At 43.5% G+C, this 144,179-nt stretch overlaps 1 protein-coding gene across 2 annotated transcripts; it reads right to left on the bottom strand.

Moving 5' to 3' along the window:
* Positions 1–23,365: 23,365 nt before the first annotated feature.
* Positions 23,366–117,407, bottom strand: rab2a (RAB2A, member RAS oncogene family). Of its 2 annotated transcripts, XM_038809442.1 has the most exons (8): positions 117,254–117,407; positions 93,265–93,336; positions 88,317–88,384; positions 86,720–86,802; positions 77,460–77,552; positions 64,760–64,871; positions 39,454–39,522; positions 23,366–24,535 (listed from the first exon to the last, which is right to left on the bottom strand). In XM_038809442.1, exons 1-8 carry the CDS (start codon positions 117,297–117,299, stop codon positions 24,440–24,442), a joined length of 639 nt encoding a protein of 212 aa, XP_038665370.1. In that variant the 5' UTR covers positions 117,300–117,407; the 3' UTR covers positions 23,366–24,439. The 2 variants fall into 2 exon arrangements, with proteins under 2 accessions (XP_038665370.1, XP_038665371.1); XM_038809443.1 differs by lacking the exon at positions 77,460–77,552.
* Between the last annotated feature and the right edge of the window lie 26,772 nt (positions 117,408–144,179).

Genomic DNA, 144,179 nt, shown 5'->3' with positions numbered 1-144,179 from the left:
CCAAACTAACCTTTGGAATGAAGGGGCATTTTTAGCATAACCAATCCACCATCTTAATAATAATAATAATAATCTTTATTAGTGTCGCAAGTAGGTTTACATTACACTGCAATGCGGTTACTGTGAAAATCCCCTAGTTGCCACATTCTGGGACCTGTTTGGGTACACCAAGGAAGAATTCAGAATGTCCAATTCACCGAACAAGCATGTCTTTCGGGACTTGTGGGAGGAAACCGGAGCACCGAGAGGAAACCCATGCAGATAAGGGAGAACGTGAAGACTCCGCACAGTGACCAAAGCCGAGAATTGAACCTGGGTCCCTAGTGCTGCGAAGCAACAGTGCTAACCATTGTGCTACCATGCACTGAGAGGAAACTGGATCACCCGGAGGAAACCCACGCAGACATGGGGAGAATGTGAAAACTCCAGTCATCTCAAGGCTGGAATTGAACCTGGTCTCTGGTGCTGTGAGGCAGCATTGCTAACCACTGTGCCAGCTTGCCATCGTGAAAGATTCTTATGTATCTTTTCAGTACGTTCTCCCGTGTTTTCACATCCTTTCTAAAGTGTGGCCCACAGAACTGGACCTAATACTCTCAAACTGAGATCAAACTAGTGTCCTATGCAAGTTGATAACCTCCTTGCCTTTGTTCTCTATGCCCCTATTAATAAAGGTTAGGATACTGTATGCCCTATGAGCCACTCAACCTGTCTTGCCACCTTCAATAACTTGTGCACATATACACCCAGGTGCTTCTGCACCCCTTGTATTGTCTGCCCATTCCACCAACTTCATGTCCTTTTGAAGTTCTGCATTATCCTCCTCACAGTTCACAATGTTTTCAAGCTTTGTATAATCTTTTGAAACTGCCCTGTACACAAAGGTCAATGTTATTAATATATTTCAGGAAAAGCAAGAATCCAACAGTGACCCCTGAGTAACCCACTACCAACCTTCCGCCAGCCTGAAAAATATTCATTAGCCACCACTCACTGTTTCTGATCATTCAACCTATTGTGTATCAATGTTGCTATTGTTCATTTTATTCCATGAGCTTAAACAGTCTGTTATGTGGAATTGTATCAAATGCCTTTTGGAAGTCCACATACACCAACATTGCCATCTTCGACCTTCTATTACCTCTTTAAAAAACTACAGCAAGTAGATTAAACAATTTTCCCACAAGAAATCTTTGCTGGTTTTCCTTAAATAACTCATTTGTCCATGTAACTTAATTTTGTCCCTAATTATTTTTTTCTAGAAGTTTCCTCACCACCAAAGTTAAACTTACCGGCCTGAGCTTGAGGGTTATCTTTGCACCCTTTTTTTTGCAATTTTTCAGTTCTCTGGCACCACCTGAGTCTATAGAAGACTGAAAAATTATGCCTGGTACTCATCAATTTCAGCACCTATTTCCCATAGTATCATAGGGTACATCTCATTCGGTCCTGGTTGTTTATCAACTTTAAATACAAACAATCTATCCAATACCTCCTCCTGATCCATTTTAAACCTTTCTAGTGTCAGAATTATCTTCTCCTTCCAAGGCCTGGACAGCATCTTCCTTGGTAAAGATAGACGCCAAGTACTCAGAGCTCCGTTTTGCACTCTGCCTTTATGCACAAATCTCCTTTTGGTTCCTAATCAGCCCTACCCCTCCTTTTGTCACCATTTTACTATTTGTGCCAATAAAAATACTTTGATTCCCATTGCTGCCACTCTTTTCATACTCCTGTTTTGTTTTCACTCTTCTTTTAATCTCCCCCAACCCCGCCCCCCCCCCCCACCCCCCCCAATTTTTTATATTCAAGGATTCTGAATTGTAGTTTAGTAACATAGAAAATCGGAGCAGGAATAGGCCATTTGGTCCTTTGAGCCTGCTCTGCCATTCAGCATGATCGTGCCTAATCTTCTCCCTCAATGCTATGCTCCCATGCTGTCCCAGCCTCCCCGGACAGGCGCCGGAATGTGGCGACTAGGGGCTTTTCACAGTAACTTCATTGATGCCGACTCATGACAATAAGTGATTTTCATTTCATTTTTTCATTTCATTTCATACTCCTTGATGGAAATCCATTTCTTTCTTAACAGTTTTCTGTGGGAGAGAATTCCATGGGTTCCTTACCCTCCAAGTGAAGAAGTTTCTCACCTCAGTCCTAAATGGCGTACCCCACATCCCAAGACTGTGATCCCTTGTTCTAGACCCTCCAACTGGAGGAAACAGTCCTGCATCCATTCTGTACAGACTTTTCAGAATTTTAGAGGTTTCAATTAGATCCCCTCATTCTTCTAAATTCCAGTGAATACAAAAACTCTGCTCAATCTGCTGCAACTGATGACACTTCCTGCAAAAATAATTATCCAGGTTATGGGAAACATCTTGGAGTTCCCACATTGCACAGGATGGGCACTAGTTGGAGCAGCCCTGCCATTCTTTTACCTATTAGTTAACCTGGCTACAGCTAATCAACTTTAATACCACAAATGAGCCTTTACTAATTCTAATAAAGCTGACTATCTAGAAATAGGGTTGCCTGGACACTCCAAGAATTGAAGATTAATCTCCAGAACACTGCTGTGTGGAGGAATATCATAGGGACATTAAAAATTGTAGTTCTCTTTCTCTCCCCCTCTCCCCCCCCCCCCCCCCCCATTTCTCTTAGCAGATGTAAAAATATTGAAAATGGGAGAAAAATACTATTTTGCTGGTGGTCAAGCATCATCAGTAATGGATCTTTTTGGTTTCCAATTAGCTAGGAAGGCAGCAGGTCACAAAGATGTGTTGGCAGACAAATGACAATCATGGAATGCATTTATTGCAGTTGGCAATCCTACTAAAGTTTTACAGGCAGCATGGTGGCGCAGTGGGTTAGCCCTGCTGCCTCATGGTGCCAAGGTCCCAGGTTCGATCCTGGCTCTGGGTCACTGTCTGTGTGGAGTTTGCACATTCTCCGTGTTTGCATGGGTTTCGTCCCCACAACCCAAAAGATGTGCAGGCTAGGTGGATTGGCCACACTAAATGGCCCCTTAATTGGAAAAAATGAATTGGGTACTCTAAATTTTAAAAAAAAGTTTTACAAATTAAATCGATCGTTCTAGTACTAATGAACTCTACTTATACTTAATACACTTAGGAGTACAATAAGAATAAACCTTTAGAAGATGACTTGCTATTCCCCAGTTTAGGCAAGATAAATCGGAAATACTCATCAGCCAGTCACCTGCTTACCTGTGATATCACACCTCAATTTCTTTCTTACTTGAACCCACAAACTGGATAGGCCAGTCGTACCATTTCTCAGAATTCTCACTCCTTTCGGTCCCACTGTGATTCACTGCTTTTGGCCCCTCCATTTCTCAAAATTCCCTCTCTCCTTTCCTTTCGGTTCCATAGTGCCAAGAGGCCTACAACGCTCACTCTTTTCAGTTCCACCATATCACCTAGTATGTACGTAAAAAGCTTAGTGGAAATAAACGTGGGTCCAAGTTCCAGTTTTCTTAAAGCAGTGGGTTGTGGGTTCCAGTTTTCTTAAAGCAGAGATAGTGGATGCAATGGTTGTAATCTTTATAAAATCCCAGGATTCAGGAACAGTCCCAATGGATTGGAAAGTAGCAAAGTCACACTTCCAATTACACAGCTCTATCAGTACTAATGTTTCAGTCTAGATTACAAGCTCATGCCTCTGAAGTGGAGCTGGACTCATTGAACAAAGGCTGATAGGTTAAAATATTAGCTACACTTGCGCTTCATTCAGCCATAATTTTCAATCCCAAAGCTCATTAATTATAATTGTTCTTTTGGGGTATTTTCCAGGAACACCTTGATATTGATTGAGATTTTATTTTTATATAAACTTAGAGTACCCAATTATTTATTTTCTTTATAATTAAGGGGCAATTTAGTGTGGCCAACCCACCGAACCAGCACTTCTTTTGGGTTGTGGGGTGAAACCCACGCAGACACGGGGAGAATGTGCAAACTCCACACGATCAGTGACCTAGGGCCAGGATTCGAACCCGGGTCCTCAGTGCTAACCACTATGCCACTGTGCTGCCCTGGATTGAGATTTTAAAACTGTGGTTCAATTGGCCAAGGGAGCAAGCTAGTGTTTTATAGCATACACTTCTAGAACAAACTTGATCAAAAACAGTTTAGTTCAGCATATATTGGTTAAAACTCAACTTGTCTCCTGAAGACAATGGGTTGAAATAAGGTGAAAATCCACTCATTTGCAGACTTAAAATTGGTCCCAGCGACTCAGATTGGGTCACAATTCTTTGCTGCCTTCTGGCACCTCATCCATGCAGCCATTCATCTGTAAACCTTGAAAGTGAGCACTCAGAACTGGGAACCTGGATTGATTTTAACCTTCACTAACTCCATGACATCAAGTCTACTTGTTGCATCCAGACTACTGACCCGACTAAATTCTGTTAACTCAGTGCACATCAAGAATGAAAGCAGGTACCTTTGGTGATCTTGGCACATTTTTACATTGAACACAAAATGAGCCATCTTAACACATTATTCAGAATCAAAAATACTCAATTATCCCAACTTAATGAAATATTCTCCAGTTCACGTGTCTCAGTTTTCCTTTGTTACCATGTTTTACAGAACCTCTAATTAGATGAACAATAATGTTGGGCTTGGTACAGTAGATGATCACAAATTCAGGTAGACTACAGCTAAAATGTCTGAAATAAAAACTGAAAATTACTGGAACTATTCAGCAGGTCTGGCAGCATCTGGAGATAGTGTTTGTGAAATTAAATGTTAATTCTAGTTCTCTCGCGGATAGAATCATAGAATGTACAGTGTAGGAGGAGGCCATTCGGCCCATCAAGTTTTCACCAGCCCTTGGAACATAAGAACATAAGAACTAGGAGCAGGAGTAGGCCATCTGGCCCCTCGAGCCTGCTCCGCCATTCAATTAGATCATGGCTGATCTTTTGTGGACTCAGCTCCACTTTCCGGCCCGAACACCATAACCCTTAATCCCTTTATTCTTCAAAAAACTATCTATCTTTACCTTAAAAACATGTAATGAAGGAGCCTCAACTGCTTCACTGGGCAAGGAATTCCATAGATTCACAACCCTTTGGGTGAAGAAGTTCCTCCTAAACCCAGTCCTAAATCTACTTCCCCTTATTTTGAGGCTATGCCCCCCTGGAAAGAGCACCCTATCCCTGTAACCCAGTAACCCCACCTAACCCAACCTTTGTTGGACACTAAGGGCAATTTAGCATGGCCAATCCACCTAACCTGCACATCTTTGGACTGTGGGAGGAAACCCACACAGACACGGGAAGAACGTGCAGACTCCGCACAGACAGTGACCCAAGCCAGGAATCGAACCTGCGACTCGGAGCTGTGAAACAACTGTGCTAACCATTGTGCTACAATGCTGCCCCTCTGCTGCCTTTGTTTTCTGTTTTCATTTCAGATTTTCAGAACTCCGTATTTTGCTTTTGTATAAAATGTGTCAAAACAACTCTTTACGTACAAAAATTTAATGCACTTTTAATGAAGTGAATAGGCAACCTCAGTTATTTTACCCATACATTTCATGCAAAGTAGGAGTTGGAAGAGCTGCTCCTTCTCAAATGCATCAACTTACGAGTCAGGTAGGATTGTACCTTCTTTTCAATTATTAGAAATAGAATGTGGATAGACCTATATGTATTTTTCAATCCCAAAAAATGACTGCATTGGCTGAAATGATGCACTGCATTAGTCTCTTCTAGATTATCTTGTCATCAAGGACAAGTTTGACATTTCTGCAAAATTGTGTATTACACTCCAGTAATATTTCATTAGATTTCTGATGCTAATTTTGGGTCTTAGCTTAGCCTTTGCAGAAATACTGCAATTTTCATAATAATAATCTTTATGGTCACAAAGTAGGCTTACATTAACACTGCAATGAAGTTATTGTGAAAAGCCCCTAGTCGCCACATTCCGGCACCTGTTCAGGTAAACAGAGGGAGAATTCAGAATGTCCAAATTACCCAACAGCACGTCTTTCGGGACTTGTGGGAGGAAACCGGAGCACCCTGAGGAAACGCACGCAGACACTGAGAATGTGCAGACTCCGCACCGACCGTGACCCAAGCCAGGAATCAAACTTGGGACCCTGGTGCTGTGAAGCCATAGTGCTAACCACTATGCTACCGTACTGCCAGTAACTTGAAACAATCTAATATTTTTCATTACCTTTAAAATAGTGAAGACATTTGCAAGGCTGCTTAATATTCTAACATTGCCTATAGGCCTCTTCACAACTTTGTTTGTAACTGCAAATGTTGATTTGCCTGTAAATGAAATTATTTATAGACCCAATATCCAGACGTTTCACAGTGAAACATCAAGTGTGGTTTGCAGGCGAAATGGCATTAGAGGCTGGGGGAAATATTTGAAACATGGTTATGGAAAAGTGAGAGAAAATATTCAACTGAAGGAGGGTATTTTCAGGAAGTTGAAAAGGGATCTGGCAAAAGTTCTCAGGTAGCCACTAGACACATTCCCATAAGGTGGAAAGGAAATTCATCTACAGTGGTTAAAACCTACTTTGACCAAGTCTTTCGACATCTGTTCTCTCTCATGTGGCTCGGCTATATTTGTAAAGCACTTGATGTTTTGCTTCATGTTTAAAGACAGTATAAATGCAAGTTGTTGCACTGTAGATTCCCGAATTATGATTAAAATTAAATTGAACAACTTGATATCAGGTTCACAATTTAGTAGTGAAGAATCAAGCTGAATTCAAAAGATACAGAGAAGAAAGAGGAAATGAGAGGAGAATAAAGTGCAGGTAGAATAAAACTGAACCCAAAATAATTTAAAATATATATATAGTAAAAGGGCGAGGTAAATTGAGATGACAAATCTCATGGCCAAGTTAAAATACATTGGATCTGCCTTTACATGAGGATGTTATCAATGGCACAATAAAGGAGTATGTACAGAAATTAGATAGGATTCAATGGTTGAGAACTGCCAATCTTAACTGACACCTTGAAGTGGAAAAATCATCCAATCTGGATATGATGCATTCTAGATTATCTGATTGAAGCAAAGGTGGAAATTGCAGTGTCTCTGACTTGTCTACCTTAAATATGGGAAAGATGCCAGAGAACTAGAGGATCTCGATGTTCTATTTCTAAAGGGGAGGGATACATCTAGTATTTAATATAGGTACAGTGAAAGCAGACCATGACCCAATTGGATGATGCTAGAGTCAGCCAAACAGACTATTCATCCATTTTCAAATCTGGTAAAGAGACTTATTCAAAAGAAATTACATAAGAAAAAAAATCAATCTTCATACCCAAATGATTTTTCTCCAGGATTGCACCTGATTGTCCATCTGTGTTTGTTGCTAGAAACAGGTTCCCCCAATGTTGGTTCTATACTTCACTTTTGTTATATCTGCTTCCACTCACTTTCTTAGCGTTCTTGCAGCTGATCTGGTGATCTCAGCTAATTCTTCAAGATAATATCTAGTTAGCACACTTTATTTTAAACAGCATTGAATGGCAATTTTGAAAACAAAAGGACATTTGCAAATTCTTAGGTACCCCTAATAAACAGGTTTCACAATAGAAAATACTTAATTTGGTTGCGATTAGACCCCTACATTCTGTCCTTTGGCAAACATTTATATGGTGAAATAGTAATTTGGGAAGCAAAGATGGTTAGAGCAGTGTTTTTCAAAGTGTGGGCCGCAACCCCCGGGTGGGTCGCGGGGTTTGTGTCCGGTTTCAGCACTGGATTTCCGGGGCCTTCTTGTTTCCTGCGTCGAGAGAATTTAAGGTAAAATTTTAGTTGAAGGATTTTTTTTGGTAAACACCTCCCTAGCTTTCCTCGTGGTCAAGCAGGAATTTAACTGCTGTGTTTTCATGCAGCAGCTTTATTTGAAAATTGTGACAGGATTTTGGGTTTGAATCCAGTCACAAGTCCACCCTCTCATTCTGTCATAAGCAATCTCGTTGCGTTGTGCTGAAGACATATAAGCAGTGGGGTTATCACCTCGAGCACTGGCTGACATTTATCCAGGAATTGCAACTTGGAGAGGGTATTTTAATTATTCTTAGCATTTACGAGGAGCGGGTTGTGTAGAGAATTCAGGTTCCAGACCAGAGATTGTCATTAGTGAGAGAATAATGGTCTCAACGAAAGGATAACACCTCATCGCTTTTCCCTCCAAATTTAGTTTTTCTTTACGGAGAGAGGGGGTGGGGTAACAGGCAGTGAGAATTTGAAAACCTGTTCAGTCCAAAATTAGAAAGATTGGAATGTAGGAACAGAAATAAACTATTCTTCCTCATCTCTGCACTTATCATTTCATGATATCATGACTAGTCTGCATTTTAATTCAATTTTCTCACCTTAGTTTTATCATCCTTAAACCACTTAAACAAAAACCATTTATGAAACAAAAGCCATCAGTTTCAGTTTGGAAATTTCCTGTTAACCCCTATCTTTAACAGTTATTTGTGGGAGAGAGTTCAATATTTAGAATGGCAGAGGTTGGGAACCTCAGCAGACTGACAAGGCTAAGAGAAACAATGACTTATAAAAGAACAGTATAAAAATGCAAAAACGGTGGACAGAGTATTCAAGAGACGCAAATAGAGCCACAGTACAGAGAAAAGTTATGATTAAAAGTAGTATAAGGGCAAGCCAAAAGGCTTTGTATCTTAACGTAAAAAGCATTTGGAATAAGATGAGTCCCGAAGGTCAGCCAGCTTGGGTCCTAGAGGTCTGCCAGTTGGCAAAAATGGGTCCTAGGAAAAAAAGTTTGAGAAACACTGGGTTAGAGCACAGTAATATCAACTGAAGAGGCAAGAGATGCCAAATGGAGGTGTTATAACACCACTACTGACGGAAAGGTGTAAATGTATTGTAACAAGTTAACAAAAATCATTTCTATTATTGCGGATCTCGGAAACTAAATGGGAAAGTGAACACAAAAAGTGACAAAAACATTGCAAAAAAGTCAGAATATGCATACCAGAAGTTATGCACGGATGTCATTTCTGAAGATGTAGATTGAAAAGAACTGCACTTCTGTGAGATTCCACTGTTTATCTCCCTCCACGCAAAGATCCATTAACTACTCCTGGTTTTTGTCCTTTTCCAAGCTGTTACAATTAAGACATGTGATATTGAGGGAATGTAACAGGTCTCCTATGTGACACCGTATCAAATGTCTTTTGAAAGTTTATATGCAAGATCCATTTGTTTTCTTTATCAATACACTTTCTTCAAAGCATTATATTAAATTTGTCAGATGAAACTTGCACTTTACAAATCCATGTAAGTAATTCTTAACTGCCAAGTCTTTCTAACGGGGATCAAATTAATTCCATATTATGGCCTATAAACTTAACTACTCACGACAGTAAGCTGCGTTCTGCAGTTAGCAGATCTAGCCTTTCTTCATTTCTGAAGAAATGCATTACATTATCAAACCCCCAGCAGTCAGTCTTCATAACTATCACATCCAAATAATTCAGGTCAGTTTTCCTCAGACTTCCCTCCACATTCTAGGATGCATACTAATAGGAACCTTTGGAATTTGGAGTTCTTTTCTGATTATTATAGTTTAATATGCTGTACATAGAAAAAGCACCCCGTTAAACAGCTGCATTAGTTGATAAATATTTTGCATCAATTTCCCATTTTCTTCATCTTTGATCTTTGAATATAATTTAGGCTGCCCCTGCAGCACTGAGGGTGTTTTGCACTGTTGGAAATACCATCCTTTAGTTGACATTTAAGACAGGCTCCCATCTGCATTCTTCGACAGATGGAAAAATTCAATGCCACTAAAAAATGTTGTTCCTCGTGGTTGAACCAAAATTCCTCCATGAATCAAAATAACCAATGCAGATTATCCAGAAATCTTCAGATTGTTTGTGGGACCTTACCGTGCACCTCGATTGCTATATTTTCCTATATAACGAGTCGCACCCTAAGCAAAGGATGATGGTTGTGATTGCTGGAGGCTAATTATCTGTGCAGGAGCTCTTGGAGGAAGCATTTATTGCGTAGTCATTTTTGCTGTTTTATCAATGAACTTGTCATTAATGCAAGAGTGAGGCAGTTCAGTAATAATTTCGCTTTTCAACTTCATTCCCAACTCCTCTGAAAAGAAACAAGCATGGGCTAGCAAGTTGCAGACAATATTTGCATTATGTTATGTTAGGTGATACTCATCTCCATGAAAGCCCAGCATCTTTGACTGTCAATAGCACCACCATCAGCATCTGGAGATCATTGGCCAGAAGTGGAACACCAGATCTATTAACAGTGATTACAAGAGCAAGCAGAGGCTCAGTATCCCATGATTAGCAGCTCCACTCCAGACCCCTCAAATTTTATCCACTACCTACAAAAGTCACGAGTGTAATGGAATACTCACCTTAATGGGTCCAGTTGGACATTATCTCCGAGGGAGCAGTTCACGCAATCTAAAGTATTCATCAAGTTGCTTTGGTACCAATTCCTTCCCCTGCAATATGCACCATGAACAACAAGCCAAGAGCAGCTAAGCAATCGGAATGTGACCATCTCCATCTTCCTCCTGCCAGCCACTGTGCCCTGACTTGAGACATGAGTTTCTGTGCGGTCAATATCCTGGAAATCTTAATGTAACAAGACCACCTCGAGCACTTAGTGGCCCAAGGAGAAAGCTTATTACTAGCGAAGGACAGCTTTCAGTGGCTCAGTTCATAGCACACTTGCCAGAGTCAAGAAGCTTCTGCGTTCAAGTCTCACTCCAGGACTTCAGCATAAAAGTTAAGGCTGTTAATCTAGTGCACTATGAAACAGTACTGCACTGACATAAGTGCCATCCTGAATATTAAACATCGGCCCAGACTGCCCTCTCCAGTGAATGTAATAGATCCCATGGCACTATTTTGAAGAGGAGAGTTGAATCTGGTGTCCTGACCAATATTTATCCTTCCATCAACATGACAAAAAAACCTCTTTGGTCATTCTCACATTGTTGCTGTTTGTGGGAACTTGGTAGTACATCGAATCTTACTTTGTTCATTGTACAAAAGGTAATTTCCCCCAACTCAGGTTCTTCTTTTTTTCTATTTCCTATCAGTATATGAACATTCATAAGTAATTTAGGATCAACTTTATTTCATATGATTACATTAGGCCCATTTACACGAATCATTTGCATGTGCACCAGCTGCAAAAGTTTCTAAACTGTGAGGAAATATGCAATGGGGGTGATGAAGGAGGTGATATAGTGGGATTGTCACTATAATTCGCAGGGACAAGTTTGAATTCAAATCAATAAAATGATATCTGGGAGGATGACCATGAAACCATTGCCGATTATTGCGAAACCCATTTGATTCAGTAATGACTTTTAGGGAAGGAAATCTGCTGTATCTGTCTGGTCTAATCTACATGTGACTCCAGACCCATAGCAATGTGGTTAATTCTTAACTGCCCTCCTGAAATGGCCCCGCAAAGTGACTCAGTTGTATCAAACTGCTGCAAAGTCAAAAAAGAATGAAACTGGACAGACCATCTGCCATCGACTTTGGCAACAGAAAACTCAGACCCATTAACCCTACAAAGTTCTCAGAGTAACAAATGGGAGCTTGTGACAAATTGAGATGTGTAGAATTGGACTCAACCACAATCTGTGATCTCATAGCCAAGCATGTCCCCAATTCTTCCTATACCACCAAGCCAAATCAACACTGGTTCAAAAGAAAAATGGAGGACATGTCAGGAGCAGAACCAGGCATACTTAAAAATTAGGTGTCAACCTGGTGAGGCTAGAACTGAGGACTATACGCGTGCCAACAGCGTAAGCAGCATAAAACAGAGCTAAACGATCCCGTGACCAACAACTCAGAACTCAGCTCTGCAGTCCTACCACATCTGGTCATTCCTACCACATCTAGTCATTAATGGTGCTAGACATTTAAGTGAATTAGAAGGGGCTCCACATATTTCCACATCCTCAATAATCAGGGAATCCAGCAAAATAAATAATCAGCCAGAAGTACCGAATGGATGATCCACCTCAGCTTCAAAGTCACATGCCAGTTTTCAGCCAACTCTATTCACTCCACACGATTAAGAAATAGTTCAAAGCACTAGCTACTGCAAAGACTATGGCTCCTGAAAACATTCCGACAATAATACTGAAGACTTGCATTCCAGAACTTGCCACATCCCCTAGCCAAGCTGTTCCAACACAGCGACAACACTGACATCTGCAATGTGGAAAATTGCCCAGGCATGTCCTGTTCACAAGAAACAGTGCAAATCCAACCTGGCCAATTACCGTCCCATCAATCTACTCTGGATCATCAGTAAAGTAATGGAAGGAGTAATCAGCAATGCATTGTTTAATGATGGTCAGTTTAGATTCAGCCAGAATCACGCTGACCGATCGCATTACAGCCTTGGTTCAAACATGGACAAAAGAGCCGAATGCCAGAAAATGAAAGTGTGGCTATCCTTGACATCAAGGCAGCATTTGACCGAGTATGGCATTAAGGAGCCCGAGCAAAACTTGAGTCAATGGGAAACTTGGGGGAAAGCCCTCCGCTGGTTGAAGTTATAGCTAGTACAAAGGAAATTTGTTATGGTTATTCCTAGTACAAAGGAAAATGGTTATGGTTATTGAAGGTCAATCACATCAATTCCAGGACATCACTGCACGAGTTCCTTGAGGTAGTGTCTTCAGCCCAACCATCTTCATCAATGACCTTCCTTCCATGAAGGTCAGAAATGGGGGTATCTGCTGTTGACTGCACCGTGCTCAGCACCATTTATGATTAGTCAGATACACAAGTCTGTACACAAATGCAGCAAGAACAGTACAATATCCAGCTAAGTAACATTTGCACCACACCAAGTGCCAAGAAATGACCATCAAGAGAAAATCAAACAATTGCCCCATGACATTCAATAGCATAATAATTAAATCCCCCATTATCAACATCCTGAGATTACCATCGACCAGAACTAGACTAGCCATATAAATACTGTGGCTACACAAGGTAAGAGGCGGGGACTCTACTCCAAAAAGTCTGCCCGCCCTCTACAAAGGCATAGGTCATGAGTGGGTCTCTTGCCTGGAACACAAGCTCGACTCTATCCAGAACAAAACAGCCAGCTTGTTTGGTACCCCATCCAGAAACATCAACTCCCTCCACCACTGATGCCCAGTGGCAGCAGCATGTGCCATTTACAAGATGCACTGTAGGAACCCACCAAGGCTCATTAGACAGCATCTTCCAAACCACAACCACTAGCATCTAGGACAACAGATACATGGGGCCACCACTACCTGGAGGTCACTCAACCATCCTGACTTGTGAATATATTGGTAGTTCCTTTATTGCCACTCCCTCCCTAACAACACCGCCACCTTCTAAAGGACAATAAATGCTGGCCCAGCCAGTGATGCCCACATTCTATTAATGAACGAGAATTATGCTTATTTGGTGTAAGTGTACACACACTCCCAGTATGGACACTCCATTTACTTTAGAGGAGCAGCTTGGTATCATAATGGTTAGCACACTTGTTTCAGAGCTCCAGGGTGCCAGGTTCAAGTCCCAGCTGGGTCACTGCATGTTCTCCCCGTGTATGCATGGGTTTCCTCCCAGAGTCCAAAGATGTGCGCGTTGGGTGGATTGGCCATGCTAAATTGCCCTTCATGTCCAAAAAGGTTAAGTGGGGGTTACGAGGATAGGGTAGATACATGGGCTTGAGTAGGGTGCTTTTTGTAAGGGTGTAGCCTCAATGGGCCAAATGGCCTCCTGCTTAAAATTCTATGATCTAGAGGTACACATTGACAAAAGTCATGTAGTGCAACAGAAGGCAAATGTAAATGAAATGGTGGCCAATTAAGCATAATTAGTAAAATTTCAAAATTGGAACACACACCATTAGTCAATATTTACATAACCTAGATTTGAGTTATTAACAAAAGCATAGAATGGCAAAATGCATTGGTGCAATCACTGAGGAATGCAGGATGGAAAAGTTGAATTAAAAATCTTGCTGTAGAAAATATTAATAGAAGAAAGTAAATCTGAAAATACTTCAGGCTTGTCAGGGCAATTCATGCTGTGAAAGACAATTTTGAGAAACACCACAAATTTGAGGGCAAGCCATAGCCAGAAAACACTGGCAGGAAAAATGGCCGAGGCCAAGATCATAATTTAAGAAATACTTGAGTTGCAATGCAGGGTAGTCTACAATTGAGAAAATGGATTGAAGGATTTTCTTCATCTCACTTGAACAGAGTTTTACAGAAAGATACCTTCAGCCCATAGGATGACACTGGCTTTCTGAAAGCTATCCATAGTCCTACAAATGCTTTATTTTTCGGCACAGATGTTATTTCCTTTTGAACGTCGCTCTTGGATATGCTTCCACCACCATTTCAGGATGCACATTCCAGATAATGCCCACCATAAAGTGGCAGCACAGTTGCTTCACAGATCCAGGGTCCCAGGTTTGATTCCCGGCTTGGGTCACTGTGCAGAGTCTGCATGTTCTCCCAGTGTGTGCATGGGTTTCCTCCCCCAGTCCAAAGATGCACAGGTTAGGTGGATTGGCCATGATAAATTGCCCTTAGTGTCCAAAAAGGTTAGGTGGGGTTACTGGGTAACCAGGGATAGGGGAAGTGTGGGCTTAAGTAGGGTGCTCTTTCCAAGGGCTGGTGCAGACTCGATGGGCCAAATGGCCTCCTTCAGCACTGTCGCTCTCTTGGTTTTTTTCTTTGCCGATTAGCTTTAATCTGAATCTATTCATTGAAATAGATACCAAATCCCCCATCTTTGTTTCACTTGATTTTAAAATCAAAACATTGCATTATATTAAATTGCTCCTGAACCTTGCCTGATAAAAGAATAATCCAACTTCTGTGCCTTAGCCCCTCTAAGTCATTGGCTTGAGTCTCAAAGCTCTAGGGAATAAATTTCAGTTGGGGGGGGGGGGGGGGGGGGGGGGAAGTAGAATTCACTATGGCAAGACTCAGCAGAACCAATCTATTTAAACACAACATACATCCAATCGACCATTCTCTAAAAACTTAACTGCTGATGCAGACCTGAGGGAGTCTGTCACAAAAAAGACAAGATATGCCTGGGTTATTTTCCACATTATTGAGTAGAGATCAGTATTCTAACTGTATCGAGAATGGTTTGACTTGGCACATGGCTAGTTCTGGAACACATGTTCAGTAATAGACAGAACAGTCAGGCCTCAGTTAAACACACTGGAGACAGCAAAGGCTATTTCTTTATATCATGTGGGGTAAGTTGAATTGATTAAAGATTAGCATTTATGATGGTGGAGACCAAGGGAGGAAGCAGTTTCATCCTTTGCACTGACATCCTGGCCTCCTCCTGGATGTTTTTGGAGTCTCCTCTTCCAGCTAGCTGCTGGCATTGTGCACCATAATTTGTAATTGCAAAGATATTATGCTCCCAAGTTAATCCTGGTGGACCACCAATAAGGTCTGGTATCACATGGAAATTTTTCCCAAGACTGAAAAGGATATCCCAATGCAGTGTTTTATAGTTGCATGCGCAGTTAACGCCTTTTACCACCAGTGTTACTTTACCAAAGTTACACTTGATCTTTGCTTCAACATAGTTGAGTATGCAGTGTGAAATGTGCACGCCCCTATGTTTCCAATCACTTTTCTCTTAAAGCATCCCTCCCCTGTTCCACTTCCATAGCCCAACTTGCCACCATGGGAGGCAATTCATAACAATTTATTTCAGGCTCAGGAAGTTTACAATTGCCCATGACCTTGATCCAAAATATCACATAGAACACCATGTTCTTTAACTGAATTAATCAACTCTTATATTCTTCCTCCATTTTAACTTTTCTCATTTTCAGTTCTTCTTTCTACCTCTTTGGGTACTGACTATGGTACCACAGGTAGCAGCTACTGTTATTTAGTAACCATTTTAGTGAAGGGAAATAAGTCATGCATGCACATCTTTGGAGGGGATGGGCAAAAGATGTGCATTGCATCGAAGCCCAATTTGGTCTTCTCTTCATTTCCTCAGGTTAGTGAGCAAGAATTCTGGCTGATTTTTATTCTCTAGAGGGCAGGCTCTCTCCCACCTGTAGTGGAATGTTGGATATTGGCAATGATCATTGAGCCTTTCATCCTATTAAACCCATTGTTGTTTGATCTATTAATACTGTAGTCAGGGTCAGTTTATAATTATTCTTCTCTTAGAGTAGTGTCTTATTGCTGAGACAGTTAGCCAGGAGGCAACGGTGGCACAGTGGTTAGCACTGCTGCCTCACCACACCAAGTATCTTGGTGACTGTGGAATTTGCATTGCACCCAGTGCCTCCATGCGTTTCCTCCCTCACCACACCAAGTATCTTGGTGACTGTGGAGTTTGCATTGCACCCAGTGCCTCCATGCGTTTCCTCCAAGTGCTCCCAGTTTCCTTCTCCAGTCCCAAGATGTGCAAGTTTGGTGGATTGGCTAGGCTAAATTGCCCCAAGTGTCCAAAAGCTGAGGCAGGGATACAGGGAGGGGCTATGCAGGGTGCTCTTTGTGGGTCAGTGCAGATTCAATGGGCTGAATCCAAGTCTTTTAAGCCAGCCTGCCATATTTTTGCCCACTCAACCAATCTAGATAAGTCTGTAAGTGTCCTCTTCACAAGATGCTTTTCCACCTAATGTTTTCAATCAGCCAGTCTTCTACCCATGCTGTTACCCACTACACCATGAACTTTTATTTTCTGCCATAACCTTGATGTGGCACCTTATCAAATACCTTCAAGAAATCAAGTACACCACGAGTACAGGCTCCCCTTTATCCACAACCCATTACTCCTTCAAAGAACTCCAATAAATTGATTAAACATGACTTCTCTTTCACAAACCATGTTCACTCTTCCAGATGACCAAGTGCCTCGAGCTTCAAGTGCCCAGCTAGAACCCCTTAGTCAGAGCCAAAAAGATTATAGCACAGAAAAGACCGTTTGGTCTGTCGCAACTACGCTGGTCAAAAACAAACAGCGAGGGCAGCACGGTGGCCTAGTGGTTAGCACAACCGCCTCACGGCACTGAGGTCCCAGGTTCGATACCGGCTCTGGGTCACTGTCCGTGTGGAGTTTGCACATTCTCCCCGTGTCTGCGTGGGTTTCGCCCCCACAACCCAAAAATGTGCAGAGTAGGTGGATTGGCCACGCTAAATTGCCCCTTAATTGGATAAAATAATTGGGTAATCTAAATTTATAAAAAAAATTTTAAAAAAAAAACAAACAGCAAACCATTCTATTCCTATTTTCCAGCAACTGGCCAATGTATGCAGAGATCGCAAGAGCAACAGTTAAACCCGAAACACTTCATCAGTGTTTCCCACCCTACCTCCTCCTCTAACCAACCCCCCCCCCCCCCCCCCAGTCATTGGGAAGCGGGAGCAGGGGCCTGTCGTGAAGGTGAGTGAGTGCCTTTAAATTTGCTTACCTTTCAGCGGGAGCAGGGTTTGAGGGAATATCAGGTAAGCTCTTCCTTTATTTTTATTTTTCTTGTTTTTTTTTAAATCTAGAGGTGGTGTCAGGGAAGGCAGTACAATGCTCCTCCTGCAGAATGTTTGAGGTGAGGGACGCCGTCAGTGTCCCTGCTGATTTCATCTGTGCGAAGTGCACCCAACTCCAGCTCCTCAAAAACCGTGTTAGCGACCTGGGGCTTGAGCTGGATGAACTTCGGATCATTCGGGAGGCAGAGGGGGTCATAGATAGGAGCTTCAGGGAAGTAGTTAACCAAAGACTGGAGATAGACGTAACTGTAAGAGGGACTGGGAAGAAGCAATCAGTGCAGGGACCCCCTGCGATCGTTCCCCTGAGTAACAAGTATACCGTTTTGGATACTTGTGGGGGGGACGACTTACCAGGGGTAAGCCATGGGGTACAGGCCTCTGGCACGGAGTCTGTCCCTGTTGCTCAGAAGGGAAGGGGGGAAAGGAGTAGAACATTAGTAATTGGGGACTCAATAGTCAGGGGCACAGATAGGAGATTTTGTGGGAGTGAGAGAGACTCACGTTTGGTATGTTGCCTCCCAGGTGCAAGGGTACGTGATGTCTCGGATCGTGTTTTCCGGGTCCTTAAGGGGGAGGGGGAGCAGCCCCAAGACGTAGTCCACATTGGCACTAATGACATAGGTAGGAAAGGGGACAAGGATGTCAGGCAGGCCTTTAGGGAGCTAGGATGGAAGCTCAGAGCGAGAACAAAGAGTGGTTATCTCTGGGTTGTTGCCCGTGCCACGTGATAGTGAGATGAGGAATAGGGAGAGAGAGCAATTAAACACGTGGCTACAGGGATGGTGCAGGCGGGAGGGATTCAGATTTCTGGATAACTGGGGCTCTTTCTGGGGAAGGTGGGACCTCTATAGACAGGATGGTCTACATCTGAACCAGAGGGGCACCAATATCCTGGGGGGGAAGATTTGTTAGTGCTCTTTGGGGGGGGGGGGTTTAAACTAATTCAGCAGGGGCATGGGAACCTGGATTGTAGTTTTGGGGTACGGGAGATTGAGAGTATAGAGGTCAGGAGCACAGATTTGACTTCGCAGGAGGGTGCCAGTGTTCAGGTAGGTGGTTTGAAGTGTGTCTACTTCAATGCCAGGAGTATACGAAATAAGGTAGGGGAACTGGCAGCATGGGTTGGTACCTGGGACTTCGATGTTGTGGCCATTTCAGAGACATGGATAGAGCAGGGACAGGAATGGTTGTTGCAGGTTCCGGGGTTTAGGTGCTTTAGTAAGGTCAGAGAAGGGGGCAAAAGAGGGGGAGGTGTGGCGCTGCTAGTCAAGGACAGTATTACGGTGGCGGAAAGGATGCTAAATGGGGACTCTTCTTCCGAGGTAGTATGGGCTGAGGTTAGATTAACAGGAAAGGAGAGGTCACCCTGTTGGGAGTTTTCTATAGGCCACCTAATAGTTCTAGGGATGTAGAGGAAAGGATGGCGAAGATGATTCTGGAAAAGAGCGAAAGTAACAGGGTAGTTGTTATGGGGGACTTTAACTTTCCAAATATTGACTGGAAAAGATATAGTTCGAGTACATTAGATGGGTCGTTCTTTGTACAATGTGTGCAGGAGGGTTTCCTGACACAATATGTTGACAGGCCAACAAGAGGCGAGGCCACATTGGATTTGGTTTTGGGTAATGAACCAGGCCAGGTGTTAGATCTGGAGGTAGGTGAGCACTTTGGAAACAGTGACCACAATTCGGTGACCTTTACGTTAGTGATGGAAAGGGATAAGTATACCCCGCAGGGCAAGAGTTATAGCTGGGGGAAGGGCAATTATGATGCCATTAGACATGACTTAGGATGTGTAGGTTGGAAAAGTAGGCTGCAAGGGTTGGGCACACTGGATATGTGGAGCTTGTTCAAGGAACAGCTATTGCATGTTCTTGATAAGTACGTACCAGTCAGGCAGGGAGGAAGGGGTCGAGCGAGGGAACCGTGGTTTACCAAAGAAGTGGAATCTCTTGTTAAGAGGAAGAAGGAAGCCTATGTGAAGATGAGGCGTGAAGTTTCAGTTGGGGCGCTTGATAGTTACAAGGAAGCGAGGAAGGATCTAAAGAGAGAGCTAAGACGAGCAAGGAGGGGACATGAGAAGTCTTTGGCAGGTAGGATCAAGGAAAACCCAAAAGCTTTCTATAGGTATGTCAGGAATGAAAGAATGACTCGGGTAAGAGTAGGGCCAGTCAAGGACAGTGGTGGGAAGTTGTGTGTGGAGGCTGAGGAGATAAGTGAGATACTAAATGAATACTTTGTCAGTATTCACTCAGGAAAAAGATAATGTTGTTGAGGAGAATGCCGAGACCCAGGCTATTAGAATAGATGGCATTGAGGTGCATAGGGAAGAAGTGTTGGCAATTCTGGACAAGGTGAAAATAGATACGTCCCCGGGGCCTGATGGGATTTATCCTAGGATTCTCTGGGAAGCCAGGGAAGAGATTGCTGAGCCTTTGGCTTTGATTTTTATGTCATCATTGGCTACAGGAATAGTGCCAGAGGACTGGATGATAGCAAATGTGGTCCCTTTGTTCAAGAAGGGGAGTAGAGATAACCCCGGTAACTATAGGCCGGTGAGCCTCACGTCTGTTGTGGGTAAAGTCTTGGAGAGGATTATAAGAGATAAGATTTATAATCATCTAGATAGGAATAATATGATTAGGGATAGTCAGCATGGTTTTGTGATGGGTAGGTCATGCCTCACAAACCTTATCGAGTTCTTTGAGAAGGTGACTGAACAGGTAGACGAGGGTAGAGCAGTTGATGTGGTGTATATGGATTTCAGTAAAGCGTTTGATAAGGTTCCCCACGGTCGTCTATTGCAGAAAATACGGAGGCTGGGGATTGAGGGTGATGTAGATCAGAAATTGGCTAGTTGAAAGAAGACGGAGGGTGGTGGTTGATGGCAAATGTTCAGAATGGAGTTCAGTTACGAGTGGCGTACCACAAGGATCTGTTCTGGGGCCGTTGCTGTTTGTCATTTTTATAAATGACCTAGAGGAGGGCACAGAAGGTTGGGTGAGTAAATTTGCAGACGACACTAAAGTCGGTGGAGTTGTAGACAGTGTGGAAGGATGTTGCAGGTTACAGAGGGACATCGATAAGCTGCAGAGCTGGGCTGAGAGGTGGCAAATGGAGTTTAATGTAGAGCAGTGAGAGGTGATTCACTTTGGAAAGAATAACAGGAATGCGGAATATTTGGCTAATGGTAAAATTCTTGGTAGTGTGGATGAGCAGAAGGATCTCGGTGTCCATGTACATAGATCCCTGAAAGTTGCCACCCAGGTTGATAGGGTTGTGAAGAAGGCCTATGGTGTGTTGGCCTTTATTGGTAAAGGGATTGAGTTCCGGAGCCATGAGGTAATGTTGCAGCTGTACAAAACTCTGGTACGGCCGCATTTGGAGTATTGCGTACAGTTCTGGTCGCCTCATTATAGGAAGGATGTGGAAGCTTTGGAACGGGTGCAGAGGAGATTTACCAGGATGTTGCCTGGTATGGAGGGAAAATCTTATGAGGAAAGGCTGATGGACTTGAGGTTGTTTTCGTTAGAGAGAAGGTTAAGAGGTGACCTAATAGAGGCATACAAAATGATCAGAGGGTTAGATAGGGTGGACAGTGAGAGCCTTCTCCCGCGTATGGAGGTGGCTAGCACGAGGGGACATAGCCTTAAATTGAGGGGTAATAGATATAGGACAGACGTCAGAGGTAGGTTTTTTACGCAAAGAGTGGTGAAGCCGTGGAATGCCCTACCTGCAACAGTAGTGAACTCGCCAACATTGAGGGCATTTAAAAGTTTATTGGATAAGCATATGGATGATAATGGCATAGTGTAGGTTAGATGGCCTTTAGTTTTGACTTCCCATGTCGGTGCAACATCGTGGGCCGAAGGGCCTGTACTGCGCTGTATCGTTCTATGTTCTAATACTCTAACTGTGGCCAAAACAACATTTTACACAGTTCCTGCATAACCTCCTTGCTCTTAAACTCTTTGCCTAAGCTAATAAAGGCAAATATATGATATACCTTCTTAACCACTGTATCCTACTCCACTGTTACCGTGAGACGCGGTGTACATACGCACCAAGATCTCCGATCCTCTGTTTCCCAGGATCCTGCTGTTTCGCATGTATTCCGTTGTCTTGCTTGTCCTGCTCAACTGCATCACCTCACTTATCTGGATTGAATTCTATTTGCCACTGATCAGCCTGTCTATATCCTCCTGTATTCGAAGGCTATCCTATTTACCACCTCACCAATGTTTATATCATCCGCAAATTTACTGAATCATTTGCATAAACCACAAAAAGCAGGGGCCCTTGCTGATCCCTGCGGGACCTCACTTCCAGTCAGAAAAACACCCCTTGACCATATCCCTCTGCAGCCTATTTTGGATTGAATTTGCCAAATTTCCTTGGATCCCATGGGCTTTTTAATGATTAACACCTCCTCCACGACAGACGCCAAATAACTGGCCTGTGCTTTCCTGTTGGCTACCTCTGCCCTTTTTGAATAGAGGGTTTTTATTTGCTATCTTCCAACCCGAGAACCTTTTGGTCATCATCATTCTTTACTGTTCCTTTCTCTGACCCTCTAACAAATGGCAATTGACAGCAGATGTCAATAAATTATCCTGTTGTTTTTCCCAGGCTAACTGTAGCAAAACAGTTTTCTCGAGTTATTGGCACAGCTGGTGACATATGAAACTATTAATGACTGCTATTAATAAAATGGGACACAAACAGTACCTAGTATCATCAATTGTGAAAGTTGGGAGGAAGAACCTCTCCTGCACTCTGAAAGCATTTCTGCAAAGAAACAAAATTAGCAATGTAACTTGATGGGGAAAGAAGTGAATCCATCTCCAACCTCAATATTAGAACACTGTCACTGAGAGTCACATTTGACGTTTTATTATGAGTACATGCTTCTTACATGCCTTTAAACAGGAAAGCAAAGGGTTGATGGAAGCTTTTACCACCCAGCACTCCAAGCCAGCAGCACTTGAATTTTGTCCTTTTCTTCCATCTCCAAAACAATTTAAAGCAATCTTTAAAGCTTGCTTGGATAATGGCTATTGAAGTAGCTCTTATGTAATATCTAGGCAATATTTACAACTCAAGTTTCAATATGAAGGAACTGTATCATTAAATGCAAAATGCTTAAATACTTGCCATTACATGCTAATTTATAATTTCGTCAAATTCTACATAAAATGAAAGCAAACTATTTTAATGATATCATCAGATCATTATAGCAGCCTATGGCTGCATTAACTTACCTGCTTCTGAATAAGTGACAGATGTGAACACCATAGCAGGCAAAGGTCTTAACTAAACAACACCCTAGGGCAATATTAAATGCCAACAAACCCTTGGAATAAAAAAAGAAATGTTGTAAGGTTGTCAGCAGTCTGCAACTGGTTCTCATTTCAAATTGAAAACAGAATCATACAGGTACTGTTCTAAGGAGTGACATTTCAAAGCAGAAATCAAATAGCAAGTCAAAGTATGTTCATACTGATTATTATATCACTGGCATTTTACTTCATTCATAATTTTGATTGTGGCTTGGTTATTGCTCAATTTCCTTTTCACAGCTTTGCTATAGCTTTCACCAAAGTTTTTCCCAGTAGAATTAAAAAGGCCTTTCCCCAAAAATTCAAGCCAAATGTGATGGTTTGATAAAATGACAATGCACAATTAATATTTTTTGTTAAGACACCATTCAGTACAAGTAGTTTTGTCTTGAAAACAAATTCCTTATTCAGTGTGTATATATTTGGGTTCACAAAGTTACAGCCTGTTATTGATTTCTGTCAGGTTGTTTCCTTTTGGCAGGTTTATTAGTTTATCACCCCTGTACATAAACAAATCTTCACTGACAAAACAGAATAGACCGCCATGAAAGAAAAGCTTTACACCACTTTTACATCTAATTTTAAAGCTCGTGTTTAAATTTACTGGTCAAAGAAATACATGCAGATAAAAATGTGTTTGTGTAATGAGAAAAATAATCTACATTTTTCAATGCACCATCCCAAACATAAAACAAAAAGAACCCTCTTTCAGCTGCCATTTGTTTAAATCTTAAACTATTCTTTAAGGCAAACCACTGATCCATTTCTGAAGGGGTGCTCTAAAGCGGAATAGACATTTGGCATTAAAATAAGTGATATGAAGTTGCTAACAATGTACATTTAACATGAGTTAAATCTGAGAGATACAGATGTAGGTTGAGGTGGTAGAGTGGGGAGGGAAAAGCAGATGGTAGGAGACCAAAAGTCAAACCACCTCAAATTTAGAGTAGACAAAGCTTCAGATTAAACAATACTGCTGTTTTAAGCTGAAGAAGTTCAGAAGATATTGGTGATCTGCTCAACTACAAAGGGATTTCAGCTTGGCAAACATACACCCAAGCTTGTACTTTTAACTATATATACACACACACACACAAAGTGGATGATAAATACAGAATTAAAACAGTCCTCTAGCATTTCTCCACAGCATTTGAAATTTGACAGCTTTTACAGTTTGATATGAAACAATAACAGTAATAGGAATTTTAACCCACACAATTAAAATACTCAGATGAAATTTGTAGTGTTTAATACAATTAATTTTGTAGTCAAGGGCAAAATTGACAAAACAACCAGAAAACTGTAAATAGGTACAAGTACAATTTTCAAATCCTGTCCAAGCAAATTAGCTTTCTGCTGAGAACAGTATGTACGACAAGTTTTACAAGGTTTATTAAGGACTTTCCAGATATCTCCTATTAGATAAACCATACAGTAATGGCTTCACGTCTTGGACTGATGTAGGAGAGGATGAAAGGTAATAGGCCCAAGTCAAGCAGATAGATAAGTGAGGAACCTCAACAGCAACCTCCACCAGCCTGTTGCCCTCCATGGCCGCCTGAATGTGATGCATTAGTAGCAGCGTGCTGTGGTCCAATCTTTATGCCATTTGCCTTGAAGAGGGGGGAAAAGTAATTACAATGTTGCATATATGTAACTGATCCAATAACGAGATTGTGGCAGTAAAATTTCACAAAAGTAATCTTTAATAAAGGCTCATCCTCATGCATATTGAACTATTGTACTTGACCAAAGATTTCAGAATTAGTTAACTCACTTCCCCATATTAAAAAATGAATGATAAACTGCCTTCAACATTGCACAAAATGAGTCCACAGATGAATTTTTCAAATTTGTCCACCGAGGAGTGCTTCCCAAAGAAACAGACATTTAAATGAGGAACGGTGTGGTTTGGGAGAGAGGGGAGTATGTTCTTTGTTTCCTTAAAAACTGATGACTCTCACCAGGAACCTGGAACATATGTAATTTCAGTATTTCCCCCCATGAAAACATGCTGTTTAATGGTCTCTACTCAGCAGGCATTACGCATGGGATATTGCAAGCAACAGATAGTGACGTTGCACAGGAAAAGATAACCTTATAAATAGATCCCAGAAAGTTTCAAACATTAGGTTTATCAAAACATTACATATAAAGAAGTTATTTTCCCAGATAGTTCCTCAAGATGGCATTAAGCATATTATATTCAACCATGTCAAGGTTCATTTAAAAATTTTCATGAACTAAAAATATGCCAGGTAGGGATGAGTGGGGGGAATTTTTAAAAACCTTTTGGCAATGCTACAGATTAACATTAGCAATGAGAAAATTTAATTCACAACCAAGAGTGTCAGATTATGGAAGTTAATTTTGGGAACCAAAATATTTAAGGAAAAATAACTTGGAACAATAGCTCAACCCTGGTAATTTGTTCCATGTTATTATGCTTTGTACAAATAGATTTAGACAAATTCCCTACTTTATCCCAATTTAAATCTGTCTGGTTCAGCACTGTCAGGATTCAAGCTAGTCAATTTACATAAATTTCAGCACTTGCTAAATTAGCCTGAAGTGTTAGTAAGAACCAGCATAACTTTTGGCACTTTCCTGCCAAGTTTGATTTTAGGCCTTGAAATAATCTTATAATACTGCATTTGTTCATGCAGGAGCACTAACATTTCTATCAAATGGTAATTAATAGATAAACACTACTCTGATGGGGTCCAACAATGCTCCAGGCCAATACCACCTTGATAGTCAATCATTTTGCCAATACGCCACCATTTTATCTTTTGATTTTCCTCATTATAGTGATACAATGGATTAGGCTGAAGCTTCAAAAATTTTCCCAAATAAATATCACTCATGCTTGCTGCATGACTTCCATTCAGTTCCTTACTTTGATATTAAACTCAATCTGACATTGCTACTGGCCCACATACCTAAAAGTTCCAAATTCCTTCAAAATCTGCTTGCAATGCTCCACTTTCAACTGGAATATTTACAAGCTTAAAGATTTTGCTTTCATTAGCCCTTAAAGATGATTCCAACTTAAGGATCTGTATAAATGGGTCCAATGACTCTTTGTCAAAGCTAACAGACAGAGAAAGGGGGACATATTTATACTGAGTGAAAATGACAGAGGAGTCATAACCACAGAAACCCAGGGAAACCGGGTGCTAATGGCCACAGAAACCAAGGGGAAAGAGTGCTAATGGCAGTCCCCAGACAGAACAAAAGATGTGAAAGGTCAAACAGCAGAGAAACTATCAGAGGATGAACTGTGACAGATGTAGAGAGTGGGGAAGGGGGGGACACCTGCCCCTTTACCTCTTCCATGCTTAACATCCCAGGCCCAAATCACTCATTCCAGGTTAAGCAGTGTTTCACTTGCATCTCTTCCAATTTGGTCTACTGCATTCGCTGCTCCCAATGTGGTCTCCTTTATATCAGAGAGACCAAACGCAGACTGGGTGATCGCTTTGCTGAGCATCTTCGGTCTGTGTGCATTCAGGACCCTGACCTCCCTGTTGCTTGCCATTTTAACAAAAGACCCTGTTCCCATGCCCACATGCCTGTCCTTGGCCTGCTGCAATCTTCCAGTGAAGCTCAAAAACAAACTGGAGGAACATCTCACCTTCCAGTTAGGCACGCTACAGCCTTCCGTTCTCAACATCGAATTCAATAACTTCAGATGATTAGCTCTAGCCCACCTCGACCCATTTGTTGATATCCCATTTCATTTTAATTGTCTTTTACCATTTCTTTCTTTCTTAATATATATTTAAAGCCCCCCATCTTATCCACCTTTCCTTACCCTTTCTCCAAGTGGCTTCCCCCTTCCCCTCCCCCCACATCTACATCTGTAACAGTTCACCCTTTGATGTTAGCTTCTCTGCTTTCACATTTTTTGTTCTCTGGGGTCTGTCATTAGCAATCTTTCCCCTTGGTTTCGGTAGCCATTAGCACCCGGTTTCCCTGGGTTTCTGTGGCTAGGACTCATCTTTAATTCTCACTCCACAGTATAAATATTTCCCACTTTCTCTGTCTGTTTGTCAAAGCTAAGTCCTTGGACTACAAATGCTGCCAGACCTGCTGAGATTTTCCAACATTTTCTTTTGTTTCAGATTCCAGCATCCGCAGTAATTTGCTTTTATTTTGTACAAATGGATCAATTGATATTTTAAGCATACTATCCAGTGTGGAACTAAGTCACCGAGACCTTAGTATTTCAGGTTTGACTTCTGTCGCGAGATCCATCGGAGGGGGGAAAGAGCGATGTTAGGCAGGCAATCAATCAGAGTGGCAACTCCAGATTGCCATTTGGTGACTCCGGCTCATGGGGGGATTTCGTTGCTATTCGAAGTACACAAAGTTTTGGTTTGCTGCTTTCTGGTCAAATAGTAACTCGACAAATTGTTTTTGGTTCATGTGCAGACTTGGCTACAATGCAACTTTACATTGAACGAGCCACCCATTTAAGAGAAAGTTAGAAAATGAAAATCTTTTTAAAAAGACATCCAATATATAGATGGCAAGAAAATGCACAACATGAACCTATAAAAAATTAAAAGCCAGTTTGCACATTAAAATGTACAACTCAGTTGCTTTAGTCATTTGGATATAAATAATCCAGCTTCTGTTATCCACAATATATAATTCACAATTACATAATTGCATGAGCAGTTTTATATCCCTAATAAATGACCAGAGAGCTTTTGAAAATGAAAAACAACCTACAATAGTCATTATATAACTCATGCTAAACAGGTGTTCCACATAAATAATTCCCCATTGTGTAAGTGAGCAGAATATAAAACACTGATCCTCTAGGCACCAATTCTTTTGCCAGTTTGAATCAACTGTACATGCCAAGAGTACGAGTGTTCTATGTCATCAATAATCTCAACACTCCCCAAAGACATGGCAGCTTGCCAAGAACCCACACACGTTACACAGAGCGCTTTCATTCATCAAACATAGACTTATCTCAACACTTACTAGTTCAAGTGGTTACACCTTAAACCTAGTTTTTTAAAAAAAAGTCATGGTTAACACGATAAAGTTTGCTTAGAAGTACACAACGATAAATCTCAGGTTTTCAAATGCTTGGCAATGATTCCATTTTTACATTAGCCTTGGGGTTTCTGGCAGCAGTTTTGTATTTACACCAGATGATGTGGTTTAAGTTCCCTCTAACTCCTCTTATTGAATACATGCCCTATGGCTCACTAGTTTCACCCATCTGAAGAACAACTATGGCACATAGCCAGGTAACAAATAACAAGGGCTAATGGTTTCTGACAGCAACAAAACCTGAACCATTGAAAACTAGCAATGGTGACATACGAAAGATCACCAAAGACAAGTTGCTCTTTAAAAACTGTACTTAATGTCAAACATTGCAATACTTCTGCCAAGATACTGTTCACAAAATAGAACTATTTTGTTAACTTCTAAAGTATTATGAAGCTGACACCATCGCATCCAGAACAGCATTGAGGTCTGATTGTCCAGTGTTTTCTGTTTTGTTTCAGATTCCAACATTCACAGTAATTTGCTTTTATCTACCGTGTTCTTTTTCTTACCAAGTGGATAGAAGTAGCTTTCTAACTGATGTAAACATGTTACCTTGATTTTGTTCAAACAGAAAGGGAGATTATAGCAAGTGTTCAAATATTAGTTATGGAGTACGGCTAAAACCAAAGGATCATTTTATTAATTGGTTGTTTCTCATCAACGAGGCCAGAATAGGTAAAATGGCTTTCTGATGTGACCCCCTGGCAGCTTTAAAAGGACCCTACACTTTAAAAGGAAATCGGACTTCTATTCTGTGGGTGGTATAAGAGACTATAGTTCTATGGTTCCAGTGCTAGGCTGATCATTCAGATTTAGTGTAATGGGACAAATTGAAATTTTGCAATCAAAGCTTAGCAAGTGAAAGCAACTTTTTATAGATCTAAAAATGTGTGGATACTACTACGGAATTTCTAACTGAATACTTCAACAATGTTTATGGATTTATAAACTGCAACGGACAGGTTTGCTCAAGACAGTTCAACTAATCATATCCCTGGTCAATCGCATAGCTTTAAGAAACAAAGAATACCACCCAGAAACTTTCAAAATGTATTTGGTTTCATAAAAAGCACCTGTAACAAGTGGACAAATCAGTTATTGGTGCCTTTATTTAAGGTTGGAAGTACTTTGGAAGCACTTCAATGAAGGTTTACTAGATTTAATACCTGGATCAGGCAAATTGTCTTATGGAAGAAAGTTTGGACAGGCTAGTCTTGTATCCATTAGATTTAGAAGAGTTAAGAGGTGACTTGATTAAAACATACAAGGTCTTGACAGGGTGGATGAGGAAAGGAGTTTCCTCTTGTGGAAGAATCTAGAAGTGGTCACTATTTAAAATAAGGTGTAATGCATTGGGGGGGGGGGGGGTAGGATAACTTTTTTCTTTGAAGGCCGCGAGTCTCTGGAACTCTTCCTCAAAAGGCAGAATCTTTGAATATTTACGGCAGAGATAGACAGATTCTTGATAAGCAAGGAGGCAAAAGGTTATTGAAGGTAGGTAGGAATGTACAGTTGAGGTTAACAATCTGATAAGCCATGAATGGCAGAGCAGGCTAGAGGGGCCGAATGGTCTACTTCATATACTGCAGTATATATGAAATATCTTTAACAGAACTATAGGTGTGCATTTGAATGAATTAAATTTAGTAAGAACAAATTACAATGGAAAAAAGGCATTGTTTTATTCTTAATAGAATTGCTGTGATCTCAAAAGTAGCTACAATTTGTTACCATTATTGATCAAGCAGTTGGATTGGAGGATCACATCAGGCAATTTATCCATTTACGAGGAGAATTAGGCCATTCAGCCTCACAAGCCTGCTCTGCCATTCGATAAGATCATGGCTGATACGATTGTAACCTCAACTCCACATTCCCACCCGATTACCTTGGATTCCCCTGCCTGACAAGATATCGACCCACACTGCCTTGAGGAGGAGTTCCAAAGTCTCCCAAAACAATATTTCTCCTCATCAGTCTGAAAAGGGTGATCCCTAATTTAAAAAAAGTGTCCCCTAGTTCTGGACTCAACCACAAGAGGAAATATACGTCAATCAAGTCAGCCCTCACTCTAAACACCAGCAGAAATAAGCCCATTCCGTCTAACCCAAGACAACCTGCTCATTCTAGTATCAATCTAGTAAAGCTCCTCAACCACCTCCAACAAATTTGCATCCTTCCTCATACAAGGAGACCAAAACTGTACGCCATATTAGAGATGTGGTCTCACCAATGCCCAGTAAAATTGAAGTGTAACATTCTTATTTTTAGAAAAGCAAATATTGCAGATGCTGAAAATCTGAAATAAAAGCAGAAAATGATGGAAACATGTCTAGCAGCATCTGTGGAGATTAACTGCTTCTTTAGAGTCTAAATGACCTTTCTAAAGAACTGAAGAAAGGTAGAAATGTAAAGAATTACATAGTTGGAAAAAAGGGTGGGGGTGGTGGAGCAGAATAGAGGAACAGGTATAAGTCTGAGCAAAGGAGAATAAGCCTTCGAATTTCATTATTCAACTTCTCATAATAAAAAGGGTAACATTCCATTAGCCAACTTAATTACTTGCTATGCATGTATATGTATATGTACTGGAACACCTAGATCCCTTTGCACCTCAATTCTGCAGCCGTTCTCCATTTAAGTAATACTCTAGTCTTCCTGCCAGAAGTGAACAACTTCACATTTACCCACAACATACTCCACCCAGAATTTTGCCCACTCAATCAACTATCTATACCACTCTTCACAAACTATTTTCCTACCTATCATGGTCTCGTCTGCAAATTTAGCTGCCATGCCTTCACTCCCCTTACCAAAGTCATTTAGATAAACTGTAAAAATCACATTATATATTAATGACTTGGACAAGGGAACTAAATGTAGTATCTCCAAATTTGCAGATGATGAAAATTTGGGTGAGAGGGTGACCTGTGGGGAGGACACAGATGCCTCACCATGATTTGGGCATGCCAAGTGGGCATCAGATGCATGTGGATAAATATGAGGTTATCTGCTTGGGAGCAAAAAAAAAACCAGAAGCAGATTATTTCAATGCAGGTTAGGTGGATTGGCCATGCAAAATTGCCCTTAGTGTCCAAAAAGGTTAGGAGTGGTTATTCGGTTATGGGGCTGTTGGGGGGGGGGGGGGGGGGGGGGGGTAGAAGAATGGGTCGGTGCAGACTCGATGGGCCGAATGGCCTCCTTCTGCACTATGTTCTATGTATGCTGGCCTTCATAGTGAGAGGATCTGAGTATATGAAGAGAGAGGTTTACTACAATTGTGTAGGGCATTGGTGAGGCCACATCTGGAGTATTGTGTGCAGTTCTGGTGTCTTTATCTGAGGAAGGATGCTCTTGCAATGGAGGGAGACACCAGAAGTAGGGGTCATAGTTTGAGTACAAGGAGTAAACCTTTTTTAGGACTGAAATTTCTTCACCCAAGAGAGTGGTGAATCTGTGGAATTCAGTACCACAAAAAGTAGTTGAGGTAAAAAGTGTAATTTCAAGAAGGAATTACATATAGCTCTGTAGCACTAAAGGGATCGCGGGATATGGGGGGGGGGGGGTTGAACTATGATCAGCGATCATGAGTGGCGGAGCAGACTCAAAGGGCCAAATGGCCTCATTCTGCTTTTATTTTCTCTCTATGTAAAATATTTCGATGTAAAAAGTTGAAGCCCCACAGATACCTGCAGTTGCACCCCTGCCAGTCAGAAAAAGACCCAATTATGCATACTGTTTTCTGTCAGACAATTTTCTATCTATACCATGTTTCTCCCTGGACCAGGAGCTTTTATTTTCGGCGATAAACATGCGTGACATCTTTTCAAATGCTTTCAAGAAATCCAACGTCACTACATCGACAGGCTCCCCTTTATCACAAGAATGAGTCATTTCTTCAAAGAATTCCAATAATGGGGGCACGGTAGCACAGTGGTTAGCACTGTTGCTTCACAACACCAGGGTTCCAGGTTAAGATTTCTGGCTTGGGTCACTGTCTATATAGAGTCTGCATATTCTCCGTGTCTGCGTGGGTTTCCTCCAGATGCTCCGGTTTCCTCCCACAAGTCCAGAAACTTGTTACGTGTTTGAACAGGCGCTGGAATGTGGCAACTAAGGGATTTTCATAGTAACTTAATTCCAGTGTTAATGTAGGCCTACTTGTGACATTAAAAGATTATTATTAAACTGGTTAAACAGGATTTCCCTTTCACAAAACCATGCTCACTCTTCCAGATTACCTAGAGTTTCTCCAAGTGCCCAGCGACCACATCTTAATCATCTATTCCAGCTCTTACCCCATTATTGACATCAAGCTAACTGGTCTATAATTTGTATTCTGCCTCCCTCCCTTCTTGAATAGAAGGGTTGTATTTGCTACTTTCTAATCTGATGGAACCTTTCCAGAAGCTACCAATTTTGGAAAATTAAAGCCAATGCATTTACTCGCTCATTAGTCACGGCTTTAAAACCTTAGGGATCAAGTCCATCAGGACCCAGAGACTTGTCAGCATGCAGCTCCATCAGTTTGTTCAGTCCAGGTTCCCTCTGTGATTGTAATTTCACCAAATTCCCTTAACTTCCACCTCTTGATTTACAGTTATTCTTGGAATGTTTATTGTACCCTCTTATTGAAGACGGAAGCAAAATAGTGTGTAATTTCATCCACCATGTCCTTATCTACTATCAACTCCCCATTCTCACTCGAGGACCAAAACTTTTAAAATACTGTTGGAAACTCTTGCTATCCATTTTTACATTTCTAGCTAGCTTCCTCCCATATTAATTTCGTTCTTCTGATTAACCCTTTAATTATTCCGTGTTTGTTATTTTTTGACCAATCATCTGACCTGCCTCTCACCTTGGTGCAGTTTATGCTTTTTCCAAGTTTGATGCTTTCCCTGACAACCACAGATGGCAAGTCGTCCTCTTTGAATTTTTATTTATAATAGGAATACAAGAGTATTCGGAAATATCCTCTTAATGTCTACCCCTGCCTCCCTGTTGATGTATTCCCGAGCCTAGTGTCAGAGTTCACTGCAGCTGGCTTAGCTTTCATGCCCACATAGTTCCATTTATTCAAGTTTTAAATTCTAAACTTGAATTCTTGGACCCTAAAACAGTGTTTTCTGCTATTGGGGGGGTATCTTCATGGAGGTCATTAATTAATCCTGTGACAGGGCAGCACCATGGCAGTGGTTAGCACTGTTGCCCACGGCGCTGAGGACCCGGGTTTGATACCGGCCCGGGTCACTGTCCGTGTGGAGTTTGCACATTCTCCCCATGTCTGTGTGGGTTTCACCCCCACAACCCAAAGATGTGCAAGTTAGCTGGATTGGCCATGCTAAATTGCCACAAAATTTGGATTTTGGGGGGGGGGGGGGGGGGGGGGGGGGGGTGGGGGGAACGCTAATTTTTTCAAAATAAATTTAATCCTGCCACATTACATAATATCAAGCTCTCTGGTTGGTCACAGAACATGCTGCTCTAAGAAACTGTCTCAAAAGCATTCTATTAATTCCTCATCCAGGCTACTAATGCCAATCTGATTTTCTAGTTGATGTAGATTTGCATGACCATTGCCGTCTCTTTATCGCAAGCCTGCAAAATTATTCCTTGTATATTTTGCCCTACATGGTGGTTACTGAGGTGGCCTGTAAAGCACTCCCACCAATGACTTATTTCCCCTATTCTGCATCTCCACCCAAACCGATTCTGCATGCCAATCTCCTGAAACAAAGTAATCTCCAAATATTGCACCAAAATCCTTGATCAACAATGCTACCCCTCCACCTTTACCTAGCTTCCTATTTCCCTTAAGGACCCAATCTTTGTCCTGCAGCCACATCACTATAACGGCTACTAGATCATAGAATTTACAGTGCAGAAGGATGCCATTCAGCCCATCGAGTCCGCACCAGCCCTGGGCAAGGGTACCCTACCTCAGCCTACTCCTCCACCATATCCCCGTAACGCAGGAACCCCATCTAACCTTTTTGGACACTAACGGCAATTTAGCATGGCCAATCCTCTAATCTGCACATGTTTGGACTGTGGGAGGAAACCGGAGCACCCGGAGGAAACCCACACAAACAGGGGAGAACGTGCAGACTCCGCACAGAGAGTGACCCAAGCCGGGAATCAAACCTGGGACCTTGGAGCTGTGAAGCAATTGTGCTAACCACTATGCTACCATGCCGCCCCATATTTATTTCAGTGTGCTATTAGTTTACTTTATGAATACTGCACGCAGAACCTTTAGTTTTGTTTATCTTTCTAACATTTAGTCTTGACTACCATACGAGTCCCGTACCAGCCTCCCAGACAGGTGCCAGAATGTGGCGACTAGGGGCTTTTCACAGTAACTTCATTGAAGCCTACTCGTGACAATAAGCAATTTTCATTTAATTTAATTTCATTTTTTTCATTGGTGTATTCTTAGGGTTTACATCCCTGTTCCTTTCTATTATTCTATGACCCTAATTTCTCATTATTCTGGTCTCCTGCCTAGCGTCTACCCCTCGATTTGCTATATATACTCGAGCTTGATCCCACTGCCCTTTATTTAATCAAGCCCTTTCTACATCTAGTTATGAGATTCACAAGGACACATGTCCTAGTTCAGATACAGACCATTCCAACAGGGCAGCCTTCACTTCCCCCAGTACTGGTGTCAGTGCCCCATGAACTAGAACCCACTTCTCCCACACCAATCTTTGAGCCACATGTTCTCTAATCTTATTTGCTCTGAGCCAATTTGCACATGGCTCAGGTAATAATCCCGAGATTATGACCATTGAAGTTCTGCTTCTTAATTTGGTACCGAGCTTCTCATACCAACTATGCAGAACCTCTTTCCTTGTCCTGCCTATATAGTCAGTACCTACATGGACTGCAACAATTGGATCTTCCCCCTCCCACTGCATGTTTGCCTCCAGCCTTGAACAGATGCGTCAAATCCTGGCAGAGGGCAGGCAACACAACCTTCTGGACTCTTGGTCTTTGCTGCAGAGAGCAGTGGCCATCTCCTCAGTATATCGTCTCCCACTACATTCGTATTTGTTCCTTCGTGCTTGAATGGCTCTGTACCATGGTGTCATGGGCAGCCTGTTCATCCACCTTGCAGACCTTGTCCAAGGCTCCTCTGCTACTGACTGCTCAGTCCCTGGACCTGCATCAGTCACATCCTCTTGTCCCTCACTGCTAACTAAAACAGACACTATTCGAAAAGGAATAACCATCTTCTGGAACAAAGTGTCAAGGTATTTCTCTCCCTCTGTTGCAGTGGTCTGCAGTTCAACAAAGCTGATCCAGAAATCCTGAAGCTGCTTATACTTGCTGCAAATGTGGTTCATCATGGATCGCGTTGGCATCCAAAAACATCCATTGCAACTGCCAGAATAATTAAGTGAACTTAATTATTCACTTAATTACCTTAGAACATGTCCTAGGTATACCACACCTTTTTCCCGTGTACAGAATTCCTATTTGAACCTAATTCGCTATTCACTGAGTCTCTGTCCCATTCCAGCAGTCACATGCTGCCTCACACGCCACTTTCGTTAACAGAATCTAGTTTTGCAAAAACACAAACCCACCTGGAAGTGCCCAACTAGGAAAGCAGTCAAATTGTTTGCATCCTCCACAGATTTCCTTGTGTTTCTGGCATCAGCCCACAATTCCATAGAGTGCGCAGAATAGGGAATATAATCACTAGTCATATTCTGCCTTCGCTACACTAAAGGCTTGCGAGTATAGACACTCATATCTCATCAATTTGTTTCCAAATGTAAAATTTGTTACCATCACCGAATTGAAATTGTTGCAAATTCTCCTAAATATTTACCAAGTATTTCATACTCAACCTGGTCTCTTCAAATCAGATGTCTTAACAGAAAGAAAAAAAATGTTATCCAACAGAATCATAACTCCAACTCCTTCAACCCAAATTGGATTCAAGCCCTGGACAAATGTTATCGGACAATCATAGCTTATGATCCTGACACAAATAATAAGTTTGACCGTTGACCCATACCAAAGATTTTATTTTTCATACACGCAAGATATCCTTCAAGAAGGAGATTTTAAAAAATCCAACAATGCATAGCCTATTCACACCTTCTAGCAGCACTCCTTAAATTACAAGCAACACTGTTCAATTTGCATCATCTGTCACCACTGTCCAATTATCATCCAAGACAATCCATTTTGGTCAACATACTTTTCTGATTTTGAAAATAAAATAAATAATCGCTTATTGTCACAAGTAGGCTTCAATGAAGTTACTGTGCAAAGCCCCTAGTGGCCACATTCCGGCACCTGTTCGGGGAGGCTGGTACGGGATTTGAACCCGCGCTCCCGCCTTGTTCTGCATTACAAGCCAGCTGTTTAGCCCACTGTGCTAAACTAGCTCCCAACCTGCTCCACGGAGAAATATTCAACTATTGGATCAGTTTATACTCCCAAATCTAACCGACAGCCAGCCAGTCTATCAAAAATCCAAATCAGGGCTTATGTTGCCAACTCAAATAAATAGCTTTAATAAATCAAATAAATTTGTACAATGTTGTTGCTTTTAAGAACACTGGTCTGCTCTCGTGGTGCATCATTTAATCTCAAAAAAGATATAAAACATAATTTAGCTGCACCTAATATCCAGCTTGCACCTAATAGGAATGGTTTTTAAGTGGCTGCAATTTCAGCCTTTCATTTCCTCGTGCTTCAGCTTGGGTCAGATCACCCTCTAGTGTTGGCTTAAGAGATTGCTCTGCAAGCAGAATGCATTTCCAGTGCAAAACTATTAATTCAGCAATATCCAGTTGGTGCATCATTCTTTGGAATTTTTGGAGATAGGAGTAGCACTTATTCTGGCCTCGGGTGACTGTGGAGTTTGCACTTTCTCCCCGTGTCTGGGTGGATTTCCTCCGGGTGTTCTGGTTTACTCCAGTCTAGCGATGTGTAGGTTAGGTGGATTGGCCATGCTAAATTGCCCCTTTGTCTCTAAAACCATTTGCCTTCTTTACCGCCTGCTGTACCTGCATGCTGACCTTCAAGGTGACTGGTGTACGAGGGCACGTTGGGTCTCATTGCACATCCCCTTCTCCTAATTTATGGAGATTCAGATAATAGTCCGATTTCTCTTTTTTTTAAATTATAAATTTAGATTAGCCAATTATTTTTTCTAATTAAGGGGCAATTTTTAGCGTGTCCAGTCCACCTACTCTGCACATTTTTGGGTTGTGGGGGCGAAACCCACGCAGACACGGGGAGAATGTGCAAACTCCACACGGACAGTGACCCAGAGCCGGGATCGAACCTGGGACCTCAGCGCCGTGAGGCGGTTGTGCTAACCACTAGGCCACCGTGCTGCCCTTGATTTCTCATTTTTGCTACCAAAGTGAATAACCTCTCATTTCTCCAAATAATACAGCATCTGCCATTCATTTGCCCACTCACACAACTTGTCCAAATCACACTGAAGATCTCCGCATCCTCCCGACAGCTCACTCTACCACCAACTTTATCATCTGCAAATTCAGAGATATTACATTTTGTTCCCTCAACTAAAATCATTAATATAGCTGGGGTCCTAGCACTGATCCTTGCAATACACCACTAGTCACTGCCTGCCAATTTGAAAAAGATCCATTAATTCTTACACCGTTTCCTCTCCACCAACTAGTTTTCTATCCATCTCAATACACTACCCCTAATCCCATGTGATTTTACACACTAATCTCTTATGCGGTACTTATAATTTCCCCTTTATAAATCCATGTGCACTTGGTCCGATCCTGCAACTATCTTCTCAGTGCTCTACTATAAAATCTTTGATAATGGATTCTAGAGTTTTCCTCACTACTGACATCAAGCTTACTGGTCTATAATTCCATTTACTCTCTACTTCTCTTCTAAATAGTGGAGTTGCATTAGCTACTCTCCACCTTCAGGAACTGTTCCAGAGTGTATAGAATCCTGGAAGATGAGCACCAATGCATCAACTAGAGCCACATGTTTAAGTACTCTGGGATGTGAATTAACGGACACTGATTCACCAATCTTCAATCCCATCAATTTCCCCAACACCATTCCTCTGCTAATATTGACCCCCAGCAGTTCCTCCCTCCCTCGCTATTTGTGGTATCTGAGTTGTGTCCTCATTTGCAAAGACAGAACCAAAATATGTGTTTAGCCCCTCAGCCATTTCTTTGTCCCCTATTAATAGAAGAATTCCTCTTACAAACAGAAGAAATTAGTTCAAAATATCCATATAGACTCATTGATTACCATTGCATGGTTGGTTATAATATTTCACAAGAATTAAATCAATTATATACCACTGAGGCCAGGATAGTTCTTTACAGAATTGCTAACAGTAGAATCAATTTTTTGGGTTACATCTAAAGCAGATTATGCAATTGGGAGATAAATTGCAGAACACGGGACCTGGGTATCCTGGTCTGTGAATCACAGGAGGTCAAGTACAGCAAGTGATCAGGGAAGGAAATGGGATGTTGTCATTTATTGTAAAAGGAAAGGAATAAAAACCGAAAATCCTGCAAAGACTCAGCAGGTCTGGCAGCATCTGTGGAGAGAAGAGTCCGATTGACTCTTCAGTTTAAGTTTTACAACAGTGTGTATATAGGGTGTTGGTGAGGTCACATCTAGAGTACTGCATAGTTTTAGTGTCCTTATTTTAGAAAGGATTAAGTGCATTGGAAACAGTGAAGAAAAGGTTCATGTGACCGATTCCTCAGATGAAGGGCTTATCCAACAGAGGAAAGGTTAGAGATGCTGGTCTTGTATCTACTGAAGTTCGGATGAGTAAAAGTGCTCTTATTCAAACCAAAGAATTGTTTGGCAACGTGACAGTGGATGCTGAAAACATGCTTCATTTTGGGAGACACCACGACCAGGGTACACAAGTTTTAAAATAAGAGGTCACCCATTTAAGATGGCGATAAGAACTTGGGTCATTAGTTTGCGGAATTCTCTTCCCAGGGGAGTAGTGGAAGCTGGGTCATTGAATATAAAAGGAGTCAAAGGATACAGAGGGTTTACAGGAAAGACCGACCACAATCAAAATCAACCATGATCTTAAATAGCAGAATATGCTCAAGGAGTGCAATGGCCTACTCCTGCTCGTAATTAGAATGTGCGTGCGCCTCAGTTATAGAAGTGTAAAATCAAGTAGATCCGAACAGACCGCTAAATACTGCTACTCAGTTCCTATTAATCCAAAAACATCCTGATGTGTTGCTTTACAATATATTTTAATTCTATTTGAGAGAGAATGGAGATTGGATGGAAAAAAAATCAACATTGGTCACGAGGTACTAGTGAAGCAGCATGGCACTAAACTATAGTGTGATCTATTTAATAATGTAATCAAAGAAACTAAAGTAAAAATTCTATGATAGAAGATCACATACAAAATTTAAAGTAATCTTACCTCATTATTTATATCAAAGACTCCTTCCTGTATTTTCTCATAGATCTCCCTAGCTGTATTAATAAATGCCTGAAAATGAAAAACAAAGTTTAAGTTGATAAATAAAATCAATGCCTCCAACCATCATTTCCATTACTAACTTTTGAAGTCAAAACACTCGGGACTGAATGGTGCAGTAAGCTGTTAACACGATTTTCATCTATGGGACCAGAGTTTGAATCCAGCCTGGACTGAAAAGAAATCCTCCAATTTGTCCACCACTTTACTGCTATAAAGGGTCCGAAATTAATTTGATTAGTTCCAGCCCACACAATTCAAGTACACAAAAAAATCATCCCATTTCAGCAACATTTGTTTCATGCATAACGTGACTCGTGTGAAATAGGAACCAATATTACCAATCACATAATTAGGTGTTGAAACTAAGAATTCTACACTGTATTACCATAGGAAAGTTAACAAGATCTGCAGATCTATGACATTCTAGCTAGCTTTCTAATATGATAAATTCAGTCAAAGCACAAGGACTAAAAATCATAGCAATGCATTTCTCCTTCTTTTGCAGTCAGGGTTAAATTAATCTTGCTGTCACAACCAATTTGTAGTTAAATTTTAGAATGTAGAATTAAATAAATGCCTTGGAACAAACAGAATTTTGTCAGTGAGTCGTAATAGACCCAAGTTCTCAACCTAACAATGTGCCATTAGTCTTAGTATTCCTGTTCAGTAATCTGATTTTAAATGCAAGTCCAAAGTAGGAGCTTCAGCACCAATAGAAAGATATAGCTCAGCTGCTGGTGCAGTTCTGGGATCGAGATTGGGCAACAAAGGTGATTGCTTCAATTGACATACCCACTATGCCATCTGTAATGATGATTTTGAACTTAGTTTTATATTAAAAACTTCATTTGACAAAAAAAAGTGACAATGGCTTGCGTTCAATCAAATAATATTACTACCAATGCCAAAGAGCCTCTTTTTCTGAAAAAAAAAACATCATGTCGTCTTGCACACTTTGCATGAATACCAGTAGAAGGGACAAGGCTTGCGTTCAATACAGTATTACTACCAATGCCAAGAGAGCCTCTTTTTCGGATGAAAGTAAATTTTTCTGAAAAACACACGTTAGACACGTTATCTTGCACAGTTTGCACAAATACCAGTAGAAGGTGAGGTGGATCAGCCATAATCAATGCGTGAGATTACAGGGATATGGCCCAAGTAGAGTGCTCTTTTGGAGGATCATAAGACATAGGAGCAGAATTAGGCCACTCGCCCATAGTCTGCTCCGTCATTCAATCATGGCTGATATTTTTCTCATCCCCATTCCCTGTCTTCTCCCCATAACCCCTGATCCCCTTATTGTTCAAAAACCTATCTAAAAGACACTCAGTGATTTGGCCTCGCAACCTTCTGCAGCAAAGAGTTCCACAGATTCACCACCCTCTGGCTGAAGAAATTCCTCCTCATCTGTTTTAATGGATTGTCCCTTTAGTCGGAGATGGTATCCTCTGGTTCTAGTTTTTCCTACAAGTGGAAACATTCGCTCCACAGCTACTCTATCCAGGCCACGCAGTATCCTGTAAGTTTCTATGAGATTCCCCCCTCATCCTTCTAAACTCCAAGGAGTACAGATCCAGATTCCTCAAACGTTCCTCATACGACAAGCTCTTCATTCCAGGGATCATTCTTGTGAACCTTCTCTGGACCCTTTCCAAGGCCAGCACATCCTTCCTTAGATACAGGGTCCAAATCTGCTCACAATACTCCAAATGGGGTCTGACCAGAGCCTCATCCACCTCAGAGCCTCATCCACCTCAGAAGTACATCCCTGGTCTTGTATTCTAGCCCTCTCGACATGAATGCTAACATTGCATTTGCCTTCCTAACTGCTGACTGAACCTGCACGTTAACCTTGAGAATAATGAGCAAGGACTCCAAGTCTCTTTGTGCTTATGATTTCCTAAGCATCTTCCCATTTAGGAAATAGTCTATGCCTCCATTTCTCCTTCCAAAGTGCATAACCTCTCACTTATTCCATCTGCCACTTCTTTGCCCACTCTCCCAGCCTGTCCAAGTCCTTCTGCAGCCCACCTGCTTCCTCAATACTACCTGCCCCTCTACAGATCTTTGCATCATCTGCAAACTAGGCCGACTCCGGAGGTACACTACGAGTCACCAGTTGCCATCCTGAAAAAGACCTTTATCCCCACTCTCTACCAGTCAGCCAATCCTCTATCTATGCCAGGATCTTACCCGTAACACCATGGGTTTCCAACTTATTTAACAGTCTCCTATGCAGCACCTTGTCAAAGACCTTCTGGAAAATTAAATCAATCCTGTCCATTGGTTCTCCCTCGTCTCCTTTGACTGGATAGGCTGAATGGCTTCCATGTGCACTAAGAATTCTATGGATTTAATTCTGTAAGGGAATGGCACTGTTATCATGCTCATTTGAAGAGCTGCTGCAGATAGGAGCTATGTGGCCTCCTTCAGTGCCCAACAATTCTGATTCCATTAGGAGAGAATGCCAACTGGTGGACAAGTGGACTTAGTTTGTTCCACTTAAGGAAGCCATAAATGTGTGTTGCAAGACTACATCATTGTGATCTAGACCCAGTGAATGAGTATTAAATTAACTTAAGACAGCTACTCAGTTGTGGTGAATGTAGACATTGTATTTCATATTTGTGGTTGTAATGTTAATAAAAGTTCTGCCTGTATGTATTTTAAACCAGTGTCTACTAAGGTGATGATTCATTGCAGCCACTTACTTGGTTACAGATAAAGGGTTAATGGAATAGTGTTTCTATTTTGGATGGTTCCCTGGGGTATAGATAATTTGAGGGATTGTATTCTGTCCTAGCTAAATCATGGAACATCTTTGTGGGATACAGATGTGATTAATGGGAGGAGCCAGGTCAGCTTGTAGATTTGCAGCCTGTTATAGAATATTAAGTTGAACAGCAGTTTTGCCAAATAAGGTTCAGACAAGACAAGTGCACTGGATCTGGCCTAGAAAGGGTCTCCAAAAGTAGTTACACAGATAAGTAACTGGCTTTAACTTTACATGTGGCATTTGAACTGTATTGGGTTGCTTAATTGGAATTAGTGGTAAATGTAGGTAGTTAATAAGTTCAAAGTTATTTTACTTGCAGTTAAGAACTGTTTAACTAATTATTGTAAAGCTATTGGAGGTTAATGTGGTTAATTCAGTGTTTAAATTAAAGTTTGGTCACTTTCAGGCAACACTGTGGCAGTGATAATCACTGCTGCCTCACGTCGCCAGGGACCAGGTTCAATTTTAGTCTTGGGTGACTGTGGCATTACACTTTCTCCCCGTCTGTGCTCCGGTTTCCTCCCACAGTCCAAAGATGTGCAGGTTAGGTGGATTGGCTATGATAAAATTGCCCCTCAGTGTCCAAGGATGTAGAGATTAGGTGGGATTCTCTTTCGGAGGGTCGATGCTGACTTGATAGGCCAAATGGCCTCCTTCTGTATTGTAGGAGATACCTATTGGAGTGGAGTGAAGTATCCTTTCCTCAGTTTTACAAATTAAAAACATTTAGGGAGGTTCTCATCCAGTCGCCCAACAAAGATTGGGGTCTGGTCCGGTATCTTCACAGTGGAGTTCAGTTTTAATGACATGTAATCCCAAATGGATGGTATTGCCATGGGATCCCCTAGAGGCAGAGCTCTCAAACAAATTGTTGGGTTGCAAGAGAAACAGGTTTTTGATTAAATTACACTTACCAGAAATATGTAATGGGTAGGAGGTTAAGTTGATTGTACATGCTCTATATTTAAATCCACACCTGTTATGTAATAAATGCCCTGGCTTGACTTAATGGGCCCCATCTGTACTGTGAAATGGAGCAGTCAAATTAATTCCACTTCTTTGGGTGTACTAGTTGAGAATTTTGTCTCGAGGTTCTCTACCACAGTCTATCGCAAGCCCACCTTCACTGATCAATATATACTTTGGATTCTTACAGTTCCACCAGCTACAAGATTACATTTAAATTGGTAAGCTCTGAACCCAATCCATTTACTCATCATGGAACTTGATGTTGAAAGGCATTCTGCGGGATAATGGCTACCCAGATTGGATCAGTTAACAGTTATATTACACAAACTCATGCACAGGCCTAAGACCATCACATTTGGCTGTGAAAAATGCCAAATCTACCTCATTACCCTGAAAGATCAAGGTACCCCAAAATATTGAGCAATTGGTTAAACTAGCTGTTTCATCCTACTAAGTAGTAGCAACGAGTGGTATTAGTGCCAGCCCTCATCCAAAATAGAATGTGGGATACGAAATTCAGTGCCAGTGTGATGCTTTTTATGCAGTACGTCTCAAAGACTGGCAGACCCCATCAAACAGCATGTCCCAGTCACTAATTGCAGCAGGCACGGTACAGACCCAGCCCAACCAGTTTGTACTTAAACTCAGAACAGTGTCTAACATTAAATGAGATTCCACGACTGGACAATTTATTTTTTAAATTTTCCAATTACTGGCCAATCCACCTAGCCTGCATATTTGGGTTGCGGGGCAGAGACCCACACAGACACAGGCAAAATGTACAAACTCCACACGGACAGTGACCTGGGGCCGGGATCGAACCCAGGTCTTCGGCACAGTGAGGCAGCAGTACTAATCACTGCACCACCATGCTGCCATCTGACAACCAATTTATGATGGCCAGTCAGGCTTACAATGTGCCATGTTTAAAAGTACTGGAATCTACATATGAATACACAAGGCCCTGTTCTTTGAGGACAGAAAGAACATGTACAACCATTATACCTGTTTCAACTAAAGTGACTGGCATTCTCTGATTTATTCCCCAGAGTCAAACTGCGTGGTGTAAATTTCAAACTATGGTTGGCATAATAACCAGTCACCATCAACTGGTGCATTCCTCATGGCAACACCAGCATGGGCAGCACGGTAGCCTTGTGGATAGCACAATTGCTTCACAGCTCCAGGGTCCCAGGTTCGATTCCGGCTTGGGTCACTGTCTGTGTCGAGTCTGCACATCCTCCCCGTGTGTGCGTGGGTTTCCTCCGGGTGCTCCGGTTTCCTCCCACAGTCCAAAGATGTGCAGGTTAGGTGGATTGGCCATGATAAATTGCCCTTAGTGTCCAAAATTTCCCTTAGTGTTGGGCGGGGTTACTGGGTTATGGGGATAGGGTGGAGGTGTTGACCTTGGGTAGGGTACTCTTTCCAAGAGCCGATGCAGACTCGATGGGCCGAATGGCCTCCTTCTGCACTGTAACTTCTATGATATTCTATGAATCCATTTGCCAATCTACATTCTTCTCACGGTATTAATTGTAGTTTTCTCCCTATACTAGTATTCTTGTGAAGCGTCCTGATGAATGCAAGATGAAAAGTTTCAACAGGTCTCTGTTCAGCAATACAGAAATTCTGCACTACCAAATAGCTGAGACAATTTTTTGCTTCATAATTCCGCCAGGAACTAATTTGTTAGCGAATTTGTTGAACTTAGTCATTGCTGTCATAATCCATGGAGGACATGTTTGGCCGATTGAAGTATACAAAAATTAAGAATTGGCCTCAATCAGTTCAGATACCTTAGGAAATGGTACATTTTTCAAATGACTTTAGGCTCCGAGAAGTGAATTTGGCTTCCAGCCAGCACTAACCTTAATGCTTCCATGTTTCGTCCATTTTCTTTTACAGAGAAGCATTCGTTGCTGTTTTGAATAATACATACTTTACCCCAATGGCTTTACAAATTACACCAATTAGAAATTAGTTTCAAATTCTATATTCTTCTGTTCAGATTGAATTCCATGCAAGGCTCTGCAAGTCACTCATTCACATGGCATGATGCTTAAAGTCCCCAGATTCAGTTTTGATAAGCACTTAATTACTGGTTTGTATGACAGAACTTGTAACATGTGTTTTTACATTATAGGTTTCAACTAGGCACGTGGCTGAAAATTTACAAAGCATGTCATTGCCAAAGACAAAACACAAGGGTTATGATATGCTCACCCAAAACTGAATTAAAGGATCGAACTTACAACATGGGAAAAAAAACTTCATGCTTGCTTCAGTTTCACCAAGAGCTTGCTCTGACACCTCAAAATCTAGTCTTCTCATTTGAGTCCAAAATATTAAGACCCTGTCTGCTATCTCAAGTGAACATAATACATCATACATCTGACAGGATTTTGAACAGCAGCAGAAGACTTAACCCCGTGTCCTGGCCAATATTTATCCGCAACACATCAAGTTTGTGATGTTATCTGGTCATTATCACATTGTTTTGCTGTGCACCAGTTGACTGCCACATTTCCTAAATTACAGGAACAATTAAACTTCAAGAGCATTTAATTGGCTATAAAGTGCATTGGGATGTCAAGTTCATGAAAGGCACTATAAATGTTTATTTCTAAAGAATCAATACCAGAAAATAATTCAGACAAGATAAACATATCCTATTCTTGCCCCATGTCCATTTTGTTTTATTTTTTCATGTGATGAACATTGCTGGCAAGGCCTACAGTTATTGCCCAATCCTAGTTGCTCGAGAAGGTGGCGAGCCATCTTGAACTATTGCAGTCCATGGAGGTATAGTTGGACCCACTGTGCTGTTCGGAAGGGCCTTTCAGGACTTTGACCTAGTGAGAGTGATGTGATTATAGTTCCAGGATGGTGTGGGGCTTGATGAGGAACATGGCAAGTTGTGGTGTTCCCATTCATCTGCTGCTCTTGTTCTTTTAGGACAAGGAATGCAAGAGTTTAAAAGGAGCCTTGCTGAGTTGCTGCAGTGCATCTTGTAGATCAGGGTTTTTCAAACTCAAGGTTGTGGGCGGGTGTCGGGAGGGAGCGATCAGTTGAGGCATTCCCAATCGCGGGACATGTATCCCACGGCCGCGATCGGCTTTTATGAATGCTGATCGACTGGCCTTTAAATACCAAAGATGAAGTCTTCCCTGGCAGCGAGCAAGTCACGAGGGCGGAACGTACAGACGCCATGTGTCCTGTACGTCAGTGATTTGGGTGCAAAATCTTGAACGAGTGTGTCCTCCATTTGTAGCTGCCAGCAAGCAAACAACAGGACTGTGAGAAGAACTGAAGATGGGTCATTTTGTAATAAGGAAGAAAGGGCCAGAGTCACAAATAGGCCAGGATCTCAATGGAATCTGCTGGAGTGTTTCTCAGGAGAGTCCAGGGAAGGACAAAGCAAAGCTGGTGTGAGCTGTATGCAAAGCTGGAGGGCTCCTGGTAAACACCAAAAGAAAAATGAAGTCAGGTACAAAGCAGTCTAAAAATAATTTATTGAGGTGTGCCAATGAAAAAGAGGATGCAAAGCGCATGTGTTTTAAACGCAGGGAGGTATTGGTAAATGAAAGTTTAAAACCCTCAGAACTCCAAAGGCATGACTTGTTAGAGGACAAACATCTTGATTCTCTCTCCCCTCCCCCCCCCCCCCCCCCCCAAGAATGCAGCAAGAACTTAAATAGTCAGCTGAAATCCTCAGCAGACATGCAACATTGAATGACAAAACAAGTGAGATTGCGAGGATCAAGCAGGTTCACCTGGTACATAACCTGTTGCACTAAAAGGTAAGAAATAATGGTGGGCCACGAAGGTCGGCTCTTGTGGGTCAAGACAACCGGCTGGCCTGGTCTGTGAAGGTCAATCGGCACTGGTCGTCAAGTCTACTGGCATGGGTTCAGAAGATTAGCCACTTGTTAAAAGTGGGTCCCGGAAAAAAAAAAAGAAGTTTGAAAAACACTTGTAGATGGTATACACTGCTGCCACTGTGAGCTGGTGGGAGTGCAAGTTTAAGCTGGCAGATGGGTTACTGATCAAGCAGAGTGCTCGTTTTGGATGGCGAGAGTTTGATTTGTTGGAACTGCACTCTTCCAAGCAGGAGGAAAGTATTCCATCACACCCCTGATTTGGCCTTGGGGATGGTGGACAGGTTTTGCGAAGTCAGGAGGAGAGTTACCTCCTGTAGAATACTCAGCCTCTAATATAATAATCTTTATTAGTGTCACAAGTAGGCTTACATTAACACTGCAATTAAGTTACTGTGAAAATCCCCTAGTCACATTCCGGAGTCTGTTTGGGTACACTGAGGGAGAATTCCGTTATGTCCAATTCATCTACCAAATACATCTTTGGACTGTGGGAGAAAACCGGATCACCCGGAGGAAACTCACGCAGACACGGAGAACTTGCAGACTCTGCAGTGACCCGGGAATCGAACCCTGGTCCCTGGCATTGTGAAGCAACAGTGCTAACCACTGTACTACCGTGCCACCCCACATTGTAGCCACAGTACATTATTGGCCAGTTAAGCTCAGTTTCAGGTAAATAGCAACCCAAAAGGTGATGGCTGGGATTCAATGATGACAATGCCGTTGAGTGCTAGGGGAGCTGGCCAGTTTCTTTTCGAAGAATAGCTGAAACGCGAGTGGTGCAAGTGTTAAGTCACTAAGCTCAAATCTGAATGCTGTCCAGGTCTTGAAAAATTGTGAATGGAATTGAACATCTCTGACCTTATGAAGGAGAGGTGGACACCGATAAAGCAAGATGGTTGGGTTTAAGGGCAGCACAGTAGCATAGTGATTAGCACAGTTGCCTCACAGGTCCAGGGTTCCAGGTTAGATTCCCGGATGGGTGACTGTGTGGAGTCTGCACGTTCTCCCCGTGTCTGCGTGGGTTTCCTCCGGGTGCTCCAGTTTCCTCCCACAGTCCAAAGATGTGGGTAGGTGGATTGGCCATGCTAAATTGCCCTTAGTGTCCAAAAACTAAGTGGGGGTTACTGGGATAGGGTAGATAAGTGGGCTTGAATAGGGTGCTCTTTGTAAGGGCCGGTGCAGACTCGATGGACCGAATGGCCTCCTTCTGCACTGTAAATTCTATGATTCTATGATAAGACAATGAACTCCAGCAGCATGAACTCCAGCAGCAATGTCCGGAGGACGTGATAATTGGCCTTCAAAAACACAATCATACTTTGAGGGCTTGGTGCGACTTAAGCCCATGGAGAATCCTCCCATATCTCGAGTTCATTTTACTTGAGCTCAATTGATGCCATACTGGATCAAATGCTTCTCAGGAGTCATGCTGGAATTCAACCCTTTCGTCCACCATTGGTTCAAAACTCTTAGGGGGTTCAAAGCAGTGTGGCCTGGCTGAACCCAAACTTAGCAGTGAGCAGTTTATTGACGTGCACGCATAGCTTTAAACTACAAACTTGAATTTTGCTGATAGAAAAGACTGGCTGCAACTTGCCTGATTGGATTTGTCGGAAAGACATGTAAACTTAGACAATGTTGTACATTATGAAGTGGATGCCTGCCAGTATTGTAGCTATACTGGCACAGCATGGCAATGGTCTATAGTTAGCTCTCAAGCTCAAATCAGTGCCACAGTTGGGACTGTAGGCCCATAGACTTTGCTGTTTCTCATGATTTCAGCCATTTTTTGATATTGCAAATATATTTAGTTGGCTCATCACAGGCGTGTGTGGTGCCGAGGACCGAAGCTGAGATGGATTATCCACTCAGTACTTCTGACTAAAGAGGTCTGCAAACACTTAAGTTTTGTCTTTTGTCCTGATGTGCATTTCAAGCATGGGCCTGTTACTGGAGCCTTTTCCTCTGGTTGGTTCTTTAATTGTCATGGTTGAGACACAAAATGACAAATTTTGGAAAGAAGCCAAAGAGAAAATGCTGGAAAATCTCAGCAGTCTGGCAGCATCTGTAGGGAGAGAAAAGAGCTAACATTTCGAGTGCAGATCACGTTTGTCAAAGCTACAAGACAGAGAAAGTGAGAAATATTTATACTGTGGAGTGAGAATGAAAGATGAAAGTTTGGAAAGGATCTGTTGGTTGGGGGAAATCACTTAACTCTGTAGCATGCTGTTTCTTCTTTTTGCATGCATGTAAATCTGTTGCAGGTTGACATATCATTGTGTGTACCTGGTGCTGCCCCAGTCATTCTCTTCCACTCCTGACTAAAACCAGGGTTTGTTCTCTAGCTGACAGTAATGGCAGAGTGAAGAATGATCCAGAAATTTAGGTTAGATTGTGGTGGAATAAAATTATGCTGATCGTCCATATGGCCTCATGGATAAACTGCTGGACTGGCTAAATTTATTCCATTTAAGCACAGTGATCATACCACAAAGTGGAAGGTGCCCTTCATGTGAAAATGGGGACTTGATCTGCACACTGACTACCTATATTGCCTTGGACACATCACCTGCCACAGACAGGCACTTGTCCTTCAGGACTCAGCAAGCTCAGTTAGTAGCAGTGATACCAATCCTTTAGGCATTTATGCCCCACTCCTTATACCTTCTGTGCCTTTGCTCCCTCAGTGATAAGTGGTGTTAATCATCCAAGAGAGAGCAGATGATTGCTAGGTTTCCTTGCCCATGTTTAGGCTGATACCCGAGACTTCATGGGGTCCAAAGTCAATGCTGAGGATTTAGTGTCACTCCCTCCCGATTGTATACTAGTATGCTGCCAACCCTGGAAAGTGTAACAGTAGAACAGGATACATCCAGTGGAGGAGTCTAGGACATTGGCTTCAGTATTTAGTAAGCATGGTTTTGTCAGGTTGTTGCTGGACTAGTCTGTGGAACAGCTTCCCCAATTTCAGCATGTGATGTGATGTTCCAGAGAAAGACTTTGCCGGACAAAAAGGGCCTTTGTAATTTTGGGTGCCAGGGCTCTGTCTTGCTTTATTCACCAACTATTCTGTACTATCTGGTACAATACAGTGGCTTATTAGGAAATTTCAGTCAGAGGATATTAAGAGTGAACCACATTGCTGTGGGTCCAATTGACCTGTAAACCAGACTGGCTAAGTAATTTCGTTCCCAGAGCCAGATGGGCTTTTTATGACAATGCATTTTCATGATTACTCTTGAAACCAGCTTTTTACTTCAGATTAATAGAATTTAAATTCCCTAAGCAGCCATGATGTGACCGGAACTTGATCGCCAGAGCACAAGTCAAAGCCTCTGAATACGGTGATATTAAGAAATAACGAAGAAATTAGATGCAAAGGCCATGGGCCTTAACATCCTAGTAACATTACCACTACACACTACAAAGGATGTCTTGTGATCCCTACCGGAGCTAGAAGTTGTCCGTGGGAGACACACCCCAGAACTTGATGACCTTTCTACTTTCTGAAAGCAGCCAATCTAATCCTTCCAATGTTTGCCAATAGCAGCCAGTAAAAAGGAGCTAGCTGGTCAGTTAAGATGGAAATTTGGAGACTATCACTATCCATAGCTCCAGGCTACAACATATGCAAAGCGCATATTGCCACAGCAATTAAGACACACGTGACTTGTAAGACACTGTACTACTGCTGCCTCATGTCATATTTCCTATCTGAGTAATCAGGAAGTGGAACCCGAACTCATTTTTATAGAGTCAACCTTTAATTTGCGATAGAGATTATATTGCCTCAACTTCTATTCTAGTTTTGAAAAAAGGCAACTTCACACTGGTAGGCATCTTGTAATTTGTTCCACCTAATATAGTAAAATCCTTGTAATTAGAAGTTAATTCCTCCGACCTAACAGAATTCACCAATAAACATGATTCAGTTTATTGCACACCTCCCCGTCTACCAGTATTTAGTAATCTGCAAGGCTCAGCTATGAGACTGACAAGAACACAAGTCATTAAACCCTTCAAGGGCACTGCAGCCAGGTGATCCCAAGCTCTCTTTCCCTGGGTAAAAATAATTCTGCTCTTCAATAGATATCAATCTAGCCTAGTTTAAAAAAAATAACTGACCCAAAATCAAATCACCATAATCAGGGGTTACTACAAGTTTAAAAAAAAATCTCCACTGCTGTCCATTTACACTATCACAAATATCACCACATCAAATGAACACAGACCTCCATCTTACCAAATGTTGTTGGCTCAGTGTCGCAGCAGTCATTTCAAAGTCATGGTCTTCATGCCCCTCATATGCACAATCCCTATATTTGAGATCCTCTCCAGCCACATGTCTCAGCCAAAGTCCCAAGCTGCCATTGTTAGCCGCTAATAAACCAGTGAACTTAGAAAACTAATTTCTATGATGCTATTGCAAAATTAATGTGAGCATAAATCAGGTAAAAAAAACTACTTTACAGTTGTACAAATATTTGGCTAACGAGGCAAAGAAAAATAAAGTTAAAAAATATATTAATATTAGCCTTTATTGCAATGGGATTAGAATACAAAGGTGCATGATGCACTAATTTTATAAACACTGTTAGACCACATCTGGATTACTGAATTTGATTCTGGACACTGCATTTCAACAAGGCCTTGCGGGGGGGCGGGGGGGGGGGGAAAGAGAGAAAAGATGCGGCCCACACAGATATGGGGAGAACATGCAAACTCCATACAAACAATGACCCAGGATCAGGATCGAACCCAGGTCCTCAGTGCCTTGATGCAGCAGTGCTGACCACTACACTACTATGCTATTCTACAAGAGAAACAAGTTGACTGACCTACTCCACAGCTACCACCAGGCTGTTCGCCTTGGATCAGTGGTACCCACCTTTGAAACCGAAGACCCATGGTTCAAGCCCCAGATCAGTGACAGAAGAACAAATTTTAGACTGACGAAAATAAGCATTTTGGATCCAGTCTAACAAGGTTCCCTTTGACTCCCCAGATGCATAAAAAAATCCCATAGCACTTTTCAAAGAGCATGCAAGTTCTGATCTACAAACATTCAATCAATATCAGTCACTATAGCAGATTGTCTGGCTGTCCCTCATTGTTTGGGGGTCTTTGCTGTACACAAATTGGCAATGTTTACATACAAGTTCAAGACAATGCTACAAAACACTGATGAAAAACAGCATATAAATTGCCAATGAATAATTAATGAGTTCTGATTCAAGTTTCTTCCCACATTGGACTACTTTTAAGTGCTAGGAGCTATGTAGACAGTCGGACCAATCATGTTTTGCAAACAGCAATGGAAAGTGAACAGAGAATTGTGCTCGGAAAGGAAAAGCTTAACTAATGACACAAGAAATACCAATACACAAGAAAGTTTGAAGACACTTGTGGATTAGGGTAGGTGACCAAATACAGGCAACTAAAATAATCACTGAAAGTTTGGAGCACTAATTAAATACTCAAGGCAAGTTTAGCAATTTAGAAATATTTAATCCATGCAGCATAAATCACCATCTCAGGTGGTAAAAAACATATTTTGTAACACTTCCATATAAAGCAGAGAGTTTTCCCATTGATTTTGCTTCTATTGATAAATTTCAGCAGCAGCTTTTAAATTCAAAATCTGCCATCATGATGGATTAGTACTTGTGTGTCACTTCAAATTTATCCAAATTCTTCAGCAAAGAGATATTTTCTGCATCAATTGCTCAGAGATACCAAGCTCTCAATTCACCCAGTTATTGTATTCACTGATAGTTTGGACAACTCACTGACATGCCAAATAATCTATATCATGAAGAACACATTTCTTCATAATCTTAAAAGCCTCTCCTGAATCTTTGTGGTTCTCAGTTTTGTAGAATTAGTTGCAGTATCTCAAATCTTTTCTCTTTCCTATCAACTGCTCAGGGTGCTCAGAGCACAACACCCATGTCAATTACAATTCAAGGCATTCCAAATTCTAGAATACAAGAGAACTTAAATATACCAACAAAATAGACTCAACAGCAAATATACCCAGTCAACTGCAAGTATATCCATTTTGACTCCTTTGGAAAAAACATTTAAATTTTGGTTCACTTGCATTTGCAGCTCTGGTAGAATAATAATGAACAAATGCAATATTTAGCAAGTTGAACCTCAACTTCCATCAGCTAGTGACTGAAGTTCTTATCATCAAGTACAGCACAGCACAGCGGGAAATTTATCAGATTGACCTAGTCACGGATTTGGCTTGTTGCTCTTTACTTGTATCGCCTTCTGGCTTGTCAAGACTTCACTTGCTCTGAACCACTTGGGGATAACTATTTACACGATGCTTCCACAAATGGACTACTTTGCTTTCATTGCTTTTTGCACACCATGTTCAGCCTAGCTCCTTTGGAACCACTTCATCACTAACCCTGATGCAATGATTACATTAACAGCATTGTCTAATAAACAAGTATCAATATTTGATCTCCTCCCCTCCAATTTTCCTAGAATCTCTAGAGTACAGAGGCCATTCAGCCCATTAAGTCTGCACCGACCCTCGAAACGATTACCCTACCTCTGCCCATGCCTCAACCCTATCCCCGTAACCCCATCTAACCAGTTTGACACTAAGGGGCAATTTAGCATCATCAATCCACCCACCCTGCGCATCTTTGTACTGTGGGAGGAAACCGGAGGACCTGGAGAAAACCCATGCTGACAAGGGAGAAAGTGCAAACTCCACACAGACAGCCACTTGAGGCTGGAATCAGACCTGGGTTCCGATGGTGCTGTAATACAGTAGTGCTAACCACTATGCCACCCGTTGTTAAACTATTTACATTCCTAACATTTGCCTCCACAGTTGAGCATATCTGGTGCCTTTACAACTCTCCTGGGCCTAGTCTCAAGTATTCTTGGTTGCTGGCATTAATCTACACTTGGTTCCTGGACTCACCAATTCACTTATTGAGCTGTTTGCTGCAGAGTCCCTCTCGTCAGTCCCATTATGGTGATTGTTACCTTGTGGTCAATAGTATCAGAGCCTTCTTCTCCAGAGAACAAGTGGTGTTTGCAAGAGGTATGATCGTGACTGCTGAGTATGCTCCATGACTATCCCTCCCACCTAACTGTCTCTTATCCACAACTGCCGGTCGCTTATCCACACCTTTCCCCCATGTATTTAGATAGTGTTCTCACTCAATGCCAATGATTATACAAGCTTAATGGTTTATTGTTGTGTTTATGTGTGACACCTTACTCGGCAATGGATCTGTAGCTTTCTCTCAATCAATTCTGCTGGCAAAAAGCAATGACTTAATCATGTTACTTGTAATTAACCATCAATCATTTTCTGCTATGAAATTCTACCTCATCCATGCAAGTGTGTTTCAAAGCTTTTAACACAGCTTCTGCAGTTGTGGTATGCCATGTAATTTCTAACCAGCAAATCTAATAGTTCATGACAGAGGTAGGTTTTCTCTCACGTCACAGATCCATTCCTAGCTTTTGCCATAAATGTTGATGGCAGTAATGGTTCTGCTGGCTATTAACTGTTAATGGCATATTGAAATAAATTGTATAGCTTTTGAAATTCCCAGCCAAACAGTTTGCTGTACCTGTGCTTTGCTTTTGGTAATGCCCAAATGTGGAGTTTGAGAAATCAGCAATTTGCAGTGACTTACTATTTGTGGCAAAAACTGCTCAGGATATGCATTTTGCCAGAATATTCTGGCCGATTATGTTACGGTGCCATAATCTGAACATTGTTTTATTGAAAAATACTGACCTCTACTGGCAAGATCCAAAATCAAGTGGTGCATACAACTGAAACTCAATACCAAATTAGAGACAAGAAATGGAGGCTGCCAGTTTGAATTTTTAAAAAGGCTATTCTAATTCAGAGAATGAACATTTTCTTAAGTTCATTTGAGTTTGGATCGGTGCGCCTCAAACTATAGCCTGCCAGAGAGACCCAAGATTACTTTAAATATCAAGACATTCAAACATTAGTTGTGACTTTTACAACAGTAAGAAGTGGAAGACAGGTGTATTAAGAACCATCACGTCAAGCTGGAGACAGCAAGAATCGAGGCTCTTAAGCTACTGAGGGGAGGCGGGTCCATTCTATAACAATCCCTTTTCTCACACTACTGATACTTATTTTTCCAACCAAGGGCAATTTGGCCTGGCCAATTCACCCATCCGGCACATTTTTTGGTTGTGGGGATGAGACCTACGCAGGCATGGGCAGAATGTGCACAAACTCCACATGGACAGTGACCTGGGGCCAGGATCAAACCCAGGTAACCACTGCACCTTGTACTGTGTTCACTCAGTGGCTTGAGGAGGACGAGGAGGAAAGAGCGCGAGAGGTTCTACAACAGCACAGAACGTACATACTTAAGAATGTAACATCTGTTGAGACCAGAGGCTACAAAATAGTACAAGGACAGAAGGACAGCACAGTGGTTAGCAATGATGTCTCACAGCGCCAGGGACCCGGGTTCGATTCAGACCTCCGGCGACTGTATGGAATTTCCACATTCCCAGTGTCTGCGTGGGTTTCCTTCAGGTGCTCCAGTTTCCTTCCACAGTCCAAAGATGTGATCAGGTGGATTGGCCATTCCAAATGACCTTGGGGTGGGTTTGCAGGAATAGGGCAAGCAAAGGGCTAGTGCTGACCCAATGGGTCGAATGGCCTCCATACAGTATCCAAATGCCCGCAGCAGTCAAAGTGCAATTAGAAATAAACATGTAGGATAGCTATTACGAAGAAATGGCTGCAAAGGTTGGGGCCTGAATATTCAAAGATAGTTAACTTTTGGAGGGATAGGAAGGTAGGAAAAGATGCAAGGGATAGCTCTGTCAATGAAGAATGACAATAGTACAGTAGAGAGGTTACATTTTCTCTAAAGATAAAGATGTAGAATTAGCTTGGGTAGCAATAAGAAATATTCTACTTAAAAGTCACTCGAGTAGTTTATCGAAGCCCTAACATTAGCTACACTGTGGGGAAGCAAGTACAGGAAGAGATAATTTGGGGGGGGGGGGGGGGGGGGGGGGGGGGGGGGCATTGTGACAAAGTTAAAGCGATAATCATGGGTGATTTTAATTTGCAGATTGCAAAAATCAGATTAAAAAAGGTGGCCTGAACAATCAGCTGAGGGTTTTCAGGACAATTTCTTCGAGCAGCGTGTTCTGGAACCAAACAGTGGCATATTCTAGATCTGGTAATGTGGTAAGAGACAGGATTAATGAATGACCTCAGAGTAAAAAGTGCCCCAGGTAGCAATGAAAACGACATCGTATTCAGTTTGTGGAAGAGAAACTTAAGGGCATATTATCAGACTACAAAGACAGAGCTGGCAAGTGAACTGGGAAATTAGGTTAATTGATAGGTCAATAGTGAAATCTCTTAAATGTCTGCCATCACATTAGAAATGACGAAATGACAAAATATATTCCAGTGAAGGAAGAATCTTGTTGAGAACACACCAGGTCATACCCATCTAAGGAGGCAAATATGATGTAAAATTGAAAGAAAAGGATACAGTTCAGTAAGATTAGGTCAAATATTGGACAGAATATAAAGAACAACAAACAAATGAGGGAGAAATTAGAGTACAGGTCTAGTTTCGCCTTCTGGTCAGGCAACTCAGCTTCTCACTACCTTAAGCAGACCTCATTGAGATAGATTCAACAGATACTTGACTCAAATCTTCACTTTTGTAACTCTGGTCAGTCAAATCACCAAAAGCCTCATGCCTGGCGAGAAGCGATGAATTGTCCATCACATTTTTTTTTAAAAAGCAGGGGTGATGTGATGAAGTTTTGGTGCCACAAAGCTTATAGCAGTTATGCTTGAATATTCACCCTCTTCTCATTCCCTCCTCTCACCCAATTTCAAGATGGCGCCAGAGTGTGCTCTCCCCCAGATACTCTTCCTATCTCTTATAATACTAGCCTTTTAAAATGTAATTCTAAAAGTAATACTCTCTCCAACCATGCTCTTATGTTTACTTACAGGTCTGGAGATCCTTGGACATCGGTGGACTGACCCAATGACCTGACAGAACTGGTCCTGCTACCCGACCCTGACCTCTTATTTGGAAGTGGAAGAGGCCCGACCCTGCATAGAAATCGACCCAGCCAACGCAGCGCCCCAGCCAGAGACCCGGCTCGACATGCCCAGCAGCCCGACTCATTGGCAGAAGAGAATTGACAAGTATGCCCAACCGGGCCTAGATAGAGGCCTAACCTCAGGAATGCCGAAGCAGACCACCAACACTAGAACAGACCAAGTGACCCTGACACAACCTGACCCAGGAAGACCCTGCCAGCAACCCACAGTTAAAGCACCCCAAAACAGTGAGGACCAAGCACGCCAAAAGGAATACCCGTCCTCGCAGAACCCCAGGGCCTGACCGCATCACAAAATCACAACCTGCACCTGGGCCCCACCAGACAACAACATCGCGAGTTCTCCTATCGGATCCCAGGACCATCCAGAAGCAGTCGCTTAGAGGAAGTGAGGGGAATGCGCCAGCCTGCATGCGAGACTAAAACAACACGGTTTCAAGTCTCCTTGCCCCAACATACTCCTGATAAACGTCCAAGTAATTGAAACCAAGCTGGATGAGCTTAACTCTAGGGATGCCTCAGAGACAAGACAGGGACTGCTGTGTGGTCAGTTTCAGAGACATGGCTCTCATTCCAGCCTCACCGGACTGTGCCATACAAACTGACAGCTCATCAATACACCGGATGGACTGCACAGCGGCATCGGTCAAGACGAACAGTGGATGGGTTTGCCACCTTGTCAACTCCTCCTGTTCCGATGCTTCACAGCGCCTGGTTCGATTCCCAGCTTGGGTCAGTCTGTGCGGATTCTGCACATTCTCCCTGCGGATTCTGCAAGTTCTCCCCGTGTCTGCAAGGGTTTCCTCTGGGTGCTCCGGTTTCCTCCCAAAGTCCCAAAAGACATGCTGGCCAGATGGATTGGACATTCTGAATTCTCCCTCAGTGTACCCAAACAGGCACCGTAGTGTGGCAACTAGGGGATTTTCACAGCAACTTCATTGTAATCTTGATGTAAGCCTACTTGTGACAATAAAGATTATTGGTGCTCAGACATGGTGACCTGGCAAACTACTGCTCTCCAGACCTGGAATACCTGACTCAAGTGCCACCCATACTACCTCCCAGGGATCACAGCAGTCCATATCCCACCCCAGGTGAAAGTGAGAAAGGCACTTGATGAACCTTTCATTGCTTCAACAGTAAAACAGAATACCAGATGCCTTGTCCATCATGGCCAGGGACTTGAACCAACCAACCTCAGAGTACTGCCAAAATTCCACCACCACATCTCCAGTCCCACCAAGGCACCGACTGATCAATCCCCCCACTGCACTTCAGAAAAATCAGACCACGAGATGGTGCTCCTTTTCCCAGTATACAAGCAGAATCTTGAGCGTGAGAATCCGGTTAAAAAAGGTCATGCAATGCTGGTCTGAGGCAATGGAAAAGCTCTTCCACAACTGCTTGGAGTCAGCAGACTGGTCCATGTTCAAGAACTCAGCAGTCAACTTAGACACATATGCCACCACCATCACAGGCTTCATCAGCAAGTGTATCGAAGATTACGTGCCAAAGAAGATAGAATGTGCATTCCCCAACTGAAAACCCATGGTTTAATCAAGAGATCCAATCACTACTGCAGTCCAGGTCTGAAGCATTCAAGACAGGCGACCTCGACATATACAAGAAATCTACGTCCAACCTGTGCAAACCCATCAGGGACACCAAGAGAAAGATTAAGCTACAGTCACAGACTAACGACATGAACTCTTGTTGGTTCTGGCAGGGCTTAAACAATACAACGGACTACAATTGGGACTGAACAGGTTAGATGCAGAAGAATATTCCCAATGTTGGGGGTTTCCAGAAGTTAGTGTCACAGCTGAAGAATAAGGGATAAGCCATTCTGAGATGAGAAAGAACTTCTCTCAAGTTGTGAACTTGTGGAATTCTCTACAACCAAGCTATTGGGGCCAGTTTATTTTACATATTCAAGAGGGAGCTGGACGTGGCCCTTGCAGCTAAAGGGGTCAAGGGATATGGAGAGAAAGGAGTGGGATACTGAATTGGCATGATCAACCATCATATTGAATGGTGGTGCAGGCTCAAAAGTTTGAATGGCCCATTTTGTCAAATACACCTATTTTGTATATTTCTAAAGCAAAGCAGAGTAGAGTTTGGCAGCAGAGCACCCCTCCCCAATGAAGTCAATGCGCACTCTGCTCGTTTTGAGTAGGAAGCCAGTTGTCAAATGCCCCAACAGCCTCAGACACACCCATACCTACCGTCACAACCTCGGTCAAAATCAGCCTGGAAAGTGATCCCACAGCAAGTAATGGATCCTGACAGAGTCCCTGGTCACGCACAGAACCAACTGGCAGGTATGTTCGCAGACATCTTCAACCTCTCCCTACTCCGTTTCAAGGTTCCACCTGCTTCAAGACGACCATCATACCGGTGCCAAAGAACACCAGGCAATGTGCCTCAACGACTACCATCCAGTGGCCTTGACATCTATTATGAAGTGCTTAGAGAGGTTGGGCACGAGACATCAAATTCACACTTCAAGAATGCCTTGATCCACTGCAATTCGCACACCACCACAACATGGTGGCATGGTGCCAGTGGTTCACACTGCTGCCTCAGCACCAGGAACCCAGGTCCAATTCCAGCCCAGGGTGACTAGAGTTTATATGTTCTCCCCGTGCCTGCGTTGTTTCTTCCACAACTACAAGTTTGCTGATGGCACGACTGCAGTGGTTGGATCACAAACAACGATGAGTCAGAATACAGGAGGGAGCGATGGAGAGAACTTAGTGCCTGGTGCCAACGACAACAATCTCTCCCTCAGTGTCAGCAAAACTGTCAGTAAAACTAAGAGGTGGTCATGACTTCGAGAAGCAGTCCACATCAATGGTGCCGCGGTGGAGATGGTTAGAGGGGTTTCACAGGACAGTGCAACATCAAGGGCCAACGGGCCTGTACTGCACTGTAATGTTCTATATTCTATATTCTAACAGTCTCAAATTCCTGGGTGTGCACGTCACCAACAATCTGTCCTGGCCCACCCACATCGACACAACCACCAAGAAAGCACAACAGCGCCTTTACTTCCTTAGGAAACTTGGCATCGCCATATAGACTCTGACCAATTTTTATAGATATACCACAGAAAGCATCCTATCTGGCTGCATCATAGCCTGGTATGGCAACTGCTCGGCCCAAGACCATAATAAACTACAGCGTCATGAACACAGCCCAGTCCATCATACGAACTCACCTCCCATCTACACCTCCCAGTGTCTTGGGAAAATGGGCAGCATAATCAAAGACCCCTCCCACCCAGATTATTCTCTTCCAACCTCTCCCATTGGGCAGGAGATACAAGTCAGAGAACACTAACAGAACAAAGAAAAGTATAGCACAGGAACAGCCCCTTCGGCCATCCAAGCCTGTGCTGACCATGCAGCCGCTTAAACTAAAATCTTCTGCACTTCCAGGATCCTGATCCCTCTATTCCCATCCTATTCATGTATGTCAAGATGCCCCATAAACGTCACTATCGTCCCTGCTTCCACCACCTCCTCGGGCAGCATGTTCCAGGCACCCACTGCCCTCTGTTTTAAAAAAAAAAACTTGCCTCATACATCTCCTCTAAACCTTGCCCCTTGCACCTTAAACGTATGCCCCCTAGTAATTGACCCCCCCACCACCCCTGGGAAAAAGCCTTTGACTATCTACTCTGTCTATGCCCCTCAATTTTGTAGACCTCTATCAGGTCGCCCCTCAACCTCCGTCATTCAGGTCTCCCTCAGGTCCCACAAAGTTTGAATTCCACTGTCTGCTAGCAATGCAATTTTTGATTTCTCACTTCCCCAGCTCAATTTAAGATAGATACATGTCCATTACACATTCATGGATCGAAATGATCACAGCAAATAGAAAAGAAAAAAATGGGAATCAACATGGCGAGAGGGCCCTTAGAGAACCAGACTAGATCCAAGCTCTGCAGACCTGCCACATCCAGTCGTGAAGGGTGGTCCAGTCGTGAATGGTGGTATAAACTAACTGAACGAGACATCACAAATATTCCCTCTTAAATAATGGGGGAAGCTCAGAACATCAGTGCAAAAGAGAAGGCTGAAGCATTTGCAACAATTTTCACCCAGAAGTGCTCAGTGGATGATCCATCTAGGCCTCCTCGAGGTCCTCAGTATTTTAGATACCAGCCTTCAACCAATTCAACTCACTCCATGCTGTATGAAAAAACTAAAGGCACAGCATTCTGCAAAGGCCCATAACATTCTGGCAATAGTAGTAAAAACCTGTGCTCCAAAACTTGTCACGCCCCTGTCCAAGTTGTTCAATTACACCACCAGCACCCGTGACATGTGGCAAATTGGCCAGCTATGACCTGTACACAGAACATGACAAACCGAACCTGGCCAATTACCATCTCTGTACACTCTGAATCGATGAAGTGATGAAATGGGTAATTGACAGTGCCATCAAGTGGCACATACTCAGCTATCGCCTGCTCATTGATGCTCAGTTTGGATTCTGCAGAGAATACTCAGTTCCGGACCTCATCACAGCCTTGCTCCAAACATGGACAAAACAAAATAGGTGCTGAAGGGGGAGGAGAGATCGACTGCTCTTGACATCACGCATTTGACAGTGTGGCAGAGTCCTAGCAAAACTGGAGTCATGGTCAAAACTCTCCACTGGTTGAAGATATACCTCGCATAAAAATGGAAGATGGTCGTGGTTGTTGGAGATCAATCATCTCAATCCTGCGATGCGATATCCTAGGCCCAACTAGCTACAGCTGCTTCCATGACCTCCCTTCCATCTTATCATAAGTAGAGACGTTCACAGATGCAATGTTCAGCACCATTTGAGAGACTCTGCTGAATCAGCACATGCCCGTGGACCTGGAAAAATTCAGGCTTGGTTAAGTGGTAATTTGCACCACGAGTGTCAAGCAAAGGCCATCTGAAATAAGAATGAGTTGAACCATCTAACTTGAACTTTCAATGGCAGTATCAGTGCCAGATACACCACCATCCTGGGGTGACTATTCACCATCAACCAAACTGGACCAGCCATATAAATATTGTGGTAACAGGAAATCAGAGGCTGGGAACTTTGCGGAGTGCAAGTCACCTCCTGACTCCCAAAAGTTTAATCACCATCTGCAAAGCACAAGTCAGGTGTGTGCTGGAATTCTCTCCATTTGCCTGGATGAGTGCAGCTACAAAACACCAAAGCTTAACATCTTAGATTGGCACCTCATCCACCACAACATTCACTCCTCCATCACTGATGCAGTGGCAGCTGCTTGTATCTTTGCCAAGCAGCTTGTATCTTTGCCAAGTTGTACTGCAGCAACTCATCAAGGCTCCTTTGACTGCACCTTCTAAACTGGTGACTTAACATAGAACATACAGTGCAGGAGGCCATTCAGCCCATCGAGTCTGCACCGACCCATTTAAGCCCTCACTTCCACCCTATCCCCGTAACCCAATAACCCCTCCTACCCTTTTTGGTCACCAAGGGCAATTTATCATGGCCAATCCACCTAACCCACACATCTTTGGACTGTGGGAGGAAACCAGAGCACCCAGAGGAAACCCACGCAGACATGGGGAGAACGTGCAGACTCCACACACAGTGACCCAGCGGGGAATCGAACCTGGGACCCTGGTGCTGTAAAGCCACAGTACTATCTACTTGTGCTAGCGTACTTCTACCACCTAGAAAGGCAGCAAATGCATGGGACACTGACCACTTGCTAGTTCCCCTCCAAGCCACACACCACCCTGAACCGGAGCTATATCACCGTTTCTTATTGTCACTGGGTCAAAATCCTGGCACTCTCTTCCCAACAGTACTGTGGGTGTTCTTACAACATATGGACTGTGCAGTTCAAGGTGGCAACTTACCACCAACTTAAAAGGACAATTATACACGTGCAGCAAATGCTAACCTAACCAGCTATGCCCACATCCCAAGAATGAATACAAACAAAAATTTGCAGGCGGATCAAGGTATCACAGGAATTTGAAAGAACTCTTTCGCAGGAGGATTTTAGTCAAGAATTTTTAATACTTTCCCAAGCAACTGTCATTGGTCACCTCCCCAACAATGAAAGGATCTGATGGGGACAAACTACTTAAATCCTCAACTACTGACTTTGCTGATCCTTCTGTTATCTGTAAGCTCCATTCCACAAGGATTCAGCTCGACATTCTAATCCTTTACATTTCCATACGTTTCTACCATCTCCCCATCTTGCCATTGACTGACTATGCTTCTGAAATATAAACCAATAACCCAACATTTAGCACGATCCCAGATTGTTGATTTGCAGAGTTAACTACAAATTGAATTGTCAGTACATAATTTAGGAGCTGTGCAGTCATGAAATAGACTAATTCAGACACTGCCTCCAGATTGCTTCCTGAAACTAATTGTTCCCTTTGCCAAGTGAATGTTTTCATTGCAGTCACTTTAATCCCCTGAAGTTTCCAGGTGGTCTACAACTTTCCCCACAGAATTAAACTGAACAATTTCTAGTTATCACACAAAACGTTGGATGTTCATTGTATTGCACAAATATCTCAAAAGAAAACAGATCATAGTGAAAAATAGTGAGACCCACTGCAATACATGCATTTTAATTGGCAATATTTACTTATCTGGCATGAACAGAAAGTAGGACAAAATAGCAAATGTTATTGGCACAAGTGGGGACATGCAAAATTCTGCCAGTTCTGGCCCAATTTATCGATTTTCAAGCAAATTTGCGTCTTGACCAGTAATGCTGACACCAGTGGGCAAAATGCAAAATCAGGACTTGGGCACAGGCAATGGCTCACCCCATCTGCAATGACGAAAATTAAGCAGACCCATACAGAGTTAGAAATCGAATTTCAAACCCCTTCACTATTCCCAATTCGATCATTTCTAGAAATAGAGTTGATAGTCACATGCAGCTGCAGTGGCTTCCCCAACAATTTGAATATTTTCTCCTTTGCAAACATTAGCAATTATGGTGACCTTGCCAGCATTGTTATATAATACCCATCATGCATTTTCAGTGCAAATTTAATTGTAGTTCCTTAACAGCTTTAGAACATTACCAATGTCTCCTTTGTTTGGTTTTCAAAGTTCGTAGATTAATTAGTGGCATTATAAAGTGATGACAAAAATAAATAAATAATGGGAATAAAATGGAGTAGATGACTAATTGTACACCAGATTCTTCTGCATCCAAAAGTGTCCTCTCGCCCTTGTGTGATTATTGAAACCATTAAGATTTCAGTTTAAAAATTTTTTTTAATTGCCAACATATACTACTCAAGCAGGTGGACAGGTTAATTTCTCCAATTCATGCCAAAGAAACTAGCCCAAAAGATATATGGACTCAAGTTCTAGTTCATTGCAAAGTATTTGCTGCCAAGTCTCTTATACATTTCTAGAACGCCAACTAAAATGAACACAGTTACAGCACTTAGAAAATACTACGTCATATTACCTCCTCAACATTGGAAGCAGTCTTTGCAGAAGTCTCCATGAAAATAAGGCCATGTTCTCTTGCAAAAGCTTCCCCTTCATCCTTCTTCACTTCCCGTCTTGACTCTAAATCACTATCCAGAAGGGAAAAAAAAACAATACGTTTTGACAACATCCACAATCACACAGTAACAACCAAACTTGGGATTCTATGGCAATGAACAACCCTAGGGGAAGAGAGTTATCCAATGGTCCACTAGACTAGAGGATAGAAATTTTGTTTAATTTAAAGAACGCAACAAATTTCAAGGAAGTCACTTACAATGCAAGAAAGACAAGATACCTGGAAGTGGAAAGTTGGCACATTTTTTTTTACATCTTTCCTATCAGAGCAATATTAATAATAAGCACAAAGCAGTCACTTCGCTTTAATTTATATCAGTTAGTTTCATGATATTTTGCCAACTTGGATTGCGAAGTGCTATAAGGTACCTTTTGCAGTCAGCTTTTGGGACCGTTCTTAATTTTAATTTAGTTGCAATTGTGTTTTCACAAGTATAGATTTTATTTCCGCAATCTAATGCTGGGTTGTTCCGATATGTAGACAACCAACCCATGGCACTTCTTTTCCCCATTACAAATCCCTTTCACTGATTTGCTCCAAAATGGAGATCACCATAGCAGCACTCACTCCTCTGCCTTGAACCACCCCACTCAAAATCTTAACCATTTCCCAAGACACTGCACACCAAACATCTACCTTTGCTAAACACTTCAGGACCAAGTTACTGTTCTATTGAACCAATCCGAACTAAACACTAGTTGGGACCACCTTTCCTGGCTCCTGCTCTCCCTTTCAGAAACCCCAAAAAGTCCACTGACGAATCAGTCCTCTCCCTCCAAGCCCATTTCTAGCCTTTATTCTCCCAGATCAGTTTATTAAAAGAAATCACAGCATCAGTTTCACTCTACCTTTCTGAACTGTATTTAGGTCCCTTCTGACTAGTTCTCACATTGCACAAAACACTGTGCCTGGTCAAAGTTACCAACCAAATATCTCAACTTCAAATACAGTACATTATTTCTTCCTGTTCTTTAGCTCTCCAACAGTACGCAAATCCAAAATCTTCCATTGCTCTCACTCCAATCTAGCAATACTTGTATGTTGCTTCAAAGAGATTGTATCACTTGTCTTGCATTCACCAGGACATGAAAACCAAATTTCAAATGATCACATCAACTTATACGACAGAAGAGAGAGAGTGTTAATGGATTGGTAAGTTGACGGAGGCCACAAAGAAAGCAATAGATAACTGTAGGATCTCAAAGGTCTCTGGCAATTCAAAAAAAGCAAAAGAAATGAACATATTCCTTATGCCTGCAGAGAGTGGATCCCTGCATCTCCGAGGCACAAATCAGGACTGGGATGTTGCCCGATTGCAGCTCCAACAGCACAAGAAGCTCAACACCATAGAGGACAAAGCAGTCCACTTAATTGGCACTCCATCCACAGACATGCACTCCCTCCACCACCAACGTGCAATATAAATTGTATCCAGTATTTTGCACCTTACTTGTTGAAGATGCCAGAACCACGGAAAAAAGATTTCTTCATATACCAGAGATAAATGCTTTCAGAAGGGGCTCAAGAAACTTAACTAAAAGCAAAGATTAAGAGGCGATCTGATACAGAAGTTCAAAATTAAGAGGGGCGGTGGTTTGGAAGGTTAATAAATTGCCAACTGCTTGTAGCAGACATATATTTGTGCAAACATGATCGCCAGCTATACACAATAGTATAACATCCAACACTATTTTCTACTGATAATTAGCCAGCTGCAATCAAACTCTCAGCTTCGATGGAAGTTGATCCATTGCCAGTGGCAAGTGTTCCACTAGCCATAATATTACATTATGGGTCTCCATTTATACAGTGCATTTCTTTCCATATTGCAGCAAAAAGTATCAACGCTGAAGCAATAAAAATTGGAAAAACTATTGCAACAAGAAGCTATGGCAGTTTGGGTGCCAAGCTAGAAGAAACTGGATACAGAAGCAAACTTGAGTAAGCTCAAGGTGTGCAAGGATTTAAAAAAAAATTTATAAATGCTTTTTATTGGGTTTTTGAATAAAGTATATTCACTGTTATGTGCACAAAATAGAATACATGTATATATACACAGAAAAGAGAAGGGTACATGCACACACACAAAAAGAAAAGTTAGAATAAAATAACTGGTCAGGTATTATGTGCTGGCTCAACAACAGCAGCTCTGTACAATTGGCAGTATTGTTTGTAGCACATAAGTGGACATCTGTTTGTTTGTTTGGGGGGGGGGGGGGGGGAAGAAGCGGTACATATACATTTGGGAGCTGGGGAAACAATTACAGAACAGTTAGAGGACAATACACGGATGGATCTGGTGTTGGTGTTGTCACTTGCTTCTCCCGGATGGTTTTCGCCCGGATTTTCCTTGTTGTCTGCTCCCGTAGATGCCAAGTTTGTTATTGTTTCCTGTGCCCTCCTTCTGGCTGCCATTCCCTTGCCTCCCCCTCCCACCTCACTGATTCCACTCTATTGCTCCCCGTCTCCTCCCTATTTCACCCCCTCCCTTCTCCAGTGGTTCGCGTTTCTTTTCTGTGGAAGCAGTCTTCTGACCCTTGGACAGTGAATTTGATTTTCTCCATTTGGAAAGATTCTGAGAGGTCGGACAGCCAGTCTGCAGCTTTGGGTGGTGCTGCTGACCGCCAGCCGAACAGGAATCTACGGCGGACGATCAAGGAGGCAAGGGAGTCCGCCCTCCTCCCGAGGAATAGATCTGGCTGGTCTGATACCTGAAGACCGCCACTTTTGGGCATGGCTCCATCCTCACCCCCACCACTTTGGACATTGCCGTGAAGACAGCTGTCCAGTACCCTGCAAGTCTGGGGCAAGACCAGAACATGTGGGCGGGGTTGGTCAGGCCTCCTCGGCACCGTTCACATCCATCCTCCACCTCTGGGAAGAACCTACTCATACAAGTTGTGGGCTCTATGTACCACTTTTAGTTGCGTCAGACTGAGCCTTGCGCATGGAGGTGGAGTTGACCCTATGTATTGAGTCGCTCCAGAGTCACCACCCTATTTCAATCCCCAGGTCCTCCTCCCATTTCTTTCGCGTTGTGTCCAGTGCGGTGTATGCCCTTTCTACCAGTTGGTCATACATGTCACTACAGTTCCATTTATCTGGGATGCTTGCGTCCGGTATTGTCTGTCGTGGCGGTTGTGGATATGTCCTTGCCTCCTTTCATAGGAATTTTTTGAGTTGCAGGTACCTTAGCTCATTATCCCTGGCTAGCTGGAATTTCTCCGTCAGTTCGTCCATTGTTGCGACCCTGCCGTCCGCATATAGGTCCCTGACTGTCAGTGACCCTTTATCCTGTCCCCACTTTTTAAAGGTGGCGTCAGTCAGTGCTGGTGCGAACCTATGGTTGTTGCAGATGGAAGCTTTGTCCGACATTTTGGTCAGGCCAAATTGCTGCCGTAGTTGGTTCCAGGACTGAGATGGCTGTCACCACCTGGCTGCTGGAGCATTTTTTGGGTGGGGATGGGAGTGCCACTGTGGTGAGGGCCCAGAGGGAGGTCCCCTTGCAAGAGGCCTCTTCTGTGCACACCCACTTGGCTTCTGGCTCCTTGATCCATCCCCTTGTTCGCTCTGCCGTCGCCACCCAGCAGTAGAATTGCAGATTTGGGAGGGCTAGCCCCTACCGGATTTTGTTTATTGTAGGACCTTCTTTGGGATCCTAGCATTCTTTCTCTCCTCTTTTCTCTCCCTCCTCCCCCCCAATACGAACACCATGATTAGTTTGTCTAGTGCTTTGAAAAAGGCCTAGGGGGATGTAGATCGGGATGTATCCAAGTAGGAAGAGGTACCTGGGCAGCACATAGAACACTACAGCGCAGTACGGGCCCTTCGGCCCTCAATGTTGCGCCGACCTGTGAAACCATCTGAAGCCTATCTGACCTACACTATTCCATTTTCATCCATATGTCTATCCAGTGACCACTTAAATGCCCTTAAAGTTGGTGAGTCTACTACTGTTGCAGGCAGGGCGTTCCACACCCCTACTACTCTCTGAATAAAGAAACTGCCTCTGACATCTGTCCTATATCTACCACCCCTCAATTTAAAGCTATGTCCCCTCGTGTTGGTCATCACCATCCGAGGAAAAAGACTCTCACTGTCCACCCTATCTAACCCTCTGACCATCTTATATGTCTCTATTAAGTCACCTCTCAGCCTTCTCTCTAACGAAAACAACCTCAAGTCCCTGAGCTTTTCCTCGTAAGACCTTCCCTCCATACCAGGCAACATCCTAGTAAATCTCCTCTGAACCCTTTCCAAAGCTTCCACATCCTTCCTATAATGTGGTGACCAGAACTGCACGCAGTACTCCAGGTGCGGCCGCAAGAGAGTTATGTACAGCTGCAGCATGACCTTGTGGTTCCGAAACTCAATCCCCCTGCTTATAAAGGCTAGCACACCATATGCCTTCTTAACAGCCCTATTAACCTGGGTGGCAACTTTCAGGGATTTATGTACCTGGATGCCGAGATCTCTCTGTTCATCTACACTACCAAGAATCTTGCCATTAGCCCAGTATTCTGCATTCCTGTTACTCCTTCCAAAGTGAACCAAGTTTTCCGCATTAAACTCCATCTGCCACCTCTCAGCCCAGCTCTGCAGCTTATGTCCCTCTGTATCCTATAACATCCTTCAGCACTATCCACAACTCCACCGACCTTCGTGTCATCTGCAAATTTACTAACCCATCCTTCTACACCCTCTTCCAGGTCATTTATAAAAATGACAAACAGCAGTGGCCCCAAAACAGATCCTTGCGGTACACCACTAGTAACTGAACTCCAGGATGAACATTTGCCATCAACCACCACCCTCTGTCTTCTTTCAGCGAGCCAATTACTGATCCAAACCGCTAAATCACCTTCAATCCCATACTTCCTTATTTTCTGCACGTTCATTTTGATCACCTGGGCTCTCCCTGCAAGGGAGTGGGAATGTGTTCCATCTTTGCAGGTCTGTTTTTACTTCCTCTGTCAGACTGACGAGGTTCCATTTGTGGATCCCTTTCCAGTCATGGGCTATTTGGATCCCCAGGTAGTGGAATTTGTGTCAGGCTTGTTTAAATGTTAGTGCTGCCCCACCTGCTTGTAGGTGTATCGGGACGGTCTCGCTTTTCCTCATGTTGAGTTTGTCGCCCGAGAAGACGCCAACCTCTTTCAGGAGCGTGATGATTCCATCCATGCTGCTTTGTGGGTCCGAAATGTAGAGGAGCAGGTCATTTGCATAGTGAGACTGTGCTCTCTGCTGCCCCTTTGGATCCCCCTCCAGCTTTTTGCTGCTCGGAGAACAATTGCTAGTGGCTCGATCGCTAGAGCAAACAGAAGCAGGGACAGTGGGCATCCTTGTCTGGTGCCCCTGTGCAGCAGGAAGTATCGGGAGTTGCTGTTGTTGGTCTGTACGCTTGCCAGGGGAGCGTTGTATAGGAGGTAAACCCTGTTCCAAGCCCGAACCGCTCCAGTACCTCTGAGGTATTTCCATTCGACTCTGTCGAAGGCCTTTTTTGCGTCTAGGGAGACGATCACCTCTGGTGTTCTCTCCCTGGATGGGGTCATTATCACGTTTAGCAGGCATATGTTAGAGGTAAGATGTCTACCTTTGACAAAGCCCGTCTGGTACGTAGTCTTCTAGCCTTTTGGCTAGGATTTTGGCATCTGCGTTCAGCATTGAGATGGGTCTGTTATGACCCACATTCCGTTGGATCTTTATCTTTCTTCGGTATCAGCGAGATTGAGGCCTTTGCTAGCGTAGGTGGCAGTGTGCCCCTCGCTAGCGAGTCTGTGAAGCTGTGCAAGGATGACCAAGAACAGTTGTTTCCCTTTCCCCACACATCTGCCCAAAAACATTCTCCCTCACCTTGAACCTGTGCCCCCTTGTAGTTGAGTCTTCACCCTTGGAAAAAGCTTCTGACTATTCAGCCAGTGTATATCTCCGTTAATTTTGTTGACCTCAATCAGGTCTCCCCTCAGCCACAGTCTTGCCAATGAAAATAATCTGGGTTTATTCAACCTCTCCACATCACTACCACCCTCCAGACGAGGCAACATTCTGGTAAACCTTCTTTGAACTCTCTCCAAAGAATCCACGTCCTTCTGTTGTGCGGCGACCAGAATTGCACGCAATATTCCAAGTGTGGCCCAACAAAAGTTCTATAGAACTGTAACACGACTTGCTAAGTCTCGCCCTGGCTGGTGAAGGCAAGCAATCACACCTAAATTTGATGGTATTTGCCAGGATTGAACTTCATCTACTATTTCTCTGCCCAACTTCCAATCTATCTATATTCTGCTGCATTCTGACAATCCCTTCACTATCTGCAACTCCACCTATATTGGTCTGATGACCCAATTATTTTTTCTAAGGGGCAATATAGCATGGCCAATCCACCTAACCTGCACATCTTTGGGTTGTGGGGGTGAAACCCACGCAGACACAGGGAGAATGTGCAAACTCCACACGGACAGTGACCCAGGGCCGGAATCGAACCCAGGTCCTCAGCGCTGTAGGCAGCAGTGCTAACCACTGCTTCATGCCACCTGGGACCTTGTCAAACGCCTTACTAAAGTCCATGTAGACGACACCCACAGCCTTTCCCTCAATTTTGTCACCTCCAAACAAATCCCACAAAACCATGTTGCCCATCACGAACAAGTCCATTCACTTCCAAATGCAAATAAATCCTGTCCCTCAGCATTTCCTCCAACAGCTTCCCCACCACTGACGTCAGGCGTACCGTCCTATAATTACCTGGATTATCCCTGCTTCCCTTCTTAAGGGGCAACATTGGCTATTCTCCAGTGCTCTGGGACCTCACCTGTGGTCAAAGATGATGCAAAGATATCTGTTAAGGTCCCAGCTATTTCCTCTCATGCCTCCCACAGTAATCTGGGATATATCCCATCCGGCCCAGGGGGCGTGCTTACCTTAATGCGCTTTAAGATATCCAACAGTACCTCCTTCATTTTGCTGATATGTCCGCACACACACGCAGCCTTGCCAAACCCAAGACAGTGTCCCCCACCCTTCCACCTCCTCTAACTCAAGGGGTTGACAGAATATCAGGTAAGCTCTTCCTTTCTTTTTCTTGGTTTATCTAGAGGGGATGGCAGTGCAATATTCCTCCTGCAGAATGTTTGAGGTGAGGGACGCCGTCAGTGTCTCTGCTGATTTTACCTGTGGGAAGTGCACCCAGCTCCTCAGAAACCATGTTAGGGAACTGGAGCTGGATGAACTTCAGATCATTCGGGAGGCAGAGGTGGTCATAGATAGAAGCTTCAGGGATGTAGTTACTCCTGGGAATGAAGCTAGATGGGTGACGGTGAGAGGGGCTGGGAAGAAGCAGTCAGTACAGGGATCCCCTGTGGTTTCTCCCCTTCGTAACAAGTATACCACTTTGGATACTGGTTTGGGGGGGAAACTTACCAGGCGTAAGCCATGGAGTCTGTCCCTGTTGCTCAGAAGGGAAGGGGGGATAGGAGTAGAGCATTAGTTATTGGAGACTCCATAGTTAGGGGGATAGATAGGAGATTCTGTGGTGTGTTGCCTCCCAGGTCCCAGGGTCCACGGTGTCTCGGATCGTGTTTTCGGGATTCTTAAGGGGAAGGGGGAGGGGGAGGGGGAGCAGCCCCAAGTCGTGGTCCACATAGGCACCAACAACATAGGTAGGAAAAGGGATAGGGGTATAAGGCAGGAATTCAGGGAGCTAGGGTGGAAACTTAGATCTAGAACAAACAGTTATTATCTCTGGGTTGCTACCCGTGCCACGTCGTAGCGAGACGAGGAATAGGGAAAGAGCAGTTGAACACGTGGCTACAGGGATGGTGCAGGAGGGAGGGTTTCAGACACCTGGACCAGAGGGGTAAATTTGCTAATGCTCTTCAGGAGGGTTAAACTAATTCAGCAGTGGGTTGGGAATCTGAATTGTAGCTCCTGTATACAGGAGGTTGAGAGTAGTGAGGTCATGAGTAAGGTTTCAAAGTTGCAGGAGTGTACCGGCAGGCAGGAAGGTGTCTACTTCAACACCAGGAGCATCCGGAATAAGGTGGGGGAAACTTGCAGCATGGGTTGGTACCTGGGACGTCAATGTTGTGGCCATTTCGAAGACATGGATAGAGCAGGGAGAGGAATGGTTGTTGCAGGTGCCGGGGTTTAGATATTTCAGTAAGCTCAGGGAAGGTGGTAAAAAGAGGGAGGGGTGGCACTGTCAGTCAAGGACAGTATTACGGTGGCAGAAAGGACGTTTGAGGACAACTCATCTACTGAGGTAGTATGGGCTGAGGTTAGAAACAGGAAAGGAGGTCACCCTGATGGGAGTTTTCTATAGGCCTCCGAAAAGTTCCAGAGATGTAGAGGAAAGGATTGCAAAGATGATTCTGGATAGGAGCGAAAGTAACAGGGTAGTTATTATGGGGGACTTTAACTTTCCAAATATTGACTGGAAACACTGTAATTCGAGTACTTTAGATGGGTCCGTTTTTGTCCAATGTGTGCAGGAGGGTTTCCTGACACAGTAGGTAGATAGGCCAACAAGAGGAGAGGCCACATTGGATTTGGTACTGGGAAATGAACCAAGACAGGTGTTAGATTTGGAGGTAGGTGAGCACTTTGGTGATAGTGACGACAATTCGATTAAGTTTACTTTAGTGATGGAAAGGGATAGGTATATACCACAGGGCAAGAGTTATAGCTGGGGGGAAAGGCAATTATGATGCGATGAGGCAAGACTTAGGATGCATAGGATGGGGAGGGAAACTGCAGGGGATGGGCACAATTGAAATGTGGAGCTTGTTCAAGGAACAGCTACTGCATGTCCTTGATAAGTATATACACCTGTCAGGCAGGGAGGAAGTGGTCGAGCGAGGGAACCGTGGTTTACTAAATTAGTTGAATCACTTGTCAAGAGGAATAAGGAGGCTTATGTAAAGATGAGACGTGAAAGTTCAGTTAGGGCTCTCGAGAGTTACAAGTTAGCTCGGAAGGACCTAAAGAGAGAGCCAAGAGGAGCCAGGAGGGGACATGAGAAGTCTTTGGCAGGTCGGATCAAGGATAACCCTAAAGCTTTCTATAGGTATGTCAGGAGTAAAAGAATGACGAGGTAAGAGTAGGGCCAGTCAAGGACAGTAGTGGGAAGTTGTGCGTGGAGTACAAGGAGATAGGAGAGGTGCTAAATGAATATTTTTCATCAGTATTCACACAGGAAAAAGACAATGTTGTCGAGGAGAATACTGAAATACAGGCTACTAGACGAGAAGGGCTTGAGGTTCATAAGGAGGAGGAGATGTTAGCAATTCTGGAAAGTGTGAAAATAGATAAGTCTCATGGGCCGGATGGGATTTATCCTAGGATTCTCTGGGAAGCTAGGGAAGAGATTGCTGAGGCTCTGATCTTTAAGGCAAATGGAATTTTGTCCTTCATTGCTAGAGGGATGGAGTTTAAGACTAGGGAGGTTATGTTGCAATTGTATACGGTGTTAGTGAGGCCACACCTGGAGTATTGTGTTCAGTTTTGGTCTCCTTACTTGAGAAAGAATGTACTGGCACTGGATGGTGTGCAGAGGAGATTCACTAGGTTAATCCCAGAGCTGAAGGGGTTGGATTATGAGGAGAGGTTGAGTAGACTGGGACTGTACTCGTTGGAATTTAGAAGGATGAGGGGGGAATCTTATAGAAACATTTAAAATTATGAAGGGAATAGATAGGATAGAAGCGGGCAGGTTGTTTCCACTGGCGGGTGAAAGCAGAACTAGGGGACATAGCCTCAAAATAAGGGGAAGTAGATTTAGGACTGAGTTTAGGAGGAACTTCTTCACCCAAAGGGTTGTGAATCTATGGAATTCCTTGCCCAGTGAAGCAGTTGAGGCTCCTTCATTAAATGTTTTTAAAGTAAAGATAGACAGTTTTTTGAAGAATAAAGGGATTAAGGGTTATGGCGTTCGGGCCGGAAAGTGGAGCTGAGTCCACAAAAGATCAGCCATGATCTCATTGAATGGCGGAGCAGGCTCGAGGGGCCAGATGGCCTACTCCTGCTCCTAGTTCTTATGTTCTTAAGTCATCTTTGTCTACAGGAATAGTGCCAGAGGACTGGAGGATAGCAAATTTTGTCCCCTTGTACAAGAAGGGGAGTAGAGATAACCCTGGTAACTATAGACCAGTGAGCCTTACTTCTGTTGTGGGAAAAGTCTTGGAAAGGTTTATAAGAGATAGGATGTATAATCATCTGGAAAGGAATAATTTGATTAGAGATAGTCAACATGGTTTTGTGAAGGGTAGGTCGTGCCTCACAAACCTTATTGAGTTCTTCGAGAAGGTGACCAAACAGGTGGATGAGGGTAAAGCAGTTGATGTGGTGTATATGGATGTCAGTAAAGCTTTTGATAAGGTTCCCCACGGTAGGCTATTGCAGAAAATACAGAGGCATGGGATTCAGGGTGATTGAGCAGTTTGGATCAGAAATTGGCTAGCTGGAGGAAGACAAAGGGCGGTGGTTGATGGGAAATGTTCAGGCTGGAGTCCAGTTACTAGTTGTGTACCGCAGGGTCTGTTTTGGGGCCACTGCTGTTTGTCATTTTTATAAATGACCTGGAGGAGGGCGTAGAAGTATGGGTGAGTAAATTTGCAGATGACACTAAAGTCGGTGGAGTTTTGGACAGTGCAGAAGGATGTTACAAGTTACAGAGGGACATATATAAGCTGCAGAGCTGGCAAATGGAGTTTAATGCAGAAAAGTGTGAGGTGATTCATTTTGGAAGGAATAACAGAAAAGCAGAGTACTGGGCTAATGGTAAGATTCTTGGTAGTGTGGATAGCAGATAGATCTCGGTGTCCATGTCCATAGATCCCTGAAAGTTGCCACCCAGGTTGAGAGGGTTGTTAAGAGGCGTACGGTGTGTTAGCTTTTATTGGTAGAGGGATTGAGTTTCGGAGCCATGAGGTCATGTTGCAGTTGTACAAAACTCTGGTGCAGCCGCATTTGGAGTATTGCGTGCAGTTCTGGTCACCGCACTATAGGAAGGATGTGGAAGCATTGGAAAGGGTGCAGAGATTTACCAGGATGTTGCCTGGTATGGAGGGAAGATCTTACGAGGAAAGGCTAAGGGACTTGAGGCTGTTTTCGTTAGAGAGAAGAAGGTTAAGAGGGGACTTAATTGAGGCATACAGGATGATCAGAGGATTAGATAGGGTGGACATCGAGAGCCTTTTTCCTCAGATGGTGATGTCTAGCACGAGGGGACATAGCTTTAAATTGACAGGAGATAGATATCGGACAGATGTCAGGGGTAGGTTCTTTACTCAGAGTAGTAAGGGCGTGGAATGCCCTGCCTGCAACAGTAGTGGACTCGCCAACACCAAGGGCATTCAAATGGTCATTGGATAAGACATATGGACGATAAGGCAATAGTGTAGATGGGCTTTAATGGTTCAAATTTTCAGATTTAAGACATCTCGTGGAGTTCCCCAATAGGCAATACTAGGACCACTGTTTTCCTGGATATATATTATGACCCAAGCTTGGGTGCACAGAGCACAATTTCAAAATTTGCAAATGACATAGATATAATGAAATGGGTGGACATGTGCCAGGTGAAATTTAACCAAAACTGAGCAGGAAGAAAAATGGAGATATAATATAAGCTACAGCATGTCATAGTAAAAGCAGTGTAAGAATACAAACCATGGGGTTACGTATACACAACTGCTGAAGATGACAGGGTGGGTTGAGAAAATGGTTAAAGCATACAGGATCCTGGATATTATATATTTTTTAAATCGGCATGGGAATATAAGCAATGGTTTGGCATTAACTGAAGTACTGTGTTAAATGCTGGGCACTAAACATCAGTAAGCATGTGAAGGCTTCAGAGAACTTCAGTTACAGGAATAGATTGGAGAGGCTGCAGTTGTTCTGCTTGTAGAGGAGATTTGATGGAAGTGTTCAAAATCATGAGGAATCTGAACACATCTGGGCAGCATGGCGTCACAGTGGGAGCACTGTTGTCTCAGTACCAGGGACCCAGGTTCAACTCCATCCTTGGGCGACTGAAGTTTTCACATTCTCCCCATGCCTGCGTGTTTCTACAGTGCGCTCCGGTTTCCTCCCACAGTCCAAAGATGTACAGGTTAGGTGAATAGGCCATGATAAATTGTTCCTTCATGTCCAAAATTCAAGGTGGGGTTAATAGGGTGGGGCTGTGCGCCAAGGTAGGGCGCTCTTTCAATGGGGCCGAATGGGGCCCACAATGAGGGATTCTATTCTGGCAGTTATTAACTGCTCCACTGGAAGAAGGGCCGAATTTTTTTTTTTTAAATATGCATTTAATGGCAGGGATTTACCTCTGTGGTGGTAGCAGATTTATTTCAAAAGCAAATTGGATTGGCATCTGAAGATAAAATAAAACACAGGACAGGTTAAGGGCAACAGAATGAAATACTGAGTTGTTTCTATAGAGAGCTGTTGCAGAGAAAGGCCCAATAGCCTCCTGTGCTCGACGCATTTCAATTCCAATTCTCGTCTTTCCATCGTAATACTTGTTTTAGTCAGCTGTTTTAAACCCAGTCAGTTTTTGCTATCTTTGTAGGTTGCCACATGTAAATTAAAATTTTACCTCTTATTTCCAATAAGCATGATGACCATGTTGGAGTTGGAATGTTGGCGAGCATCTTCTAACCAAGTTGTCAAGTGATTGAAAGTGTCCCTTCTGTGAAGAAATTTTTTTGAGATAAAAGGGTTCAAGTCTATTGTTGAACAGCTGCATGCTTACATCCTTAGCATAACTCCAAGCTAACATGCAAACCCTCAGCCCATCTCCTGCCTGTTCCCAACCTCCCTTTCAGAAAGGTCAACACCGTGGGTTAGCCCTGATGCCTCACGGCGCTGAGGTCCCAGGTTTGATCGCGGCTCTGGGTCATTGTCAGCGTGGAGTTTGCACATTCTCCCAGTGTTTGCGTGGGTTTCGCCCCCACAACCCAAAGATGTGCAGGGTAGGTGAATTGGCCACTTTAAATTGCCCCTTAATTGGAAAAAATGAATTGAGTACACTAAATTTAAAAAAAAAAAAATTTTTTTTAAAAAAGGTCAACACCACTAAACTCAAATACCATTTATGTTTGAATTAGTTCAGTGACTTCCATCCCACAACAGGTAAACTGCTTGATAGAAGACATAACAGGCAACAGTTATTCAGACTGTTCTGCTGCATCATTACCAGTGCCCCTCTTTTTAAAATTCATTTTACACGATATGGGCGTCACTGTTTCGGCCAGCATTTATTGCTCATCCCACATATGTACATAAACGTGGTTCCATAATTGCGTACTCCAAGTCGTTAGGACATCGACAACACGCAAATAGTCAACTGTAGTACACCAAGACAGGTCTAATCCAATCTTTGGCACCTACAAGTAGTGTGTCACCAGTATGTGATATACATCGAATGTTGCCTCTATATCTTGGACCAAAATTTACCCTTCTGCCACCACCTTCAACTCAGGAAATGTTCCTTGTCTGATCAGCAGCAAGCAAATTAGCTAGAAAGTTTTCGATCCAGCAAGACTGCAGCATCCCAAATGGAGCTTCTGACAAACAGGGCCCAGAAAGGGTTGCAAAACACCAGGGTCCATGCCCCATGGGAGCCTGGGCCTGGATTCAAGCCAGTACCAGAACAACAGTAATCATTGGCTGAGTAGTCTGTCAAGTGAGATAGTCCACGTGCCAGACTGGCTGCTTTGGACACTGCAAGAACAATTATTGGCCAATAAGCGTGTGTCAGATTCTGAAGTTCTTCCTTCCTTGATGCTGGGCTCTGTGGCAGCTTTGCTGTTTTAGGGGTAGAGGATGCAGTGGGCTTCTTCAGACCTGGAGCACAAGGTAAACAAGATAAAGCACCAGCCTCTACATTACATTACTAGCGAGTGTAACAAAGCTATAAATAATCTAGTTACAAAAATAGCGACAACGGCCTTCAAAAAGCTGCAGGGGTTCTGCAATTGTGCCACGGTATCAGTGCCTTCTCAGTCTCATTTTCCTGAAGCAAAGCAATGTTCCAGTTCCTCAGTACCTGCCCAGTAACAGTACATCAGTGCCCGCCACTAACAAGCCAAAGATGGGATCCAAGGAAATTTGCCAAATTGGTCCAGAATTGGCCGAATGGCAGGAAGCAGAGGGCAATGGTAGAGTGGTGTTTTTCTGACTGGAAGCCAGTGCCCAGTGGGGTCCTCCTGCAGGGATCAGTGTCAGGGACCTTGCTGTTTATGGTTTATATAAAAATGATTTGGACATGTAGGAGGGTTGATCAGCAAGTTCACAGATGATACTAAAATTGGTGGGGTGGTAAATAGTGAGGATAGCCTTAGATCACAGGAAGATATAGATAGGCTGTTTAGAGGCAAATGGAATTCAATCCAGATAACTGAGTGGATGCACCTGAGCAGGACCAAGGATCAGAGGGGCCTTGGGTGTGCATGCAAGAGACTACAAGACATAGGAGCAGAATTGGTCATTTGGCCCATCAAGTCTGTTCTATTATTCAATCGTGGCTGATATGTTTCTCATCCCCATTCTCCTGCTTTCTCCCCCTAACCCGAACCCCCTATTAAATCAAGAATCTATCTGTCTTAAAGACACTCAAATTATTTGGCCTCCACAACCTTCTGCACACCACCCTGTGGCTGAAGAACTTCCTCCACATCAGTTTTCAAGGATCGTCCCTTCAGTTTGAGGCTGTGGCCTTGGGCTCCAGTTTTTCCAACTAGTGGAAACATCCTCTTCACGTCAACTCATCGAGGCCTCACAGTATGGGGTCGGAGCATGGTCTTCTGCACTCAGGTGCATCCCTGGTCTTGTATTCTAGCCCTCTCGGCATGAATGCTAACATTGCATTCGCTTTCCTAACTGCCAACTGAACCCAACGTTAACCTTGCCCTTGGCTTCTGATTTCCTAAGCCTTTTTATATTTAGAAAATAGTCTATCCTTCCAGGCACGCTGCCTTCTGCCAGTCAGCCAATCCTCTATCCATGCCAGTATCTTACCCATAACACCATGAGCCAACAGCCTCCTACACAGCACCTTGTAAAAGGCCTTCTGGAAATCCAAACAGATCATGTCCATTGGTTCGGCTTTGTCTAACTTGTACACCCGTCCCTTAAAGTAGCAGCGCAGGTGGATACAGTGGTTAAGGAGGCATTGGTACAGTTGCCTCTATTAGCCACAGCATAGAGTTTAAGAGCAGGGAGGCTATATTGGACTTGTATAAAACATTGGTTAGACCACAGCTGGAGTATTGGGTGCAGTTCTGGGATCCAAATTATAAGAGAGATGTGATAGCACTGAAAAGAGTTCAGAGGAGATTCAGAGGGTTGTTGCCTAAGCTGGAGAACTTTAGCTACGAAGAGAGATTGGATAGACTGCGATAAAAGCAAATTACTGCAGATGCTAGAATCTGAAACAAAACAGAAAATACTGGACAATATCAGCAGATCTAACAGCATTGGAGGAGAGAAAAGTGAGCCAACGTTTAGAGTGTGGATAACCATCAAAGCTAGGGAGAACTGGAAATAGGATCGGATTTATACTGTAATGGGGTGGGAGGGGGCCAGTGATAGGTGGACATGGACAAAGATGTCAAGGACAGAAGACAAAAGGAATGTAAATTGGAGTGATCAACGTCCATCTCCACCTATCACTAGCCCCCTCTCCAGCCCCATCCCCCCATTGCAGTATAAATCTGACTCCATTTCCAGCTCTCTCACTTTGACAAAGTCATCCAGACTCAAAGCATTAGCACCATTTCCTCTTCACTGATCCTGTCAGACCTGCTGATATTGTCCAGTAGTTTCTGTTTTTGGGTAGACTGAGGTTGTTTTCCTTGGAGCAGAGAAACCGGGAATGACATGATTGAGATGTATAAATTTATATGGGGCATAGAGTAGACAGGAAGAACTTTTCCCCTTGGAGGGATCAATGACCAAGGGACATAAGTTTAGACGGAATGAAGGGGAAAAACATCTTCACCTAGAGGGTGGAGAGAGTCTCAAACTCACTGTCTGAAAGGACAGTGGAGGCAGAGTCCCTGATAATATGTGCAACTGCAATGTCAAGGCATACAAGGCTGTGGGCTAAGTTCTGGAAAATGGGATTAGAATTCATGCATGGTTGGTTGACTGCTAGAAGACATGATGGGCTAAAAGGCCTTTTCTGTGCTGTAGACCTTGATCACTAAACTCAAGCAAGGGGACTTTATCCTCCCTGGTCTGTGTTAGGTGTGGAGGTAGGAGAAGATTGCACCATTTGCAGAACACCAACCACCTATCCAGTGATAGTCAACTAATGCAATATGAAATATGATGGAATCTTCCTGGCCTGTCCGCACTTTCACAGACTCTGTACTTACAATTTGCTCCTCTGCTTTGCCCCTGGATTTTCTCTCCAATTTATGTGGAAAGGAATATTTCCCAACCTCATGCTGAGGGGGGAGGCTCACCTGGCAGAACACCATGACAGAACTTGGAAAATGCACAGTCTTCAGAATGGCTGCCAGTTAGCTTTAACTGATCAGATTTTTTGCCTTGGGAAATCAAAGGATATGGAGAGCAAACAGGGATGTGGAGTTGAAACCCAGCCATTATAATGAATGGCAGAGCAAGCTCAAAGGGCCATACAGTCTACTCCTGCTCCAATTCTTGTGGAAACACAGTCACACTTCATATGCCCGGGCTTTCAGCACAATCTTCAGATGGATATGGCTCCCTACCAGGAGCATGACATTGAACCGCTTGCTCCGCACTCAAAAGAACATTTATAGAAAGCATTCCTTTACACATCTGCACATTTTGACTTGACAAAGATCTGATTCAGCACATTCGCCAGCAGATCCATTGAGGCCAGGAACTGGTAGATCAGGAAGACCAAACAAGTCCCTTTAACTACAGTACTGCCAACAACTATGGGAAATTTATATGTCAAGAGTTGATGGCACTATCAACATAAAACTAGTTTTGTAACAAATAGAAACATATAGCAGAAACTCTAGTTCCAGCAAATTCAGAAAATTAGACCCTTCTTTTTCCCCAGATTTCTTTCCGCAATCATGACAAATGCCAGGGTCTGCTGCTTTCAAGGGAATCAATAGCACACAACCTCAGACGACTTGACTTGTGCTAAAATCTGGATGTTGGTAGTGTGCTTCAATGGGTCCTGGAGTCATGCTGATGGACTCGCTGTTCCAATTCAGAGACCATTACTTCGAGAAATTTGCCCAAAACTTGCACATATTTTCATGTGTAAAATGTTAAAGCTCAAACACCCTTGTAGGTCAGCAAAGTTAGTGAAAAATAAACGTGTCAGACAATAATAGCAGCAATAAAATTGACGGCTTTTTTGCTGTAAACCTGCTATAATTGGCAATAAAATATTCATGACTATCACCTCTTCCCTGGCTCCCCTTGCGCTCTTTCCAAAATTGATGGAAATGAGAAGCTGGGAATATTTAAATTTTTTGAAACTAACCTATCGAGGCGAATAATAACCTCAGGCCAAGTGTTCAACTCATTCCATCACCAAGGGGGATAGTGCCATATCTTGCTATTTGTCCAAGCAATAGTACTGCTGCAGCAAGAACTAGCTCCGGCTGCAGCCTACAGAGAAGGTATGTTTGGGTTTTTGCGTAATCACAGGCAAACATGTGTTTTGCTGCATCTATGCCAACTGCAGGGAGAGTCTGAGAAAATTAATATCACAAAATAAGGGAAGTGGCAAAGGTTTTGAATCAGTATTTTGGAAATTTGGAAAATCATAATTTCATCAGGCAGAGTCAACATGGATTTGAGAAAGGGAAATCACATTTAACTAATTTATTAGTCATGATGTGGAGATGCTGGCGTTGGACTGGGGCGAGCACAGCAAGAAGTCTTACAACACCAGGTTAAAGTCCAACAGGTTTGTTTCAAACACTAGCTTTCAGAGCATTGCTCCTTCCTCAGGGAGGAGAGCCTGTAGGTGTGGTGAACTTGAATTTCCAAAAGGCGTTGATCAGATATCACCAACGGTTACACGTTTTAGGGGATAACATATTAGCATGGATGAATTCTTGGTTATCTACGAGGAAGTAGAAAGCTGGGGTGACATTTTCAGGTTGGCAAGCTGTAACAAGGAGTGCCACATGGATCACAACTATTTACAATCTACATCAATATTTGGAAGCAACAGAATATCTGGTATCTAAATTTGTCAATGACATCAGGATAGGTAGAAAAGTTAGTTGCCAAGAGGCAGATATTCTGCAAAGGGATTTAGATTGATTAAGTCCATGGGCAAAAATCTATGTAATGTGGGAAAATGGGAACTTCCCCAATTTAGCAAAAATAGAAATAGGGAAACAGGATCAGAGTAAGATCATTCAGCCCTTCCAACCTACTCCCCTATTTAATTTCATGGTTGATCCTCGATCTTATGCCCACCCTCTCCCATAGACCTCAAAACCCAAGTCTAGAAATCCATTTCCTTCTTAAATATATTGTGACTTGTCCTCTACCAGAGGGCTCTACAGGTTCACCACCCTTGGAGGGAAGTTTCTCCTCATCTTACTCCTACAACCCGTAGCCAGAGACTGTGTCCCTTTGTTCTATAAACAGGAAACACATCCCTGCGTCCAGCCCCATCTGAATATTATACCTTCCAATGAGATCCGCTCGTTCTTCTAAGCTCCAGTGAATACAGGCCTAGTCGACCCAATCTCCCTTTGTATGACAATCCTGCAAACCCAGGAATCAGTCTGGTGAACCTTTGCTGCATTCCCTCTACACACGTTTATTCTTTATTAAATAAGACAACCAGAATTGCACACAATACTCCAGGTGTGGTCTCACCAGTGCCCTGTACAGCTGCAGCAAGACATCCATGCTCCTGCATTTGGGTCCTCTTGCAATGAAGACAAACATTCTAATTGCCTTCTTTATTGCTTGCTGCACCAGAGTGCTTGCTTTCAGTGACTAGTGTACAGGTCCCTTTGTACATCATTTCCCAATCTTTCACTACTTAAATAATAATCTGCCATCATTTTTCCTACCAATGCTGATAACTTCATACTTATCCACTTCATACTGCATATGCCATGTTTTTGCCCACTTACCTCAATTTATCTAAATTGCCACGAGTATATTTTTCCAATTAAGAGGCAATTTTGCATGGCCAATCCACCTACCCTTTGTGTTGTGAGTGCGACCCACGCAGACTCAAGGATAATGTGCAAACTCCACACGGACAGTGACCTGGGTCTGGGATCGAGCCCTGGTCCTCGACAGCATGAGGCAGCAACCACTAGGCCACTGTGCTGACCTACCTCATCCTATTAATTGAATAGCTGGGGCCCAAGCACTGATCCCTGAGGGACCCCACTTGTCACCATCACCTGCCACTCTTTTAAAAAAAAAAATTTCAAAAAATTCCTAGTTTCCTGTCTGCTAACCAATTTTCAATCCATGCCGATATATTACCTCAATCCCATGTGCTTAATTTTGCACACTAACCTCTTGTGGGACTATCAAAAGCTTTCCGAAAATCCAACTAAATCATATCCACTGGCTGTTGCTCATCTATTCTACTAGTTGCATCCAGTAGGTTTGTCAAACAGGATTTTCCTTTCATAGATTCAGGTGACATTTGACTAATCCTGTTGATATTTCGCCAAGTGTAGGGCAGCACGGTGGCCTAGTGGTTAGCACAACCACCTCATGGCGCTGAGGTCCCAGGTTCGATCCCGGCTCTGGGTCACTGTCCGTGTGGAGTTTGCACATTCTCCCCGTGTCTGCGTAGGTTTCGCCCCCACAACCCAAAAATGTGCAGAGTAGGTGGATTGGCCACGCTAAATTGCCCCCTTAATTGGAAAAAATAATTGGATAATCTAAATTTTAAAAAAATAAATAAAAAATTTCTCCAAGTGTCCTGTAATCACATCCCTTATAATTTCCTGACTAGTGATTTTAGGGTAACCTCTAATTCTCAAGCTTTCCCCCTCTCTCCTTAAGATTTGGGTTACATTTGCAATCCTCCAATCTGCCAGGGCTACTCCAGAATCTACTTAAATTTGGATGACGATGACCTACGCATTCAATATGTCCATGGCCACCTCCGTTCATATCCCGAGATGTCGATCATGAAGTCCTGGGGAATATCAGCTTCCAGTCCCATTAACTGATCCAGCATTTTGTGTTTAAGCGATATTAATTTCCTACAATTCCTCCTTCGCAAGACTCTTGATTTCTTAGCATTTCTGGAAAGTTTTGTGCCTTCCTCAGTGAAGACGAAGTACTTGCTTAATTGCTCTGCCATTTTTGTTCTCCACTTGAGGTTCTTGTTTCGGACTGTAAGGGACTTGCATTTATCTTCACCAATCTCTTCTTTTTAAATAAATTTAGAGTCCCCAATTATAGAGCAATTTAGCATGGTCAATTCACCTACCCTGAATATCTTTGGGTTGTTGGGGGGGGGGGGGGAAGAGAAGGAAGGAAGGGGAGAGACCCACGCAGATATGGGAAGAATGTGCAAACTCCACACGGACAGTGACTGGGGACCCGGGATTGAACCCGGTCCTCGGCGTGTGAGGCAGCAGTGCTAACCACTATACCACCATGCTGATTTACATACAACGCTTTCACAGTCCACTTAATTGCAAACTTAATCATACACATGTGGATTTTGAGTAGCTGCAGCTGGAGCCACTTCTTGCACAAGTGGTCATCCTGAACACTGGAAGCATCTGGACTTCCCAGATCACATGAGGGCATTCCACATGGCCAAGCTGCCCTGCCATGACTTACCCTGAAATTACTCCCTTCAGCTCCTCCAGTTTAGAGACCAAATACAGCAGAAATACTCCAAGTCCTACTTACCAATGCCACTTTTCTTTGAGGAAGAAAATGAAAGGAGCACCACATTCCCTCCCTTACCAAACCCAAGTACCCAAACACATTCCAAAGCAACATTCCAGGAAAAAAGTTATTTAAATGGTGAAAGGTTGCTGAATCTGGTGGGAGGGGGGTATCTGGGTGCCGTGATACATGTTTGATAAGAATATACTGGTACACCAAGTTTTTAAAAAAATAAATTTAGCGTACCCAATTATTTTTTTCCAATTAATGGGCAATTTAGCATGGCCAATCCACCTAACCTGCACATCTTTTGGGTTGTGGGGGTGAAACCCACGCAGGCACGGGGAGAATGTGCAAACTCCACACGGACAGTGACCCAGGGCCGGGATTCGAACCCGGGTCCTCAGCGCCATAGGCAGCAATGCTAACCACTGTGCCACCATGCTGCCCGGTGGTACACCAAGTTAGTAGAAACACAAATGGAATGTTTGGGAATGGAACATAAAATATAGAAGACTAAAAGGAGGGTAGTTTTACAACAGCTGCACAATGTCTTGGTAAGACCACATCTGGAATACTGTTTTGCTCTCTTTACTTGAAAACAATAATTCGGTTAGAATCAGTTCAGAGAAGGTTCATTTGATTCATTTCTGGGATGAAGAACATATTTTATGAAGCAAAGTTGAACAGATCAGGCCGATATCCATTGGGAGTATTGGATCATCAAATGTATTCAAGGCCAGATTAGACACATTTGAGAGACAAGTCAAAGGTTATGGAGAGCAGACAGCAAACTAGAGTTGAGACCACAACAGATCAGCCATTATCTTATTGAATGGCCGAGCAGGTTCGAAAGGCTGAATGCCCTACTCTTGTCCTTGCATTAATGTTTATTCCCAACTATGTTTATTCACAGGTTCCCACCAAATTTAATACAAGTCAATAATCCAATATAATTACACCTTCGATCAAAGAACTGAAAACCAACTAAATTTAAGTTACCTTGTGATGTCATAAACTAGCAAGGCACCAGCAGCTCCTCTGTAGTAGGATCTTGTGATGGAACGGAAAGACTCCTGACCAGCCTAGTGACAATAAAATAGAATCTTGTTTTGTTACTTACCCAAGGCTTATATGACCAATGAATTACAAATATGCGCTTGTTGGGAGGGGAATTTAAGTGTGGGCATCACAGCTCATCAGTACTATTAATATTTATTATTTCATAGTCTTGTCCCCCTGACACCATGTGGTTACAGGACAGCCATAATTCATCTCAGATTGGTGATTTGTTCCTTCAATACTTGTATGCTGTAAATAAGCGAAGGCAGGCAGAGCAGGAGCAGAAGGCGTGGAAATTACAGAGGTCTGCAAGAACCACTGAATGGGGAAACTTCAATTATCCTAATATCAACAGAGTACTTGTGTAAATGGGAGAAAAATGAGTATATCTGAAACGTGTTCAGGAGAAATGTCCTAACAGTATGTTTCTGGCTCATAGGAGGCAGTATTGCTGGATCTAGTTCTGGTAGTGAAGTTGGCCAATTGCATCACGTGCCAGGAGTACAATAAGGAAACAGTAGCATCATAAAGTTTACAATAACTATGCAAAAGGACAATTGAAGTAAAAATTTGGAATTGGAGGAAGACCAATATCAAGGGGTTGTTGCAACTATCTAGTTCATTGCAGAGGTACCATTTAGTTCTGGTAAGATAGTTGTGAAGGTATGGTAACCAAAATGCTGGGCTTTCAAGATTGCCAGAATACCTAAAAGAACAATGGCAATTCAGAAGGTTATCCATATTTGTTTAATAGTGTCAAAATAGAAGAGATGAAGCCATAAAACAGCAAGTGGGCTTGCTTAGCTGGTAAACTGGAGACATGATGCCAACATTGCTTGCAAAGTGCAGTCCAGAGAGGTGTTTTGTTTTGAAAGTTAACTAAATTAGTTTAAATGTATTCAGAACCCTGAAAAGGCATGGACTAGTAGGATTTAGAAATGGAGGCAGTACAAAACCAAGGAAAATGAATAAACTTCATAAAACAATCTTGACCACAAGATGTAGCAGCAGATATAAGCCATTCAGCCCATCGGGTCTGCTCTGCCATTCATTGAGATCATGGAAGTTTGTAGAACTATGGATGGAGTGCGCAGGATATGGCATGATTAAAAGTAGGCAAGGAGATTCCTATCTACTCTTTCTGCATTCAAGTCAGAGCCCCATCCGTCTGCACTACAACCACAATGCAGCTATTCTAAATGAATCCAGACACCATCCACATGCCAAGACAAATTGTATTACGAAATGATCAACAAATTGCATAAGTTTTTTTTTACACATCAGTTTATATGAATATTTAAATACAAATCTGCTCTTTTGCTACAACTGTGCACGGAAGTCAAATCAGAGAAAGACCTCAATTTTACATTTGAATTGAAAACAAAAACAGCTGCAGAAACTAGCACAAGTCAACTTTTTATAGACACTGTTTAAAAGACTATAATAGTTGTCCATATCCATACCGGGTCCATCTTGACTATCAGTTCAGCAATCAAATGTATAAGACATGGAAACTGAAATGGAGGAACAGACTTACAGTATCCCAAATCTGAAGTTTTATTTGTTTTCCATCAATGGTTATCATTCGAGCCCCAAATTCTACACCTAAATCAAATTAGAAAAAAATATTAATGTGCAACAGCAAGACGGTTTTGCAGGACAAATCCTCAAAGTAGTAAAAAGAATTGGAAACCTCTTCAGCCAAAGTAAAATTTTGCATTCCACCAAATTATTCAAGTGACTTTGAACATTTTGCATGAAAACAGAGTGCTATTCCGTGACAAGTGCTGACAATACTTTAATGGAGTTGTAATGAAGTAGAAATTGCTGACTTCATTTATCTAAATTAGCAACTTAATCTACTTTTGATTTTAAGTGACATTCATAACAAGCTATTCTATTATACGAATTTCATGTGCATCTTATTAAATGCTTATATATTCCATAATTATTCAAATTTTGGGACATTTGTTTGCCATTTAATAATTATATATAAAAAATAATATTTGGCCATAAGGACCCTTGAGCCTGCTCAGCCATTTAACAAGGTCATGGATAATCCTCAACCTTCGCACTTTCCCACCAATCCAAAAATCTATCAACTTCAGCCAATTACAGTATCCACATAAGAAATCCAAAGAGTCACAACCCTCCTGAGGGAAGGAATTTCCCCTCCTCTCATTCCAAAATGGCTGTGCTCTTATCCCGAGCCCATTCCCCCCCCCCCCCTACTTTTGTTTTTAAGGGGAAACAGCATTTGCCCTATCAAACCCCTTCAAAATCTTACATGTTTCAATGAGGTCATGTCATTCTTCTAAACACAAAGACCAGAGCCCCATTCTCTCAAGTCTTTTCATCTCATCCCTGGAATCACAAAGTAAACCTTGTCACAGTCCCTCTAAAGTATATAAGTATGGAGACCAACAAACTCTGGTGTTTTCTCAACAGTCCTGAATATCTACAATGGGACAGCTCTTTACACTTCAATCCCTTTGCCTAGAATTCAAAACAGTCTTTCTAATTGCTTGCAATACCCACAAATTAACTGTTTTCTTACACAAATTCCACTGAACATTTAACAGTTCCCTCACCTTTTAAAACACAATTTATTTTTTCTAATCTTAAGTGAATACCTTCATGTTTCACCATCTGTAACCTTCTTGCCCACTCAACATATCTATATGGCCTTTTGCAGATTCCTGGTGCTCCACAGAATACTTTCTTTACCATGCGTACAGTGCCCATAGTTCCTTCATCCAAGATTATTGCACCCCACTACTAACAGCCTTCCAACCTGAAAATTATCCATTTATTCCTAATCCCTATCCTTTTCTGTGACACCTTATCGAATGCCTTGTGAAAATCCAAACATACAGCAAGCACTGGTTCCCCTAGAGCTTCCTCTTCCTGCCAGTTACAAAACATCTTTCATGAAACTATGCTGATGTTGCTTAACATTATGGATTTGTGAAGTGCTGCCAACATTTATTTAGTAATTGACTCCAGCATTTTCCCCAACAACTGAAGCCAGGCTAACTGGCTTGTTTCCTCCATCTCTTGAAAAGCAGTGCTAGATTGCTATCTACCAAACCAATAGAATTATTCAAAGAGTGCGAGAACTCAAGATCGTTAATCAACACATCAAACATCTCTGTAAAGACTTATTTTAGGATTTTGATGACTGGGTCTTCTATTCATTTGCTTTCAGTCCCATCAATCTGACTTATTAACAGCTAATTACTTGCATGCCTCTGAAGGGCTGTTAAATTTTCCAAGATTTTTTATGTCAAAACAGTCAATATGTTGATTAAGGAGAAGTTGCATGTACATCAAAACACTTCTGGAACAATCATGCTCAAATCACAGAGCATATTGTCCAGGTTACATGGAAAAGTACAATTTAATCAGTTTAACCTGGATGGAATGCAGACCATTGCAAACCCTACCACTGATCCGGCAGCAGGTTTCCTCTCTTCTCCCGTTTCACTTTGCCATGTCAATTACCACCACCTCCCTCGGCTTCACATGCTCCATCTTCAACTCTTCCTTTATCTGCTCCATTATTTGACCTACATCTACTATCTACTCACCAACTCCCACATCTACCTCGATAGTAAGGATAAGTAGCAGCAAATTTAAAACTGAATGGAGAAGAAAAACTTCTCCCAAAGGGTTGTGAATCTGTGGAATTTGCTACTCCAGAATGCAATGGATGCTGGGACAGTGAGTAAATTTGAGGGGCGAGGGGGGGGGGTAGTCGTTGCAGATTTTTAGATGGCAATGGGTTGAAAGGTTATGTAGAACAGGCAGGACGGTGGCGTTAAGGCCAGGATGAGATCAGCCATGATTGCAAGGCGAAGCGGACTTGATGGGCCTGGCCTAATCCTGTTCCGATATCTTATGAACTTAGCACAATTCCTCTCCCCTAGATTTCAGCAAGACTGAATCCCATTCTCATTCTTTTCTGATGATGTAATTGGTGTTTCCAGTATTACTTTCCCTCCCATCCTAAACCACACTGGGGTGGAAGGTGGGCAAAGGAAACCACAGTCATTGAATCCTCACCTTTGCTGCCACTTCCTCTCCACTTTCCCTCTCAGGTAAAGGCAACATTCCCTTTGCAACACCCTAGTCCACTCATCTATCATCGCCAATGACCTGGCCCTTCCTGTGGAAGCTTAAAACCTTTGCCGTTATCTCCTCCCCCCACCATCCAGGGTTCCAAATAACCCTTCAAGGTTAAACTGATTTAATTGTACCTTTTAGCATTCTGTATGTACTGTTTATAATGTGGCTGCATTTATACTGAAGGTCAAACACAAATTGGGTGCTTGCCTTGAAAACACCTCTCTTCAACCTGCACAAGTCAAAAAAAAACAGGAGCAACCCTCAAGCCTGCTCTACCATCCATCATAGGTGAACTTTTAACATTAATTCCAATCTTTCATCCTATACCCACATCCCTTAATTATTGTACTTCCAAGATCTATTTTAGCCCACAAGATAATTAATGATTGAACACCCCCTGCCTTTCGAGATGGAGAACACTCAACCCGCCGTTATAAATTTCTCATCTCAGTTCTGGGATTTAGATTTAGAACAGTACAGCACAGAACAGGCCCTTCGGCCCCCGACATTGCGCCTAGCAATGACCACCCTACTCAAACTCACGTATCCACCCTATACCCACAACCCAACAACTCCCCCTTAACCTTACCTTTTAGAACACTACGGGCAATTTAGCATGGCCAATCCACCTAACCCGCACATCTTTGGACTGTGGGAGGAAACCGGAGCACCCGGAGAAAACCCACGCACACACGGGGAGGACGTGCAGACTCCGCACAGACAGTGACCCAGCCGGGAACCGAACCTGGGACCCTGGAGCTGTGAAGCACTGATGCTAACCATTATGCTACCGTGCTGTGGCCTCCAAGTTCAAAACTGCCAAATTATTGGAAAACAGCCCCTCACAGCATGCTCTCAGATTCTTGTCTCAATGAAATCACCTCATGTCACTCATCTTTCCTTGCAGCAAAAGCATATTTGTCCCCAGGAAAGCAACCAACTCAAAAACCCTTTATTAATTGCAGCAAGAGTCTTTATTTGATACTCCCTTGCAATAAAAGCTAACATTCGAGCTAGCCTCTTTGCTGCACTTGCATGTTAACTTTGTCATTCCTGTACAAGAGCCTCCAAATCCCTCTGAATACTAACATTTACTGAGGAGGCAGTGGCATCATGGCATCACTGCACTGGAAAACGAGAGACCATGGTGACAGGGGTTCAATTCCCACCACGGCAGCTGGCATTAACAAATCTGGAACATGAAGCTAGTCTCAGTAATGTTGACTATGACAATGATTATCAATTGTAAAAACCCATTTGCTTTGCGAATGTCCTTTCGAGAAGGCAGTCTGCCACCCTTACTTGGGCTGGCCTATACGCGACTCCAGACCCATAGCAATGTGGCTCTTCACGGCCCTCAAGTCACTTAGTTCCAAGGGCTATTCGGGATGGGCAACCAATGTTGGTCGTCAGCAACAGCCACATCCCAAAGGATTTTCAAGTCTCCTTTGTTTTAAAAACATAATCTACGTTTCCATCCTTCCTACTGATCCAGTAGTCCCCAAAATAGTCCACATGTGCCTATCTAGTTTGTTTACCAACATTCGATCCATATTACTCCAATCTAGCCATTTTAGTTTTCCATCGCACTCCAACCTCAGCCTTGGACCTCCTAAATTGGCCCATGAAGCTCAAGGAGCCATAATTCATCTATTGATAAAGTATTGTAGATACTTCCAGAGCATACTTTTTCCAGACCATGTTGTCTATTGTCCTTTAAAACCTCTGGACCCATCTTTCATTTACTTGCCCCATCATGCACTTTTACCTTTTTAAATATTTTCTGCCTTCCACTATCACATAGCTTCCCTTTTGTTCTTTCCCCTCCTGTAACATAATAGCTTGTCACAAGTAGGCTTCAATGAAGGTACTGTGAAAAGCCCCTAGTTGCCACATTCTGGTGCCTCTTCAGAGAGGCCGGTACGAGAATTGAATCCGCGCTGCTAGCCTGGTTCTGCATTACAAGCCAGCTGTTCAGCCCACTGTGCTAAACCAGCCCCTGTTACACTAACTTTCAATTATGATGAAAGCTTGAAAGATTTCTCTACATTCACAAGTGATGCTCAGTCTTACACGCATTTTCGGCTTTTATTTCAAAATTTCACCAACCATTGCTTTGCTTGAGCAGTTTCCAGGCACCCCTGGAGAGGGGTGAACTACTAGAGACTGATAAACAACACAAAACCCTGTCCCCAAAGAAAATCCTGTCCCAATTCAACATCCACACACTCTGGCAGGATGTCACCAAATAACACAAGATATCTAGCCTTCATGGATATTTATGCAGTGAACAATAAGTATTCTATTGGGGAGGCAAGAAGGCAGTCAAAGGGCTATTGAGCTCAATATGTACTCACCAATGGTAAGGTCATGAACAGGTTGAAATCTCTTGTCTGTGAACTGTAATAATAAACATGACTTTCCCACACCTGCAAAATAAGAGATTGCTATTAGAATATTACATTTTATACAAGAGGTTAAATGGCCTATGGTGTCAAAATAATTTTTTTAAATGGCAGAATGAATCATTGATACAAAGCAAATCACCAGAAAGAAATACCAAATTTACACTTTTACGCATTTTAAAAGTTCTTCTGCAGGGACAGCTCAGTGGCACATTGGTTAGCACTGCTGCCTCATGGCCGAGGACCAGAGTTTGATCCTGGCTCTGGTTCACTGTCCGTGTGGAATTTACACATTGTGTCTGCATGGGGCACACCCCCACAACCCAAAGATGTGCAGGCTAGATGGATTGGCCACACGCAGTGGGAAAAGGAAATTGGGTACTCAATTTTTATTTTTAAAAATTCTTCTGCTTCACCTCAAAAAAGTGGTTTTGGGGGGTGGGGGGGAAGAAGAAGAGAAGAGAAAAAGAAAACAACAGATGGTGGCCACAAGGGATGAAGGTGATACAGCTAATAGAGGCCCAATTTCAGGAGTTGCGGCATCTTAATGGATGCAGCGGTGGCAGCACACGAGATGGTTCTCGTTGCAGAGACAGCGTGGTCTCCGTTGGAAGCCCAGTTGAGTTCCTGTTGCATTGCCTACCATCCATCCAAAGGATTTAGAGGAGAACCAAGGCGAGCCAGTGAGGAACCCGACTATGTCCAGTGTCTCTGGTGAGTTGGAAAGAGGTTACCAGCTGAGTTTGGGGGGGGGGGGGAAGAGAGAAGACAACAGCTTGGATTTGATGGAGCATATTTAATCTTGTTTCAGTCCTGGGGTTGGGTTGGCCTTCAAAACCCTGGTTCTGTGGTCTTGTTCCTATTGCCGGTCGAGAGGGGTTGGGATTGCCCCAACTGGTTAGGCAAATGCCCCTGCTGGGGCAGAGGTAGTTGACTGCCTGGGCTAGTCAGCATGCTGGAACTACTGAGATTTGTGCTCAGTTCGGTGGAATCCAAGATCCTGGAAAGTGCCCCGTTTTAGATCCTTCATGCACCAGTGGGGTGGTCTTTATTCAGATGACTACCTCATTTCTCAGTTATTATCCTGGACTTTACTCCCTAATAATCATGCAGTTGTCTGTTAACGTTGTCTATTCATGCAATGTCAATTCAATTCAATTTTCTTCCTTTCCTAATCTAATTACTGGATGCTTTTGCAGTTGTCTCTTCCAACAGTATTAATAATAGTAACAGAAATAAAGTCTCTAATTTTGGTCTCGTGGCTCTGATGGTTGTAGTGAACCTCCCAGGAAAACAGCATTGGCACTACCTCACCATACTTTAATGATACAAATTGCAAAGTTTGTTGTTCCTGTATGGGGTTAATTGCAAAGCTATGAATACAATATTTCATAACCAATTCTGGTACAAAGCACAATTATTTATGTATTTATTTTTTTTAAGTGACTGCCATAATTATAGTTGAACAATTCTCTGCTACCAAAATATGCCCATGTATAAAACAACAGGAAAGAGAATCCTTTAATTGGAGTAGTCAACAAAATTGAAGAGCACGAGTGAAACAGTTAATTTAAGAATAGCATATATCAAAGTTATGAAACTGCTTTTACAAATAAACATGACAATTTCTGCCAGATAATTAAATTACTATACAGCTACATAGGTCCTTGTTTAATATGCTTAATACTTCAAATCTGGAACAAATAGTGATGCTCTATTAGAAAGCAGAGACAATACTGGGAATAATTCTAAAAGGATTATAGGGTTTTCCATTTATTTATATAAATTTAGATTACCCAATTATTTTTTCCAATTAAGGGGCAATTTAGCGTGGCCAATCCACATACTCTGCACATTTTTGAGTTGTGGGGGGGAATCCCACGCAGACACGGGGAGAATGTGTAAACTCCACACGGACAGTGACCCAGAGCTGGGATCGAACCTGGGACCTCAGCACCATGAGGCAGCTGTGCGAACCACTAGGCCATCATGCTGCCCAGGGTTTTCCATTTCTTATCACAAATGCAATACAGATCATAACTTCGTAACATTGCGAGCAAAGGAGGAGCATAAGAGTGTAGGAATCAAACTGAACCTTGCTCTCCAGCCAGCATTCATATTTGCAAGCGCAAGGATTTCTACGGGGATGCAGTCAGAGACATTTCCATGCCACAGGCGGAACAGCTGTACAGGAAGGTAGAAGATTGTGAAAATAGTGAAATGAGATTGCATAGTTAAGGAAACAGATGATATTCTAGTATGCTGTGTTGCTTTGCTGGTGTCAAGGATGGCACCGAGTAACTGCAGGGCACTTGGAAAGGGACAGTCAGATGGCATGGTCCATATCAATACAGTATCATATGGGTAGCAAGAGGGATGAGGTCCTGCAGGCAGATTTAAAGGAGCTGGGAATCAGCCAATAAAAGCTAGTAATTTCTAAATTTGATTCCCAGTGTCATGCGCTATGCGGCAGCTCCCAAATGGAGTTGCCAGCCCAATTGGTGGGGTCACAGAAACAATGAATTAAGTCACAAGCTCCTCCTCCTCCAAGACTGCACCTTGCAACAGTACCAAGGTCCAGTCCCTCAGTCTGCGAGCAGAGTCACAACAGTATGAACAGTAAGTCTGATGAGCAAGTTATTGATTTACCCTGCCCCCACTTCAGCCACAATCTTTACTGATAATGCCTTAGTTTTACACTGAATGGAAATAAGGTTGGCACGGTACAGGCACTCAGAAAATGATGTGGCAATAACAACAGAGACCTGGGAACTAAATATTCCTAGATACAAGGAGGCCAGGAAAGATGGGCAGGGAAAAAAAAGGAGGGGGTGGAAGCACAGATTAAGGAAAATATTACAAAGGAGATATTGAATTTTGAGGGTCAAAGAAGAATCTATGTGGTTAGTTAAAAAAACAATAGAGGTACCATTTACACTATAGGATGTGTTTGATAGATCAACTGGTGAGAAAGTTTTGGAGGAATGTTATGGACAGGAGAAAGAGGGGGGTAATGTCCTTCTTCTCCCACCTCTCAACCACAACAGATGTATTTTAAACAAGTGTTTTAACACGTTGAGTGCTGTGAATTTCAAGAGGAGACAAGACAGGCTTGTGTAGGGATAAATTAGATGAATAGTTTATTTTGTCAACAACCACACATTTCACACAAACACTCAAATGATTACAAAATGCAAACGCATCTAGATTTCTAATCAAGTCACTTCTAATATCAGTCAGAGATGGTATTTGGAAACATTGCCAGCCTGAAGATTCCAAGTTCACTGAAGACATGAACACTCCGTGGCTTACTCCAAGCAACAGCAGGTTTCTGGCTTTTTTGAGTTCAAAACTCTGTCCGAGCCCCTGTACTGAAGGCACAATTCCACAATTAACAAATTAGTCCCACCTCTCTGCCTGAGGCCAAGCTTCCAGGCAGGGTTCTTCCTTTTGCCAGCTAAGGTGCCTTCCCTCGGATTTCATACCCTGGACTCTCTGCTCTGGGATGTCTTTGGGAATGAATAAGTATTTCCCATCACAAGTCAGTTTCTGGCATGTTCTATGTGCAGAACCCCAGAGTGCAGAAGGAGGCCGCCATTTGGCCCATTGAGTCTGCACTGACTCTCTGAAAGAGTACCTACCTAGGCCCACTCCCCCACCCCATCTCTGCAACCCCACACCCCATCTAACCTACAAATCTTTGGACACAAAGGGGTAATTTAGCATGGCCAATCCACCTAACCTGCACTTTTTTTGGACGGTGGGAAAAGAGTGGTGCACCTAGAGGAAGCCCACGCAGACATGGGGGCAAGTGCAAACTCACATACCCGGGTCTCGTGCACAGTGAGGCAGCAGTGCTAGCCACTGTGCTGCATATTCATTGTATTGTCCACACGAAAGACTGATGAGCTAGGCAACTGTCAGACAATGGGGACTGTTTGCTACCCCCATCAACAATCCAGTTATGAACAGCTTCCAAATATATACTTGCATTTCCATCTCCAAGAGGCTAGAATGTCTGTAGTACTGTTATTAAACACTAATTGACATTAAGAGGGGTAGTCATCAGCTTGGGAAAAGCTGTTTAAACCTCTGACCTCACAGAGATATGGTTGAGGAAGTAGGCGTTTCCTTTCTGTGCAGGCAACACAAAAGGTCACTTGTCGGCTGCTTACACGCCCCCCGCCCCCCCCCCCCCCCCCCCCCCAAGGCCATCTCGTCAAGGTACACTGCCCATATTCCATTCTTTTTTCCTTGCTTAATATGTTTTAATACCAAATCTGGAACAAATGGCAGCAATGCTCCATTTAAAAAAAAGTGCAGATGTAGGAATGATTCTAAAATTGTTTTCCATTTACTATCCGAGATGCATTGCTAAACATGTAGGTTCATAAGGAAAGACAGTATGGTGAGAAATAATCTGCCCAGGAAAACTGGAATCAAAAGGTTGGGAGGCAAAACAGTAACACAACAACAGACTGCCTTTAAAGGAAGGAGGCTTTGGATGTAGTCAGAGGTCAATTCCCATGGGGCGGGGGGGGGGGGGGGGGCAAAGTGATAGCTCCCTGGACGACGAAAGGGAGAGTGCATGAGAAATAAAGAGATCAGGCCGAATAGCCCATCAAACCTGCTTCAGATGTTGAGTTTATCGCTGTTTGTCCGTCTGAATTTTCTTGATACTGTTAGTAAGTACACTATCTGCTAGATCAGATTCTTGATCTCCCTCACCCCGGTTCCCCAGAGTCCTCCTCACTCAGTCATCATAACCCTGGTGCAGTCTTGCATATCTACTGGGTGTGACATGTTTGGAGCAAGTCATACAGATACTTCTAACAATCCCTTGCATGTCAGTGCCTCCAGCTCACTAGGCTGAAGTGATAAAAAGGCAGAGATGCTTACTCATAGCTTGGGACAGTTTTGCTGCCCCCAAACTTCTGTCCAGACACAACTTGCTCTACCATCTCTTAGAACAAACCTAAAATAATGGATACCAATTTGTATTTTCTTATCCACACCACAAACTTGCTCAAAGCACTACATTACTCCAAGACTTCAAATACTGCCTCAAAAACAGACAAGCAACAAGTCCCGGGTTTGATTCCCAGCTTGGGTCACTGTCAGTGTAGACTTAGAACATAGAACATAGAACAGTACAGCACAGAACAGGCCCTTCGGCCCTCAATGTTGTGCCGAGCCATGATCACCCCACTCAAACCCACGTTTCCACCCTATACCCGTAACCCAACAACCCCCCCCTTAACCTTACTTTTATTAGGACACTACGGACAATTTAGCATGGCCAATCCACCTAACCCGCACATCTTTGGACTGTGGGAGGAAACCGGAGCACCCGGAGGAAACCCACGCACACAGGGGGAGGACGTGCAGACTCCACACAGACAGTGACCCAGCCGGGAATCGAACCTGGGACCCTGGAGCTGTGAAGCATTTATGCTAACCACCATGCTGCCCCGTGACTTCTCCCCGTGTCTGCGTACGTTTCCTCCGGGCACTCCGGTTTCCTCCCACAAGTCCCAAAAGACGTGCTTCTTAGGTGAATTGGATATTCTGAAATCTCCTTCAGTGCACCCGAACAGGTGCCGGAATGTGGCGACTAGGGGCTTTTCAGTATCTTCATTGCAGTGTTAATGCAAGCCTACTTGTGACAATAAGATTACTTGGGAGGCAAAAAGCAAAACTCCCTTTTCTTCTGTCCCAAATTCCAATATGTTTGTTACAAGACAACCCATACCTGAGCACTCTTTGCAACCAGTTAGCTTCAGTTCACTTCATTTGCAGTTGTAACAATTATATTAAGGGCACTTATGCTATTTCTTTTAATGGCACTGTTTGAAAGAAACACTGGCCAGAACATGCAATAATGTTTAATGTTACAAGCAGGCTTACATTAACATTGCAATGAAGTTACTGTGAAAATCCCCTCATCGCCACACTCGTGCCTGTTCGGGTACACAGGGGGAGAATTCCGAATGTCCAAAATACCTAACAGCATGTCTTTCGGGACTTGTGGGAGGAAACCGGAGCACCCAGAGGAAACCCACACAGACACAGGGAGAAGGTGCAGACTCCACAGACAGTGACCGAAGCCGGGAATCGAACTTGGGACCCTGAAGCTGTGGAGTAATAGTGCTACCCACTTGTACTACCCAATACCTTGTTACTTAAAACTTGCATTTATATAGCGCTTTCATGGTCACCAGATGTCGGTTGGTTTTACAGCCAACAAAGTACTTTTTGGAGTGTCGCAATACAAGAAATATGTTTAAAATGCACCTGAAACATAATAACAGGCAGACAGGCCTCAACCTCACTGATCTTTCAGTGGAGGCTAGATTATATGCTCAAATTCATAGTGGAACCTGAACCCACAACTTTTCTCGTTCTGATGCAAGAAAGCTTGGTTAATTTGCAAACAAATAGATAGTAGGTAACCCATTAACCGGAGGACCATATTTATAGAATTAATGCCTAGAAGCTTTTTGGAGCTCTGCAATTCAATTGGAAGCACTTTGCAGAATCTGTTGTAATTTTTTGAAAAAAAAACCTGAAATTTATTATAACTAGACTTTTAATATACCAACACACAAGCATGGTTTTAAGTTATTAAATGTTTGGTCAAGGAAGAGTAACATTATATTAAGTAGCCCAAAGTTTCCGCAGTTTGCTGTGCTGATTAAATTAATTGTGCCAGACAGCTAACAGAGCACACCATTTATGTGGAAAGCAGACAGCAACTAGTGCAGTTGTGCAGTTAAGCACGAAGTGCTGTCCAAGATACACAGCTCCCCTGGAAGCTGCACAGAAATATTTAACTGTCTGGTTCCCCATTCAAAAGCATTGAATGGCATAAAGTTTATGTATTAATGACATTGATGTAGATTAAACTGGTGACAGATTAGGGGATGTACATTTTTAATTGCATGCAAGTCAATTACTACCAAAACTCGACTGGCACTGAAAATAAAAAGCTGCTGTAATCGACTTGATGTACTGGGAGGTATTAAAGTAAACATTTCTATCTTTGTCCTTCATCACCTTTGCTTAATCCAATCTTTCTTTCCTTCTCTTTATTCAATGCCTGATTTGACATTGCATTCAATGTTCTAACTTTACACATACTGGCTCAGAGTCTATGCTGCACAATTCTTCAACCTCAGTGGTCAAGTAGACAGTTGTGCGCCCTGGTCAGAGATTTGGATGTCCTACTGACAGAAACTTGTTAGGCAAAACCCCATGGTAAGTCTGTTGGGAAGAGCCATTTGTTTGCTCCTTGGAGTAAAATCTGGCACTCGCAACAATAAACTTGTATAAATCTAGATGTTCCCGTAACAGCCTCCCCGAACAGGTGCCGGAATGTGGCAACTAGGGGCTTTTCACAGTAACTTCATTTGAAGCCCACTTGTGACAATAAGCGATTCTCATTTCATTTTCATGTTATACAATTGGTTATTCTGCCTAGTCACACTAGTTAAATATATTACAGAACGTAGGAATGTAGTGCTGGGGTGGAGAAAAAAATAGTAAACTTAACACTTAAGCAAAGTTAAGTTGCTAACTTAATTACTAACAAATCTATCAAATAAAAAAAATCTCCAATCCTCATAACAGATAGTTAACAATACATTTTCAGTCCAATACTTAATTCAAAGTTCTTAAACTGGAAAAGCATCTGTCACTTACCCAGAAAGTCTCTAAACAGTAATGCACTTAAGCCCAAATTCTTATCTCATGTTTATGCAAATAGTGCTAGGAAGCTGGGTATTTTCCAAATTAACTCTCCATTATGACAATTATAATAGAGCAGTCATGAATCTTGAGCAGATTCTCAAAAATTCTTAACCTGATTGGTAGAACAAACAGTTATGGCTCATTAAATATCAACTCATCTCAGTATTTTATATTAATGTGCATGCCTATTTTTCACACCATAATCACACTAGTAATAGTGGAGGTATTGCAGCAGGCTTAGAGGCAGTTTGAATAAGCACAAAATTACACTAAATAAGATTAAATTATATCTAGACATCTGGGAACAAATTATTTCCCCCACCTCTAATTCTACTTCACCATAGATTACACTTGGTCTTGACTAGAGTACAATACCAAATACAAGAAGTTGTTACATCATGTACACGGTGAAATTCACGTTTAAAATCTCCCATGTACATTTAGAAGCCACAAGAGCAGCATTTGTGAAATATTACTTTAACAGCTGTGAAGATTACCACAGCATTCTTGTTGAGCCCTAACTTTAAGTTCCAGATACATTGGACATTACCAATTTTCATGCTATGCACACTTATGAAGAACATCTAGTATTGTATCCTTTCAGATTTATCATTGAGGGCTGACAATATTCTCAACAAGACGCCAGGATAACAAACACTCCTGATTACAGGTCTATCACTGGGAGAAGAGCAATTTCACATGAATTATGCCCACAATTTATTGTGAATTAAGCCCAAAAACATGCAAAGAAGTTCTATTATTTCCTACAACAACATTGCAAATTCAAAACAAAAATTAGTCCATCAAATGTACACCTAACAGTTAAAATTCATCACAAACCAAGGATCATTTGCTGGATCTTGAAAGTAGAGTTAGCAAATCAGGTAACTGTACAAGGATATTATAACTGTCAATGAAGTGAACGGAGACCAATTGGTTGCAAAGAATGGTCAGATATGGGTTGTCTTGTTAACTGCTGGGAATTTGGGGCAGAGGAAAAGGCAGTTTTGTTTTCTGCCTCCTAAGAGTGCTTGCACAAATTTATTAAGCAGCGAAAGACAGTAAAGGTCACAAACCGGACAACAAGCTCACCATCAATGCTGTTCCCTACCCACCTCCGCAATTCTGACAGATACAGGTCCCTAGTGTTAGCTTCACACAAGACTACTAAATGTCATTTACACAGCCTCGGCATCATACAATACAACTAAACTTAATTTACACAGCCGGAGGCATTAAAAAATGTAATTGTTCCCGAAAATATAATTACGCCGAAGTGATCTACTACCACATGGCTGACTTCATATTGAAAGAACTTCTCTCCCCATCCACGAGAGCTATGCAGCAGTGAAATAAAGAAAATCTACATTTTACTGGAAATGGTCTCAGACCAAGGTTATCTGGAATGTGTTCTTCCCCAGTTCGGCCACACAAACTTGTAGATCACAATAAATGGCAGTCATAAATGCCAATGAAGAAGTGCCAAGCCGGGATTGGTCATTTATATAGTTGTTTTAATATAAATTTAAAGTACTTAATTTTTTTTTTTTTTACAATTAAGGGCCAATTTAGCCTGACCAATCCACCTACCCTGCACATCTTTGGGTTGTGGGGGCGAGACCCAAGCAAACAGAAGGAGAAATGTGCAAATTCCACCATGATAGTGACCCGGGGCTGGGATCAAACCCAGGACCTCAGCGCCGTTAGGCAGCAGTGCAAACCACTGCCGCCCTTGGTCAGTTACAGTTGAGTATACATTAGTGGCATCAAATTTTTTTAACTAGACGTATCATGGGAAAGTTACCATATTTCCAAGAAACTGAAAACAAAAAGAGAAGTTACTGCAATAGAATGATTGAATTATTTGAACATTAGCCTGAAATAAACTGAAGCAATTTTAATTGTCATATTAAAATTATACAAAGGATTCAAAAAATCCAGTTTGCCCATCACACCCACTCCTTATCACTCCTAAAATGCAACAATTGTCTAGTCCTAACCCAGGAACCGTGCGACAACACAAAATTTTAATTCTGCGAAGCATACATTAAACAAAACTCTATATCAAACTTTAAATGCTACATTATTCATCCTTATAGGTCCATGTCTTGGAATAATATTTCTATGCCTCCAGCAATTCACCATAATAATGTTGTATAGGATTGTTTCAATGGCTTGAATTTTGGGATTGTAGCCATGGCAAAACAGTCAAGCTGTTATTTTGCTGACAATTTGTGTATGCACATTTTCTGTTAACCACAGAAATTTAGAAGTTGCTGACAGCAATTCCCCACTCTTACGCAGTGTATGCTGTTGAAGTTCTTGCAGAAGGCAAACTTTAAAAAAAGTTACATGAGAACTTCCCCTCTCACATCATAAGTTCACTGTTAAAATTCTGGAAAAGTTACCCCTTGCAAATGAGGTGTTTAGCTTGAGCAGTGCACCAAGACACCTGCAGAACAACCCCTACAGCCTTAGAAAATGAATTTTATTTTTGTGATTTAACATTTTTGCATTATATCAGTTTTAAATGTTTTACATTCCAGCTTGTGTTATGTCCCAATCTTTATTTCACACTTTGTAGAATTTAATGACAAAGATAATCAATCAATTTTATTTCCCAATTGAATTTCTTCTTTGTGATTGGTTGCTTGATTACATCACTGCGATTGGATGCAGAAAATCTCCTTTACTTGGCGCCAAATTCAAATAATCAGGAGGTGAAATTCATGTCCTGTGGGCAGCATTCTTCCAGATCAGTAATGAGTGCCATTGCTTTCAACCCAAAGAGAAAATTCAGACCTTTTGTGCAGTTAACCATATGTAAAAGTTAGAGAAAGAAGGCAGCTAAGTTTGTGTTGACCGAGTGTCACAGATGCGTGCAGAACTTCCACTATGATAGCATGCTACAACATTTGGCAGAAACTGGGATCCAACTTCTCTCCAACAAGTGCACCAACATTTGTAGTAAAAACAGAGTTTCAAGGGCTAATCTGAGGGGTTACGAGTGCCACTGGCTGATGAACACCAACACAGAAGTAGCATTAAGCCTGGCATAATTCTGTAAACAATCTCCCAAAGTAGTAATGTTTCAAAACCATGGCCAGGGAATTAATTGGAGCTGCTGCACCTTCACTGGTATTCATCAGAAATCAAGTTTATACAGGGCAACACAGTGGTTAGCACTGCTGCCTCACAGCACTGTGGACCAGGGTTCGAGCCCAGCCCAGGGTCACTGTCCATGTGGAGTTCCCATATTCGCCCCATGCCTGTGTGTCTCACCCCCACAACCCAAAAGGCGTGCAGGGTAGGTGGATTGGCCACATTAAATTGTCCCTTAATTAGAAAATTTCAAAAATTGTAAAAAATGTTTGAGTTTAAAACAGGATTTACAACACACTTCCAGCAAATTTATATTGGCAATAGAAGGGCAGCACGGTGGCACATTGCTGCCTCACGGCGCTGAGGTCCCAGGTTCGATCCCGGCTCTGGGTCAGTGTGGAGTTTGCACATTCTCCCTGTGTTTGCGTGGGTTTCGCCCCCACAATCCAAAGATGTGCAGGGTCGGTGGATTGGCCACGGTAAATTGCCCCTTAATTGGAAAAAATGAATTGGATACTCTAAATTTATTTTTTAAAAATAATATTGGCAATAGAGCTTATGGCCCACAACACTAAACATTAGAGTCCAAGTCACAAGTGGAAACGTTGCTTATTTTCAAACGACTGGGATTAAAGTTCAGCCAAATATTTTTAAACTAACAAATTGCAATGGAGTTGCCATATTGTTCTGCCACCTTTGCACTATTAGATATAAAAACTGCTGAATATTACATTTTCATAACATAAATTCTTTAAAGGGAACTACAACCTCAGTGGAACGAAAGCGTTTTACTGCGCAAGTATTTTAAGCATAGATGGGTAAATTGGAAAACATTTTAACTCCCTCACGTCACAGGTGCTGCCAGACCGGCTGGGTTTATCCAGCACTGTTTTTATTCCAGATTTTCAGCACCCACAGTATTTTGCTTTTATTCACATGTAGCCACTATTTTAATGTTGGGAACTGCAGCATTTAATTTACACACAGCAAGGACCCACACACAGCAAGGACCCACAAGAGAACAATGAAATAAACAACTAGGTAATTAGTTTGTGATGTTCATGGGAGGTATATGTTAAGACAGAAAACTGAAGACGCAATTTCACATTCACACGAGGGTAGCTAGGAAGGTTTAAAACAATGTGAAAAATGCCACATCAGTACCTCAATACTATATAAAATGTCAATTTGAATTATTGCTTAAATCTTGAGTAGGGTTTGAATCCATAATCTTTTGACTCAGATATTAGTGCTGCAAGTTGACAATTCTCTCAAACAAAGTATTTCTTTATTTACCATGCATAAAGGAAACAGTCCAGGACACCAAACATACTGGCTGCTCTGCCCAAGTCATCTGATCATGGGCTACAACTCCATTTTCCCCATTTGCTCCCGATGTCCCTCTAATCCCAGAGAGAGACACCAAAACCCTATCCCAGCCTTAAATAAATTCAACAGTGCAGCATCCACAACTCTGGAGTTGAGAACTCCAAAGATTCTCAACCCTTTGGAAGGAATTTCTCATACCAATTCAAAATAATTGACCCCTCATTCCCAACCAGTGGAAATATCTCCACATTCACCCCATCAAGCTTCACAACTTTGTAGATTTCAATGAGATCACATTCTTCTAAACTAGAATACAAGATCAATTTGCTCAGTCTCCCAAGTTAGTGAATCTTTACTATACTGCCTTCAATGCAAGTATATCCTTCCTTAAATGATGACCCAAACTGTAGTATTCAAAATGCAGTCTCACCAAAACATTGTACAACTGGAGCAAGAATTCTTTGTGCATTCCAACACATTTGTAATAAAGGTCAAACATGCAATTGGCCTTCCTCATTGCATGCTGCACCTGCATGCAACCTTTCTTCATCCTTGTACCAGCACACCAAGTTTCCTCTGAACATCAAGTTTCTCACCCGTGAAAAAAAAAGATTAATTTCTCCATATAACCAAACAGAATAACTTCACACTTGCCTTTATTGTACTGTCATCTTGCTGCCTACTCACCACTTTGCAACCTCTGTATCCTCCCCACCACTTAGCTTTTCACCCAGCTTGGCATCATCAGCCAACTTAAAATAAGTTAACTCTCCGTTTCTCTCCAAGTTATTCATATGTCATAATTAGCTGAGGTTCCAGCACTGATTCTTGCGACACTCCATTAGTCGCTGCTTGCCATGTTGAACAAACCTTGCTTATGTCCGCTGTTTTCTATCCATCAATCCTTTATCATGGTTGAACAACAAATTATAGGAGCATGTAAAGAATAGAGCAGTAACTATGGGTGACTTTAATCTTCACGTTGATTGGGTTGATCAAGTCGGAAGAGGAGCTATGACAACAAATGCACAAGTGCATTAGGGATGATTCCCTAGACTAGAGCACCAAGTCATGGAGCCAACCACGAAACAGGCCATCGTGGATCTGGTAATGGGTAATGAGGTAGGTTCAATAAATTACCTTAGAATAAAAGATACCCCTAGGAAGTAGTGTTTATAACATGAAGGAATTTAATATTCAGCTTGAGAGAAACTTGGGTCAGAAACAACTGTGTTTAACTTAAATGAAAGGAATTACAACGAAATTGAGAATAGAGCTGGCTAAAGTTGATTGGGCGAGTAGATTAACAGGAAAGACAGTAACCAAGCAGTGGCAGACATTTAAGGAGGTAATTTGAAACTCTCAGCAAAAATATATCCCAGTGAAGAGGAAGATTCTAAGAAAGGCATAAACCATCAACCATGAGTAACCAAGGTCGTGGAGCATGAAATTGAAAGATAAAGCATACAACGAGACAAAAGTCAGTGAGTCATGAAGATCGGGATAAATTCAGAATCCAGCAAGGAGGACTAAAAAGATAGAGGGATGAGGGCAAACTAGCAAGGAATATGAAAACTGACAATAAGAACTTCTTTAAATATATATAAATTGAAGAGAGGGGGGGTGGGGGGGTCAAATAAGCCTGAGAAAATGAATCTGGAGAGGTAGTTATTGGGAACAAGGAAATGGCAGACGAGTTGCATCAGTTTTTATGGTGGAACATACTTCAAACATCCCATTAATACTAAACAATATGGGGAGGGATTAAATAGCATCACTAGAGAAGTAGTATTAGACAAACTAATGGGGCTCAAAGCAATGAGTCCCCTGGCCCTAATGGCTTGCATCCTAGAATCCTAAAAGAGATAGTGGTCGTATTGCTTGCAATTTTCTAAAAATCCTTGGATTCAGGAGAAGTATCAGAGGATTGGGAAACTGTCAATGTGACACCCCTTTTCAAAAAAGGCAACAAGTATAGGCCAATTAGCTAACACCTATTGTTGGAAAAATCTTGGAATCAGTTAACAGCCACACATTTGGAAAATATCAAGCAGTGGTCAGCATGGATTCATGAAAGAGAACATAGCATCCGACTAATTTATTAAGAGTTGAGAAAATCTCAACTAGTGGATCGAGGGGGCCTCTATCTGGACTTCAAGAAGGTACTCAACAAGATACCTGAAAAGGTCAAGTCATAAGAGGAGAAGAGCCCATGGTATTGGAGGTACTTTATTGGCATGGTTAGAGAATTGGCTAATGGGAAAGGAGGCTCTTTATCAGATTGGCAACCCATAACTACAGAGGTTCCACAGGGATCAGTGCTGGGACCACAAATATTTACAATATATATCAACTCTGGAGGAAGGAAGTGAATGCACTGTAGCCAAATTTGCAGATGACAAAAATACATGAGATACTGTTGGCAAAGCAATATTGCTACAGTAAGTGTGCGAAAAGTTGGCAAATGGAGTATAATATGGGAAAATGTAAAGTTGTTCATTTTAAAAGGGAGGACAAAGAACAATATTATTTAAATGGGAAAAACTGCAGAAAACTGCAGCACAAAGGCACTGGGGGGCACTTGTGCACAAACCAAAGGTAGCACACAGGTGCAGAAGGTAATCTGGAATGCTAAAGGAATGTTGGAACACAAGGGTTACAGGGAAAGGGCAGGAAAGTGGGTGCAAGGAATGTCAGATCAGTAATGATCCTACGGAATGGCAGAGCAAGCCGGAGGGGCTGAACCATCCATTCCAGTTCCAATTTCTAATGGTCTTAATATATTACTGCCAATTCTATGAGCCCATATTAACTTATTAACCCTGTGAGCAGCACTTCACCTGTTGCCTTTTGGAAATCCCAGGATACTACATCTATTGGCTCCCCTTTATCGACCCTACTAGTTACACCATCAAAAGATTGATTAACAGGAATGCCCCGAGTAAAACCATGCTGACTTGTTCTAATCATACTTGTGCTTTTTGAAGTGCATTGTTAAGACTTCCTAACTGGCAATAGCTCACAGCTTTCTTTCCTCAGAAGGCATTTTTGCTAAATTTGCCAACTTCCAATCTAACGGGACCATTCCGAAATCTGATTTTGGAAAAGTGGACGTGCTAGTTAATCCCTTGGAATCCTAGGTTGAAGGCCATCAGGTCCAAGGGATTTGTCAGATTTTCTTCCTTGTGTTTCCCCAATACTTTACCTCTACTGATATTAATTGCCTTAATTTTCTCACTTTAGCCCCTAGGCTATTAACAATTTCTCAAATGAAACCTATTGTGAACACCAACAAAATACTTGTACAACGCCTCTACTATTTCCTTGTTCCCCATATAAATAATAAAAGGAAATTACTGCAGATGCTGGAATCTGAAATCAAAGAGAAATTGCAGGAAAATCTTAGCAGGTCTGGCAGCATCTGGGGAGAGAAACAGCTAATGTTTCAAGTCCAGGTGACCCTTTGTCAAAGCCCAAAGGGTCATCTGGACTCAAAATATCAACTCTTCTCTCCCTACAGATGTTGCCAGATCTGCTGAGATTTTCCAGCATTTTCTCTTTGGGTCCTTGTTCCTCATGCCTGTGTTAAGCGACCAACATTTTCTTCATGTATTCTTTTCCTTTTTATATATTAATAAAAGCTCACAATCTGGTTTCATATTTCTGACTAGCGTACTCTTTCCTTCATCATTTTTTAATGTTAAAGACAGCCTGTTTCTAAACAATCCCAATCCTTAGACTTTAAAGAATCATAAGAAACGTTACAGCACGAAGGAGGCCATTCAGCCCATCTTGTCCATGCCAGCCCATGGACACCTAGATGCCCTTTCTAATCCCACCTTCCCGTACCTGGTCCATAACCCTGTAGTTTAGAGCACTTCAGATTCAGCTACTTTTTAAAGCGAGAGTTTAGGGTCTCTGCCTCCACCACCAATCAGGCAGCAAATTAGAGACACCCACTACCCTCTGCGTAAAACAAGTCTTTCTTCATGACCCCTCTACCACTTTGTATTCCCCTGGTTTTAGAACTCTTCACCAAGGCAAGCAATTTTATCCTGTCCACCCCATCTCTTCCCCTCTAATTTTGTGCACCTCAATTAAATCAGCCCTCAGCCTTCTTTGTCCAAAGGAAAATAAACCCAACCTATCCAATCTCCCCTCCAAGCTACACTTTTGTAGCCCTAGCAACATCTTGTAAACCTTCTCTGCACTCTCTCCAGAACAATTACATCCTTCCTGTAATGTTGTGACCAGAACTATGTGGCGGGTGTTATCTCTTGCCCTTTTGTCGTTGGGTGCTCTTTTGTTTTTGTTTTTTTTCTGGTTTGTAGTTGCTTTTGAAGTTGGGTGGGAATTGTTCTTGGGGTGTTACCGCGGTTGTCTTGTTAATAGAGTTGAGCTGTTTATATTTTGTAAAAATTTCAATAAAAAATTATTTTTTTTAAAAATGTTGTGACCAGAACTGCACACAATATCCCAGTTGTGGCCTCACCGGTGTTTTATACAATTTCAACATTATATCCTTACTTTTATATTCTATACCTCTGCCAACGAAGGAGAACATCTCCATTTAAAGTATCTCCTTTTAATCTATTATCCTTAACTTCCTGAGTGAGCCATAGATGGGTTCTTGCTGAATGGAATGTATTTTTGTTGTACGTTAAATTGTTTCTTTAAATGTTTCCACCTCCATACCTGTCTATTTACCCAATTAACCTTCGCCAGTTCTCCACTCAAGGGACTCTTGCATTTTATCTAATGTTGAATTATTGTACTTGGTAGGTCTCCACATGTAGCAACAATGTGAACAATTTCTAATTTCAATAGTGTCTTAAATCCAGTTATTGGAAAAGACATTTAAGCTGCCGTGCATTAATTTTAATTATTTGAGCAAAATACCTTACTGACTTGGTCCACCCGAGTGCTGCATACTGACTAGTTATCAGCTTCACCTGCTCAGTGTCTGAGATCCCCTCAATTCTTAATCCAGATAAACAGGATTTCCTGCTTTGCAAGCAGAAGAGATCAGATCTAGCTTCCATTTTTGTATACTCCCAAAAGGTTAAATCTAGGAAATGTTGAATTAGGCTGGGGTGGCACAGTGGTTAGCACTGCTGCCTACAGTGCAGCGGTCCTGGGCTTGATCCCGGCCCTCTGACTGGAGTCACCGTCTGAGTAGAGTTTGCACATTCCTCCGCATGTCTGTGTGGGTTTCACCCCCACAACCCAAAGATGCGCAGGTTAGGTGGATTGGCCATGCTAAATTGCCCCTTAATTGAAAAACAACAATTGGGTACTCAATTTTTTAAATTTTGAATTAGGTCCGGCTTTGGAGTGGGGAGGCAGATGGAGAGGGAAGAACAATCTCTGCTGCATTTACACAATTACTTTGTTAAACCATACGTTATAAAAGCAGAGCAAGAGCAAAGGAGGCCATTCTGCATGTCCCATCTTCAGGCTACCAATGGAGTACTTTTGAAATGTAGCTACTGCTGTAAAGCTGGAAAATGCAGCAACCAATTTACACACAAGCTCCCAGACAGCAATAATGAGCAGATGGTTAGGTCAGTTTTAGTGATGTTGTCTGAGAAATATTAGCCAAGGACACAAAGAAAATGTTTCTCTTCAAAACAGTCCACCCAAGAAGGCAGAGAGGACTTTAGTTGAACATCTTAACTGAAAGATGACACCACCTCTTTTATTCCTGACATACCTAAAGCTTTCTATAGGTATGTCAGGAATAAAAGAATGTCTAAGGTAAGAGTAGGGCCAGTCAAGGACAGTAGTGGGAAGTTGTGCGTAGAGTCCAAGGAGATAGGAGAGGTGCTAAAATGAGTATTTTTCGTCAGTATTCACACAGGAAAAAGACAAAGTTGTCGAGGAGAATACTGAGATACAGGCTACTAGACTAGAAGGGCTTGAGGTTCATAAGGAGGTGGTGTTAGCGATTCTGGAAAGTGTGAAAATAGATAAGTCCCCTGGGCCGGATGGGATTTATCCTAGGATTCTCTGGGAAGCTAGGGAGGAGATTGCTGAGGCTCTGATCTTTAAGGCAAATGGAATTTTGTCCTTCATTGCTAGAGGGATGGAGTTTAAGACTAGGGAAGTTATGTTGCAATTGTATAAGGTGTTAGTGAGGCCACACCTGGAGTATTGTGTTCAGTTTTGGTCTCCTTACTTGAGAAAGAATGTACTGGCACTGGATGGTGTGCAGAGGAGATTCACTAGGTTAATCCCAGAGCTGAAGGGGTTGGATTATGAGGAGAGGTTGAGTAGACTGGGACTGTACTCGTTGGAATTTAGAAGGATGAGGGGAGATCTTATAGAAACATTTAAAATTATGAAGGGAATAGATTGGATAGATGCAGGCAGGTTGTTTCCACTGGCGGGTGAAAGCAGAACTAGGGGACATAGCCTCAAAATAAGGGGAAGTAGATTTAGGACTGAGTTTAGGAGGAACTTCTTCACCCAAAGGGTTGTGAATCTATGGAATTCCTTGCCCAGTGAAGCAGTTGAGGCTCCTTCATTAAATGTTTTTAAAGTAAAGATAGATAGTTTTTGAAGAATAAAGGGATTAAGGGTTATGGTGTTCGGGCCAGAAAGTGGAGCTGAGTCCACAAAAGATCAGCCATGATCTAATTGAATGGCGGAGCAGGCTCGAGGGGCCAGATGGCCTACTCCTGCTCCTAGTTCTTATGTTCTTAAGTCATCTTTGTCTACAGGAATAGTGCCAGAGGACTGGAGGATAGCAAATTTTGTCCCCTTGTACAAGAAGGGGAGTAGAGATAACCCTGGTAACTATAGACCAGTGAGCCTTACTTCTGTTGTGGGAAAAGTCTTGGAAAGGTTTATAAGAGATAGGATGTATAATCATCTGGAAAGGAATAATTTGATTAGAGATAGTCAACATGGTTTTGTGAAGGGTAGGTCGTGCCTCACAAACCTTATTGAGTTCTTCGAGAAGGAGACCAAACAGATGGATGAGGGTAAAGCAGTTGATGTGGTGTATATGGATGTCAGTAAAGCGTTTGATAAGGTTCCCCACGGTAGGCTATTGCAGAAAATACAGAGGCATGGGATTCAGGGTGATTTAGCAGTTTGGATCAGAAATTGACTAGCTGATAGAAGACAAAGAGTGGTGGTTGATGGGAAATGCTCTGACTGGTGTCCAGTTACTAGTGGTGTGCCACAAGGATCTGTTTTGGGGCCGTTGCTGTTTGTCATTTTTATAAATGACCTGGAGGAGGGCGTAGAAGGATGGGTGAGTAAATTTGCAGATGACACTAAAGTCGGTGGAGTTGTGGACAGTGCAGAAGGATGTTACAAGTTACAGAGGGACATAGATAAGCTGCAGAGCTGGGCTGACAGGTGGCAAATGGAGTTTAATGCAGAAAAGTGTGAGGTGATTCATTTTGGAAGGAATAACAGAAAGGCAGAGTACTGGGCTAATGATAAGATTCTTGGTAGTGTGGACGAGCAGAGAGATCTCGGTGTCCATGTCCATAAATCCCTGAAAGTTGCCACCAAGGTTGAGAGGGATGTTAAGAAGGCGTACGGTGTGTTAGCTTTTATTGGTAGAGGAATTGAGTTTCGGAGCCATGAGGTCATGTTGCAGTTGTACAAAACTCTGGTGCGGCCGCATTTGGAGTATTGTGCGCAGTTCTGGTCGCCACATTATAGGAAGGATGTGGAAGCATTGGAAAGGGTACAGAGGAGATTTACAAGAATGTTGCATGGTATGGAGGGAAGTTCTTATGAGGAAAGGCTGAAGGACTTGAGGCTGTTTTCGTTAGAGAGAAGGTTAAGAGGGGACTTAATTGAGGCATACAAGATGATCAGAGGATTAGATAGGGTGGACATAGAGAGCCTTTTTCCTCGGATGGTGATGTCCAGCACGAGGGGACATAGCTTTAAATTGACGGGAGATAGATATCGGACAGATGTCAGGGGTAGGTTCTTTACTCAGAGTAGTAAGGGCGTGGAATGCCCTGCCTGCAACAGTAGTGGACTCGCTAACATTAAACGCATTCAAATGGTCATTGGATAGGCATATGGACGATAAAGGAATAGTGTAGAGGGACTTTAGAAGCGTTTCACAGGACGGTGCAACATCGTGGGCCGAAGGGCCTGTACTGCGCTGTAATGTTCTATTCCGGCGCCTGTTCGGATTCAATTCTCTGGATTAGGTTTGAACACTGTTAGGGTGGCACATTAGCAGTGGTTAGCACTATTGCTTCACAGCACCAGGGACCCAGGTTCAATTCCTGGCTTGAATTGTTGTCTATGTGGAGTCTGTACGTTCTCCCTGCATCTGTTTGCGTTTCCTCCCACAACTCCCTAAAACACACTTGTTAGGTGAATTGGAGATTCTGAATTCTCCCTCGGTGTACCCAAACAGACACCGTAGGGTGGCGACTAGGGGTTTTCACAGTAACTTCATTGCAGTGTTAATGTAAACCTACTTGTGACACTAATAAAGATTATTATTATGAACACATTCCTTTGAATCAGGCAAAAATTGCCACTCAAAGTAAAAGAGTAAGCAAATCAGCTTAGTTTCAAAACACAATTTAAAATTTTCAAATTCACAAACAATCTGAAGTGATCCAAGTTTCCTTGTGCCAGATAAATTAACACTTATTAAACACCGGACAACACAATGAGTCTCCATTATACTCTTGGAGAGTGTCTTGCTGTCAATTACCAAATTAGTTATATTTTCAGTAACTACGCTGCTCACAGGAGCAGGTTGGTTATCCTGCAAGTGTAGTTTATCAATCTTATTTCTACCTAACAACTTGGCATATTTGCCTAGGGCAACTTAATAAGCATCACTTATTTGGAGTCTTGATTGCAACCATTTTGTTCCCACTGAAAACTATCTTTTTCAATTGCACACTTAACTAGTTGGATTAAGCTAGCAGAAAAACTGCCTCATTGGTCAGTTTCTGGCCTGCCTAGTTGGAACTCCCAGCATTAGATTTTGCTATTACACAGATCTAGCAGCACAATTGCAGCATTTCAGTATTTGCCAAATTAATTCCTTGGGAAAGGTGATGGTCAGGTGTATGGAGTCTGTCAAGAAGTATACGAGCATAAATGAAACAGCACAGGTTCAGTGCTGATGCAGAAATGAAAAGGTCCCAACATAAACTCCTCGACTGGAACATGATAAATCACCTTCTGGGGTCAAAATCTTTTTAGTTAGGGCAGCACAGTGGAGTAATGGTTAGCACTGCTGCCTCATGGCGCTGAGGGCCTGGGTTCGATTCCAGCCCCGACTCAGTCAGTGTGGAGTTTGCACATTCTTCATGTGTCTGCATGGGTCTCACTCCCAACAATTCCAGCTACTTAATTGCTTTACCAAGGTACTTTACAAATAAGAAAGCTGTTTAACTATGTTTCTCACTCTCCATATTAATGAACAGGAGGAATGACCTCTAAGCATTGCCTTTGTTTCCTCCCAATGTTTTTCATCTCAATCAGGCTCAATTTTGTTGGAATGGTCCTTCACATGGCTAAGAGCACAAAATGAACCGAAGATTTGATGTGCACTTCAAAATTTTCTTCACAATGAGACCTGATTAGTTATCGTCCTGCTGGCCGAGCCTTTAACGTAACATCCCTTCAATTCTTTCAGAATTGCTTGACTGTTAGAGAAACACATGCCCTTAAGCCCATTCCACCATTTAATTAGGTCACGGCTAACGGTCACTTCATCTACCACCTTAGAACAAAAATTACTCACCTGGCCCAGCCAACAATAATTGGAAGAGAGGTGGGCTGAAGTGCTCCAATTTTGAGGTTAGGCCACCTTGTTTTGGACACTTTGCAGAAAAATATAGTTACTATCCATCAGATCCATTAGTTCACCTGTTAACTTATATTTAAAGGAATCATGCCATTGAATGTGACTGATTCTTACAATGTTACTGTCACAAAGGAACATTTTGATTTTTGTTCATTGGCATCTCAAATAATTTTACCTTGTACATTGCAACCATTACCACAGGGACTTTCTCCATTTCACAGCTAGATAACAAATTAAAATCTGGTTGGTGTCAAACAAGACATCAGGTCATACAATCTAAACACTTGTTTCAAGAGGGTACAATCGCAGACAAATGTGCCATTATCAATGCCACCATATGATACAAGTTACAGAACAAACTTTTGAAGACGTAAAATACAAATGCATAGCATGCAGGACTCACCAGCTTCACTAGAGATTCACTAGGTTAATCCCAGAGCTGAAGGGGTTGGATTACAAGGAGGGGTTGAGTAGGCTGGGATTGTACTCATTGGAATTTAGAAGGATGAGGGGTTGGGGGGGAATCTTATAGAAACATATAAAATTATGAAGGGAATAGATAGGATGGATGTAGGTAGGTTGTTTCCACTGGCAGGTGAAAGCAGAACTAGGGGGCATAGCCTCAAAATAAGTAGATTTAGGACTGAGTTTAGGAGGAACTTCTTCACCCAAAGATTTGTGAATCTATGGAATTCCTTGCCCAGTGAAGCAGTTGAGGCTCCTTCATTAAATGTTTTTAAGATAAGGATAGATAGTTTTTTGAAGAATAAAGGGATTAAGGGTTTATGGCGTTCGGCCCAGAAAGTGGAGCCCAGTCCACAAAATATCAGCCATGATCTCATTGAATGTCAGAGCAGGCTCAAGGGGCCAGATGGCCTACTCCTGTTCGAGTTCTTATGTTCAAGAAAAATAAAAAAAACACTGTTACACGCAAAGCAAAAATAAATTGTAGTGAAAGTTGCTTTATTCCTGGCAGATGTTTCTGATAAAGTGGCAACTATGTGTCAATGAGATCAAGCCACCGATGATTACAAAGAATGATGTACCCGGACCTATGTCTTTAAGTTCATTTCTTTAATATACAAACTATCGGCTTTTTATGGTGATGGAAGGGGGGGGGGGGGGGGGGGGGGGGGAGAAAAGAAAGCAATTGAGACACCAATTCTTACAATTGGGCAGAATTTCCTGATATTACAACTGTTAATTTTCTTCCTCCTATCTAAATGTCAATCCCCCAAACGCTTCCGCGCAAAAAAGTCGGTTCTCTCGCAAATTGAAAATCACCCAATGGGTGCGACAGAAATGTTTCACCACAATCTTATCAAATCTGCCTGGCAGTTCACTTCAAAGTGCAGTTGACCCCGATTTTGGTTACATTTTTGAGAATGAAAAATTGACGCCTTCCACTTTTGAAGGCGCCAGATTACTCCATTCATCCCCCTCCCGGTATCAGCATCCTGGGGTAGGAACAGACAGCTGGGCCTAGCGTCATAACACCCACCCGGGCCAGCAGCCAGACTGGGGCTAACGTTAAACTCAGAGCCAAGGCCGCACGCTAAGGCCTGGCTGAAGGTTCGCGCGTTTCTGTTCTTCGCAGAAAGACTGGTTCAGGGTTCAAACCCGGAGACACGGCCGGCTCGGACCCACAATCCCTGTTTGGCCCTCGGGGCCCTGAGCCCAACTCACACTCCAGCTCCGAGGTGGTGGCCTCTCCGCCGGGAAAGGGCAGCAAGAAGAGGCGCTGACGGAAGTCACAGCCTCCCCAGTGCTGGTCACTCGCCTCCTCAGACCAATGCCCCGCACCGAAGGTTGCTGGAGGCGGCACTCGGGAGCAGCTGAGTTGGCAGCAACTGGGCCCAGGCCTCATGTCGCTGCCGGATCCACTCCGGTTCCCTCTGTGCTGCCAACCAGGGGCCAGATGCCAGTTCGGGCCGGAGACTCGGAGCTCACCTGTGTCCCCGATGATGATGTACTTGAAGAGGTAAGCGTACGCCATCCTGAGTCCGCGGACACTGCGCTCTCCAGCCGCCGCCTCAGCAATAACAGCTCCTGCCGACGTCAGCAGCGGAAGTACCAGCACATGAACCGCCGCGCACAGCGCCCCCTGCCGCACCTACAGGAATTATCGCCCCGAACAGCGCCTCCTGCCGCACCTACAGGAATTACCGCCGCACCTACAGGAATTACCGCCACACACAGCGCTCCTGTGGCTCCGACGGGAATTACCGCTACGCACAGCGTCTCCTGCCGCACCACAGGACGTACCGCCCGGAACAACGCCACCTGCCGCACCTACAGGAATTACCACCACACACAGCGCCTCCTGTGACTCCTCCAGGAATTACTGCCGCACACAGCACCTCCTGCAGCACCTGACAAACCTGCAAACAAGGGCAGCAGACGACTGGAGCTCTTTTGGAGCTTCGCTGCTTTAGTTCATGTGTGCTGTTCGTTTGTTTGTGTGTTTTATTATTATTATTTTGTGAGTTGTGAGACCTGCACATTGATATTCATGTGTAGGATTAAGCCAGCATCTGCCTTAGCATGATGCTGGATGTGAAAAGAACCAAGCAAAAGAACATAAAGTAAATAATGGATAAAACAAAAGAAGGGAGTGCTCCTAAAACAACGAGTGGAGCACAACCCAAAAGGAACAAGAAAGGGAACAGAAACTTATCTAAAACCCGTCAAATTAGTGTGTGAAAATCGGGGTCGATAAGACAATCCAACCCCTGCGGTGCCCACCGAGCACGGAAATCTTCCAGTGTGCCCGTGGACACCGCATGCTCCCTCTCCGGCAGACAGTTGGGCCGGACGACCCCCTCGCTCGCCCGCTGCCTGGACCGATAAATGGCTAGTTTGGCCAGGCCCAGGAGCAGGTTCACGAGGAGGTCCTCCGCCTTCCCCACCCCCCGCCACACCGGATGTCCATAGATCAGGAGCGGGGGGTGAAGTGCAAACAAAACCTCAACAACAACTTCGTCAAGAAATCAAAGAGGGAGTGCAGCCTATGACAGACACCATAAACGTGCTCCACAGTCTCCATCAGGCCGCAAAAGGAGCAGGTCTCTGGCAGAGCCGCGAAGTGTTGAATTCGATGGTTGCATGGCACTGCCGTGTGCAACACCCTCCACCCCAGGTTCACATGTTTTATGGGGAGGACGCCTCTATAGAGGGACCCGCAGATGACTGGAAACAGCACCACCTGGAAGTTCCCCTCCAAGCCACACTGTCTGGAAATACTGCCCCTCACAGTACTCCCTGCAGTACTCTCTGGATTTACTGCCCCTCACAGTACGTCCTGCAACACTGTCTGGAAATACTGCCCCTCATAGTACCCCCTGCAGCACTCTCTGGAATTACTGCCCCTCACAACACATAAATAATATGAACAACCACCTATCCACTGCTTTCGTCACTGCGTCAAAATTGTTCAACAGGTTGGTCAGACATAGCCTATCCTCTATAAATCCATTCTGGATTCACTGAACAGTCAATATTATCAAAGTGTTGTCACTCTATCCTTAATTATAGACATTTGTAATTGCACAACAGCAGATGTCAGGCTAGCTGCTACATAAAAAATGTTCTCACTTCCTTTAAAACTCTGGGGTGGAAACCGTTTGGTGTTGGATAGTTCTCACACTTTAGTGTTATTACTTTGTTCACTAATAATAATTTGCTTCTGTTAATTATGGTGAGTCCCCAATCCTGGTTCAAAGTTAGTTTCTTCGGCGCACCTGGCATTCTGTCCCTTTATCATAAATGCTGGCACAAAGTAATCATTTAATCTGCTGTTTTTTAATTTACATTTCTTTTTTTTAATAAACATATTATTGAGGTATTTTTTGGTATTATAACAACAACACAAGAAACAATGTACATGAAACTATAAACATAGTGCAAAAGCTGTCTCCCTCCCTTACAGGACCCCCTACTCTAAGCTTATCTAACCCCCCCCCCCCCCCCCCCCCCCCCGCCTTCTGCTGACGATTAATTTTCCATGAAGAAGTCGACAAATGGTTGCCACCTCTGGGCGAATCCTAACAGTGACCCACTCAAGGCAAACTTGATTTTCTCCAAACAGAGAAAGCTAGCCTGACCGATAGCCAGGTCTCCGACTTCGGGGGCTTTGAGTCCCTCCAAGCTAATAGTATCCTTCTCCGGGATACCAGGGAAGCAAAGGCCAGAACGTCTGCCTCTTTCTCCTCCTGGATTCCCGGGTCTTCCGACACCCCGAAAATCGCCACCTCTGGACTCAGCGCCACACTTGTTTTTAACACCGTGGACATGACATCTGCAAACCCCTGCCAAAATCCCCAAAGCTTCAAACATGCCCAGAACATGTGGACATGGTTCGCTGGCCCTCCAGCACACTTTGCACACCTGTCTTCCACCCCAAAGAATCTGCTCATCTGGGCCACTGTCATGTGAGCCCAGTGAACGACCTTAAATTGTATCAGGCTGAGCTTGGCACATGTTGCGGACGCGTTGACTCTACCCAACGCACTGGCCAAAGACCATCCTCTATCTCTCCTCCCAGCTCCTCCTCCCACTTGCGCTTCAGCTCCTCGGTCTGCGTCTCCTCTGACCCCATAAGTTCCTTGTAAATGTCCGAGACGCTACCTTCTCCTACCTACCCTCTGGAAATTCCCCTGTCCTGAATCCCCCTTAGCGGTAGGAGCGGGAAGGTTGACACCTGTTTACGTAGGAAGTCCCGCACCTGCAGATACCTGAATTTGTTTCCCCTCGCCAATTCAAATGTCTCCTCCAGCATCCTCATATTCTGAAAGCTCCCCTCTATAAACATATCCCCCATCCTCTCAATCCCTGTTCTCCGTCATATCCGGAACCCCCCATCAATACTTCCCGGGGCAAACCGGTGATTATTACAGTTTGGGGACCGGACCGATGCTCCCTCTGCTCCCACATGTCTCCTCCATTGCCCCCAGACACTCAGGGCCGCCACCATCAAGGGGCTGGTGGAGTACCGTGCCGGCAGGAATGGCAGAGGCGCAGTTACCAACGCCCCAAACTGGTGCCCTTGCATGAAGCTGCCTCAATGCGCTCCCATGCCGACACCTCCCCCACCACCCAGTTCCTGATCGTGGCTATATTCGCCGCCCAGTATTAGTTACTAAAATTTGGCAGCGCCAGCCCGCTCTCTCCCCGACTCCACTCAAGCATTACCTTCCTTACCAGCGGGATCTTGCTCACCCTAACAAAGCCAGAGATCACTTTGTTGACCCGTTTAAAAAAGGACCGCGGAATAAAAATGGGGAGATATTGAAACACGAACAGGAATCTCAGGAGGACTGTCATCTTCACCGTCTGCACCCTCCCAGCTAATGACAACGGAAGCATGTCCCAGCTCTGAAAATCATCCTTCATTTGGTCCACGAGCCGGGCCAGATTTAATTTGGACAGGCCGGGTACAACAGTCCGAACTTCACCTTTTTCTGAAAAAGGATCGACCTAATCTGCTTGAAGCCTGCTCTTCTCCTGGCCACCTCCACACTCAGGTCTTGGGAGACCCGCAGGATACTATTGTCCCACTTACAGCTCCGTGTGTGCTTGGCCCACTGTAGAATGTGCTCCTTATCCAGGTACCTATTCTCTAGGTCCTCCACCTTCTCCAGGAGCTTCTTATGCTGGTCTCTCAGCATCCCCACCTCCAACTCCACCGCAGTTTGATGTTCCTCCTGCTCAGCCAGCGCCTTCTCCACCTTCTGGATCGCCCGATCTTGGGCGTCCAATCTAAGCTCCAGCCGCTCAATCGACTATTTTATCGGGTCAAAGCAGTCCCGTTTCTGCTTAGTAAAGCCTTCCTGAATAACTTGCATCAGCTGCTCCATTGACCGCTGGGTCGACAAACCAGAGGTCCAGCCCTCCGCCATGCTGTCTCTGGCTGCAGCTTCAGCCCAAGCCTTCTCTGTCTTTCTGCTTCTGCCTTTACGAGCACTTCTAGTTCTTCTCTCCATGCACCGATGTGGGAATTCAGTACACAATTGCCTCTGTCATCAGTTTTACAGTTCAAGTCCGATAGGAAATCGGGGGGGAAAGGTCCAAAAGTCCGACCCGAGCTGGAGCCACCAAATGTGCGACTTACTCCTTCATAGCTGCCACTGGAAGTACTTTAATTTAAATTTCTAATAACACAGTTATCAGTCTTTAACGGACGAACATTGTTCTTAATCTCCCTTTTTTCTAATATAATAGTAAACATATTTGTGTTAATTTTAATAATAATAATCTTTATTAGTGTCACAAGTAGGCTCACATTAACATTGCAATGAAGTTACTGTGAAAAGCCCCTAGTCGCCACACTCCGGCACCTGTTCGGGTACACCGAGGGAGAATTCAGAATGTTCAATTCACCTAACAGCTTGTCTTTCGGGGCTTGTGGGAGGAAACCAGAGGAAACCACAATCTGCACGTCGTGGCCTGGTATATCCACCACTCTACCATTACCACCAAGCCAAGGGATCAACCCTGGTTCAATGAAGAGTGCAAGAGAGCATACCAGGAGCATCATCAGACATACCAAAAAATGAGGTGTCAACCTGGTGAAGCTACAACACAGGACTATGTGTGTGCCAAACAACATAAGCAGCAAGTAATAGGCAGCTAAGCGATCCCATAACCAACACATCAGATCTAAGCTTTGCAGCCCTGTCACATCCAGCCGTGAATGATGGTGGACAATTAAACAACTCACTGGAGGAGGAGGCTCCACAAATATCAAAATCCACAATGATGAAAGAGCCCAGCACATCTGTGCAAAAGACAAGGCTGAGGCATTTGTAACAATCTTCAGCCAGATGTGCCAAGTGGATAATCCATCTCATACTCCTCCGGAGGTCCCTAGCATCGCAGATGTCAGTCTTTAGCAAATACGATTCACTCCACGTGATATCAAGAAACAGCTGAAGGCACTGGATATTGCAAAAGCTATGGGCCCTGTCAATATTCCAGCAATAGTACTGAAGACTTGTGCTCCAGAACTTGCCGCACCCTGAGCCAAGCTGTCCCAGTACAGCCTCAGCAGTGACATCTACCCGGCAAGCATCCACCCAGGTGTGTCCTGTAGACGGAAACAGGGAAAATCCAACCCATCCGATTACCGGCCTATCGGTGTACTCTCAAAGACAATAACATGTCTTAAACTCTTCTTCCCTTTAACTTTTTTCATAATTTTCCATGTAGTTGAACCCACCTCCCCACGTGCTAACCTGCTTTGCTTCCCATTAACCATTTTACTTCTCGTAGTTTTACCCATCCCTTCCCCGCCCACTTGCTAGTTTAAAGTCCTTGAGACCACTTTATTTATAATTTCCGCGAGAATCCTGGTCCTAGATCGGTTCAGTTAAAACCATCCCAACGTTTCAGATCCCTCCTGTTCCACTACTGATGCCAATGCCCCGTGAAATGAAACCCCTCCTTCCCACACCACTCCTTTAGCCACGTGCTTACTTACCTAAGTTTCTCATCCCTATGCCAATTCACACATGGCTCAGGGAGTAATCCAGAGATTATAACCCTTGAGGACATGTTCTTTAATTTAGTTCCTAGTGCCTGATAATCCCCCACCAGGTCCTCTTTCCTAGTCTTGCCTGTGGTTTTTGTCCCAACGTGGACCACAACACAAACTGCTCCAGCGCCATGTTGGCCCCCTGTAGTAGCCATAATTAGTCCTGGGAGCGGCCCATTCACACTGTCGTAAAACGCGACGGCGTTTACGATGGCGTGGACACCCTGCCGCGGGATTAGAGAATCCCGCCCTTTATCTCCAATAACGTTTTCATCCTCAATGCAATAGTGAATGATACAGCAATTCATCATTGGAGTTTTAGATACTTCATATTCTCAGGTATTTCGCCAATGTGTTAAAAAGAAGATTCCCAGGGGCAGCATGGTGGCCTAGTGGTTAGCACAAGCGCTTCACGGCGCTGAGGTCCCAGGTTCAATCCCGGCTCTGGGTCACTGTCCGTGTGGAGTTTGCACGTTCTCCCCGTGTCTGCGTGGGTTTCGCCCCCACAACCCAAAAATGTGCAAAGTAGGTGGATTGGCCACGCTAAATTGCCCCTTAATTGGAAAAAAATAATTGGCTAATCTAAATTTATTAAAAAAAAGAAAAAAAAAAGAAGATTCCCGAGCAAATGCTGGCCTATCCGCATCTTGTTCCTGCCGGCATCTCCACCGTTGGTTTCCCAATAGCGTGAGGTGGTTTCAATGGAAAATCCCATTGATAGCAGCGGGAACAGAGAATTCCCCCCGCCAGCGGACGGTGCACCGCCTCCCCCCCCGCCAAGACACGCACGGCTGGAGAATCCTGCCCAGTGTTAACATTTTGAATCCAATATGAGTCTTCTTTGGGACTGAAGAGAGGTAAAAATGTGATGGGTTTTATGTTGTTGAAAGGGCAGAGGGGGAGGTAGAACAAATGAGAAGGTCTGGAATTGGTTTGTGGGCAGGAAAGATTACATTAGAAAGAAGACATGGAAGAAAAGGCTCGGGAGAAGTAATGGTTGTAGTAAAGAAACAGAGCATTAGTCCAGAGTGAATGTTATTGGAACTGCAATGTCGTGGCCATAGACTGGGAGAACATTTGGAAAGACAGTGGGCTTTGCCTAGTTTGGATACACTCTATGGATTGCTCTCATGCAGATTCCTCATCTTTCAGATTGAAAGATGGTCTGCTCCCACCATCTGCAATGCACTGACCTTTGGCACAGATTCAGATATACCATTACCTGAAGAAGGATATACATGCCTGAAAATGGGTGCACCTAAGGTTCAATAGACTGATTGCTGGAATCAGGGGGTTGTCCTCTGAGTAGAGATTTAGTGGAATTAATCTTTCCTCTCTGGAATTTAAAAGAATTAGTGGTAGTCTCGTTGATTTATGAAGAGTATGGTCATCATAGTGGTTGTGTACTGAGCTAGTAATGCAGAAACCTGGACTGATAACCCAGATGGCCAGTTTCTATATCCTTCCCAAAATCCATAAACTTGACTGTCCTGGTGGACACAATATTTCAGCCTGTTCCTGACCAACTGAATTAATTTCTTCCAATCTTGACGTTATTTTTTCTCCCCTTACCCAGTTTCTTCCCACCTACATCCATTTCTCTTTGATTGCCCCACGCCATTTTAAACAATTTGCAGTTTCCTGGCCCTAATCACCTTCTCTTCACTATGGACATACACTCTCTCTACCCCTCCATCCCCCAGCAGGATGGTCTCAAGGTTTCCCATTTCTTCCTTGAACAGAAGCTCAACCAATCCCCATAAACCACTACCTTTCTCCGCCTGGTTGAACTTGTTCCCCCATTAAATAATTTCCAATTTAACTTGACGCAAATCCTCCAAATAAATGGTGTTCCTATGGGTACCCGTATGGGTCCTAGTTTTGCCCGTGTGTTAATGTAGAGCTTACCTTGTTCCAGTCCTACTCAGGCATTCTCCAACAGCTCTTATTCCAGTACATCAATGACTGTATTGGTGCCGTTTCATGCACTCACCCGGAACTGGAAAATATCATCAATACTTCCAATTTCTACCCTTTTCCCAATTTCACATGGTCCATCTCTGACACTTTTCTTCTCTTCCTTGACTTCTCTGTCTCTATTTCTGGAGATAGACTGTTTCCTAATATTCATTACACACCCACAGATTCCCACAGCTACCTCAACTATATTTCCTCACACCCTGACTCCTGTAAGGACTCCATTCCAAACTCCCAGAATCTCTATCCCTTGTTGGGTCTGTTCTGATGATGCAACCTTCAATCCCAATACTTCTGATATGTGCCTTCCTTTTTCCTCAACCAAGGATTCCTCCTCACTTTGGTTCACAGGTTTTGCAACGGTATCTGACCCATTCACTACATTTCTGCTCTTACCACCCTCCCAGAACCATGATAGGGCTCCCTTGTCCTCGCTATCCACACCACCTGTCTCCACATTCAAAAGATCATCCTCCACCATTTCTCCCACTCTAGCATGATGCACCACCAAATACATTTTCCTCTCCTCTCCCAACACCATTCTAAAGGGATCATTTCCTCCTTAATCCCCCCAACACCTTGCCTCTTCCCCATGTCACCTTTCCATGCAATTGCAGGAGGTGTGAAGCCAGCCCCCTCACATCCTCCCTTTTAACTATCCAAGCCCCAAACACTCCTTCCAGATTAAGCAGCGATTTGCTCATACTTCTTTCAATTTACTACACTGTATTCACAGCTCACAATGTGGACTCCTCTATGCTGAGGAGACCTGTGCAGACTGTGTGACCGCCTTGCAGAACATCTCCACTCAGTCCACAAGCATGATCCCGAGCTTCTGGTCGTTTGCCATTTTAATTCACCACCTTGCTCTCCTGCTCACATTCTGTCCTGGATCTGCTGCAGAGTTCCACCGGAGGTCAATGTCAGCTCGAGAAACAGCAGCCCACCTTTCAATTAGGCACCATCTGGACTTGCCTCTAATTTCAAACCGTTAACTCTTTCCCCCATTTTGATTCTTTTTCTCCCTATGTGCTGGTTTGAATCTTGTTTTTCATGTTTTTGCTTTCAAAAAGAACTGTTCATTATTCTGGCATTCACACTCGCTCTGGACAAATACTTTAGGCGCGATTGGATGGGCTGGGGGAGGGGGTAGGTGTCTCAGCACCCGTGGGTCTGCCATGCCAACCCCTGGATTGTGTGTACTCATAACGAGGGCAACTCTCGCTCCTGCCTGTCTGCCCCACTGATCATCCATAACTCCCACTGACCATGGTGGCCTCTGGCTGCACAGCTGAAGGCTATTGTTAACAGGGAGTTGGTAATTGTAGTAATGTGAGGACTTTACAGCTCCCAAGTGGATTCTTGTGGGTAGGCGTGCCATGTCGCAGGTGGGAGTTATTGCCAAGCATCCCAAACAGGATGTGAGGCCTGGACATTTTGTCTGAACATGGAGGCCTCAGCATCACTGACACAGTAGCCAAGCACCCAGGGACTGGGCTTCAGCATTGGGTACATTCCCGCGACCAGAGGGTGGGTGTGTTCACCGGTGAGGAAACCACTGTCTGTTCCAGGTAATGTTACCAGAGGGTGTCTGGAGTACAGGGTCTGGGGACCGGTGCCCAGGTGCCCCTGTTGCAGCCGGGGGTGCATGGTCAGGGCGGATTGGATAACACCCTGATGGATGGCTGGGGATGTCAGGGGTGGGGGGGGAGCCATTGGGGACTGGAGGGTCCTGGGGTGGGGGCCCGCTGGCTGCCAGTCTCTCACCCTCTCCAATTCCTTCATATTACACAGGATGGATGATACCTTGGACCCCGCGGAGGCTGCCATCATGGTGCTGGTGGCACGGCTGGCGGGCAGACACCAGAGAAGGCAGTGATAGCAGCATCGACAGACACTTGGGGCAGAGGCCATGTGCAGGTCCCCACCCCATACTCAAAGGACTCGGCCACCCATGAGGCCAGGGAGGGACTAACAGGGGGAGACTAGTGATGGCTCAAGGTGTACAGGCGTCCCTGGTCTTTCAAGCACATGATGGACATCGTGTGCTGCCAGTGGCTCCGCCTCACCAAGCGGACAGTACGGCACCTGTGCCATGTCCTTGAGGACTTGGCACTACATGGAGGAGGAAGATTCCCGCTCCCGGTGGCTGTCAAGGCCACCGCAGCCCTGAACCTTTACGCCTCAGGTTCATTCCAGGGCTCGAGCAGGGACCTGCGCAGAATTTCCCAAGCTACAGCTCACACGTGCATTTGTGAAATCATGGATGCCTGTTTGCCTGGGCAGCTGACTGTATAAACGTTGTCTTGGACCAAACCCAACAGGATGCCGGGCAGCAGGATTTTCCGCCATTGCTGGGATGCCCACCCCCATCCCAGTCCAGGAGGTAATAGATGGTACACATGTCACCTTGCGCACACTGGGGCATCAGGGAGTGACCTATATCAGCAGGAAGGGGTTCCACTCACTGAACGTTCAACCTATGTGTGACCACCACCTCTGGATCATGCACCTGTGTGCATGCTTTCCCGGGAGTGTGCACGACAGCTACATCCTGGGGCAGTCGGAGATCCCTGGCCTCTTCGCGAAACACTCTAGGACAGGGGTGGGCAAACTTTTCCGTGCAAGGGCCACATTCAGAATTCACAATTCACAAAGGGCCGCATAGTATATTAAGTAAAATAATTACTTCACCCGGTTATGATTCTGGGCGCCTCATATAGAACATAGAACAGTACAGCACAGAACAGGCCCTTCGGCCCTCGACGTTGTGCCGAGCAATGATCATCCTACTCAAGTCAACGTATCCACCCTATACCAGTAAGTAACCCAACAGCCCCCCCCCATTAACCTGAAAAAAAAATTAAAAAAAAAAAAAATTAAAAAAAAAATTTTTTTTTTTTTTTTTTTTAATGACTTGGAGGGCCGCAGAAATACCTTTGGCGGGCCGCATGCGGCCCGCGGGCCGTAGTTTGCCCACCCCTGCTCTAGGATGACCGGTTTGCTCTTTAGGGATACGGGATAACTGCTGAAGAGCTGACTGATGATGATAGTACAGAGGTCGGTCACTGATGCGGAGACCTGATATAAAGAAACCCATGCAGCCACCTGGGCTGTCATTGAGCGGTGCACCATACTGCTCAAAATGTGTTTCCAATGCCTCTACCGCTCTGTGGTGCACTGCAGTACACCCCACAGTGGGTCACCTGCTTTGTGGTGGTTTGTTGTGCCCTCCATAACCTGGCACAGCAGTGGGCAATGTGTTACAGGTGGAGGAGGAGGAACATGCAGCCACCTCCGAGAAGGAAAACGAGGAGGCACTGGATCGGAAGGGCTGGGGGACAAGCCCAGGGAGGACCCGTAGGACCAGCCGGAGGATGGAGGACAGGCGGCAGAGGCGAGGATCCAGCATACCTGGAGGGCCAGGGAGGCCCTCATCCTCATCCACTTCTCACAGTACGTAGCTTTGTCCGCATCCCCCCCTTCCCCCACTTCCCACCCACCAACCGTCCCATCATACCCATTCCCTCATCCACCAGCCGGCCCACGTCATCCTCCTACACACACATTCCCCCACACCCCCCTCTCCCAACCACCATGTTCCACCCTCCAAGGGTCCATGTTACATCACTCCGGGGTTTTGGGCCTGTGTCGGCACTGTCTGCAGGTCACTGTCGAAGGCAAGAGGGTGATGAAAACCCGCTGTGAGCTGAGCTCTGATGCTCCTCAATCTATGCCACTGTCTGACTCTTGACTGTCTGCTGAGTGCGCCCTCACATCCACCACCTGCACGTGGTATGCCTTGGGTGGGTGTGTGGTTCCAGGACCATCATGCCTGGGGGGCTGCGGCAGGGGCTTGGAGGTTGGCCTGCATTGCGGAATAACGTGCCACAGGCTTCACATGCCTCGGGTGTAACGTGTTTTAATGCTGTACAGTTGTGATCCCAACTGCCCCCAGCCTCCGATGGTGCAGCCTCCCTCTTTCCCCACCCTCCTTATCCCTCTCCTCCCCCCACCCCTCCTTCCCAAGTGCCCTCTTGGTGATCCTCGACCTACTTAGCCTTCCATGCTCTGCTGCTACGTCTAGGTGTGTTGCCAGGTTGCACATCAGAGATGGAGACAGCCTGCTGCTTACCACACTCTGTGGCTTTTGTTGCTCCTGGCGTGCATCCTCTGGGGGCCTTGCTGTGCCACCCTGTTCCGGAGGCTAACTCCGAGAAGCGCCATTGTTGGGGGGAGGAATCAGGGAAGCTGGTGCCCGTCATCGTCAGGTCCGAATGCACTGAAAGCATTGGGTCAAAGCCTGACCTACAGTCACTCACAGATATGTTTTATTGCCCATTGTATAAGAGAGTGTAAAATGCAATGGAAAGCAGGAGGACTGGAAACGTGCCATCACAAATAATCCACCTTGCACATGCAGAAAAGGATACAATGGAAATAAGTGGCATATCTGTGTCCTTTTGATCGGAGGTACAGAATACAGGAACTCACAGATGGCTGCTGACGTGATTAAAAAATATCACACACTGATTTTATTTCATCAATAATTGTGAGAAGTGTGAGAAGCCTGAGTATGGGGACTGTCAAGAGTGTTATTTTGCCACGACCAGTTTGCACCCTTTTTTTGTTTTTCTGGGCCTTTGTGTACAGATTAAGAGTCACTGGTGATGCATGGGGATGCTTGGCCAAAAGATGTCACTCTTTCTGCAATGAACCATCACAGGGCATCCAGCTACGTACCAGCACAAATATCTATCTTACAAAGGCAGCTATGGAGAGTCTGGGTCGGGGACAATTCTCTTGGACTTCTGCTCAGCAGGACACAGTTCCGGAACCCTGAAAGTACATTGAGGAGGAGAATGCTGAAGCTGCATCTGAAACTTTGTGCAGTACAGGCAGACGACCACATACACTCTCCACAATAATGGAGAGGATGGAGGAGTACGAATTAAAATGGTGGATTGGTAGTGCTGGCAATTTCAAGACAGTCTGCTGCAGAGGGAGTTTCCACATAGCTTCAAACATTGCCATCAAATGATTCCGTGCAAACCCTGAACGTGGCCATGCAGACTTTGGATGTCAATATATCTACATCTAAACAAGATAGCAGGTACTTTGTCCATGGCCTTGCAATGCATCACTGTTCTTCATCAAGTTGATATGCAGCAGAAAGGTAACGGTGAGTCATAAATGTTGAGCGACAAGATGATGAGTTAGCAAAATGGGAGATGAAGAGGGAGCTCGACTCAATGCTCACCCATTGACTCCACACAGCCATACTATCCTGTCTCCCGGTGGCACAGTCTGCCCATGTAGAGGTTGTAGATGGAGCAATCTTTGGAGGGTTCTTCAGGGATTATGAAACTCAGGGGGTTTAAACAAAAAGCATCTGCGCTGTGAGAATAGGGATCTGAGCAGCCTGCTTCTATCTCTGCTGAAGCCAATCGTATGAACCTCAAACAGGGAAACAAAAGTTAAAGTAATTGTAATTCACCCAGAGTATGCATATGGATGTTTGACACAACATATTGCTAAGGTTCCTTTTATTATGATTCTACCTCATTTATTTTGTCTTATTAAATTTAGTAAGAAGGTAACTTTGCTTTAACTTATTTGATGCTGAATCTCACTGGATGGCAGGATGTGGCAAATCATTATGTTTTCCTCACTGACAACTACTGAGCAGAACATCCAGATCTCTCAATGAAACTAAAGTGCATCTTCAACATTCTGATGGGTTGCTCTGACACAGCTGGTTGTCAACTGGCTCTCATTCCTGCACCTTTTCGTTGATGTTTCTCAACTATGCCATGAGGCAAGTTTGAATGGGGTATCCCTCACCTCCCACAAACCAGTCCTTAATTCTGTTTCCAGGAATAAAGAGATTGGAAAGTTGAACTGTCACTGTGTGAAACACACCAACAGATTCAAAAACAGCTTCTTCCCTGCTGTGACCAGGGACGGGATTCTCTCAGCCCAGGGCCGGGCCGGAGAATTCCCGCGAATCGTGCCACGCCGCCCGACGCCGGGATGCGATTCTCCACAGAGCGCAGAATCATTGCCATTGGCGCCGGCGTGGTTGGCGTGACGCCAGTCGGGGACCGCTCTACCCGGCCCCCCTCCCGCCGATTCTTGGCCCAGGATGGGCCGAGTGGCCGTCGTAAAAAACCCGAGTTCTGCCGGCGCCGTTCACACCTGCTCTCAGCCGGCATGACCTCAGCGTTGAAGGGTCCGGAGGTGGCCTGTGGGGGGGAGGGGGTGTCCAACCCCGGGGAGGGGTCTCCGATGTGGCTTGGCCCGCAATCGGGGCCCATCGATCGGCGGGCCGGCCTCTGGCTGGGGGCCTCCTTTCTTCCGCACTGGCCCCTGTAGCCCTGCGCCATGTTGCGTCGGCGCTGGCGCGTTGAAGGGAGCCACTGCACATGCACGTGTTGGCGCCTGTGCAACTGCACATGCGCGGACCCTGCGGCGCCCAGTTCACACCGAGATCGGCAGCTGGAGCGACGGGGATCGCTCCAGTGCCATGCTGGCCCCCCACAGGGGCTAGAATTGCTGATCCTGAGGCCGTGTTGACGCCATTGAGAAACGCGACGGCGTTTGCAACAGCATCAACACCTAGCTTCAGGATCACAGAATCCCACCCCAGGCTCCTGAATGACCCTCCTATGGACTGAACTGATCTCTCTATGCATCTTCTTTACAGTTGTAGCACTATACTCCGTATACTTTACCTGATGTCTATTTCTACGTATTAACATTGTGTATTTATCATATGTCCTATGTTATTCATGTATAGAACGATCTGCCTGGACTGTACGCACAACAATACTTTTCACTGTACTTCGGTACACATGACAATAAATCTAATAACCATGACAGCTCCAGGAAATGTGTGCACACCTGCATGAATCTCTTCTTGTGGTTGTATACCAGCTGTGTATTGTTGGAATAAGGTACTTTACAGTTGATTAAAGATTCCTGATTGCAGGGGTGCTCCTCGAATTCTTACATGTGTGCAATTGATAACCCTCTGTACCTGTCAGAATCCGACAAAGGAGTGAATCCAGCTGCCTGCTTATTCGGGGTATTGTCTGTCCTCCAGGGGAAGTTTATAGAACTCACTGCCCTGGCAAACAATCCAGTCATCAGTTGCCACATGCATTTATGTTCAACAGCTTGAAAGCTCCTCAGTTTGTTTCCAGTCACATCCTGGAAGGAACCAGAAGTAAACAGACTGAAGGCGGTGGTGACTTTCAGAGACATTGATAAGGTCCCCTCACCTGAGGAAAGATATACTGACATTGGAAGCAGTCCAGCCAAGGTTCACTAAGCTGATCCTGGGTATGGAGGGATTTTCTTATGAGGAGAGGTTAAGTAGGTTAGGCCTGCAGTCAATAAAGTTCAGAAGAATGAGAGGTGGCTTCAATGCATACAGGATTCTGGGAGCTTGACAGGGTCGATGCCGAGTGGATGTGTCCTCTTGTGGGAGAGTCCAGAACCAGAGGGCATAACCTCAGCATTAGGGGCCCCCATTTAAGACAGAGATGAGAAGGAATTTCCTCTTTCAGAGGATAGTGAATTTGTGGAATTCTTTACCTTAGAGAGCTGTAGACTATAGATAGATAGATAGAACAGTGCAGCACAGAACAGGCCCTTCGGCCCTCGATGTTGTGCCGAACAATGATCACCCTACTCAAACCCACGTATCCACCCTATACCCGTAACCCAACAACACCCCCTTAACCTTACATTTTAGGACACTACGGGCAATTTAGCATGGCCAATCCATCTAACCCGCACATCTTTGGACTGTGGGAGGAAACCGGAGCACCCGGAGGAAACCCACGCACACACCGGGAGGATGTGCAGACTCCGCACAGACAGTGACCCAGACGGAAATCGAACCTGGGACCCTGGAGCTGTGAAGCATTTATGCTAACCACCATGCTACCGTGCTGCCCCTATGTTCAAGGCTGAGAGACAGATTTTTAATCAGTGATGGAATCAAGGGCTATGGGGATAAAGTACGAAAGTGGAGTTGAGGATTATATAAAATCAGCCATGCTCTTATTGAATGGCGGAGCAGACTTGATGGGGTGAATGACCTACTTCTGCACTTACATCATGGTCTCTTATGGTCTTATAATGCGTAACACCGGGCGAGATTCTCCCAAAACGGGAGAAATCGTAAAGCTGCCGTAAAACCCGGGCGGGTTTTACGGCAGCGTGCCCCTTCCCGACGTTGGATCGATTCTGGTCCCCGGTCGGGGCTAGCAGCCCGACGCCGTAGGCTCCGGCAAGACGGGCTTAACGAAAATCGTTAAGCCCGCTTGCCGGAGTTAGCGCCGGCTGACGCGTCATATGACGTCAGCCGCGCATGCGCAGTTTGGAAGACTCCAACCCGCGCATGCGCGGGCGACGTCATCGCGTTTTTGCGCGAAACCCGCGCATGCGCGGGCCGGGTTGCCCCTCAGCCGCCCCGCGAATGGATACTGCGGGGCGGCGGAAGGACAAGTAGTGTGCGGGCATCGGGCCCGCTGCCCGCGATCGGTGCCCACCGATCGCGGGCCCATGGCACCCTTGGCACGGCCGTGGTACGGCCGTGCCAATCGGTGCCATGGTTATTAATAGCGAGTTTGTGATGCCGGTTTTACGAACGGCAAGACCAGGTGTGTTTGCCGTTCGTAAAAACGGCGGAAAGGGCTGGGACTTCGACCCATCTAACAGCTGAGAATCGCTGCCGGCCGTAAAAAAACGGCGGCAGCGATTCGGGTCGGGACTTCGGCGGGGGGGGGGGGGGAGAATAGCGGGAGGGCGGCAAAAATGTCGGGAAGGCCCTCCCGCTATTCTCCCACCCGTCGTGGGGGGCGGAGAATTTCGCCCACCATGTCTAGCAGTGAGCAGGTCTTCTACAAGGCTGCAAATGACTGTAATTACGATATGATAATCTCAATTTGCAGTCCTTGAACATTTACAATCACTTTCAGGGGCAGAAGGTAGAAAAATTCTATGTACAACACCTGCCCAACTTGAACACTGGCCTGGGTGTTAGTTAGGAACTGTTCATCATGCAGTGGGATTGTTTTCCAATGACTTGAGGAGTTATGCCTGGTAAGATGTAAGAGTGTCGCCCCCTGAAGGTATATATGCCTTATTAGATTGCGGATTTGTACAACACACGATGAAAGGGCCATATCTTTACGTGAGGTATGGCATGGGTCAGTAATAAATGAAGAACACGTTTACAGCCAGCACTATTTGGATTGCAGCGAAGAATAGCTATTCAAATGAGCTCACCATGGAAAATCCGCTGTACTGCGGACTAACTTTCCATCAGCAATTAGGTGCTTCAAATCAACATTATCAAGCAAAATTTAACACAGAGCAACATAAGGAGATATTAGAGCAGATCATCACGAACTTGGTCAAAGAGATAGGTTAAAGAAATATCTAAAATGAAAGGAATGACATAGAGGTGGGAGATAATTTCAGAGTTTAGGGCCTTGGAAGCTGAAATGGTGGGCGTAAAGGGTGAAACTATTACAATCAGCGATGTGCAAGAAATCAGAATTGGAGAGGCAGAGAGATTTGGATGGTTGTGAAGCTGGAGGAGATTACAGAGATAGAGAGGGGACAGGCCATGGAGGGATTTGAAAGGAAGGATGAGTACAAGCTCACATCAGGCAAATCATCACATATCGGACGACTGTACTGGGGGTGGGGGTGGGCAAGTGTTCATTCAGGGGTAGTGTTCCAGAGTAAAATAGGTCTGTGAGCAGGTCACCTGTCATCTTTCTAACATGTGATGTGGAGAATAGGTCAGAGCAAAATGAGCAAGGTTAAAATAAATTGCAAAACTAAAGGATGCATTTTCTGCCACTGTGTTCAATTGACTGTTTAAAATGAGAGACCGTTGATTTTGCATTTTATGATATTCCGCAAATCTCTCACGATGCACTTGTTATAACTGTTGCTATAGTAGCTGTAGATGAAAGAAAATGGTAACGCTAAGTAGTGAAGGACACAATTACAAATCATGACAAGAAATTTATGAGCACAACATTAGGAAAGTGAACACCACTGTCTGTTCTATTACAGGACTACTATTAATTACAGGCATATGATCAAACTATTTTAATGCCTTCAACCATTACGGAAAGTGGGAAAACAGTTATATTGCATGATTTTTATTATCCACTGACAATGATTATAGAGTGCACCCAACAGAAATGAGTCAACAGGCAAAAGTAATATGAATAACTGTTATTAAACATCTCACATGTCAGAGTACTGAGAAAGACTGTCATTTTCTTTATTTGGCTTTATCAACTTGGCTGGATTCCAGAGATTTTAAGGACCATCAACAAGGCTACATTTATCACATGATGTATTAGTTTCTGCAACAGTTTAAATGCTGTGAATTACTATTGAAATAAAATAGCACGATCATACTTTCCTGAAAGGAAACAATCAAAATGAACTAATACGCAATTTAGAAAAAAAATTAAACATTCCTTTAGATGGTGCGTTTCACTGTAGTCTTGTGAAAACTGAGAGGCCGTGTTTAGGGAGTGAGAAGCCAAACGTTAAATGTCAAAATCTCCAGATTATTCCAGGTGCCATATGCTAGTGAGTATAGAAATTAAAGGATAAAACAGGTGAATCTGTGACAGGAAAGATGGGACAGGTGGAACGGCTTTAGATATTTGGGACACTGAGACCTATTCTGCAGCAGTTGGAACCTCTACAGTCTGGATGGGTTACACCTCAGCAGAGCCAGGAGCAACGTCCCTATAGAGCAGGTTGCTTGGTGCTGTTTGGGGATATTTAAAGGAATTTGGCAGGGATTATGGAAACCAAGATGTAGCAAGATGCTACTGGGAAATCGCCAGACAAAGATAATTGCGACCCTGCAGCCTGGTCTTCCCCCCTGACTGCATAAGCAATGCTTGAGCATGTTAGATGTTTAGCTGCTGTTGTATAAAGAGTCAAAGGTACTGTCCTTTTACAAACACCTTTATTTCACTTTAACAGATACCTGACACAAAGGCCACCTGAAGCCTCTTTACGTATCAGTATCAATTATTGGATACTTAACATAAATGAGACAACGAATTGGAATGTTTCTTAACCCACTACTTAACAGTCTCCCCTTCCTTGGAGAAAATAAATAATTAGGTGAAAACAAAATTGCAAGAAACTCAAAAAAACACATACGCAATTTCCCCCCTTCTTTTTTCCCCATTTTTTTTGGGAAGAAAAAACAGACACAGAAACAGGCATCCTTCATCAACAATATCCAAAAGTTTCTGTGAACTTGCCCCTCTTTTTGTAAAACAGTCTGACAATTGATAGCTACTGTCGACCCATTTAATTTTTGCTATTTCCCCTCTGTCCAACTTCAAACTTGCGATATCTATCCTTAACCTTTTTTCAATGACACTTTTTGTAGAGTGCATATTTTCCCATAGGGATTTATTGTCAAGGTGACATTTAATAGGTATATTACCCAAATTCCCTAATCCTAAAACTTTTGTCAATATCTGAGATATATAAAAGGCCATATCCACCGCCTATACAAGGCGTCTCAGCAGCCAAAGTGCTTTTGACCACTCTCCTTATTTTCTTTGTTTCCCAGACAAGAGGGCAACATTTACCACTGTTCCCCAAAAGGAAAATTGTAAAACCTCCTGCACTTGAAACCCCATCACATAAATTTGCATAGGACGCATCACTATAAACTATGAGCTTCAAGTGCCTAAGGTCACCTAAAAACAGGAACCTCAAAACACACTCCTGCATTTTTAGCTTGACCAATGCTTTATTTGCTCTTATTATGTCTTCCACTTTGGAATCATTAATTTTTGTACTCAACTCTAAGACATCAAAACTTACGTCCGATCTAGTCCGTCTACCTAACCAATTCAGTTGCCCAATTAAACTTTGCAGTTGCTCTTTTTCCATCTTTGAAACCGTTGCGTCTTTTTATGAAACCCGGCCACAACTAATTGCTATTGGGCTGACGCTTTCCAAATAGGATTGCTGACGTAAAGCTGCCCCTAACTTAGTCTGTCCAATTTCCAGTCCAATATATTTAAATGCACCGTAAGCCTGACTTCCAACCCTGAATTCTTTCCTCAAATCCGGAAGCCTGACTTCCAACCCTGAATTCTTTTCTCAAACCAGAAATTAAAATTGCTTCGAAATCACTAGTCTAAGACACTAGTCTAAGACACAACTCTAAGACATCAAAACTCACGTCCGATCTAGTCCGTCTACCTAACCAAACAAACCTCCCACAAAAAATCATCGACATGCATCATAAAGATGCCAGAAAGATTTACTTTATAGTGCCAGTAAAACATTGCCGGATCAGCTTTCAACTGACAACAGCCTAACTTTAACAAAACTACCTTACCGAAAAGTACCACACTCTAGACGCATAATTTAATCCATATACACATTTGTTCAACTTCCAGAGTACCCCTTCTGTGTTAGCTACATCTTTAGGAGGAAGGAGGAAAATTTCTCTCTGGAGCTGATGCCCCTGAAAATAGGCAGCTTTTATATCTATAGATTTGCATTCCCATGCCTTTGTGACTAATAGAGCCAAGAAGATCTTTAAAATAACCTTTCCTGCTGTAGGTGAATCTACCCTTAAATCATGATCTTCTTCAAATCCCTTGGCACAAGCCTGACCTTTGCCTTATAATTTCCATCCGGAAGAACCTTTTCTGTGCAAATCCATCTGTGGGATAGAGCTCTTTGTCCCCTATCCGGTACCTCTGTATATACCCCAAATTCACTCCAACTATGCAGTTCTTGCTGTTTGGCATCTTTGATAACTTTCTCATCTAATTTATTGGAAGCCACCTAAAATCTCACGTGAATATGGGCTTCTACTCCTATTAGTATTTGTAGTCTTACTCATGTTCCGAGATCTTGATAAACTATGTCCCATGGTATCTCCTGCCTGGTATCTCATTCTGTACTGCTATTGCTTGATCTTTCCCTTCTGCTGTGGGATGTCCTTTCCATAGTTCTCGACCTTTTCCTGTGGACCTGTTCACTATCCGATGTACTATCTGAACTGGCACTGCGTTTCTGTGCCATTCATTTTTGAACTTCGTGTTCCCAATCCATTGTCTGGACTCCTTCCTCTGAATGCTGTACATTCAACCAATGTTTATACTTTCCGAGGGCCTTCCCTGCTCTACTAATAGCAGTTGCATCCTTTCATTGACTAGACCCTTCAGGCAAGTATGTCACTTTTGTACCAACTTTTGGCAGTTGTCCTTTTGGAAAAATGGCCTGTTCTAATTCATCAGAAGTGTTGTGTTCCTCGACAGAAACCCTGTCTATATCAGTTAACTGGTCCTCATAGTTCTGAAACACATATGTACCAGATGACGCTGGTTCCTCGTCATGTCTGTTTGCTCTGTATAAATTTGAAAATTTCTAATCTGTATCCATTATCCTTGATGAATGTACAAACAGTTTGATTGTCATGTTGCAAAATAATTGTTTTGCCATCTATGCCTATGATCTTCCCTGGGCCTTTCTATTCATTAAAATTGTCTCTCTTATAGTATACTATGTCTCCTTGCTGAAAAACAGTATTTGATGGCCGTACATTATGTCTTAAAGCTCTGCGAATTCTTTCAGAGACGTCTGCTTCCAAAAAAGCTTTTCTACTGCTATGTAATGCATTTAAATGCTCAGCAAAGGCAGAGCTAATTGTAGTCCCTTCCCAAACTGGAGGCTGGTCATCTAAAATGGATGGAATTTTATGATTTCTACCAAACATGAATTGATAGGAACTATACCAACCATCTGCAATTAATTCTTTGCATGTACCGCCCATGCTAAAGCTGAATTTAGCTTGCAGTTTGGTCTATCTGCCAAAATTTTCCAGAGCATATCATCTATTACCACATTGTTTCTTTCACACACACCATTACTAAATGGGCTTTCTGCAGCCGTATTCATAACTGTGATATTCACGTTTTCACGTGAATTATCCTAATCGTATCATCAATACAGTCTCCCCCATTGTCCGGAAGGAATTTTGCCGGTGGGCCCATTCCTTTCCCTATCCATTTCTCCACAATTTGATCCAGAATTACTCTTTTCTTTACTTCGTACAATTGTTGATTGATTAAATCTGGTTGTTAAATTTACAAAATGCAAAATAAATATATTATTGGCTTCATCCCAGATCTTAAGGTCAATGGCCACAATGTCGTAAAAATCTCCGACCAAAGGTAGGGTTACTGTCGGTCGCGTTGCTGTCCTTTTGTACTTTCTACAAACTTCACAGCGATCACTAACTTGTTCTATTAGCTTAGTATTGTCATAATATATATCAATATATCATGGTGCAGACACACACTGATGGACACACACAGGGATCAATCAACATGTACAAACACCGCAGCCAATCACCAGTTAGAATACACACACTATAAAGGCAGAGGGCACCACGGTTCCCGCTCATTCTGGGTGCTGCCTCTGAGTGTAACAGGAACTTATTTAGCCCAGCACAGACTCACACCACGTGCTGAGAGAATCAACTGGTTCAGACAAGGCTTAGGCCTCTAGTTCAAGTTAGCATTATTTAGACCCACAGTCATCGTGTGTTAGTTAGTTAGAAGTAGTTAATATAATTGAGTTGAACCTTCATCTGTGTTGAAAGTGTCTGTTCATCTCTCAAGCCTACACTAGCCAACACATCAAGTATAGTCTTCATCCCTTACCCCTGCATCCAGACGGATGCGCAAATTGCCTATGCAGTTTTAATACAAGCTTTTTATCAGCTAAATTCCCATTTCCAGCTGCCAATAACACATCCTTAACAACTGTACTTGAAATGTTATTTGTCAATAATGGAATACAATAGTGTCCTGACTGTGTAAATTGTAAGTCCGCTGTCTTTCCAAAAAAACTGTTGCCTTATCCTCTTCCATATCCAGTTTCATGTGTGCTTTCTTCATTGACGGTCTGCTCAGAAGCAAAGGTATCTCACGTGATACAACATCCGTGCTAATGAAATGATTCACTCCAGCAATATTGCAAGGGATCACCACTCTTTTCAGCGACTTCAGAGTATTATCAGCCCCAAACCTGAAACTTGTGGAACTTTCAAATTCCTTAACCTTGTTATGATTTTCAGCATCCAAGGAGTCCAGGTAACATTTTAACCAGTCAATCCTACACACAGTAGATGTGCAGCCAGTGTCCAATACAGCACAATTGAAGGATTCTGCAACCAACACCCTCATTACCGGTGTAAAACTGCTTGTTAATAGGACAATGCCTTCTTTCTGGTCACTATCTATTTCCTCTTCTGACTCTTCTGTCGCTTCAAACACTCTATTATAACATGTTGGACAGTTGAAAGCATAATGGTATTGAGAGTCACAACAAAAACATCGATTTATCATACCCCGGGCATTTCAGGGGTTCATCTTCTTATTGTAGGTTCTAACTGGGTTTCTGTCTTCATAATTTCCGGGTCCCGATCTCCTTCCATCGTCTTGGAACCTGTTTGTAGCCATACGATTTCGCCATCCTGTTAGTAGTGTATCTTCCATATTCTGCCTTATTGCAGACTGACCTATTTGGGTCATCAGAGCCATCGGAATCGAATGTTTCCCCAGAATTGTTTTTAAAGCATTTGTCATCTGTTCGAATAAGGTATCCTTATCCGCAAACTGAACTCCTGGCAAAACCAGGAGCCTATCCATGTTGCTCACTCATGCACAGTCAAGTAATTTAAAGGCCAACACAGTCTGTGGAAATTCCAGCCTGTGTTTCTGCAGCCTTTTATATAGTCTGCCAAATTCCATTATATAGTCTTCCATGGATAAATCCTCCATTTTCCAGAACTTATCAAAATCCAACCTTGCTTCATACGCACTTAACAAGTCATCCTTTTTATAAATCTTATCCATATAATGTAATAGAGTCTCCAGATCTTCTTCTGAGTCTAACTCTTCCAATTCCAGCTCAGAAAAACTTTGTTTCGGATTTTACTGTCATAAGGTAGAGAAAGAGCCAATGCCACACCTTGTTTTCTCTTTCCCAAGGCAGTTACCTTAGTCCACATAACTACCGCACTTCTCCATTGGTCGTATGATCCCTTTCAGAAAATAAGGGTGGGTAGTCATATTCGGCCATCTTTATCCTAGGTTCAGCCATATATCTTATTTTTTTTCTTCTCACTTACTCCTTGGTTGGTCTGGAAAAGTTGTATCTTTCAACCCTTCACATTTGCACAGCAACCATCCTCTGCTACCAATTGTTAGACGTTTAGCTGCTGTTGTATAAAGAGTCAAAAGTACTGCTCCTTTTACAAACACCTTTATTTCACTTTAACAGACTCTGCACAAAACATTATCTTCACATCACCTGACCAAAGGCAACCTGAAACCTCTTTACATATCAGTGTCAATTATTGGATACTCAACATAAATGAGACAACTAATTGGAATGTCTCTAACCCATTACTTAACACAGCGCAGTCATCCATGAAGAGCACTGGAAAAGAGGAGTCCCGGAGAAGACACCAACCCCTTTCTACAACATCAGCCATCATGTTCAGGTAGGTTCTAAAGGTTTTAAGGGTTGCAGTGGAGTGAGTGGGTGGGTTATTGAGTGGGTGGGTAGTCTGGTGAGTTGGTGGGTGAGGCAGAGGATTGTCGATCAGTTAGTGAGTGGGTGTGAGGGTAGTCAGGTGGGGAGGAGTTTGAAGGGGACTGGGTAATCAGATCAGGAGATTTGATGTGTAGATGGGTCGGGGGTGGTTAGTTGGGTTGGGGGGTGGTTGGTTGGGTTGTGTTGGTGGTTGGGTGCATGGGGGGTGGGTCGTCAGGTTGAGGAGATTTTGGTGGGCAGTCGGTTCGGGGGGGCGATAGAGGGGTGAGGGTGTAGTTGGGTTGGGAGGGTCAGGGGTGGGTTGGTAGTCAGGTCAGGGGATCAGAGTACAGTGGTTGTGATGGGAGGATGGGGATATGAGGTTGGGTTGTGAAAGCGATTGGGAGTGTGAGAGAGTGGGTAGTCAGGAGGGGAGGTGTGAGCAGTTGGGGCAGGGAGAGAGTAGTTCATAGCGAGAATGTGTAGTTGGATTTGGAGGCTTTCAAAGGTCTTGGCCTTGGCACAGAAGAGGAGAGGGTCTATCCCAAACCTGCACAACTTCATTCTATCTTCGGATCTTTGGATACGGTATCTGTGAAATGGGTGGAGGAGCTAAGGTGCGGCGATGGCGGGAAGGAGAAGGGTAGAATGGCTTAGGATGGAGGAAGAATCTTGTAAGGGGTCCAGCTTGAGTCTATGGTGATGGCAATATTGCCCATGGCTCCGAGTAGGTATTCAAGGAGCCTCCTGATGCAATCCACGATGATGATATGGAATCAGTTGAGGAGGCATTTTAGGGCGGAAGGGATGGCAGTGTTAACGCCACTGTGCGAGAATCATGGGTTTGAGCCGGGGGATGGGTAGTGTATACAGGAGGTGGAGGGAAGTGGGGCTGGTGAAGTTGACGGATTTGTATTTGGAGGAAGGCTTCGCCAGTCTGGAGGAGCTAAGGGAGAGGGTAGAGCTGCCGAGGGGTAGTGAGTTCAGGTATCTGCAGGTTAGGGACTTGCGCAATATCTGGAGGGGGTTCCCTGGGTTGCCGGGGATACACCCTTCTAGAATGACTGCTGCTTCCAGATGTTGAAGGGGAGGGAAGAATATATACAAGTGGCTGGGGGAGCAGGGAAGCACGTGGGTGGTGAAGATCAAGGAGAAATGGGAAGGGGAGTTGGGAGGGGATATCAATTGGGAAATATGGAGTGAGGCACTGCATAGGTAAACGGACCTCCTCCTGTGCAAGGATGAGTCTGATACAGTTTGATATCACCCATCACTCAGCACTGTCTGCAATAACAGGAAGGATACTAAGAACAATCTCTCTCTTGAACAGACCATCCAAGGATTAACCAAACCCACCTCAGTGTGCACCACCACTCATATCCTATTCTCATAGCTCCAAAAAAAACACAGAGTAAAAACTCCAACCTCAAAGAAGAGTCAGAAGGAACCCAGTCCTCCCCAGAATACATCTGCCGAGGCCAATGAAGAAGAAAATTACAGATTTTAAAATTCAAAATAACAACAAAATAAATAAAAACTCGATGTGGTTTGCTCTAACAGGGGTTATCCTCAATCTCAGTGAAGACTTAACTAACCTTGTCATCCAGCTCCACCCCTGCCATCCATCCATCACCTCCCCTGCCCCCCCCCCCCCCCTGACTCCACCCATCGTCCTTGAGACCAAGTGGACACCAATTTAAGATTATTGGAATAAGATTCAAACATAATATGCGAGAAAAAAACTTTTTGATGCACTTAGTAGGTAAAATCTGGAATGCACTGCCTGAGAGGTGGTGTAGGCAGATTCAATTGTAGCTTCAAGTAGGTTAGATAAGCACTTGAAAAGAAAAATAATTACAGAGCTACAGGGAAAGGATTGGGGAATGGAGCTAGTTGAATTGCTCTTGTAGAGATCTGGCACAGTCTAAATGGGCCAAATGACCTTGTTCTGTGCTGTGAACCATTCTATGAGAGGACACTTTGAGCATTTTCGTCTGAACAACATGACAATGAAATGTTCTGAAGAAGAGTCATATTCGACCTACCTAGAAACATTGGATTGGATTGGATTGGATTTGTTTATTGTTACGTGTACCGAGGTACAGTGAAAAGTATTTTTCAGCAAGCAAATCAACATATCATTCAGTACATGGAAGAAAAGGGAATTAAACATACATAGAAAATAGAAGCAGGCAGAGGCCATTCAGCCCTTCAAGCCTACTCTGCCATTCATTATGATCATGGCTGATCATCAAATTCAATACCCTGATCCTGCCTTCCTCCTAGATCTCTTGATCTCTTTAGACCCAAGAGCTATATCTAACTCCTTCTTGAAATTACACAACGTTTTGGCCTCAACTACTTTTGTGGTAGGACACAGACTCACCACTCTCTGGATGAAGTAACGTCTCCTCACCTCAGTCCTAGAAACTTTACCCCTTATCCTCAAACTATGACCCCTAGTTTTGGACTCCCCCACCATCGGGAACATTCTTTCTGAATCTACTCTGTTTAATCTTGTTAGAATTTTATAAGTTTCTATGAGATCCCCTCTCACTCTTCTAATCTCCAATGAATATAATCCTAACTGGCTTAGTCTCTCCTCATATGACAGTTCCGCCATCCCAGGTATTAGCCTGGTAAACCTTTGCTGTACTCCCTCCGTAGCAAGAACATCCTCCCTCAGATAAGGACACCAAAACATCACACAATACTCCAGGTGTGGCCTCA

This window comes from Scyliorhinus canicula, chromosome 10 (assembly GCF_902713615.1).
Source record: "Scyliorhinus canicula chromosome 10, sScyCan1.1, whole genome shotgun sequence".
NCBI lineage: Eukaryota > Metazoa > Chordata > Chondrichthyes > Carcharhiniformes > Scyliorhinidae > Scyliorhinus > Scyliorhinus canicula.
The sequence above is the reverse complement of the archived record's forward strand: the minus strand, read 5'-3'. Positions and strand labels throughout refer to the sequence as shown.

Coding starts and splice junctions, on each gene's coding strand:
- rab2a (XM_038809442.1), bottom strand. CDS start 117,299: ATGGCGTACGCTTACCTCTTCAAGTACATCATCATCGGGGACACAG. Junction 64,872..77,459: donor ATGCTTATTGGAAATAAGAG/GTAAAATTTTAA, acceptor CCTTCTGGATAG/TGATTTAGAGTCAAGACGGG. Junction 39,523..64,759: donor CTGCTTCCAATGTTGAGGAG/GTAATATGACGT, acceptor TTTCATTTTCAG/GCATTTATTAATACAGCTAG.